The sequence below is a fragment of the Cervus elaphus genome, chromosome 15 (assembly GCF_910594005.1).
Source record: "Cervus elaphus chromosome 15, mCerEla1.1, whole genome shotgun sequence".
NCBI classification, from domain to species: Eukaryota; Metazoa; Chordata; class Mammalia; order Artiodactyla; family Cervidae; genus Cervus; species Cervus elaphus.
The window spans coordinates 17,327,736-17,471,914 of record NC_057829.1 but is presented as its reverse complement, the minus strand read 5'-3'; the positions used below and the strand labels follow the sequence as shown (position 1 = coordinate 17,471,914).

At 38.8% G+C, this 144,179-nt stretch overlaps 1 protein-coding gene across 1 annotated transcript; it reads left to right on the top strand.

The window, feature by feature from the left end:
• Positions 1 to 38,697: 38,697 nt before the first annotated feature.
• Positions 38,698 to 105,379, top strand: TMEM26 (transmembrane protein 26). Its single transcript, XM_043926344.1, has 6 exons — positions 38,698 to 39,091; positions 61,868 to 61,946; positions 67,253 to 67,366; positions 79,087 to 79,307; positions 98,369 to 98,445; positions 101,151 to 105,379. The coding sequence occupies exons 1-6, from the start codon at positions 38,901 to 38,903 to the stop codon at positions 101,573 to 101,575; spliced, it is 1,107 nt and encodes a 368-aa protein (XP_043782279.1). The 5' UTR covers positions 38,698 to 38,900; the 3' UTR covers positions 101,576 to 105,379.
• The last annotated feature ends 38,800 nt before the right edge of the window (positions 105,380 to 144,179 follow it).

Below are 144,179 nucleotides of genomic sequence, written 5' to 3'. Positions count from 1 at the left end.
CAAGGCCATTCTTAGGGAAGGACTCAGCTATGAGTTCTGAGTAGTCAACATTCAACCTCTGGAAATAAGTGCTGATCCTGAATGCGGACACGGGTGGTATGCCATAGTGTCCACTACACAATTTTTACAATATTGCTTCATTTCTCAGGAAAATGGTTAGCTTTCTGTTTTATTCAATAGTCTTATGCCTTAAATAACTTTTTGAGGCTAAATATACAAAAGAAGACAATTGGAAAAACTGAGCAATGTTTCTATACAATGACTGCTAGTGAAAAAATAAACTCAGTAGACTGGAATAATGTGCCAGAATCAATAAGTGAACTTAATAGGAATAAATAACCATCTTTTACTCAATTTTAACTTAAAGGACTTAAGGTGGTCATTAAAAAAACTATTTCCTTTGATTTGCCTAGTTTTTCCAAACTCTTTGCATCCTCTTTGGGCTACAAAGAGCTTCTTGTCTTGCTTTTTCCTGCTCAAAGTCTGCTTCTTTTGGTATAGCTGATGACAAATACCCAGAATTTGCCTGTGTAAGTATCTGCTGAACATCTCTTTCATCCCAATATATTCATTATCTTTCTCCCTCAAACCTAGTTCTCCCTTATAAAACATAGGGTTCATCTCTAACTATTCTCTCTCATGACCTACTTTCAGTTTGTGGTGGGGACTTACCATGTCTACCTGAGCATTATGTTTGAACCTGCCTCCTGTTCTTACTCTCAGTGATATGGACAAAGTTCACATTAATATCATTTGTTACATGGACTAATGTTATAAACTTCTACTTAATTTCTATGTCTATAATTGGTTCAGTTCAGTTCAGTCACTCAGTTGTGTCCAAATTTGTGACCCCAGAAACTGCAGGACAGCAGGCTTTTCTGTCCATCACCAACTCCCAGAGTTTACTCAAACTCATGTCCATTGAGTTGGTGATGCCATCCAACCATCTCATCCTGTCTTCCCCTTCTCCTCCCACCTTCAATCTTTCCCAGCATCAGGGTCTTTTCAAGTGAGTCAGGTGGCCAAAGTATTGGGGTTTCAGCTTCAACCTCAGTCCTTCCAATGAACACCCAGGGCTGATTTCCTTTAGGATGGACTGGTTGGATCTCCTTGCAGTCCCAGGGACTCTCAAGAGTCTTCAATACTAAAGTTCAAAATCATCAATTCCTCAGCACTCAGCTTTCTTTATAGTCCAACTCTCACATCCATACATGACTACTGGAAAAACCATAGCTTTGACTAGATGGGCCTTTGTTGGCAAAGTAATGTCTCTGCTTTTTAACATGCTGTCTAGGTTGGTCTTAACTTTTCTTCCAAGGAACAAGCATCTTTTAATTTCATGGCTGCAGTCACCATCTGCAGTGATTTTGGAGCCCCCCAAAATAAAATCTGTCACTGTTTCCATTGTTTCCCCATCTATTTGCTGTGAAGTGCAATCTGTAACCAATTATGTCACCAACAACACCATCCTTGTCATCCAAGCTCAGACACTTTGATGATTCTGTCATTTATAGAACAATAAACTCTAAGTGTGTTAATATGAGATTCAAAGCTCTGTGTACTCTCAACCTAACTGTATTCATGTTCAAGATTCAGCTCAAATGTTACCTCAGTGACACATTATTGGATTTTCACAGCAGAAATTAATTGTGAATCCCTTTATTTTCCATTGCGCTTTGTTTCTGTGACTCTTGTGACATGTATCCTGCTTTATTTATATATATTTACATATATATAGTTATATTTTACATGTATTTTCCTGCCTAGATTGAGTTCTAGAAGGCAGACACTGTTTATTCATCTTTATGTTCTTCACAAAGCCTAGTCTAGTATAAATCTTCATTGTGCAAAATATATAGATATGAAATATAATTCTGATGTTTAATACAACAGGGAGGGATTTCCCTGATGGTTCAGTGTCTAAGACTCTGTGCCCTGAAAGCTGGGGGCCCAGGTTCAATCCCTAGTCAGGGAACTAGATCCCACATTGTGCTTCAACTGAAGATCCTGCAGGCAGCAACAAAGATTGAAGATTCCAAGTGCCACAGCCAAGACCCAGCACAGCCAACTGAATAAATATTAAAACAAAATAAAACAACAGAGATGCAATTCTTTCACTCACGTGGCCCTCTCTGAACTGCTCCTACAGCACAAGCAACATGTGGCTGTTTAAATGAAATAAAATGTAACATTAAATTCTTTGGGTGCATCAGACACATGTGCCTAGTGGCGATTGGACTGCACAGCTATGGAACATTTGCACCATCAAAAGGAGTTCTGTTGGAGGGCACTGCTCCAGCATATTTGCGCCAGAAAGCTTTCAGCTGCAAGTAACAGAATGCCCAACTCATCTTCCTTTGGATTCCTTGAAAACACACCTTAGAAAAGGTCTTAGGCACATGTGATTTCTTTAGAAGGTGATCCCAAAGTCAGGGAAAGCAAATTTGTGGGGTAAGAAAAGTAAGACCAGAAAGGGAGACAAGTCAGCAAAACGTGAGTTAATAAGTGGGTTTCTGCTGTGGACAACTTGGACTCTGTTGGAGCCCTCTGAGACACTGTGTAGAATGCATTTCAGAAATGACCCACCAGAGTGCATAGAGACTTAACCCCTTAGCTCCACTGAATTCTGTTCCCTATTGACAGAAGCTTAGGGGGAAGGATATATATTACTCCTCTGCAACCTCACCTGGCATTGGATCTTTGGGAAGAGAGGAGGTTCAAGAAACCTAAGGTGGAAAACCGTCAGTTTGCTGGCAACCAGCTGATCATCTCAGGTGGGCAAACGGGATGGTCAGGGGCTTTAAAAGATGGTGCTAAATAGGGCTTAGCATCTGATTCCTTGTGACTCTATGAACTATGGCAATCCAGGCTCCCCTGTCTTTCACTATCTCCCAGAGTTTGCTCAAACTCATGGCACTGAGTCAGTGATGCTATCCAACCATCTCATCCTCTGTCACCCCCTTCTCCTCCTGCCTTCACTCTTGCCCAGCATCAGGGTGTTTTGCAATGAGTCAGCTCCTCACATCAGGTGTCAAAAATATTGGAGCTTCAGCTTCAGCATCAGTCCTTCCAATGAACACCCAGGACTGATCTCCTTTAGGATGGACTGGTTGGATCTCCTTGAAGTCCAAGAGACTCTCAAGAGTCTTCTCCAACACCACAGTTAAAAAGCATCAATTCTTCGGTGCTCAGCTTTATTTATAGTCCAACTCTCACATCCATACATGACCACTGGAAAAACCATAGCCTTGACTAGATGGACTTTTGTTGGTAAAGTAATGTCTCTGCTTTTTAATATAATGTCTAGGTTGGTCATAACTTTCCTTCCAAGGAGTAAGCATGTTTTAATTTCATGGATGCAATCACCATCTGCAGTGATTTTGGAGCCCCCAAAAATAAAGTCTGACACTGTACCCACTGTTTCCCCATCTATTTGCCATGAAGTGATGGGACAGGTTGCCATGATCTTAGTTTTCTGAATGTTGAGCTTTAAGCCAACTTTTTCACTCTCCTCTTTCACTTTCATCACAGGGCTCTTTAGCTCTTCTTCACTTTCTGCCATAAGGGTGGTGTCATCTGCATATCTGACGTTATTGATATTTCTCCTGGCAATCTTGATTCCAGCTTGTGCTTCTTCCAGCCCAGCACTTCTCATGATTTACTCTTCATATAAGTTAAATAAGCAGGGTGACAATATACAGCCTTGATGTACTCCTTTTCCTATTTGGAAACTCTGTTTTTCCATGTCCAGTTCTAACTGTTGCTTCCTGACCTGCATACAGGTTTCTCAAGAGGCAGGTCAGGTACCTCCCATCTCTTTTGGAATTTTCCACAATTTATTGTGATCCACACAGTCAAAGGCTTTGGCATAGTCAGTAAAGCAGAAATAGATGTTTTTCTGGAACTCTCTTGCTTTTTCCATGATCCAGCAGATGCTGGCAATTTGATCTCTGGTTCCTCTGCCTTTTCTAAATCCAGCTTGAACATCTGGAAGTTCACGGTTCACATATTGCTGAAGCCTGGCTTGGAGAATTTTGAGCATTACTTTACTAGCGTGTGAGATAAGTGCAACTGTGCGGTACTTTGAGCATTCTTTTGCATTGCATTGCATTGCCTTTCTTTGGGATTGGAATGAAAACTGACCTTTTCCAGTCCTGTGGCCACTGCTGAGTTTTCTAAATTTGCTGGCATATTGAGTGCAGCACTTTCACAGCATCATCTTTCAGGATTTGAAATAGCTCAACTGGAATTCCATCACATCCACTAGCTTTGTTCATAGTGATGCTTCCTAAGGCCCACCTGACTTCACATTCCAGGATGTCTGGCTCTAGGTGAGTGATCACACCATCGTGATTATTTGAGTCATGAAGATCTTTTTTGTACAGTTCTTCTGTGTGTTCTTGCCACCTCTCTTAATATCTCTGCTTCTGTCAGGTCCATACCATTAAACAACTGAATCAACCAACCCTTGAACTTTTCTCTGTAATATACAGAATAGAAAACTAAGAGAGTGTTATGATAGCTATCATTATTGAAGAAATACCACTGGATAGTAGATTAAATTTAATTCTGATGGACCAGGAGATATAGCTAGAATGAGAGTGGAATTTATATATATATATATATATACCCATATATATGTTTTCAAAAATTGAACAGTCATTTCCCTTTAACAGTTAGAACTCGTCATAATAACATGATAAAACAGTAATATCCTCACCAATTAAAAATCAGTCAAAAGCTGAGTGATATTAACAATTTACATTCCAATAGTGCTTTATGTTTCAAAGTATAATTTTACTTGACTACTCTTAAAACCCTTTAAGATGGCACTGTGTAGATACTATTACATCTGTTATCCTTGTGGAAAGAATGAGGCTCAGCAAGCTTAATGACTGCTCACATCATGGAGTTTAATAAATGGTATAGATGTAACTCACTGTCAGATTTCCTGAGTCAAAAAATGGCAATTTCTAAAACTTTATAAATGTGCCATGTGCTCAGTCATGTCCAACTCTTTGCAACCCCATGGTCTGTATCCTGCCAGGTTCCTCTTTCCATGGGATTCTCCAGGGAAGAATTCTGAAGTGGGTTGCCATTTCCTCCTCCAGGGGAATCTTCCCACCCAGGGATCAAACTTGTGTCTCCTTCATTTCATATGGGTTCTTTACCTACTGAGCCATTGGGGAAGCCCCAGAACTCTGTAAGGCTATTTAAAAAGTCTTATGTAATTAAATATAATTTTGTAATAGACCTGAATTTGACTGTGGTTCTGTTTCTTATTACCAGGAATCTTGTTCCTAGGAATGCCCATCATTAGCCGCCCTCTTTCTCTCTTCCCTTGATAACTTAAAACTGCATTTCTTACAGCCTCTGCTGCTATATTTTTATGTCTGAAACATTCTGTCTGTCTTCCCCTATAGCTGAAGAGCTTTACTTGCTATTAGTCACTACCAAGATTATTACCCTTGCCCAGTATTCTATGGGGTCCATCTCTCAAATAAACAAAAACATAGCTAGAGAAAGTTTCTCGATTAATGTGAATTTTCTTTTTTTCACTGAATGATTTGGTTTACTTCATGACTGAGCTGACACTGTCTGGGGAGCCTCCAGTTTCCACCTGGTTAGTTGGAACATCATGAACTCTCACCTTTCTTTCCTTTGTATCAGATATGAAGGATCAGAACTGCTATTCCAGTTACCCTCTTGTTCTTAACTTCCTTTCTGGGTGGAGGTAAGTACTTCTGTACACCCAGCACTCAGTGAATTCTCTTCAATCAATTAGGCAAGATTAATTTGAGTTGTGGGATCTTTTGATCTAGTTCTGGTTGGTGCTTTATGTTTTTTACTTTAGTACAAACATACTATTTCTCTAGTTCTTAAGCTGGAATTTTTAAGTCACCAGAGCTTCAAACTTTGCAGGATTTGAAAGTAAAGTGAAGTCGCTCAGTCGTGTCTGACTCTTTGCAACCCCATGGACTGTAGCCCACCAGGCTCCTCCGTCCATGGGATTCTCTAGGCAAGAATACTGGAGTGGGTTACCATTTCCTTCTCCAGGGGATCTTCCCGACCCAGGGATCGAACCCGGGTATCCTGCATTGGAGGCAAACACTTTAACCTCTGAGCCACCAGGGAAGCCCTGCAGGATTTGAAGTAGCTCACTATCTTGGGGTAGGAAAAAAAAAGACTTCCCATCTCAAATATACCTGATGCAGAGGTTCCTTCACCTCCTGGCAGGGGTTACTTTTGAGCTAAGAAGAGTGATTATTATACTCTACTGGTGATTTTGATATGTGTTATTTGGAGGTGACTATAAAAAATACCTAAAATTTTTAACTCCAGAAATGAAGCAAAAAAAAAAAAAAAAAGATACAGATTAAGTAAATGACTACAATTTCTGCAGTGAGGCTTGTTTGTTTCTTAATGTTCACTCTGCTCTGCTGTTTTCTACTAACTGGTCCTTTATTTTACAGTAGCAATAACAAAAATAATAGTAAGCCACTCTAATAGTTAGTGAGAGTTTACTATAAACAAGGCATAATTCTAAGCATTTCACATGTATTAACACAAAAACTTTGTCAACATAGTACTACTGGTGTCCTCATTTTATATATTTGAAAACTGAGGCATAGAAAGATTAAGTGATTGTCCAAAGTCACAGAGCTATAAATGGTGAAGTCAAGATTATCCCTCTGCCAATCTGGCTTCAGAAAACCACATGCTTAATCATTATGCTTTCATATATTTTTATTATTACTATTAAAGGTATTCACGAAGTTGGAATTTTAAGAGGTCTGGCAGGAAAGCACAAAAGAAACTTGTTTCTTAGACTATATTAATGCATTTTTCATTCCCTTCTAACAAACTCCTGTTGTTTCAGCTTGCATGCTTATGCATTAGCCTACTTCAAATATTTCATTTTTATTAATTTCTACAATTTGGTTCCTACCTAAAGGGTGTGTGTGTGTGTGTGTGAGAGCTGGTAAAGAATCCTCCTATAATGTGGGAGACCTGGGTTCAGTCCCTGGGTTCAGAAGATCCCCTGGAGAAGGGAAAGGCTACCCACTCCAGTATTCTGGCCTAGAGACTGTAGCTTGTAAATTTTCAGAAAGGCTGATCTGACTTGTCTTTGAAGGAAGCACAACCCAGAAAGTAAAAGCAAGGGAGAGGAACAAAACTAAGCAGAGTAGTGATTGGCAGGGGTCTCAGTAGTTGTAAGGACATTGAAAGCATGTGAATACAAGAGATAAAGAGGTTACACAAGGACTAAAGGAAAAAGATAGTTTATTTAATACAAATATTATTATCTAAGGAGAAAATATGGAGAAGGAAATAGCAACCCACTCCAGTATTCTTGCCTGGAGGAGTCCATGGGCAGAGGAGCCTGGTGGGCTACAGTCCATGGGGTCACAAAGAGTGGGACACGACTGAGCAACTAACACACAGGGAGAAAATAATGGGAATGTTAGGAAATAAAAACTAGCCTCAGGATTAGAAATTTAAGACTCATTTTTGTAAATTGGAGAAAAAGAAAAGTTAAATTCCAATAGAAAGCTACAGGTATATGCAGCAAAGAAATTGGAATCATTAGTAAAGAGCTTCAGAAAAAATGAAGGAAAAAGGGAAGAAAAAGTCAAGGAGATGGATGGGGGAAAGTGCAGCAAAGCAGTGAAAGAAAAATACTTAGGGTCTAGTATTTCCAAAGACATCCCTGTGATTTTTAATGACTTAAAGTCACAGATACATAAAATGTAAGAGAAAGGCAGAGCTGACTTATTCCCGCAGGTGGCTTCTGAAGGAAAGGCTGTTATGTTTCTTTATTATGACAATTGACTGGCCAGATAAATTATGATTCAGTAAGTTACAGGTGTGGGAAATGGAGTGGAAAAGTACAAGGACTGAGCAAACTGTAAAACTGCATTGGCCTTATCAGTGGTCTCATGTTGAGTCCATCTACTTGATGAACATCCTTATCAGCCAGCAAATATAAATGACTTATGGGAATAATATTTCAAGGCATAATGACATGGCTATATCTAGTATTCTTCTAAGATCTGGGTTATTAAATATTAAATATCAAAGCTGTAAATTATAGTAGCAGTTTTATATAACTAAATTAAATTCAAACAAAACCTAATTTCCTTAATCATTGGCTGTAATCCTCTAGGAACATATGCTATTAACTCAACTACAAATGGCACAGAAATTGTATGACTTTAGTTAAGTTATTTGATATCAAATTCTAATCCAGGGCAGACTTCCTCTGTAAATCTCCTACAGGGATTTTAATACTTCTACAATCATATTGGCTTTTTTACAGAGTAACTAATCCTTTCATAGTCTTATTTCTCACTCCTTTATCCAATTTCTTTTTACCTTTTATCTCAGAGCATATTATAGGTCAATTTTGCAAAACTAACTTCTGTGGAATTAAAAAAAAATTATCCCAAATTATCACCACAGCTAACATAACCTAAGATTCTGCACCAAGAACTAATTAAACTTAACTGGGAGTATTTATAGATCCAATTAACTGTCTATGGCCATGTATGTCAGTGCAAACCCAAAATAGCAAAAAAAAAAACAAAAAACCAACACCAACAAAACTGTATAATTTGGCTCATTGTCTCTATGGCCAAATGTTTATCTTGGAGTTTGCTCAGTGATGAAGTGCATTGTGTCCACTGTGACTATGAACAAATAGCTTAAGTGAATTTATTTTGTGCACTTCTTGGACAAATGTTAGGACATTTTTTTGAATGGTCCATTATGTCATAGACTAAATCATATGTGATTAAGAATCTAAAATTGCTTAAAGGAAGAGATTTTTGAGAGGGACAGAAGAATTAGTTTCTATTACTGGGAGGTACAAAGCAGTGAAGAGATGAGAATTCTGATAAAAGTAGATGCCTGGGAAGTTTAGGCTTCTGTTTGTAAGCAGTGATGGGAGGCATGGGGAGCCTGGTCTTGACAGACACTTAGAAGAAGGAGAGTAACAAGCTCAGGTTTTAACCCTAGATGTCAAGTTTCTCATTGTGAGGATGGGGCGGTCCGGGACTGCCTTGAATCCAAGATGGTAATTCAAGATTGTGGGCAGGTTAGAAAGGGGAGATGCTTGCCTTCCTGGAAAGCAAAAGGTCATAACTATGCAGAACATTCCCTTCTGCATCTAAAGGCTGAAGACTAAATGCTGTTTTCTCTAGCCCAGACTTTTCCAGCCTTAAAGTGTTTCCAGACTCACTTTTACTTGCCTATCTCTATCTTCACTTGGATGCTAATAGGAAGATCAACATGAACTCAGCTCCTGTCACAATCCAGGTTTCATTATGGGTTATCTGGCATTCTCAAAGATTAACTTTTGTTTAAGGAGACATGTTTAATGAGAAATAGTTTACAGAGGTGTGGGTAGAATTAGTGGAGCCAATAGGATGCTGAATCAGCCAGGGATCGGTTTTGGGAAGCTGTCCTACATGTAGGGACAAGGTAGAGAGATCAGAGAAAGCTTTGAGCCATGGAACAGGGTCCATCTGATTGAAGCAGTAATTCCAAGGCAGTAACTGGAAGATAAAAGATTAGACAGGAAGGAGTCAGAAGAAATACATTCTATTTTTCTTTTTTCCTATCTCCTGCTGTTGCTTCAGATATATACATCTATGAAATATATACCTCTATCTATTTGGAGGTACAGATCTTTTATCCATATAAATATATAGAGAAGTTCCTCATTCATATATATTTATACAAGTATGGGTTTCCCTGGTGGCTCAGATGATAAAGAATCTGCCTGTTATGCAGGAGACTCGGGTTCCATCCCTGGGTCAGGAAGATCTCCTGGAGAATGGAATGGCTACCCACTCCAATATTCTTGCCTGGAGAAGTTCATGGATAGAGGAACCTGGCAGGCTACAGTCCATGGAGTCACAAAGAGTCAGACATGACTGAGTGGCTAACACTATACTATATGTATGTATAAGTCAACTTTGTCCTATATTTAAAGTGACCATAAGACTCAATGTCTGTACTAGTTACTATAGGTATCTGGGCTGGTTGATCTTTACATGGGGCAACTGACTTTGAACTCTTGCTTCACCTAGGGTCCCTCCAATGCTTAACAGTGAGAATCCCCAAAGGCTGAGTCCTCAACCCTCAACTCCTTCTCCTTATGTTCTACTCTCAGAATTCAACTATTGCCTTTATGCTACTGTGGGTTCAGACCTCAAGGCAAGTTATAATTCATAGGAACAGTATTTGACTAGGAGTGCAGAATTTAAAATGAAGACTCCCTTTTGCTATGAAAAGGTGTAGAATTAAAAATTAAACAGACTTGGGCTTCCCTGGTGGCTCACTGATAAAGAATCTGCCTGCCAATGCAGGGGACACAGGTTCAATCTCTGACCTGGGAAGATCCCACATGCCGTGGAGCAGCTAAGCCCATGTGCCACAACTACTGAGCCTATGGTCTAGAGCTCAGGAGCTGCAATTACTGAAGCCTGTGTGAGCTGTGCAACAAGAGAAGCCACCTCAATGAGATGCCCATGTAACGCAACTATAGAGTATCCCCCACTTACTGCAACTAGAGAAAAAACTGTGTAGCAGTGACAATCCAGCACAGCCTAAAATAAATAAATAAAACTTAAACAAAAACAAAAACAACAGTAGAGGATGAGATGGTTGTATGGCATCGTCTATTCAATGGACAAGAGTCTAGGTAGACTCCAGGAGTTGGTGATGGACAGCGAGGCCTGGCGTGCTGCAGTCCATGGGGTCACAAAGAGTTGGACATGAATGAGTGACTAAACTGAACTGAACTGAGAGTGAGCAAAGACATTAAAATAATTAATAAAAAATTAAATACACTCACCTTTTCCCTTTCTTGATTGAAAATTAAGCAACCCAAACAAAACGAACACAGAAAGGATAAAGAGAGCAGGTGGTCCATCAAGGTAGCAGTGAACATCTAAATTACATGCTTAACACTAGCTTTGGTTTGCTTTGTAATCATGACTAAGTCTTGACCGAATGTGGTTTAAGTCATATGTAACTCAAATGTTACCTGGTCTGTCCAGCTTACAACAAAGTCACCAAAAGAGTCTTTTCTCAAGTCTGTGAGGGCGGATGGTTGGCATGCATGACTAATACTACCTCCGTCCTGTTTGAAGATCAGTGCCCTTGAGACAGAGGATCATCTCCAGAGGTGCCAGGGCTGCATGTGCAGCATTGGTGTTACTTGCTTGGGACTCTTTGGTTCTCTTCTTTAGGATGGTAGGAAAACACCTTTCCTTTCTCATCCCAGTGCTCACAGGGGACATGCATGGTGGCCTGGTTCCCTAGTGATAGTTGGTTGTAACTCTCACCCAAAGCATACAGGTGACTCAGGGCTGGAGGAGTTATAGAACAGCCTCACTCAGCACACAGGACCTTTCCTTCCTCCCCTATTAGGCTGCTCACCTCAGACTGACTCACAGAGCCAGAATCCTTCATCCAGCTTGGTAAGTGATTTTTCTCAGGGGCCCTTCTACACTTTGTCTCCCGTTTTACATTTACCACCCCAACCCTGCATCAGGCCAGTTCCCTGCTCCACACGAAATTCAAGTTCTTGGAGACTTATGGGTCCTACAGACACCTGGGGCATGGCTAGGTCTATAAGTCTGAAATGTTCACAGTTGGGGTGATGGTGGAAAGGGAAGAATAAACAGCTTCTTTCTCTCTCAGGTTAGGAGAGCAAATTTCAGTAGTTCCATATAGAATGGGGCCGGGGTGTGAGGAGGAGAGGCAGTAGGGTATAGAGGCAGTTTGAGGTCATCTATCTTCTTAGCTAGCAAGTCTAAGGCTTGATATTCCTCTGCCCTCAATATTCCTTGATAGGTTTCTGTGGTCAGCCACAACAGGGTTTTCATTCCTTGTAATCAATTGTTAGCTTATTTGATTAAGAATATTTTCATCTGTGACTAAATTTTCTGCTCTTAATAGTTTCAGAAAATGGTGAAAAATGTCTTGAATGCCCTTGACTCAAAATTGAATTGGACTGATTCATAAAGAGGCTATTTTTGAAGTTTCTTGAGTTTCTTGTAAAAAGTGCCACTGTCTATTAACCTACTTCCTACTGTTTCCTTTCATCATTCATCATGCATTGTACCATCACATCTTGGGGAATTTGTTGTTGTTAGAAGCATACATTTGATAGAAGTTAGTGACTTAGCAGAACCTGTGCTGAGAAGTGATTTTTCTTAAGGTTCTATGGGAAACAAAGACAACATTGGTATAATCTTTGAATCATGGGCTTGTTAAAAAATTCCATTTTTTTTACATCAGTGTGAATGTACTTAGTGCCACTGGCCTGTGCAGTTAAATATGGTTAAAATAGTAAGCTTTATATTATGGAACTTTTACCACAACAAAAAAAAATTAAAAATTCCATTTTTTCCTACACTGGGGACTTAAAAAAATGCAACAGTAAGAATTGTAGTCAATTTCATGCTCAAAACAAAACCTTATGAACCAGAAAGCTCTGAAGGCTTCAGAAAAAAGTACATATAGCCCATTTTAAAGGCATAAAGCTTACCTATTCCATTAGGTAATTTGGAGAGTCCACATAGCTTCAGTCATTGCTGTGAAGTCCTTACAACTTTCTGAAGACAGTTGCTTTTTAAACCACAACTGCTGTTCAATAAAAAGAAAAGATGCTGTAGTCATGGTATTTGTGCAATATTTCTGCATTATCAACTTTTGACTCAGAGAGGTAAAAATAAATAAACAAAGCCCTTTAGTTTCCCCCAAGGAAAGTCCGTACCAATCTATTAAGTGAATCTATCATTGTGCCTATTGGAGAATTTAGAAATTGTTTGAGAGAAAAATTGTACTGCTTTTATTTACAGATTCATAGGTCATCTCCAAAATCTGTGAATGCAGTACAGTGAGAGACTGAAATGGTGTGTGCTGCTGGAGACCACACTCTGCTTGGCTTTTCTTTAGAATTTACAGCATAAACGTGTTTTATCAACACTGAAATTGTCTTTTCAGGAGCTCTCTTCAACTTTGTCAAAAAACAGTTTTCCACAAAGAATGAAAACCAACTCCTTACAAACATAGGAATCTTCATAAAAAGGGATGCATTTGAGTCAGTTCTAATGAGGTGGATGAACCTAGAGCCCATTATACAGAGTGAAGTAAGTCAGAAAGAGAAAAGCAAATATTGTACACTAACACATATATATGGAATCTAGAAAGATGATACTGATGGACTTATCTGCAGAGCAGCAATGAAGACACAGATATAGAAAACAAACCTAGAGACACGGGGCAGGGGGAGGAAGGAGAGCTTGGGATGTATGGAGAAAGTAACATGGAAACATACATCACCATATATGAAATAGCCAGCAGAAATTTGCCATATGACTCGGGAAACTCTAACAATCTAGACAGGTGGGATGGAAGAGAGGTGGGAGGAAGTTTTAAGAGGGAAAGGACATAGGTATACCTATGGCTGATTCATGTTGATGTTTGGCAGAAACCAACAGAATACTATAAAGCAATTATCCTTTAATTAAAAATAAATAAATTTAATTTAAAAAATAGGGGCCTTGCAACAAATTGGGACCCTAAAAGTTATGTGATTAAACACACACACACACACACACAGCACACATTATATTTAAGTTTAGTTTTTCATCTTGGCATGCATTGACTGCAAACTTCTTAGAGCTAAATCAAGTCTTCTATAATCCAGAGGTAGCACGATGTTAAGACATCAGTATAACCAGGTCACAGTATCAGTAGCCTAGCCAACAGGCAAAGATGATAAGAGGAAAAGTGTACACTCTCCCCAGTCATGGAAGAGTAACTTCCAGCTAAGCCTATACAAATAGTTGGGTTTCTGCTACAACCTTCAAATAAACTTTTTATGTACTTATTTATTTTTCCCAATTATATTTATTAGTTAGAGGCTAATTACTTTACAATATTGTAGTGGTTTTTGCCATACATTGACATGAATCAGCCATGGATTTACATGTGTTCCCCATCCTGAACCTCCCTCCCACATCCCTCCCCATCCCATCCCTATGGGTCATCCCAGTGCACCAGCCCTGAGCACTTGTCTCATGCATCCAACCTGGACTGGCGATCTGTTTCACACTTGATAATATACATGTTTCAATGCTGTTCTCTCAGATCATCCCACCCTCGCCTTCTCCCATAGAGTCCAAAAGTCTGTTCTGTACATCTGTTTCTCTTTTTCTGTCTTGCATATAGGGTTATCATTACCATCTTTCTAAATTCCATATATATGTGTTAGTACACTGTATTGGTCTTTATATCTTTCTGGCTTACTTCACTTTGTATAATGGGCTCCAGTTTTATCTATCTCATTAGAACTGATTCAAATGTATTCTCTTTAATGGCTGAGTAATATTCCATTGTGTATATGTACCACAGCTTTCCTATCCATTCATCTGCTGATGGGCATCTAGGTTGCTTCCATGTCCTGGCTATTATAAACAGTGCTGTGATGAACATTGGGGTACACGTGTCTCTTTCAGATCTGGTTTCCTCGGTGTGTATGCCCAGGAGTGGGATTGCTGGGTCATATGGCAGTTCTATTTCCAGTTTTTTAAGGAATCTCCACACTGTTCTCCATAGCGGCTGTACTAGTTTGCATTCCCACCAACAGTGTAAGAGGGTTCCCTTTTGTCCACACCCTCTCCAGCATTTATCGCTTGTAGACTTTTGGATAGCAGCCATTCTGACTGGCGTGTAATGGTACCTCATTGAGGTTTTGATTTGCATGTCTCTGATAATGAGTGATGTTGAGCATCTTTTCATGTGTTTGTTAGCCACCTGTATGTCTTCTTTGGAGAAATGTCTGTTTAGATCTTTGGCCCATTTTTTGATTGGGTCATTTATTTTTCTGGAATTGAGCTTCAGGAGTTGCTTGTATATTTTTGAGACTAATCCTTTGTCTGTTTCTTCATTTGCTATTATTTTTTCCCATTCTGAAGGCTGTCTTTTCACCTTGCTTATAGTTTCCTTTGTTGCTCAGAAGCTTTTAAGTTTCATTAGGTCCCATTTGTTTAGTTTTGCTTTTATTTCCAATATTCTGAGAGGTGGGTCATAGAGGATCTTGCTGTGATTTATGTCAGAGAATGTTTTGCCTATGTTCTCCTCTAGGAGTTTTATAGTTTCTGGTGTTACATTTGGATCTTTAATGCATTTTGAGTTTATTTTTGTGTATGGTGTTAGAAAGTGTTCTAGTTTCATTCTTTTACAAGTGGTCGACCAGTTTTCCCAGCACCACTTGTTAAAGAGGTTGTCTTTTTTCCATTGTATATTCTTGCCTCCTTTGTCAAAGATAAGGTGTCCATAGGTACGTGGATTTATCTCTGGGCTTTCTATTCTGTTCCATTGATCTATATTTCTGTCTTTGTGCCAGGACCATACTGTTCTGATGACTGTGGCTTTGTAGTAGAGCCTGAAGTCAGGCAGGTTGATTCCTCCAGTTCCATTCTCCTTTCTCAAGATTGCTTTGGCTATTCGAGGTTTTTTGTATTTCCATACAAATTGTGAAATTATTTGTTCTAGTTCTGTGAAGAATACTGTTGGTAGCTTGATAGGGATTGCATTGAATCTATAGATTGCTTTCAGTAGTATAGTCATTTTCACAATATTGATTCTTCCCATCCATGAACATGGTATATTTCTCCATCCATTTCTGTCCTCTTTGATTTCTTTCATCAGTGTTTTATAGTTTTCTACATATAGGTCTTTCGTTTCTTTAGGTAGATATACTCGTAAGTATTTTATTCTTTTTGTTGCAATGGTGAATGGTATTGTTTCCTTAATTTCTCTTTCTGTTTTCTCATTGTTAATGTATAGGAATGCAAGGGATTTCTGTGTGTTAATTTTATATCCTGCAACTTTACTATATTCATTGATTAGCTCTAGTAATTTTCTGGTAGAGTCTTTAGGATTTTCTATGTAGAGGATCATGTCGTCTGCAAACAGTGAGAGTTTTACTTCTTCTTTTCCTATCTGGATTCCTTTTATTTCTTTTTCTGCTCTGATTGCTGTGGCCAACACGTCCAAAACTATGTTGAATAGTAGTGGTGAGAGTGGGCACCCTTGTCTTGTTCCTGACTTTAAGAGAAATGTTTTCTGTTTTTCACCATTGAGGATAATGTTTGCTGTGGGTTTGTCATATATAGCTTTTATTATGTTGAGGTATGTTCCTTCTATGCCTGCTTTCTGGAGAGTTTTTATCATAAATGGATGTTGAATTTTGTCAGAGGCTTTCTCTGCATCTATTGAGATAATCATATGGTTTTTATCTTTCAATTTGTTAATGTGGTGTATTATATTGATGGATTTGAGGATACTAAAGAATCCTTGCATTCCTGGGATAAAGCCCACTTGGTCATGATGTTTTTAATGATCATTTTAATATGTTGTTGGATTCTGTTTGCTAGAATTTTGTTAAGGATTTTTGCATCTATGTTCATCCGTGATATTGGCCTGTAGTTTTCTTTCTTTTTTTTTTTTTTGTGGCATCTTTGTCTGGTTTTGGAATTAGGGTGATGGTGGCTTCATAGAATGAGTTTGGAAGTTTGCCTTCTGCAATTTTCTGGAAGAGTTTGAGTAAGACAGGTGTTAGCTCTTCTCTAAATTTTTGGTAGAATTCAGCTGTGAAGCCATCTGGTCCTGGGCTTTTGCTTCCTGGAAGATTTCTGATTACAGTTTCGATTTCCGTGCTTGTGGTGGGTCTGTTAAGATCTTCTATTTCTTCCTGGTTCAGTTTTGGCAAGTTATACTTTTCTAAGAATTTGTCCATTTTTCCAAGTCCTCCATTTTATTGGCATAGAGCTGCTGGTAGTAGTCTCTTATGATCCTTTGTATTTCAGTGGTGTCTGTTGTGATCTCTCCATTTTCATTTCTAATTTTGTTGATTTGGTTCTTCTCCCTTTGTTTCTTAATGAGTCTTGTTAATGGTTTGTCAATTTTGTCTATCTTTTCAAAAAACCAGCTTTTAGCTTTGTTGATTTTTGCTATGGTCTCTTTGGTTTCTTTTGCATTCATTTCTGCCCTAATTTTTAAGATTTCTTTCCTTCTACTAACCCTGGAGTTCTTCATTTCTTCCTTCTCTAGTTGCTTTAGGTGTAGAGTTAGGTTATTTATTTTAGTTTTTTCTTGTTTCTTGAGGTAAGCCTGTAATGCTATGAACCTTCCCCTTAGCACTGCTTTTACAGGGTCCCATAGGTTTGGGGTTGTTGTGTTTTCATTTTCATTCATTTCTATGCATATTTTGATTTCATTTTTTATTTCTTCTGTGATTTGTTGGTTATTCAGAAGCGTGTTATTTAACCTCCATATGTTTGAATTTTTAATATTTTTTTTCCCCTGTAATTGAGATCTAATCTTACTGCATTGTGGTCAGAAAAGATGACTGGAATTATTTCATTTTTTTTTTAATTTCCCAAGGCTAGATTTATGGCCCAGGATGTGATCTATTCTGGAGAAGGTTCCGTGTGCACTTGATAAAAAGGTGAAATTGATTGTTTTGGGGTGAAATGTCCTATAGATATCAATCAGGTCTAGCTGGTCCATTGTCTCATTTAAAGTTTGTGTTTCCTTGTTAATTTTCTGTTTAGTTGATCTATCCATAGGTGTGAGTGGGGTATTAAAGTCTCCCACTATTATTGTGTTATTGTTAATTTCCCCTTTCATACTCATTAGCATTTGTTTTTACATATTGCAGTGCTCCTATGTTGGGGGCATATATATTTATAATTGTTATATCTTCTTCTTGGATTGATCCTTTGATCATTATGTAGTGTCCTTCTTTGTCTCTTTTCACAACCTTTATTTTAAAGTCTATTTTATCTGATATGAGTATTGTGACTCCTGCTTTCTTTTGGTCTACGTTTGCATGAAATATTTTTTTCCAGCCCTTCACTTTCAGTCTGTATGTGTCCCTTGTTTTGAGGTGGGTCTCTTGTAGACAGCATATATACGGGTCTTGCTTTTGTATCCATTCAGCCAGTCTTTGTCTTTTGGTTGGGGCATTCAACCCATTTACATTTAAGGTAATTATTGATAGGTATGGTCCCATTGCCATTTACTTTGTTGTTTTGGGTTTGCGTTCATACAACCTTTCTGTGTTTCCTGTCTAGAGAAGATCCTTTAGCATTTGTTGAAGAGCTGGTGTGGTAGTGCTGAATTCTCTCAGCTTTTGCTTGTCTGTAAAGCTTTTGAATTCTCCTTCATATCTGAATGAGATCCTTGCTGGGTACAGTAATCTTGGTTGTAGTTTATTCTCTTTCATTACTTTAAGTATATCCTGCCATTCCCTTCTGGTCTGAAGAGTTTCTATTGATAGATCAGCTGTTATCCTTACGGGAATCCCCTTGTGTGTTATTCGTTGTTTCTCTCTTGCTGCTTTTAATATTTGTTCTTTGTGTTTGATCTTTGTTAATTTGATTAATATGTGTCTTGGGGTATTTTGCCTTGGGTTTATCCTGTTTGGGAATCTCTGGGTTTCTTGGACTTGTGTCACTATTTCCTTCCCCATTTTAGGGAAGTTTTCAGCTATTATCTCCTTGAGTATTTTCTCATGGCCTTTCTTTTTGTTTTCTTCTTCTGGGACTCCTATGATTCGAATGTTGGGGCATTTCACATTTTCCCAGAGGCCCCTGGGGTTGTCCTCATTTCTTTTGATTCTTTTTTCTTTTTTCCTCTCTGCTTCATTTATTTCCACCATTTTATCTTCTACCTCCTTATCCTATCTTCTGCCTCCATTATTCTACTGTTGGTTCCCTCCACAGTGTTTTTGATCTCATTTATTGCATTATTCATTTTTAATTGACTCTTTTTTATTTATTCTAGGTCCTTGGTAAACATTTCTTGCATCTTCTCAATCCTTGTCTCCAGGCTATTTATCTGTAACTCTATTTTGTTTTCAAGATTTTGGATCATTTTTATTATCATTATTCTAAATTCTTTTTCAGGTAGATTCCCTATCTCCTCCTCTTTTGTTTGGCTTGGTGGGCATTTTTCATGTTCCTTTACCTGCTGGGTATTTCTCTGCCTTTTCATCTTGTTTAGATTGCTGTGTTTGGATTGGCCTTTCTGTATTCTGGTGGCCTGTGGTTCCTTTTTATTGTGGAGGTTTCTCCCAGTGGGTGGGGTTGGACAATTGGCTTATCAAGTTTTCCTGGTTAGGGAAAACTGTATTGGTGTTCTGGCACGTGGAACTGGATTTCTTCTCTCTGGAGTGCAATGGAGTGTCCAGTAGTGAGTTTTGAGATGGGTCTATGTGTTTGGTGTGACTTTGGGCAGCCTGTATGTTGACACTCAGGGCTATGTTCCTGTGTTGCTGGAGAATTTGCATGGTATGTCTTGTTCTGGAACTTATTGGCTCTTTGGTGGTGGTTGGTTTCAGTGTAGGTATGGAGGCTTTTGGATGATCTCTTATTACTTAATGTCCCCTGTAGTCCAGAGTGTTCTGGTGTTCTCTGGTTTTGGGCTTAAGTCTCCTGCCTCTGGATTTCAATCTTATTCTTCCAGTAGCCTCAAGACTTCTCCAACTATACAGCACTGATAACAAAACTTCTAGGTTAATGGCGAAAAGATTCTCCACAGTAAGGGACACCCAGAGAGGTTCACAGAGTTACATGAAAAAGAGGAGAGAGTGGAGGGAGATAGAGATGAGCAGGAGGAGATAAAGGGGGACTCAAGAGGAGAGAGACAGATCTATGCAGCACTCTGTTCCCCAAGTGTTCTCTGTAGCCCAGAACACCCAGAGATTCACAGAATTGGATTGAGCAAGAGAAGACGGAGGGAGGAAATAGAGGTGATCTGGGGGAGAAAAAGGAGAGTTATAAGGGGGAGAGAGTAATCATCACACTCCTGAGTAAAAATGGGTACTCAATATTGGATTCTTAAATGTCCAAAATTGATATCAAATACTGAAAAACAAAGATGAAAAATGTAGAGTAGAGGTTAGACTCTTAGAAATACAATATTAAAAACAAAAACAAAAACACAAAAAATTTAAGAAATATATATGAAGTTTGCTTTAAAAATAGGGTCTTTTTTTTTTTTGCAAGGTTATAGTGAAATGAAAATGAAAATTAAGGAGTAATAGAGGAGTAATGGAGGACTTTAAAAGAAAATTAAAAAATTAAAAAGAAGTAAAAATATATGAAAATGAAAATGAAAATTAACGAGTAATAGAGGAGTAATAGAGGACTTTATTTTTTTATTTTTTTATTTTATTTTATTTTTTTTAATAGAGGACTTTAAAATAAAATAAAATAAAATGAAAATTAAGGAGTAATAGAGGAGTAATAGGGAATTTTAAAAGAAAATAAAAGAGAAAAAATAATTTAATAAAAGAAAAAAATTTTTTAATTAAAAAAATATAGTAAAAATATATCTAGGAATTTCTCTGGAGCTGTTGCAGACAGTGTGGGTTCGGTTCAGTTTCAGATAGCTCCTTGTTCCAGCTTACACTTCTAGATATCCATCGGCCCCTTCCGGTGTAATCGGTGTTACCTACAGGTATTTTATTTTATTTTTTTTTATTTATTTTTTTTTCAGTTATACACATACATATGTATTTTTCAGATTCTTTTCCATTATGCATTATTATTATTTTTTTTCCAGTGGGTTTTGTCATACATTGATATGAATCAGCCATGGATTTACATGTATTCCCAATCCCGATCCCCCCTCCCACCTCCCTCTCCACCCGATTCCTCTGGGTCTTCCCAGTGCACCAGGCCGGAGCACTTGTCTCATGCATCCCACCCCTACAGGTATTTTAATCTGTTGCACCTGTCACCTCTGAAGCGGTTCCCTTTTTTTGTTTGGCTTCTGTTTGCAGGTCTCTTCAGTGTCTTATTTCCGCCCTGACACAGGCGGGCGGAGGTGGTCTCTTGTTTAGGTTCGTTTGTTCAGCCATGCTGTGGGGAGGGAGGGGCACTGCAGACAAATCTCACCGGCCTGTGTGGGGAGCACTCGCAGTGTTCCGGCCACACTGGGTTTGCCCCCGCTCGCGGCGCGTGTGCTTTCCCTGTCCACACTGCTCAGGCTCCAGGCTGCCCTATAGGGGGCGGGGCCTGCGTTGCGTGCAGTTCCAGTTTTCGGGTACTCCACAAAGGCCCAGACTCGTTGGGCCTGTGGTTTGTGCCTTCCCTGCCGAGCAGCTCAGGCAGCCAGGAGCTTGACGGGCACACTCTCCCTGGGTGCGGTGCGCCTTATCCCCTCCGCGGTCCCAGCCTCAGTTTCCGCGCACACCTGTTGGGTGCGCCTTGTGTCTGTTCTGGGGAGCTGGTCTCTAGCTGCGACCCTCCCGGTAGATGTCAACCATCCAGAATCTCAGTAAGTCTTTGGTTAGAAGCTGGAAGCCTGTTTGCAGTTTGGTAGGGGATGCCGTCTCTGGGGCCGAGTTTGCCCCTTTCCCTCTCCCCTCCCCCACCTCCTGCCTCCGGCAGGGGATGGACCAGTCTGCAGCCAGCTAGCTCCTCTCTGGAATTGCTCAGTCCTTCCTTTGTTCTGCGAAGGGGCTGGCAGTGTGTTCAGTTAGCGCTTTTCGCCGGTTAATTTTCTCTCTCTCTCTCTCTTGCTATCCCACAGTTTAAGTTGCTATCTCAGGTTAGCTCCCTCCGATTGCCCTCAGGGCATTCAGGCCCGGTCCTTACCCTAAGCAATGCCACCCGCTCCTCTCCGTTTAGGCCCCACTTGCTGGTGGTGGATGCAAACATCTGGGGTACTTTTCTGCTGGGAGTTGCTTTTAGGCATGTAATCTGTGGGTTTTATTTATTTTTCCTCCCAGTTAGGTTGCCCTCTAATATTTGAAAACTTCCCCCAGGCCCGCCAGTGAGAAGGTTTCCTGGTGTTTGGAAACTTACTCTATTACGACTCCCTTCCTGGGATGGATCTCCATCCCTAACTCTATTGTCTCTCTTTTTATCTTTTATATTTTGTCCTACCTCCTTTCAAAGACAATAGGCTGCTTTTCTGGGCAGCGTGATGTCCTCTGCTAGTGATCAGAACTTGTTTTGTGGAGTTTGCTCAGCGTTCAAATGTTCTTTCGATGAATTTGTAGGGGAGAAAGTGGCCTCCCCGTCCTATTCCTCTGCCATCTGAATTCCTCCTCCCAAATAAACTTTTGAAAATAAATTTTTGGGGTCATTTTTTGGTCAAATTTTTTACAACCCTAAATATCCAGAGGGAAAAATACACTGCCCCCACCTTAGAACCCAGGTCACTCTCCAGAATACCACCTGCATCTTTTCCCCACTGTGTCACAAAGGCTCAGCATATGGTAAGCTTTCCATAAAACTGACTGACGACTCCTCTCTTTCCCAGTCATCCTCCTACTCTTAGCAACTTTGCCATGCTGCCTTTGAAACAACATGAGAAGATTCAGCAGTTTATAATTTATAATACGGCCCTTAAAATACCAGGAAGGGTATTTTGGGTCTATGCCCGGCCTAGTAGTTTAACAGAATGAATTAGCACATGCAGATAATTACTGGACTTATATACTTTATTTTTTTCTTAAACTTTTTATTTTACATTGGAGTATAGCCAATTAACAATGTTGTGATAGTTTCAAGTGGACAGCAGAAGCTCAACCATACACATACCTGTATCCATTCTCCCCCAAACTTCCCTCCCATCCAAGCTGCCGAATAATATTGAGTTCCCTGAGCTATACAGCAGTTCCTTGTAGGTTATACATTTTAAATATAGAAATGTGTACATGTCAATCCCAAACTCCCTAACTATCCTTCCCTCTCACCCTTCCGCCTTGGTAACCATAAATGTGTTCTCTTAAGTCTGTGAATCTGTTTATGTTTTGTTAACAAGTTCATTTGTATCATTTGAGCTGATACACTTTAAAGTCCCTCTTCTGTGATAGCAATAAATGTTCTCAGGTAAGGTTATGGTCTTAGTCAGTTCAGGACTAGACATCACATGCTGGGTGGCTTAAACAACAGCCACTTATTTTCTCATAGTTTTAAAGGCTGCAAATCTAAGACAAAGGTGTCTGCAGGATTGGTTTCTAGTGACACCTCTCTTTCTGGTTTGTGGATGGACACCCTCTCACTATATCCTCACATGGGCCTTCCCCTGTGCATGCACAGCGTGAGAGAGAGAGAGAGACCTCTGGCGTCTCTTCCTCTTCTTGTAAGGACACCTGTTCTATACAGTTAGGGCCCTACCCTTATGACCTTGTTTTACCCTAATTACCTCCTAAATACCTCCTTATTTGCAAACATGGTTACATTTGACTTTAGGGCTTCCGTATATGAATTTTGAGGCAACACAGTTCAGTCTATAACATTCTACCCTCATAGTACTTAAGCTATGACATATAAACGAGAAGAGTAAATGTTGCTCAAGGGTTTTTCATCATCTTCTGGAAGAAAGCTTAGAGTGTTTTTGTTGTACACAGGATGGTTGTATCATGTTAGGTATAAGGATAACCTGTCATTTTCTTTATCTGGAGACTAAATATGGCTTAAGGAGTATATAGATGACAAGTTGACAAGGGGTGAACTTGTGATGATTAATTTTATGTGTCAACTTGACTGGGCCATGAGGTATTTAGATATTTGGTCAAATGTTATTCTGGATTTTTCTGTGAGGGTGTTGGGGATTGGGTTAACATTTAAATTGGCAGATTGAGTACAGCAGATTGCCCTCTGTAATGTGGACAAGCCTCAACTAATCAGTTGAAGGCCTGTATAGAACAAAACTCTGAGATTTCTACAAACAAGTGAGAATTCTCTCTCCTGCCTTCAAAAGGGGACATCTGTTCTTTCTGGTTCTATGAGAAGCTGCCATTCTTCAGACTCCAACTGTGACACAGGCTTTGCAGATTTTGGACATCCAACCTCAATAAGCACATGACTCAGTCTTTATAATAAACAATTACATACATAAACACATTCTTTTTTCCTGGACAAGTCAGACTAATAGTCATGCATTTCAAAGGCCAGCTGTCTCCCACAAGTTGTCACTTAATCATGTGTATACACATTTATTGTAAACATTTCATGTTTAGTTCTTGTTGCTGCAAAATTTAGGAAACAGAATATCCTAGTCAGAATTCTCACAGTTCTAGAACTCCTAATTTGAGTCAGAAATTTGAGTGATTACAAAATAATCAAATGACTATAAAGTACTTCCTAAATTCTCTGACTTACTGGCAGCATGACTTAGGATGATCTGCTCTGAAATCTAGTTCCTCATTTAGAAAGGGGGATAAAAACACATCCACTTTCTGTATTATAAGATCACTTTAGAATCTCACGAGATGACTTAAAAAAGCTCTTCCAGAGGTACAGAGGGTCATCAAAGGATCTGATGTATCCCTATTACTGCATGACAAGCATGTGCATTTGTTCAGTTCAGTTCAGTCACTCAGCCGTGTCTGACTCTTTGCGACCCCATGGACTGCAGCACGCCAGGCCTCCCTGTCCATCACCAACTCCCGGAGTCCACACAAACCCATGTCCATCAAAGCAATGATGCCATCCAACGTTCTCATCCTCTGTCATCCCCTTCTCCTCCTGCCCTCAATCTTTCCCAGCATCAGGGTCTTTTCCAATGGGTCAGCTCTTTGCATCAGGTGGCCAAAGTATTGGAGTTTCAGCTTCAACATCAGTCCTTCCAATGAACACCCAGGACTGATCTCCTTTAGGATGGACTGGTTGGATCTCCTTGCATTTGTTACTGTGGCTTTAATTTGAACTAAAAATTCCCAAACCTTAGGAAACAGATCTTATCATGACAAATACCATAGGTTAAAGCAAGGATGGCTACTAAGTGGCTCTTGGGCTGCTACCCTTCCTGCCCACTGCCCTGGCCAAAATCCAAAGTCTACCAGGAATGCACTTTCCCACTGAGCTTGGGAAGAGCTTTAGCATTCTTCTAATGCTTTGTATTCCTGGCAGCTGCTGCCAGAGGACCTGAGTAGGCATACAAGTTGATACCTTGTTGTCGTCTCTGAATCAGTTATTAATTAATCAGTTCTGTGGGCCTGACTAATCTGCAAAGGAATGTCTAGACTTCTTCTAATTATATAATACAAAATAGATCTGTGGATAAGTGAGGAACATATGTCCAACCTTCCTTGCTGCATTTAGCAGCCATCAAATTTAAAGTTGTGTCCCTCAGCCTTTGTAACCTTTGTGGCTGGAAATACAGACATGTCTGCCCTCCTCTGTAAATTACTTGACCAATTCTGAAGTTTGTGGGAGCAGTCTTTGTAGAAGGGAGTTGTTTGGAAGGGAACAAGAAATCAGAGAGACTGTACCAAGAAAACAAGATGGGCTAATTTATCCACCTTCCTCAACAATCCTTTCTCTCCTTCCTCCCCCGCTATAGGCATAACTTGTCCTTCAGGGACTATTTTCTCATTTTTTCTTCAGGTTACACAGAAAAAAAATCCAGGGTTCTCTGATTAAAGTCAGCATAAAGTATTATGTTTCTTTTTCACTGAGTCATACAAAAGAAACAAGACAACACACATTCAGCCCCATAGAAATCTAACCAATCATATAGTTTTTAAACATAGCATCGACAGAAAATACGAAGTGCTTGCCCAGGAAGGATGAATGCCAAGAACAGGGTAATTTTCTGGCTTTGTCTTTCGTATCTATAAATTTTATTTTATTTTTTGTGCAAGTCACTACGTTCCTGAATAGCTGTTGATATTAAACATTGGGGGAAACTTACAAATGGACAGTGAAGGGCATTAGGGATTACCAGATGTTAGCTAGCCATACTCTGTGAGAACCTTATTCACATCTGTTTTTGACCTCCCGAGTACATAAAACACTTTCTTTTCTCTTCTATTATTCGATCTCCTCATTTTTGTGGCCAAGTCTATATTGGATGCAAAACTTTTTCAGACTAAAACTTGGCATGTGAACTCTTGATTTGGCTGCAGTTGGGTTACCACCAATTTGCAAAATAAAGTATGAATAATAATCCAAGCTGTGAGAGTGCAAAGTAAAATAAATCTTTACTTTACCATCTTATCAGGGAATATAAATCATTCTGGCATATACGTCAACCTTAATTTCTGTGTAAAAGTTCCAGATGTAGTTATGATTCTATTTTATAAACATAACCAACTTGTTAGAAATAATGAGTGCAAAAGACCCTCTGGATCTCATGAATGGCCCTTCCTCATGAACATACAGAACCTGATCCAGAGCCACAGAATTCAGAATTTGGTTGAGTTCAAATTCTTGACAGTGTTGCCTCCATAAAGATTTTCCTTTGTCTCTTTGTTTGTGTTCCTTATTCAATTCAACACTCTTTCCCTCTACTTATGTTCTGCCATGGGTATGCCTCCTCTTCATTTACAAACAAATAAGCCTTCTGGGATGCTATCAGGTCCAAAAAGAGAACTGATTTTAAAACACATATCTGCAGTAATGATTTTGGATATCAATTTCCACAATTTTTTTTTTTTTTTTGGTATTTCAAAGTAGGCTTCAATATTAAACTCTTACTGTGGGTTTTCAACCTGGAGGAGGGCAAGGCAACCCATTCTGGTATTCTTGCCTGGAGAATCCCATGGACAGAGGAGCCTGGTGGGCTACATTCCACAGGGTCACAAAGAGTCAGACATGACTGAGTGACTTAGCATGCACATGTGCATGTTTTCAAATCTAAGCTATTGGTCATAATAGACCCCCAACTGCTGCTCTACCTGCTTGGTGCCTGGGCATCACCACCCTCTGTATGTAGGTCTTGTATAGACTTCCCAGACCACACAGGATTCTCACCCATAGTGCCAAAGTTGGCTCTTCTTTATTAGGTACCCCTTACTATGGCCCAGGTGCATTATTCTCTTCAGTGCCACAATAGTCTGTTACAGCAGAACTCTTCAATGAGGGAAGAACGGCTTAGATGAATGCACTTGCCTGTCATTACATATTTGTGGTCACTTGGTACCTAAGCCCTTCACCATGAGCTGTTTCTTTCCCAGTTATATTAGGAGTATCTATTCTGATCATTCTTCCCATTTTCTCTAACCCTTGGTCCTCGAGCAAAAGGTGTTACCACTCCATCTCCTAGCACTCCATCTCCTCTCCTTGCTGTGTTTTCATCCCTTATGTGTTAAGTCACTTTAGTCATGTCTGACTCTGTGTGACCCCATGGACTGTAGCTCACTAGGCTCCTCTGTCCATGGGATCTCCAGGCGAGAATACTGGAGTGGGTTGCCACACCCTCCTCCAGGGGATCTTCCGGACCCAGGGATCAAACCCACATCTCTTTCTTTTCCTGCATTGGCACATGGGTTCTTCACTGCTAGTGCCACCTTACTATTCTTCAATTCTGTATCCCCAACAATCCCAACACCCCAGATGCATTCTCTTGACACCCCACGGAGCTTCACCCTCCTTATAAGTGTTGAAGGCAATGGCACCTGGGTTTAACATCTTCTGCTTCTCTTAAACCTCCATACACTTCCTTTTATTTACTCAGAAGCTAGACACATGGATTAGTTTTCTTTTCTAACATATTTAGTTTTAAGAGACATGGATGGACCTAGAGGGTGTCAAACAGAGTGAAATAAGTCAAAAAGAGAAAAACAAATACCGTATATTAATACATACATGTGAAATCTAGAAAAATGGTTAAGGTGGTCTTATTTGCAAACAGAAATAGAGGACAGATGTAGAGAATAAATCTATGGATACCAAGCAGGGGAAGGGGTGGGATGAATTGGGAGATTGGGATGGACATATATACACTATTGATACTACGTACAAAAGAGGTAACTAATGAGAACCTACTCTATAGCATGGGCTTCTCTTATAGCTCAGTTGGTAAAGATCCGCCTGCACTGCAAGAGTCCGTCTGCAGTGCAGGATTCCACCTGCAATGTAGGAGACCGAGGTTCGATTCTTGGGTTGGGAAGATCCCCTAGAGAAGGAAATGGCAACCCACTCCTGTATTCTTGCCTGAAAAATCCCATGGACAGAGGAGCTTGGCAGGCTACAGTCCATGGGGTCAAAAGAGTCAGACTTGACTTAGTGACTAAACCACCACCACCGGTATATAGCACAGGGAACTCTACTCTGTGGTGACCTAAATGAGAAGGAAATCCAAAAAAGAAGGGATACACACACACACACACACACACACACACACACAGCTGACTCACCAGGGGGCTTCCCTGGTGTCTCAGACAGTAAACAATCTGCCTTCAATGCAATGTGTGTATATCAGTAGCTCAGTCGTGTCTGCTCTGCAACTCCATGGACTGTAACCTGCCAGGCACCTCTGTCCAAGGGATTCTCCAAGCAAGAGTACTGGAGTGGGTTGCCATTTCCTTCTCCAGGGGATCTTATTGACTCAGGGATCAAACCCACATTTCCTGCATTGCAGGCAGATTCTTTACCAGCTGAGCCACCAGGGAAGCCCCCTCAATTTTTAGATATTATAAAAATTCAGTGTTGTTGGGAAGGAAACTGAGGCACACTGACCCCCCAACCCAGGCCTCTGTTTGCCAGTCCAAGGTCGAGTGCACACTCTCCTGCTCTCCACCCCTAGTGGAATGAGCTGCACACAGGCAGCCTTTTGCCAGGGGGAGGGTCTCAGGAGCCCATCTGGTGATCTGCTTAGGGGGAGGCTGGCCAGGGTCAAAGGCTGTGGATGGGGGAGCAGGAGGAGGGGTGTGGTTGGAGGAGCAGCTGCCGTGTGTGTGTGTGTGTGTGTGTGTGTGTGTGTGTGTGTGTGTGTGCGCGCGCGCGCGTGAGGGGTGGTCAGCACTGAATAGGGGATCCCAGCTGGGGTCCCGTAATGATATCAGTGGGGGACAGGCAGAACCCTCTGCTGTCCAGATGGGGAAACTGAAGCAGAGACTCCTCCAACCTTTGAGAGGGGAGGGGCCTGCCATCAGCTATGGCGGTTCGTTCATCTTCCCCGGGAAGGCACCATGGCCCAGGAGCAGCAGTGCCTTGTGAGCAGTCACTCAGTGAGACACGAGAAGGACAGCAGCTGGGTCACCTGGCCGAACAGACCCCCTCCACTCAAGACCGGAGTTTGATCCCCGGGTTGGGAAGATCCTCCAGAGAAGGGAATGGCTACCCCCTCCAGTATTCTTACCTGGAGATTTTCACAGTCAGAGAAGCCTGGCAGGCTATGTCCATGGAATTGCAAAGAGTCAGACAAGGTGAGCGACTAAGTTTATAGCTGATTCACTTTGCTGTATAGTGAAAATTAACACAACATTGTAAAGCAACTATATGCCAATAAAAATTAATTTTAAAAAAATGAGACACTTTGACTTTCCCTTATCCTTACAGGAACATCAGCTTTCGTGCTGCCTTTGTTTTCTTCCAGTCAGCTGACCTCCCCAGTTTCCCTTTCTGCCCCGCCATGACATTTACAACTGAGGTCTGAACAGCAAATATTCGCCATCCTTGGTTCTCTTAGGCTCCCACACTCTGTTCACCCTGTTGGGGAAAACTGAGCCCAAGATGAATACTACACCCCACTTGCTCTATGCTCTCTCTACAGCTGGACCATTGAAGGTTGCAGAGGAAACTTCATGTTCCTCTACACTGGTGCTAATACTCGCTCAGAATTGTTCGTGCACCCTTTGTTGCCTCTGCTTACAGTCTACTCTCTTGCCCTCAGATATGCACCCAAGGTTTTACCACGTTCACCCAGGTCTCCAGCCAGCACCCACTCCCCACTGTCAGCACTTGGGCTCACACCCTACTTCACTGTGAAGGCTGAAGTCCTTGGACCTGATCTCTGTCAACTTCCTGTCTCCTTTCAGCCTCTGCCTTATCTAAATCCACATGCTTCCTTCCTTCCTTGCAACCTCAGAGGACACAAAGTTTCTTCTCCTGCCTGGAGTCCCTTCCTCCTTCCTCTCCATTTGGCCAATTCCTCACTCCTCTTTTAAAACATTTCAGGTGGTCATTCATTCTAGGAGGGCACCATCAGGCTGGGCCCCTAGTTGGGTCAGAGGCCAACTAGCTCTGACTCCTCAAAGCTTTCTTCGCATAGCCATCTAACCCTTTGCTTAAGACATACTAGTATAAACTGCTTAGGTGTTTGCTGCCTGGACCAGGCTGGGAGGGCCTCAAGGTCAGAGACCTGATACTGCTCACTTTTAAATCCTCAGTCTAGTGCAGGCCTTTCATATAAGAGTGACACAGTTTCATTTATTGCTTTTTGTTATCATTTTACTTCCTAAACCAAACCGGATGTGTTTCCTTAAGTCTAGACAAAACAAAATAAAACAACACTCAAAAAGAAAAAAAAAAAAGACTAATAGACCCACTATAGAGACTATCTTATGCTTTCACATCTCATTTCTATCAAAAACAAATATTTTCTAGATAATGCAGTATATGACATATGTGTGCATGTATTTCTTTATATATTTATTCATAATTTTTTGTGCAATAAAAGTATCTTTTGTTTTCTATTATCAATACTATTATAAACTTTAAATAAGTCACCCAACCATTCTGGGCCTTGTTTGCAAAATGAGGAGTTAGGACTTGGTAAACTCAGTGGACTCTTCAGTAATGAGATGATTTTTTGATGACAATGATAACAAACCAGAGACTCAATGCATGAGCAATAGAGAAAAATAGTTAACTCTGCTATCCTAAAAATATTTTCAAATTATCACATAATAATTCCCTTACCTGAAATTTCTAAAGTGAGTTTTTGAATTTATAAGCTGCTTTCAAATACAATGAAATAAATAAAATCTTATATTAGTATATCAATTTCCTTTTTAAAAAATACTTTAAAATTTTATAATAATTATAGATTTAACATAGTTTCCAACAATAGTTCAGAATTCCTGTATACCTCCCATCCAGTTTCCCTTTTGTTAATATATTACATTACTATGAACCAAACTTTAGCCCTCATTAGGACTTCACTAGTTTCCCACTAATCTCCTTTTTCTGTTCTAGGATCCCGTCCAGGATACCACATTGAGTCACCATGTCTCCTTAATTTCCTCTGGGCTGTGAGAGTCTCTTAGTCTTTGCTTGTTTTTCATGACTGTGATGGTTTTGAGAAGTACTGGGAGGGTATCCTGCAGAGTGTCCCTCAATTTAGGTTTGTCTGATAATTTTTTTATGGATAGATGGGGGTTATAGGTTTGGGGGAGGAAGACCACAGAGAAGTGCTATTCTCATCACATCATGTCAAGGGAATGTATACCAACTTGACTTATAACTGTAAAGTTAACCTTGATCTCAGAGTCCTTTAATGCAGCAATTTTATATTCATCATGTCATGTGACTCTTTTAAGGCTCATGGTGTATACAAGCCTGGCATCCTCAGCTCCACTTCACAAAGGAAGACCGTGAGGTGGGGGCTAGAACTAAGGCATTGTAATTGCACTCAATCAATCTCTCCCTAACCCTCAACCACTTCTTCTAAATCACACTCAAAAGAAGCATTTATAAGAAGCAATGTTTTAGAATGCTTTCAAGTATATGTTCTTTTTAGTGCTCCTGTGGTTAAGAATTCTCATGATTAAATGATACACATTATCTTCATGGCTACAGCTATAATCCTAGGCTTATCTGAACAAATTCAAAATGGATCAACAGGTCCAATCAACCAATCAAGCAACCACAAACGACATGGTCCTTCCCTGGTGGTCTAGTGGTACAGAATCTGCCTGCCAGTGCAGGGGACATGGATTTGATCCCTGGTCCAGGAAGATTCCACCTGCTGCAGGGCAACTAAGCCCACGTAGCACAAGTATATGAAGCCCAGGCACCCTAGAGCCCATGCTCCACAACAAGAGAAGCTGCCACAGTGACAAGTCCGTGCACCACAGCTGTAGAGAAGCCCCCACTCGCTGCAACTAGAGAAAGGCTGGTGAGAAGCCATAAGACCCTGCAGGCAAAAATAAACACATTAAAAAAAAAAACCTACATGAACCAATCATAATTTAAACTCACATTTGGAATGAACTTTCTTTTTTCAAACTGATTATTTTGTGTTTGATAGTCATATGTGATTTTCTTAAAGAGTCAAGCCTTTTTATCAGACCTCAAAAATCCTTAAAAGGAAGTTGTTTCCTCACCTGCAAAACAGGCTTGTGATTTACAAAGAGATATAACATTTTGGATGTGTAACAATGTTGCTCATTTTTCAATCAGATAGGAAGGGAGCCTGATAACTGTCCCTCTGGGGACATTAATAACACCAATAATAATCATCGATATTATAACGATAGTGATAATAATAATAGCTAATATTCCCTGGTGACTTACAGGGTACAGAATCTGCCTGCAAGGCAGGAGACCTGGGTTTGATCTCTGGGTCAGGAAGATTCCCTGGAGAAGGGATTCCTCACTCCAGTAGCCCTGCCTGGAGAATTTCATGGATAGAAGAGACTGCTGGGCTTCAGTCCATGGCGTCGCAAAGAGAGAGACACAACCGAATGACTAACTTTTTATAAGGTAAGGCAGGATCTCTGCTAAATGATAATCTCACTTTATCCTCAACATCTATGGTTCAAGTGCTACTTAATATCCTCATTTTGCAAATGAGAACACTGAGGCTTAGAGAGATAAAGAAACACCCAAATTTACCCAGGTCATATTCTTGAAGCATTTAGTTTGCTAGGGCTGCCATAATAAAATACCATAGAATGAGTGGCTTCAAGAACAGATACTTACTTTCTCACAGTCCTAGTTCACAGAGGGCCCAAGATCAAGGTGTTGGCAGGTTTATTTCTGTCTGAGGTCTCTCTCCTTGGCTTGCAGATGGCCACCTTCTCACTGAATCTTCACATGGGCCTTTCCTCTGTGCATATGCATCCCAGCTGTCTCTGTGCACCTAAATTTCCTCTTTTTATAAGGACACCAGTCAAACTGAATTAGCACCCACGTGAATGACTACATTTTAATTTAATCATCTCTTTAAAAACCTTGTCCTGAAATCCAGGTATATTCTGAGTTACAGTACAAGGGATTGTATGGATGTGAGAGTTGGACCATAAGGAAGGCTGAGCGCTGAAGAATTGATGCTTTTGAACTGTGGTGTTGGAGGAGACTCTTGAGAGTCCTGTGGACTGCAAGGAGATCCAACCAGTCCATCCTAAAGGAAATCTACCCTGAATATTCATTGGAAGGATTGATGCTGAAGCTGAAACTCCAATACTTTGGCCACCTGATGTGAAGAGCTCACTCATTAGTAAAGACCCTGATGCTGGGAATTTTGAAGGCAGGAGAAGAAGGGGACGACAGAAGATGAGATGGCTGCATGACATCACAGACTCAATGGACATGAGTTTGAGCAAACTCCGGGAGATAGTGAAGAACAGAGAACCCTAGCATGCTGCAGTCCATGGGGTTGCAAAGAGACAGACACAACTGAGCAACTGAACAATTACGGATTGGGACTTTAACATGGATATTGGGAGGACATAATTCAGCCCCTGACAGGAATAGTGACTCAAACCCAAGCTGCATGACTCCCAAGCCAAAATCTTTATTGTTTAGCTATCCTAAAGGATGAGTCTCACACAATTCAGGGTAGTAAAACCACCAGCATTTTTAGACTTACTCATCATCAATCATGCCATGTTTCCACGGATCTGATCTCCTTTCATGTGATAGAATGAAGCATTGAGCTCATACCAATGACACTGACTACTTTAGTATTTACCCCATCATTTACAAGCAGCTGGCCTTAGGAGATGACTCAGCTATGATACCAGATGGGGAATAATATATTTCTGTTTTGGGGTATTGTTTATTCAGCCCTCATTCATATTTTAATTGATATACTCAAGAAATATTTACTGAGTGCCTGATATATTAGGGACGTTTTTCTTAGCACTTTAGAAATATCAATCAATTTAACCCTCTTAACAGATGAAGGTATTGACATTATTCTTATTTTATAGATGAAAAAACAAGGCTCAAGGAGATTAGATAACTTGCCAACAATCACTTAAGATATGGTGCCAAGGCCTGACGAAGGCAACTTGAAGGCAGCCTCACTCCAGACCCTTCTCCTACACTTCAGATTCTTCTTTCTTGCTAGCTTTTAAAGTGTCTGAAGATTGACAATTACCAGTGACTTTTACTTTTTTTAAGAAGAGTAATTATTATGGTTATTACTAACTTAGTAAAGCTCTGTGTCTCCTCTGCTATTATACATAATGTACAATAGCTGCAAAGTTCCTATTTAATGCATATGTTTCAGAAAAGCAAATAAATCTGTGAGTTTCCTAGTTAAAGTTCGTGAAGTAAGAGCTAGGACTTCACTTCTGAAATAATAGAAAATATTTTTAAAGCCAGAAAGGATGCAATTAAAAACACTGCTAGAAAGCATTATGGACTGGACATTTTGAGGAGTTTCAGGATAGAATACATTTGGAGTGGGTCAATGGAGATACCAGAGCAAAAGAAAACAGAAAAGAAAAAGAAAAGAGAACAAGGTGAGCACAGTTCTTTCTATGAGAACACCTAAGAAGCTTAAGTCACATCAGCAAGTGCAAAGAGCAGTTATGCTTGAGGTATTTATTCAGTAACTATATTCAGACCTTCTATATTGGGGACCATCTCTACTCCTTACCTAGGGTCATCAATGATCTCCAGCTAAAATCTGAGAAATGTTCTTTAAAGTAAGATGGGGGTGGGCTGAGGGAGACGCCCAGTAAGGGTGTAGAGAGAATCAGAGCATCCTTGGAATGGATGTGGATCTTTGCATTAACCAGGGCTGGCAGATGATGTAAAGACAGTTCTACCAAGGCCTGAATGAGATATGTTAAGCACCAGCTCTCAGAGGCTCAGGGGAAACCTCCTTACTTTGACATCACTGCTACTGAGTGTGTGCATTAAAGTGATGTCTGAATAGGATCAAAATGGGGCTAAGGGAGAAATGAATACTAAAAGGAGGTTGTGACTTTTGAGACCAGCCTGCAACTTTGGTGGCTCTGGATGTAGACATGACTTTGGTAGGCATCGCTATTGAGAGGCCATAAGTGTGTCCATAATTGCATGATATTTGGATAGTATCAGGCAGGGACAACTACACTGTAGGTGTAGGGTTTATATGGGTCAACCCCGGGGCTAGATGGTACTAGGTGTGTCAGTCATATGCCTGCCATGCCTCCTTCATCTCCTGTTCAAACTGCCCTGCTCAGAATGAAGCAAGAAGGATGCTTTCTTAAAGGATAAAAAAGAACTAAACTGGTTCCAAATTGGGAAAGGATTATGTCAAGGCTGTATATTGTCACCCTGCTTATTTAACTTATATGCAGAGTACCTCATGTGAAATGCTGGGCTGGATGAAGCACAAACTGGAATCAAGATTGCTGGGAGAAATATCAATAATCTCAGATATGCAGATGACACCACCCTTATGGCAGAAAGTGAAGAGGAGCTAAAGAGCCTCTTGATGAACGTGAAAGAGGAGAGTGAAAAAAATTGGCTTAAAACTCAACATTCAAAAAACTAAAATCATAGCATGCAGTCCCATCATTTCATGGAAAATAGATGGGGAAACAATGGAAACAGTGACAGATTTTATTTTGGGGGGCTCCAAAATCACTGCAGATGGTGATTGCAGCCATGAAATTAGAAGACACTTGCTCCTTGGAAGAAAAGTTATGACCAACCTAGATAGCATATTAAAAAGCAGAGACATTACTTTGCCAACAAAGGTCCATCTAGTCAAAGCTATGGTTTTTCTGGTAGTCATGTATGGATGTAAGAGTTGGACTATAAACAAAGCTGAGTGTCAAAGAATTGATGCTTTTGAACTATGGTGTTGGAGGAGACTCTTGAGAGTCCCTTGGACTGCAAGGAGATCCAACCAGTCCATCCTAAAGGAGATCAGTCCTGGGTGTTCTTTGGAAGGACTGATGTTGAAGCTGAAACTCCAATACTTTGGCCACCTGACACAAAGAACTGACTTATTGGAAAAGACCCTGATACTGAGAAAGATTGAAAGCAGGAGGAGAAGGGGACGACAGAAGATGAGATGGTTAGATGGCATCACCTAGGAGGACTGAGGAAGAGAAAAGCAACTTCCTAAAGGAGGCAACTGGTCTGGCACTGTAGTCAGGCCTTGGTGTCCTCTGGGTGAACAAAAACATTTCACAGAATATCAAGCAAGGTCTCTGTGAGACTGATGGATTGAGACAAAAAGTGGATCACTCTGCAATCGTGACTGAACACAGACAAAACATTAACATTGTTCAAACCACAAAAAAAGACCACACATTCCCCACCGATCTAAATTAGCTTTATTAAGACACCCAACCTTAGAATTATTAACCCATCTTCCTGATAGTATCCAATTTAGAGTAAAGCCATGCCTTTTTCAGCCCTCTTTATAATCACCTAACACAAGACCAGTCTTTTCTAGAAAGTCTTTTCCAACCTCTCTAACAACTTCTTAGTGAGATGCCCCACAGTTCTCCATGGAGTGTGTACTCCCTCCCTAAAATAGTAATAAAACCAATTTGTTCAGCAACAGAGTGTTCCTGGTGGTGTTGGACTAGAGGATTTTGACAGGTCTTAGGAATGTCACATTTTTCTCTCCACGTTTATTGTTACTTGTCACAGATCTTCAAAGAGCAGTTCCCCTGGACTAACTACCCTGATCCAGGCAGTAAGTCCCAAGGTTGACCAGGCTCTTACGACCTGCCAGGTGCTTTACATGAATTAATTCAGTGGTCCCCAAGCTTTTTAGCACCAGGGACTGGTTTCATGGGAGAAAATTTTTCCACAGATCAGGTGAGAGGGAAGGTGGTTTCAGGATGATTCAAGTGCATTACATTTGTTGTGCACTTTATTTCTATTATTATTACATCAGCTCAACTGGCATTAGATCCTGGAGTCTGGGGACCCCTGTATTAACTCATTTTATATCCACAATGGCCCCATGAGTCAAGAGATTGTTGAGGAGTTGAGGAGCCTTCATACCCCATTTACAGATGAGGAAACTGAGGTATTAAGTTTATAGTGCAACTAAGTGGCTGAGCCAGGAGTCCGAGACAGCGAGCTGCCTCAGGGCTGGGGCTCCAGTGTCCATACCGTGCCACCCCCCACTGTGTGGTCTATGTGCCCTCATGCGCCAGTCCTCTACAGTCGCTGGACACAGTGCCATCAGCCTACACTGGAGGGCAAATAATAAACAGCTCCAGGATATCACTACTGGGTTTCCTGTAAGATTTGGGAGAGTGCAGACCCACAGGAAAAAAAGAAATCTCCCTAACCACATTACCAGAAAGAAGTGAACTTCTTTTAAGCAGTTGGATCTTATTTTCACCTACTGAAGACAGTAATCACATACTTCAGAAATTTCAACCCAATTTTAAGAAAGGTATGGGGTGGCTTTCAGTTGAATAAACCTAACCAAGATATATTCTCTTTGAATTATACTTTTTAATTTTACTAATGTTGGCAAGAGAGTATTTCTGCTTGGTAGTAACAGGACTCAGTTCAGTTCAGTTGCTCAGTCGTGTCCGACTCTTTGCGACCCCATGAATCGCAGCACACCAGGCCTCCCTGTCCATCACCAACTCCCGGAGTTTACTCAAACTCGTCCATGGAGTCGGTGATGCCATCCAGTCATCTCATCCTCTGTCATCCCCTTCTCCTCCTGCCCTCAATCTTTCCCAGAACTAGCATGTCTTTATTTTCCCAGAAAGAGGAAAGCTGAGGCACAGAGCCTTGGAAGGTAATAGTTAATCTCTAGCAAGATCTCAGTAAGTTAGCTTCATTCTATCTGATTTATTTTTTTTGCAATTACTTACCATCTGTAGCCTACTACACTGATTTTCCATTTACAAGTGATAGAAAGTTTCCTTTAAACATTATTTCAGTAAAAATTTGAGTTCGTTTAACGAAAAATGTTAAGTAAACAGTGGTACAGGTGGTAGGAGACCAAACAAGGAAACAAAAATCATGGAGGTATTTTGGAAAACCCTGACTTCAGTTTCCTCTTTGCCTTGGGTGCTGGAAAGGCAGTTTACCTCATTAGTCATTGATGTCAAGGGTACAGTTCCCCAGTCCATGAATTTCTCCTTCCAATCTAAGCCTGGCTTTATCTTTTATCTTCTCTGCACTGTCCCCCTGCCTTCCTGTTTTGCCACTCTATTTCCTTTAGGGAAAAAAATAGTCAGGGTAGTGGGTGAGGGTTGGGGAGACATAATAAAGAATATCCCTTTGCTTTAATAATACCTGTCCTAAGAGTAGAGCTAACCCCAGCTACCTATCTTGCTAAGTGAGGTACTGAGAGCTCTGAGAAAAAACCTAGCCCGCCTCATTTCCTCTAGTCCAGGGAAGTTTTAATTCTTCAAATTGGGCTGGATCCGTATATCTAAACCTGCCTGCTTCCCTGGCTCTCCTGCATCCCATCTTAGAGTCATCAGGAGACCCGGTTGGTTCCTATACAACATGTGAGTGAATGAAAGTACTTCCGTGGAAAAGTAAGGGACACCCCGCAGCGCGCCCCCTCCCCTTTTCTGGTGTGCAACCCCACGCCTTGCAGCGCACCTCCCTCCTCTTTCCAATGCGGGAAGTTCTCCGTGACCCCACGGAAGCCTGAGGGGTGAGGGGTCAAGGCCGGGATGGAAAGAGGACCCCCAGGGATTGGGAGGGGAGATGGACAAAAGCAGGAGAACAACGCCTGGGAGCCGGAGCAGGGCAGCCTCACACTCCCCGGAAAGCCTGGAAAGCTGGGGCTAGCATCTCCTCTCTGGAGAGTTCTCAGGAAGTTTGGGGGAGGGGCGCTCGGCTCTCTCCTGTTCTGGGAGGGCGAGAGGACTGCAGCCGCCGCAGGTCTCGGAGCTGTCACGTTCCGCCCCCGGCTCCGGGCCGGGTCTGCGGGGCGCGGGCAGCGCGCGCGCTCCGGGCGGCATGGAGGGACTGGTCCTGCTCAACGCCCTGGCCACCCGGCTCCTCTTCGTGCTGCACTCGCTGGTTGGAGTCTGGCGAGTGACCGCGGTGAAGAAGGAGCCGTGGTACTGGCTGCTGGCGCTGCTCAATCTCTTGCTGTTTCTGGAAACGGCGCTGACCCTCAAATTCAAGCGCGGCAGAGGCTACAAATGGTGAGCGCACCCCGGGAGAGGGAGGGCGCTCCGAGTTCCTGGGACGCTCCCCTGGGGCACTCTCGGCCGGCCCAGGGACCCATCTCCTTGCAGGCTGCCGACTCTTTACTGGGATGCGGACCCCCTTTGTCCTCTCTGGGAGCGTCGAAGCAGCGCGGGTTGCTTGGGCGTCTCTTGGGCACGTCGGAGTGCCCCCAGGGTCCCAGGGCAACACGGGGAAGGCTCGAGTCGCACCCACGTGCCACCCAGTCCCAGGGCTGGCAACTTGGAAGACGGGAAAAGAAGGGAAGCTCTTGCTTGCTCTGCGGAAAGTGCATCAAGGGTGTCAGGCCCTCTGCGTTCTGAATTTGGGGTGTGAGTGTGCACAGTTTAGCCTGGGTGCGTGCAGTTATGGGAATGCCCTTCTCTGGGCAGACTTGTGTGAGAGCCTGTGCGCATCGGGCAGCGTCCCGGGGCGAGAAGCCACTCGCAGCACCTCTGTGGTTTTAGCCGCTTTGCTTGTACCAGCCCAAGGCGCCCTGGCTTGGCACCAGCTTCAGGGGTCCTTCGGGCTTGCTTCACAGCCTTGGTTAATAGTCAGTCCATCTTGTCAAAGAGGGGTTGCGATGCTGGGGAAGGGACTAGCAGGCAGTGGTTCAACCTTAACCTCAACGTGCCAAACTACAGATTCTGCCTGATGCTTTATTTCCTCCCCAAAGACTTGGATGGCAATCAAAGAATTGAGAGAAAGATTTCCTGCCATTTACAAGACCGTCTATCTCTATCGCTCCACTCCCAGGAGATTTTCATCCCAAACTTATCTGAGTTAGTCCTCTTCCTGTGTTAATTTTTTTAAAACAATGAGTCTGTGTTTTCATGTATGTCCATATTAAAAAAAAAAATACCTACTGCTATGAGAAAGAGAAAAATACTATTACCCAATTCAATAATTATATACATGATGGCATATTAAGTATAAAAAAAAAGAAAGAAAACCCTTTTGACGATTTTACAAAAGGCTGTGTATTTCACGACAATCCAAGGGAGAGAATGTGTTCTCTCTTAAAATGATATGACTCTTCCTTAAATTTTCCACTGTCGAAAAATTTCTAGAATTATTAGTGAAGAAATTATTCAAGTAGAACCTTAATTTAATATAATAAGGACTGGAAGCAGGTCACTAACCCTCCCCTCATTGACAGCTTATTAAATAGGAGAGATCTGAGGTACCTTCCACCGTGTCTTTTGGAAGTCTCAGAGATAAATGGTATTAGTTCCCCAGATAAGCCTTAGGGTTAAAGAAACAAAAGGGAGAAAAGTGTTCATCTAGCAAGCATGTCACATGAGACTGATTTAGTGTTTACTGAGTAGCTTTAACATGCTAGGGTAAAAAAGATCTTCAGTAACGGGAGGATGAAGACTGAGGCTGATATATGTTCCATGGAAAGTAGTCCTGCCAGCAGCCATCATCAGGGCTCTGGAAAAAATGTCAACCCCAGAAGAAGGATGAGCTTAACTGGCCCTGAAACATCCTCCACCTTCTCCAAGAGTGGACAAGAGGGCTCAGTACACATTAAGTCAAAATTACATGCCAGTTATGTAGAAATACTCTAGCCGATGGCACCCTCATCACCATTGACCACTGGCTGCTAAGATGGACATGTAACTTAAAACCAAGAAAAGAAAAAAGGTTGGGACCAAAACAGGTGATGGTCAATGTGTCAAGTTAAACAGGAAACTAGGGGCATGTTTGCGTACAGAGTATGGACTCAAAATCAGACAGATAATGGAGTAAAATCTGGGTTTTCCTACTTGCTGTGCGGCATTGAACAAGTTACTTAACCTTTTCCAGTCTGTTTCCTTATCTATAAATATGTATCTTATAGGTTCTTATGAATTAGATGAAATGATACATGTTGATGATCAGTGAATACAAAAGAGATGGTCTTTTTGAGATCCTAGAATTTTTCTTATTAAAAATTATTCTATGTCAAGTGGACACATTTTCAAGTTAAAAAACTTTATTTGAGAGGCTAGCCAATAAACCATTGATTCAGAGCCAAAAAGTAGAAAACAATTCTCACCTTTATTTCAGAATAGTCCCACGATGTATATTTTATATATAGTAAAAGTGTGTAAAGTCAAAGTGTTAGTCACTCAGTTGTGTCTGACTCTTTGCAACCCCATGGACTAGAGCCCACCAGGCTCCTCTGGCCATGGGATTCTCCAGGCAAGAATACTGGAGTGGGTTGTAATTTCCTTCTCCAGGGGATCTTCCCAACTCAAGGACTGAACCCCGGTCTCCTGCATTACAGGAAGATTCTTTACCATCTGAGCTACCTTGTATGTAGCACTAATAAAAAAAAAATTGCTGACTCAATATCTAGACCATATTTGAGAATAAGCAAAAAAAAAAAAAACACAACCTGATAGACTTGGTTTATTATAAAATTTCAGAAACAAAGGAATCTTTGTAAAATGATCTAAATAGAAATGTGATTAGTAAAACTTTGTTCTACTGATGCTACCAACTACAACTGAGTCTATAAATATGATCATTTGCATGATGGACAAAGCTCACACAATGTGTCTCATGAATTTGAGGAAAAAAATCAGAAAATGGAATGCTAAAATGATATTTTAAAAGATAAAGTTATGGCAGTATCTATACCTCTATGAAAATGTTACTATAGAGATCTATATAAATATATGTTATACATATGTACATATGTATAAATATATGTTAAATATATGTATAAATATATGTTATTGTTTAATCCATTTGTCTTACATTTTTTATTCCACCCTATAGAACCAAAAGTACCTGTATATAAAGACATACATTCAAAAATATTAAATTTCATCTTGATAGTGGAAAATAAAGCTAAAAGCGACCTGACCATTCATCTAGAGATTGGTTGAAAAATTGTACACTACCCATACTATAGAATATTTTCCTGGTATTGAAAATAATGTGGTAGGTTTTAGTATTGACTTTGAGGAACATCCTTGATACATCGTCAGGATAAAGTTACAGAGTTGTGTATATTATTGCCTATTTCTTTAAGAAAACAAACTTGTCAAAGAATTACCCTTTGTGTCAATTGAATACATTATCTATTTTTTAGTCAAGAAGAGGGAGGGAGAGAGGAGGTAGAGGGGAGGGAGGCTGGCAGGGAGGAGGAGGGAGAGAATGAGAGGAGTAAAAAAGAAGAGAAAGGAGGAGGAGGAAGAGGGAAAACCCTCTCATATTAAAAATCAATCCATCAATCGAGGTCTGAACGGTAGACTAAACTCTGTGCATACATGAAATGAAAATGTCTTTTCTGGAACGTTAGAGCCTCCTTTAGACTGCTCTGGGCTGGTTTGAACTTTTTTCTTTTCATTAAAATTTGCACCTGGCCCCAAATAAATCAAATCTATAGAAATAATGGGGCAATAAACAGAGCTATAGAGGAAAATGTGAACAAAATTTCTTGTAATGTAACAAACATATTACACTTATCCAAAGAATGTTTCTTTAGCTATTCTTTGGAAAGGAAAAATGGAACTAGAGCTGCTGAGCTCAGCTGTCCAGGGACAGGCAGCATTACATCAGCATTAAGAACTTGCCAGTTGGAAAAGCTTAATTTGTTGGAATCATATAGGATAAAGAAGGGAAGCCAATGACACATTCCTCATGAAGTCCAAGAAATGTGCGCTGGTGGAATTTGGTTCTTTTCCCCTTGTATTTATTAATTTCATCTGCTATTCACTTACATTCATTTAATATAAAAATTAATATCACTGCTTTATTTTTTAAAAGCTTTTCATTTTATATTGTAGTATAACCAGTTAACAGTGTTGTGACAGCTTGAGGTGGACAGCAAAGGGACTCAGCCTTACAAATGCATGCATCCATTTTCCCCCAAACTCCCCTCTCATCCAGACTGCCACATGACAATGAGCAGAGTTCCCTCTGTTGGTTATCCATTTTAAATAGAGCAGTGTGTGCATGTTCATCCCAAACTCCCTAACTATTCCTTCCCCTCATTCTTCTCCCAACTCCCCACAACCATAAGTCATTCTCTAAGTTTGATTACTGCCTTTTCTTGATTTTATTTTCTATTGTCTGGGCCACAATCAAAAGGGTCTGTGAATTACCATTTGCATGCCTGTGTGCTAAGTAGCTTTAGTGGTGTCTGACTCTTTGCAACCCTATGGACAGTAGCCTGCCAGGCTCCTCTGTCCATGGGATTCTCCAGGCAAGAATACTGGAGTGACCTGCCATGCCCTCCTCCAGGGGATCTTCCTGACCCAGGGATTGAACTGCATCTCTCATATCTCCTGCGTTGGCAGGTGGGTTCTTTACCACGAGTGCGACCTGAGAAGCCCCATGAATTATCATTTAGGTAGAGTCAAACAGAAGACAAGATTTCCAGTTCCTTTCCAGCTAATACTGATAAGACATTCCTCAGGAGAGAAAAAAAGTGACCAAGACTTTGACAAATTTGAAGCCTGTTCACTTTCAAGCAGACAGTATTTGAGAATATGTAAAAATCTAAGTTTAATTTATTGCTGAAAGTACAGAATTTTAAGCGCTGAGCTTTCTTCATCAACATTTCAAGAATATAAGGTACATATCTTCAAGTGAACAAAATATCTTACTGATTTGGTTACTTCATTATTTTTCTTTCCCTTTATTAAGTTGAATCACATAACCACTTTTGCTGACCTGCTTCATAAGTGGACATGACACGGTAGATACTATGTGAAGAAACAAGGCAAACACATTTGAGGTTTTAAAATAAAAGGTAGCAGTTCAATGACGTGTTCAAATATGTGGGGATAAGAATAATTATGAATAGTTAGCATTTAGTGCTGTTCAGGCTCTTTCAAGTGTTTTACAGAATTTCCCACTTGATCTTGACAGCGGCTATAGTTATTTTCTGTTTCTGTTTTCTCCTATTTTGAGATGAGGAAGCTGAGACACAGAGCTGTTAAATCATTTTACTTGAGATCACTGAGTTGGCGATTGGAAGAGCAAGGATATTAACACACTAACAATCTAGCAGAGATAGGATATGAGGAGGAGTGACAGCAGGAGTGAGGGTTGGCGTGGGGGAAGGAGGCGGTGTGGGGGTTCCGGTGTGGGGGGGTGGGGACTTTACAGCATTTGAGCTGGAGCAGGAAAAATGGGTAAGAGAGAGAAGTGGCAAGGTTGGGTAGGTGATGAACATCCTGAAGGAAGTGAGGGTGGGGAAAGAGAGCACTTTTCTCTGGAGGAAGCACAGAGTCTTATCATTCTTCATTCAGCAAAATTACCTGGTACATCTCAAATGTGTTAGATAGATACTTTTTTTAGTGCCAAAAAAGTGGAGGTGAATAAAACAGGTAAAATCTTGCCCTAAAAGAACTCATATTTTAGTCAGGCGACTCAGAAAATAAAGAAGTAAATAATAAGTGTTCTGAGGGGGAATTGGATGAAGATGGTCAAAAGGTACAAACTTTCAGTTATGAGACAAATAAGTATGGGCGATGTGATGTACATGACTGAAATAATTAATACTGCTCTATGTTACATATGAAAGTGCATGCGTGCTACTGTGCATGTGTGATAATTATTTCACTTGTGTCTGACTCTGTGTGCCCCTATGAATTGTAGCCTGTCAAGCCCCCCTGTCCATGGGCTTCTCCAGGCAAGAATACTGGAGTGGGTTGCCATGGCCTCCCCTCCTGCAGGGGATCTTCCTGACTCAGGGATTGAACTTGAACTCGTGTCTCTTACGGCTCCTGCATTGGCCAGCAGATTCTTAGCCACTAACACTACCTAGGAAGCCCCAGGTGAAAGTGGTTGAGAGTAAATCTTAAAGAGTCCTCATCATAAGGAAAAATATTTTTTTCCTATTGCTTTTATTTTATATCTATATGAGATGATGGATGTTCACTAAACTTATTGTGGTCATTATATCATGATGTATATAAGTCAAATAACTATGCTGTATACCTTAAACTCATACAGTGCTGTGTGTCAATTACACCTAGTGAAATGGGAAGAAAAAAAAAAAAGATGTGCTGATAAATAACAATAAGCAAGTAAACAAGTGAGGGATCAGAACAGTGAAGGGCTAAATGGGATGGGTTCCTGATGCAGAGAGCTGACTCATTTGAAAAGACCCTGATGCTGGGAAAGATTGAGAGCAGGAGGAGAGGGGGACGACAGAGGATGAGATGGTTGGGTGGCATCACTGACACAATGGACATGGGTTTGGGTGAACTCCGGGAGTTGGTGATGGACAGGGAGGCCTGGTGTGCTGTGGTTCATGGGGTCACAAAGAATTGGACACAACTGAGCGACTGAACTGAACTGAACTGAATTGAACTGATAGATGGATGGAGGACTTGGGGAAGGTTCTACTGAGTGGAAAGTGAGTTGTCTTGCTGGGAGGCGATCTGGGAGCTGAATCTATTAGAGAGAGGAGTCAGGCATGGGAAGAGCCAAGGAGGCAAAAAAAGGACTGCAAGAAGGAAGAGCTAAGCATGTCCTGGGTCACTTCTGACACCCTCCTAGAAGACAGAGAAATACTGACTTTCTCTTCTACTCCTCACTGTCTCTTCTCACCATGTCCCCTTCATCCAAGTGAAAAATCCCTTCTAACTTTTATATTTTACCATATCTCATTTTTTAAAAAATTGAAGCATAGTTGATTTATAATATTTTAGGTGTACAACACATGATTCAGTTATATATATATGTATAACTGAATCACTACAGAAAGACTATATATATATATATAGAAAGACCATATATATGTATATATATAGTCTTTACAGATTCTTTCCCAGTATAGGTTATTACAAGATATTGAATATAGTTCCCTGTGCTATATAATAGGTCCTTATAGTTTATCTATTTTATACAACTAGTGTGTAACTGTTACCGTATCTCATTTGAAACATCATATGTTAGAAAATGTCTGGGTGGCCTCCAACTAAACACAGGAAAGATAATTTAGGAATCAAAAGAGATTCTGTCCTAATTTCATTGCAAATTCAATCCAATTCTGTTAAAAAAAACACCTCAATGAAATGTTTTGATTACTCAACTGTACAATATTTAGAGGGTTCAAAGGGAGAAATGAAAAACCTAGATTTGACAGATACCATATGAAGTCTGATCATGAACAAGTTCTGAGTAGCAGAGAAGAGCTCTGTCAGATATTATTCTGTAGTATTTGATAGTATGTATCTCCCTCTACCAAGAGTGCTTACAAAAATGCCACAGAGAAAGTTGGGGAATACAAGTACTCTTCCCCCCGTCTTACAGGGTATGAGAGAGGATGAAATGCAGGTGTAAAGAGACCCTATGATTTCCATGTGGCCAACATGGGCACTAGAAATTCTCCCAGCAGATAAACTGTTTCTTTCCTTATATTTGCTGCCCAAATAGGGAATTCATACGGACTGCCTGATAGCTCTCCTTAACTTTTTTAGTTAATAATACTAAGTTTCCACTGTGCACTGGATTTATCAGCACTGCCTGCAGTGTATATAGAGTTTTACAATACTCGTTATCTTTGTGTTTATATGTGCTTGTGTATAGGCATTTTCTATCCTGAGCCTTGCTGTTGTTGATCAGCTCAAACAGCTCAGTCCTGTCAGTTGCAAAGTCCTGATCTTTGCAACCCCATGGACTGCAGAATGCCAGGCTTCCCTGTCCTTCACCATCTCCCGGAGTTTGTTAAAACTCACGTCCATTGAGTCGGTGATGCCATCCAACCAACTCATCCTCTGTCACCCTCTTCTCCTCCTGGTCTCAACCTTTCCCAGCATCAGGGTCTTTTCCAATGCAAAAGTGACTTAAAATTGCATCCTTTTTATAGGCATGTACTGAAAGCTACCAGCAAATGACTTTGTTTTCAAGGATCTGAGTCATGGTTTAGGAAGAAGACTCTTATGCTATCTTGAGTTAACACTATGCTTCACTTTCAAGAAAAAGTCATATTTTATTATTTTGTTTCACAAGGGACTTGTTCAGTTCAGTTCAGTTCAGTTCAGTTGCTCAATCATGTCCTACTCTTTGCAACCACATGGACTGCAGCACCCCAGGCCTCTGTGTCCATCACCAACTCCTGGAGTTTACTCAAACTCATGTCCACTGAGTTGGTAATGTCATCCAACCATCTCATCCTCTGTCATCCCATTCTCCTCCCACCTTCAATCATTCCCAGCATCAGGGTCTTCTCAAATGAGTCAGCTCTTCCCATCAGGTGGCCAAAGTATTGGAGTTTCAGCTTCAGCATCAGTCCTTCCAATGAATATTCAGGACTGATTTCCATTAGGATGGACTGGTTGGATCTCCTTCCTGTCCAGGGATTCTCAAGAGTCTTCTCCAGCACCACAGTTTAAAAGCATCAATTCTTCAGTGCCCGGCTTTCTTTACAGTCCAACTCTCACATCCATACATGACTACTGGAAAACTAGAATTTTGACTAGATGGACCTTTGTTGGCAAAGTAATGTCTCTGCTTTTTAATATGCTATCTAGGTTTGTCATAACTTTTATTCCAAGGAGCAAGTGTCTTTTAATTTCATGGCTGCAGTCATGATCTGCAGTGATTTTGGAGCCCCCAAAAATAAAGTCTGACACTGTTTCCACTGTTTCCCCATCTATTTCCCATGAAGTGATGCCATGATCTTAGTTTTCTGAATGTTGAGCTTTAAGCCAACTTTTTCACTCTCCTCTTTCACTTTCATCAAGAGGCTCTTTAGTTCTTCTTCACTTTGTGCCATCAGGGTGGTGTCGTCTGCATATCTGAGGTTATTGATATTTCTCTCGGAAATCTTGATTCCAGCTGTGCTTCCTCCAGCCCAGCACTTCTCATGATTTATTCTGCATATAAGTTAAACAAGCAGGGTGACAATATACAGCCTTGACATACTCCTTTCCCTATTTGGAACCAGTCTGTTGTTCCATGTCCAGTTCTAACTGTTGCTTCCTGAGTGTACAGGTTCCTTAAGAGGCAGGTCAAGTGATCTTGTATTCCCACCTCTTGAAGAATTTTCCACAGTTTATATAGTGATCCACACAGTCAAAGGCTTTGGCATAGTCAATAAGCAGAAGTAGATGTTTTTCTGGAACTCTCTTGCTTTTTCAATAATCCAATGAAAGTTGGCAATTTAATCTCTGGTTCTTCTACCTTTTCTAAATTCAGCTTGAACATCTGGAAGTTCATGGTTCATGTACAGTTGAAGACTGGCTTGAAGAATTTTGAGCATTACTTTGCTAGCGTGTGAGATGAGTGCAATTGTGTGGTAGTTTGAGCATTCTTTGGCATTGCCTTTCTTTGGGATTGGAATGAAAACTGAAATTTTTCCAGTCCTGTGGCCTCTGCTGAGTATTCCAAATTTGTTGGCATATGGAGTGCAGCACTTTCACAGCATCATCTTTCAGGATTTGAAATAGCTCAACTGGAATTCCATCACCTCCACCAGCTTTGTTCGTAGTGATGCTTCCTAAGGCCCACTTGACTTTGTATTTCAGGGTGTCTGACTCTAGGTGAGTGATCACATCATCATGATTATCTGGGTCGTGAAGATCTTTTTGGTATAGTTCTTCTGTGTATTCTTGCCACCTCTTCTTAAAATTTTCTGCTTCTGTTAGGTCCATACCATTTCTGTCCTTTACTGTGCCCATCTTTGCATGAAATGTTCCCTTGGTATCTCTAATTTTCTTGAAGAGATCTCTAGTCTTTCCCATTCTATTGTTTTTCTCTATTTCTTTGCACTGATCACTGAGGAAGGCTTTCTTATCTCTCCTTGCTATTCTTAGGAACTCTGCATTCAAATGGGTATATCTTTCCTTTTCTCCTTTGCTTTTCGCTTCTCTCCTTTTCACAGCTATTTGTAAGACCCCCTCACACAACCATTTTGTCTCTTTGCATTTCGTGTCTTGGGGATGGTCTTGATCCCTGCCTCCTGTACAATGTCACGAACTTCCGTACATAGTTCTTCAGGCACTCTGTTTATTAGGTCTATTCCATTGAATCTATTTGTCACTTCCACTTTATAATCGTAAGGGTTTTGTTTTACATAATACCTAAATGGTCTAATGGTTTTCCTTACTTTCTTCAATTTAAGTCTGAATTTGCAATAAGGAGTTCATGATCTGAGCCACAGTCAGCTCCCAATGTTGTTTTTGCTGACTGTATAGAGCTTCTCCATCTTTGGCTGCAAAGAATATAATCAATCTGATTTCGATATTGACCATCTGGTGATGTACATGTGTATGGTTTTCTCTTGTGTTGTTGGAAGATGGTGTTTGCTATGACCAGTGCGTTCTCTTGGCAAAACTCTTATTAGCCTTTGCCCTGTTTCATTGTGCACTCCAAGCCCAAATTTGCCTGTTACTCCAGGTATTTCTTGACTTCCTACTTTTGCATTCCAGTCCCCTATAATGAAAAGGACATCTTTTTTGGGTGTTAATTCCGGGTCTTATAGGTTTTCATAGAACCATTTGACTTCAGCTTCTTCAGCATTACTTGTTGGGACATAGACTTGGATTACTGTGATAGTGAATAGTTTGCCTTGGAAATGGACAGAGATCATTCTATCATTTTTGAGATTGCCTCCAAGTACTGCATTTCAGACTCTGTTGTTTCTATGATGGCTACTCCATTTCTTCTAAGGGATTCTTGCCCACTAGTAGATATAATGGTCATCTGAGTTAAATTCACCAATTCCAGTCCATTTTAGTTTGCTGATTCCTAAAATGTTGACGATCAGTCTTGTCATCTCCTGTTTGATCACTTCCAATTTGCCTTGATTCATGGACCTAACATTCCAGGTTCCTATGCTATATTGCTCTTTACAGCATCAGACTTTACTTCCATCACCAGTCATATCCACAACTGGGTGTTGTTTTTGCTTTGGCTCCATCTCTTCAGTCTTTCTGGAGTTATTTCTCCACTGACCTCCAGTAGCATACTGGGCACCTACCGACCTGGGGAGTTCATCTTTCAGTGTCCTATCTTTTTTCCTTTTCATGCTGTTCATGGAGTTCTCAAGCAAGAATACTGAAGCGGTTTGCCATTCCCTTCTCCAGTGGACCACGTTTTGTCAGAACTCTCCACCATGACCCGTCCATCTTGGGTGGCCCTACACAGCATGGCTCATAGTTTCATTGAATTAGACAAGGTTGTGGTCCATGTGATCAGATTGGTTAGTTTCCTGTGATTGTGGTTTTCAGTCTGTCTGCCCTCTGATGGAGAACGATAAGAGGCTTATGGAAACTTCCCGATAGGAGAGACTGACTTAGGGGGAAACTGGGGACATGGGACTTGGGATCAAAACAATAATTATGTCTACATTTAGAATGGGACTCCTAGGAAGCTGAACCACTGAATGATACCCATGTTTTTCTCCACATACTATGTTCACTATGATATATTCAGAACTGAAAGTTAAGGTTATAATAGTTTATAATTTCTTGTACTTGTTTGGGAGAAAAACAAAGTGCACATTAGCATGGGCAGCTCCCATGAGTCAGTATATATGTCTAATATATATCTAAAGGCTTCCCTGGTGGCTCAAACAGTAAAGAATCTGCCTGCAGTGCAGGAGACCCCTGTTCAATCCCTGGATGAAGAAGATCGCTGGAGAAGGAAATGGCAACTGACTACACTATTTTTACTGGGAAAATTTCATGAACAGAGGAGCTTGGCAGGGTACAGTCCATGGGCTTGCAAAGAGTCAGACCTGACTGAGTGACTAACACACACGTATATATCTAATATCTATCTAATTTTAAATTTCATGTATTTCTGCTTCTCATAGCAGTGGTGTTATTATCCATACAGCATCAGGACACATCAGAATAGCTTCACTTTTCCGTCAAAGGAAGATTCACCTTTACCTCCAGGTTTATTTTCCCCATGTGCATGTCCCTCCCTACTTCAGAAGTTCCTCTAAAATACTGATGTCATTATATCACACCTGGGGTATATAAATCATTTTGTTAAAGAAAAACAGTGTTTTTTTAAAAATGGGTTTTTGACATGCAGTTTTTGAAAAAATGAACTTTCTTTCAAAGTCACACTAATGGTTATTAATAATTCACAACTATTAATATAAAATGCCAAGGTGGAGCTGATTTTATTTTCTCTGAATATAAACTTACCACCCATAGTTGTTCAGGGAAGGGGGTTATATTTTATCTTTGGGCTGTCCAAGAGGTAGCTGGTGTAAGACTGACTTAATGTTATATGCTTATTAGAAGAAAAATGAATAACCTTTGGAAAAAAAGAAGTCCTCTCTATGAGGACTTAGTTGGGTCTGGTAGGGGTCCTTTGCTTTCTTATTTCCCTGATTGAGTTTCCTGTTCCACATACCTATTTTATTATTAGGAAAAGCCTCTTAATAAATTGGCTGTGCCATTTTCTGACAGTCTGTTAATAATGGGGAGGAGGATGATGACAAAAGTGATGGTGATGGTGATCATGCAGATGGTAACAGTTACTGAGATATTGAGTACTGATGATGCTCCAAGCCTGCTTTATATCCATTATCTCATGTAATCCTCACAATGACCTGATGAATTCATTTTCATCTTTATTATAATTTTAAGATGAGGATGCTGCTGCATAGCAAGGCTGGATCACTTATCAAAGGTCACAACTAGCAATAATAAATCACAAAAACAATCCTAGCATCTGTGAACCCTCATTTTTCTTGAGCCAGACTTTTGCATTGAATGGATTCCCTCATTCACTCCTCACAAAAGCCCTGGTGCTAGTTCCTGCTTGCAAATGAGGAAGCCAAACTCAGAGAAGTACTCCCATGCGGGACTGAACTCCATCATTCTACTCTACATTCAGCAACCAAATCTACTCTACATTCAGCTCTACTCTACTCTACATTCAGCAACCAAACTGGGTTTTGCTGTGGAAAGTACAACTACAGACATTTTTGGGGTCAAGGATTCTCTTTGGTACAGAAAGGGTCAAAGTATTTTCTCTGTTTCAAAATTGGGTAGGTAAATCCCAGGTGATTTGCTAAATGAACACTAGAATGGTTTTGCTTAGAAGAGAATGTAGAAAATTTAAGGGACTTTCCTGGTGGTCCAATGGCTAACACTCTTCTGTGCTCCCAATGCAGGGTGCCTATGTTTAATCACTGGTCAGGGAACTAGATTCCTAAGAAGAGTTTGCATGCTCTAACTAAAGATCCCACATGCTGCAACTTAAAAAGAGAGGAAAAAAAAAAAAAAGATCCTGCATGCTGCAAGTAAGACCCATATAGCCAAATAAATGCATAAGGATTTTTTAAAAAAGAAGATGATTTTAGACTAGACACTAGCTGAGAGACACTCTTGCACAAGCAGACATCCCTCTAAAGTCAAAGCAGATGCAAAAGAAGATAGAAAAGGGGAAAAATTCTAGACTGTCTTCATGGGTCCTAAAGTAAACAACCAAACTCTACCACAGAACAGAAATAAATACCACTGTCTTTTATAGAGTGAAGTGAATTAAAGTTCTACATAAATAACATCTATAATCCATTGAATCCCCTGAGAGACCATTAAAATTCCTGTAGTCATTAGCACTTAAGTTCACTTGTTCATTAAACATTCATTTATTATACTAGGCACTATGATGGTGTTCTTGAAGGAACATAAAACATATGCAGTTATATGAGGACAAGACAAAACAATACTCTGAGTACCAAATAATTTTCGACAAATTAAGTCCAAAAGAGCAGAAAGGCTGCAAGATAAAGATACAGCCTGTACAGTAAGCTTGTTAGACAAGGAAAATTTCTCAGGTATGTGCTTTAGGTCCTAGCCTTTGAAGTGGCTGGTGGTTTTACAAGAGTGAAGAGAAGGAAAGAGAGAAGGGCTTTTCAGGGTGAGGGAACAGCATGGTGGCGATAGTTAGGGTTTCATCTGGAACCAGTTCATTTAGGAAGAGGTCATGATGTTCTCTGCCTCAGAATTTTTTTTGAGAAAAAATAGTAATGTAGATCCTAAAATCAACACATATGTTGTCCCTACAGCTCATTTAGTCATTGCGAGGCATTTCGCTGAGCTTTGGAAGCAACTTCAATTTTAATAGAGTTTATTCTTGCCTTAGATATCCTCTTGGAAATTTTTAAGTGAAGTATATAATATTAATTTTGATGGTGGTTGATATTATAGTTTGAGAATATTGCTTTATGAAAGAAAACATTCATGGTCTTCCCTGGTGGTCCAGTGGCTAAGCCTCCTCACTTCCAATGCAGGGAGCCTGAGTTTGATCCCTGGGTAAAGAACTAGATCCCACATGGCTCAACTAAGAGTTCCCATTGGCACAGCTAAAGATCCCATGTGCCACGGGACACAGGGATGGAAGACCTCATGTGTCACGACAAAGACTCAGCACAGCCAAACAAACTTTTTTTTTAAAAGAAAAATTAAAAAACAAAAGTCAGCAACAGCAAACCATGAAAGCTCTAATTAAGAGTGCTAGTATTCACCTTCACAAGTATTCTCCTTTTTATAAAAGCTAATATGGGCATTTTTCAAAGGCTTTGAAAATCCCATTACAAGAGGTATTCCTGACCGATTTGAAATCCTCCCTGTCTTTCTTGTTCTCATTATTAGTCTGTTGTTCTGTTGCTCAGTTGTGTCTGACTCTTTGCAACCCTATGGACTGTAGTCCACCAGTCTCCTCTGTCCATGGGATTCTCCAGGCAAGAAAATTGGAGCGGGGGGTGGTCATTCCCTTCTCCAAGGGGATCTTCCCGACCTGGGGATTGAACCTGCATCTCCTGCATTCCAAGCAGATTCTTGGCCATTTGAGCCACCTCCCCACTAAAGATCATGGACAAAACAAACCCATCATGTGATCTTGGTACCTGATGAAACATACACATTCCATATTCACTTCTCCATTTGTGGGGCATTCTCACCAGCTTATGGCCATTTGGTTGTGGCCTTTCTTCCTCCCCCCCAACTCCTTCCTCCCTCATGGGCAGACAAAGGCAAAGGGCTTTAGGAGGGAGGTGACAGATAAGTGGCTTCCTAGGCATTCAGGGGTTGTGTGTTCTGCAGGGGCACTGCGTGCATTCTGAGGGGTGGCAGAGAGATAGATGGTAGCTAGAGGCCATCCTATCAGTTGCCCTCTCCCCCTGTGCTAACAGAGACACCTCCTGAGCAGCCCAGATGCAAACCCTGGATGTTAAAGCCCACTTCAAGAAACAAGTCTACATGTAAGGAGGACAGTCCTTAAGTTGTTAGATAGGATTTAGGGGTGCATGAAAGGATATCTTGACCTAGTTTCTTAATTTCCATGAAAATAAACCTATTATTATAAAGTGCTCCAGAAATTTTGAGGACCCTCGAGGTGGTTTAACATGAGATTTTGAAACTTGGGTCTAGTGTATCCTTACAATTCCACTCTGCCTTTGTAGAGTAGGAAATACTGAAAAGTGAAATACAAAATAAATCACAGTTCACCTCAGAGTGATTTTGGAACATTGTTTTTGCTTCATTTAAATAGTATCTATCTTCAGATTTATGCATATAATTACAAGATTAGAATCCTCATTGTATGCAGAGAGAAAAGCTATGCAAGGTAGTGGGTGATATTATGGTTAATTTTCTTCTATTTGCTTATTTCTGTTGTTATACATTTCTAAAATGAACAAATGTTACTTTTTCCATAAGAAAACAATAATAAGTATCATTTTGGGGAAGAGGAAAATGGAATCTTACTTCTAGACTAATGGTGAGTTGAAGTAAATATAATCCACTGCAGAGCTAAATTGCTAAGTGTCATGACACAATCATTTTGTGAAAAACATTATGTCATGTTGCAATGACAACTTTGTATGGTAAGTAATATTTTATTTTTGGAAGACATGAACTGAAAATAAAGCAATGAGTATAGTTCTGTAAGAGCTCAGAGTAGTGTCTAGCATGTAACAAGACCTACAAACCTATTAGTCAACAAGTAAGTACATAACAAATAACGGAAAATAAGGGTGGTGCTCTTGCCATATATTTAGGGAGAACTGGCATACTGGCTGAGGGCTGTGAAACAAACAAACAACAAACATTTCTGTGGAGAAAAATTATCTTTAGGAAGGTAAATTTAGAAAAAATAGCTGACCAAAAGGAAAGCAATTTGGCATGAAAGTATTAATGTTGGGCATATTCTGTATTGTGATAGGGTAATGGTAATTAGAATTGTAATAAATCTGAGTTTCCAAGGGTAGATAGCTCATTAATAATAGGGTAATATCAATTTTATAAAAATATCCAACTTGGATGTATCTTAATCATTTATTCATATATTTATCAGTTTTTGTCAGTCTATGATTGGTGTAACTTATTTTTTATAAATAATCATCAAGAAACCTGATTTCACTTATTTCTGAGATGGCTAGACCCCTCTCTGATATTAGGGCTTATGGTTGGGATCTACTTACTTTCAATACAATTAAGACATGAAAACTAGAGTAAAATGATCTGAAGCCCCTAAGAAAGGGTATGCAGTTTGGTTCATTATACAGAAAAAGGTGGGATCAGGCTTAGTTTTTAATTTTTAGGATTCACATTCTTCTTGGTTTCAGAAATGAACTGCACTGACAATGCACTATCAGGAATATGATAAACCTTCAAAATAATAAGTAATGGCTAAATGTCACCTTGAAATATTAAATCCTGCATGGTAGAAAAAATATCAAATTCATCCAGGCACAGAATAATGTTTCCTTCAGGAAAACTTTTGATAAGAATCGACTTATGATATTTCAAAAGGAGATTCCAGTCAAACCAGCAACAGAGTGTCAAGAAAGTCAGAATTGTAAATCAACTAGGACCTTATGAGACCACTATTAATACTTGGGATGGCCCATCATGCGCCAGGCACTGTGGAAGGAGCTGAGGGCATGGTACGCAGACAGACAGAGTCAGGTACAGTTCTTGTGCTTATATCACTTAGAATTGCTGGGAGACAAGTGACCACAAAGACACACACAGGCACACAGCCGTATGCACACATATAAATGTTGAAACTCTTTTAACACTCATGGAACAAGAATGAAGACTGCTCTATGGTAAGCATAATGAGGAGACCCAATTGAAGCTTGGAAGGACAAGGAAAGTTTTCCTATGCAGTCCTATAGAGCTGATAAGCTTTGAAAAGGAGATGATAAGGTGAAAAGTGAGGGAGAGCGGTATTTCAAGGGGGAGAAGTACATATGTGAAGGTTTGCATTAGAAACCCACTTAGCTTTTTCCTCTTCTTTTAGTACAATGTCAAGCCCATAACACTGTCTCCTCTACTCGTCATAACCACCCTATGAGGTTTATAACCTATTTCATAGACAAGGATCTTGAGTCTCAGAAAAGGTAATGAATTTCCAAAGATGAATGAATGGGAGAGGCAAGATTCAAATTTGGGTCTCTCAAGTTCCTGAAATTTCTACTGCAGTGTAACAGTTCCTCAAGAGACACAACTAAGAAACCGTACTTGCTACCAGGCCTGCTGAAATATGAATAGGAGGTCCTTGTAGATGCCAGCAGCCTTCACTTGTTTCACTTTCTCAGTCTTCCCTTTATTTATAAATTTAGTCATTCAAACATTTAAGCATTTGCTTAATAAGTATTAACTTTAGGCATTCATAAATAAGCACTAATTCTTAAAGAGATGGGAATATCTGTCTCCTGAGAAACCTGTAGGCGAGTCAAGAAGCAACAGTTAGAACTTTACATGGAAAAAAATGACTGGTTTAAAATTGGGAAAGGAGTACAACAAGGCTGTATATTGTCATTCTGTTTATTTAACGTATATGCAGAGTATATCATGCAAAATGCTGAGCTGGATGAGTTATAAGCTGGATTCAAGATTGCCGGGAGAATATCAACAACCTCAGATATGCAGATGACACCACTCTAATGGCAGAAATCAAAGAGGAACTAAAGAGCCTCTTGATGAAGGTGAAAGAAAAGAGTGAAAAAAGCTGGCTTAAAATTCAACATTGAAAAAACTAAGATCATGGCATCCGGTCCCGTCACTTCATGGCAAATAGAAGGGGAAAAAGATGAAGCAGTGACCTATTTTCTCTCCTTTGGGCTCTAAAATCACTGTGGAGGGTGACTGCAGCCATGAAATTATAAGATACTTGTTTCTTAGATGGAAAGCTGTGACAAGCCTAGACAGCATATTAAAAAGCAAAGACATCACTTTGCTAACAAAGTGTGCGTATAGTTAAAGCTATTGTCTTCCCAGTAGTCATGTACTGATGTGACAGTCAGAACATAAAGAAGTCTGAGTGTGAAAAATTGATGCTTTTGAACTGTGGTGCTGGAGAAGACTCTTGAGAGTCCCTTGGATTGCAGGGAGGTCAAACCAGTCAATCCTAAAGAAAATCAACCCTGAATATTTATTGGAAGTACTGATGCTGAAGCTGAAGCTTCAATACTTTGGCCACCTGATGTTAAGAGCTGAGTCATTAGAAAAGACCCTGATGCTGGGAAAGATCAGGAAAGGAGGGCAGCAGAGGATGAGATGGTTGGAAAGCATCACTGATTCAATGGACTTGAACTTGGGCAAACTCTGGGAGATAGTGAGGGATAGGGAAGTATGGCGTGCTGCATATGGCTTCGCAAAGAATCAGACATAACTTAGCAACTGAACAACAACAACAGAGATTTAAAAAGACACTTGAGACTACTAAGGAGAGGAAAAGATGAAGGAGATGGAAGAGGGAAGGGACATAAAGAGACTCAGGATCATGTTATAAATATGATATATCAGAGTCATATTATAAATATGCACAACAAGAAAACAGTGGAGAACGTGCTGGGTCACAAGAGAAATACCAGTTAATTACTGCACTGAATTCCTGTATTTCAAAATATAGGAAGGGTACTGATAGAGATATAAGAGCAGGGCTTTCTGAAACAAGTAGTCATAATTTGAAAGGACATTTGCTCTAAAATTCACATCAGAACCTCTCTTCTCAGATGGACCAACCTGAAGGGACAATAGAGCCCGTTGCTCTTAATAGGGGCCCATGGTCCAATAAAACATAGAGCTGAAATGTACTCTTCATGTAAAAAATGCAATGTATCTATACCTTTCAGTACTTTCCTAAATAACAGACTTTTATTTTCTCTATAATTAAAAAAAAAAAAAAAATCAGTTGAACGACGACCATAGCCTGCTACTGGAGAGAGAGAGAGGAGCGAAGGGAGGAAGTTCCTAATTCTGATTTGCTATTGATCATTTTGTGGACTAGGCATTTCCTTGGTAATTCTACCTGGAAGCCTTTGGAAATTCCAGCAAATCCTCTTAGGTATAGGGTTAAGAGCTTCTGGAACAGGGGGTGGAGGAGGAGGAAGACAATGGACTCATGCTGTTGACTTGAATATGATTAATTCTCAGGCAGTTAATGTGATTCCCTCTTCCCACTCTCTTTCACAGATGTCAAATAGGTCTGATGAAAAGGGAATGGAACAAGGGGAACTTTCCAAAACATTTTGTTTTGTTTCATTTTAAATACACAGCAAGTTGAAACTACGGAAACATCCTATCAGCTTGATAGGATGTGGTAGAGAAAAGGGAAGTGGAGATAAGCTGAGGAATGGAGGAGGCTTTGAATATGTATCTGATTAGGGAATGTATAGTCTTTGTAATAGGCAACAGAGAAAATCCTGGATTTTGAATGTTTTTAAAAAATACATAACTAGATTCCTAATTAGAGGAAACATGTTGAAACAGGATAGTCTTTTTTCCAACTGTAGAAATAAATTTCATGCACAGAAGATGTTAAGGATTATTGTTTATTTTATTCTTGAACTCTTCCAAGAACTATGATATGTTCAGTATATAGTTTCCCTAGATTATTATTTTAACAGTATTGCCAAGCGAGTTAACCCAAAATTAATCCTGAGGGAGTCAACAAAATTGCAGTCCAGCCAACATTTGACATATGCAAACGAAGATTTACATATTCCAACTGTCCCTCCAACCAGAATTCATATCCTTTCCCAATTTCACAAAGGAAATATTCTCTCCTGATGTTTCCGTTGATATGGGAGGTCAAAGAATTAAGTGTTCCTTTTCTTTCTAAAAGCGTGTTTGACATGGGGGCCTTGGATATCTTTCTGCAGCCCAACCTTTGTCTAAGTCAGATTCTAATAATATCATGACCCATAACCCTTTGTTTCAAATTAATTTCTGCAGGAAATTGATGGTAGGGTAATGTCTATTTAAATACTGATTTTTTTTTAAGAGTTGCTTTCACTTGCCCTTTCTCTTTCTCTTCCCAGAAGTTGAAAGGAGATATTAGTGAAAAGGTTAACAGCATTTAAACAGTCCATTCTAAATGTTTTCCTCCATTTAAGTTTGTTCACTCCCTTTCTCCTCCCCCGGATTATAACCATATGATTTTAGTAGAATTTCATCTCAAATTCTGTTTTTGAGCAATTAACATTTCTGTTTTTTAGGTCATCTTAAACCATCGCATGAATGTACTAAAAGTATTTTAATAAAATTAAACTGACTTACAGTTTTGACTTTAAGATGATTTATAAAGCAAGAATCTAATCTAAAATCAAATGCAATTGGAAGAAGTAAATTTGTAAAGTATGTAATTTTTATCTTAGTTCAAATTTTGAAGGACATGTTTTCATTGCATGACATCCCATAATTATGTAACAGCTACTTGTTACAGAATGTACAGCTCTGCCAGACACTGCTTTATAGAAAGTTCCAACATGGGTTGGAACTGTGCAAGTCCTTACATGCATCTTATTTTCAATAAATACATACTACAGTACGCCATGACCCATGGTTGGTTGAATCTGTTTATGTGAAACTGTGGATAGAGAGGGTCGACCTCAAGAGTTATATGTGGATTTTCAACTACACAGAGAGTCCTAATCTCCATGTTGTTCAAAGGTCAACTATATAATAAAAATCCCTGTGAGATAAATGTGACTGCTGTGGACTGAACTGTGTTGCCTCAAAATTCATACGTTGAAACCGTAAGTCCCAGAGTAACTATATATAGAGACAGAGCTTTTAGGAAGTCAGTAGAGTTAATTGAGGTCATAAGTATGGGGTCCTAATTCACTAAGACTGGTGGCTTCATAAGAAGAGAAGAGAGAAATCTCTTTCTCTTCTTGTGAAGTGTATGCACTCAGGAAAGGCCATGTGAGTTCACAGTGGGAGATGGCTGTCTAAAAACCAGGAAGAGAGCCCTTACTAAACCCCAACCATTCTGGAAGCCTGATTTTGAACTTCCAATCTCCAAAATTGTGAGAAAATAAATTTCTGTTGTTTAATCCACCCAGTCTATGGCCTGAGCTGACTAATACATGACTGTTCCCATTTTGTCGATTAGGAAGCAAACTGAGAGGTCAGTGGCAAAACTAACATTTAAATTTGATGTGTCCAAGTACAAATGACAGTCCTCTCTAAGGACTGCCCTCTGAATTTGAGTCTGAAAATAATTACTATAGATAGCCCTCAAAGAAATACCAAACCCTTCATCTGTGGTTTGTTTGTATATGCATACCTTGGAGATATTGGAAGTTTATTTCCATACCACTGAAATACAGAGAATTACATGAATTTTCTGGTTTCCCAGTGTATTTAAAAGTATACTTACAATAGGCCATAGTCTATTAAGTGTGCATTGTGTCTTAAAAAACAATGAACAGTTCTATTTCCAGTTTTTTAAGGAATCTCCACACTGTTCTCCATAGTGGCTGTACTAGTTTGCATTCCCACCACAGATCACCAGCCCAGGTTGGATGCATGAGACAAGTGCTCAGGGCTGGTGCACTGGGAAGACCCAGAGGGATGGGATGGAGAGGGAGGTGGGAGAGGGGATCGGGATGGGGAATACATGTAAATCCATGGCTGATTCATGTCAATGTATGGCAAAAACCACTACAATATAATAAAAAAAAATTAAATTAAATTAAAAAAAATAAACTTAGGCTTTTTCAAAGTTTGATACTATTAAAAAAAACAATGAACAAAGCTTAATTAAACAATGCTTTATTGTTAAAAATTGCTAGCTATATCTGAGTCTTCAGTGAATCTTAGAAGTAACATCCAAGATTACTGATCACAGATCACAATAATAGTCAGAAAATTTGAAATATGTGACACAAAGACACAAATTGAGCAAATGCTGTTGGAGAAATGATCCTGGCAAACTTGCTTCACGCAAGGTTGCCACCAACCTTCAATTTGTAAAGAAAAACACAGTATCTGTGAAACTCAATAAAGCAAAGCACAATAAAATGAGGTGTGCCTGTATTTTTGTTTCTCCTAGGTTTAGCAGAAACACACAAAGCCAGTTGATTTTGTTTAGCCCTATTCCTTATCATCTGATTTTTGTCTTCTAGCAGAATGTTATTATTTGAGCTCTCAGAATTTCAGGTTAATGTTGAAAAATGTAGGCAACCTTCCAGAAATTACAGTGTTCAGAAATCAAGATTTACTGTTGCTTTCATATTAAACTCAAAATATCCAGTTTTGTGCCTGAGACTAATTGGCAGTGTCCCATTAAACCGTATTAAAATTAACATCTATTAATTGGATTAGAAATTCAGTGAGAATGACAGCTGCTAGTGCCTTTTACAGTTGCTTTGTTTCTCTATAATCCATATGGCAGGAATCACATAATGCATTTTTCCCCTTTGAAATAAATACTTGAGATTAAAAGGTTTAACTCAGTGTGGTCAGGGTATGTGCACTTGTGTTCTTTCTTTTAAAAAAAAATTTAAAAGCTGAACTATTTTTTTCCCTCATTCACAGGTTTTCACCAGCCATATTTTTATATCTGATTAGCATTGTTCCATCATTATGGCTTCTTGAAATGCACCATGAAACCCAGGTATGTACTTTTGGAAAGTTGAATACTCAGCAATAAACTACATTCCTATTATAATCCAATTTCTGTCAGAAATGTACTTTTCTAAGGAACTGGGGTTATCAAGAATTGAATAAATAAGAGCCCTCAGCAAAAAGGAAATGAATCCATGATCTGTCTAAACTAATAAAAGTGTTGCTTTCATTTAAGATTTAAGAGTATTCATTAATAATCTGGGTTAGAGATCTTGTTCCTAACACTTCCCCTCCAATATGCTACAGTTTACATGGGAGTATACAATTTTGGTTTTATCCCTTGCAGTTTCAGTGAGTTACTGAACTAAGAATGGGCAGGGCTCTGTATGACAGACTGTTGTTCTTAGTCGCTCAGTCGTGTCGGACTCTGTGACCCCATGGATCCTAGCCTGCCAGGCTCCTCTGTCTGTGGAAGTTTTCAGGCAAGAACACTGGAGTGAGTTGCCATTTCCAACTCCAGGGAATCTTCTGGACCCAGGGATTGAATCCATGTCTCTTGCTTCTCCTGCACTGACAGGTGGATTCTTTACCACTGAGTCACCTGGGAAGCCCAATGACAGTTTCTTAGAGTGAAGTAAATCAGAAAGAGAGAAAAAAATAACATATATTAATGCATATATGTGGAATTTGAAAAAAAAACATTGGTATAGATGATCTTATTTACAAAGCAGAAATAGAGACACAGACATAGAGAACAAACATATGGAGACCAAGGGAACAGAGGGTGGGTGAGATGAATTGGGAAATTGAGATTGATGTATACACACTATTGATACTATGTACAAAGTAGATAACTAATGGATAACTAGTGAGAGCTTACTGTATAACTCGGGAACCCTTCTCAGTGCTCCATGGCAACCTAAATGGGAAAGAAATTCAAAAGAGCTATCTGTGTATGCACACATATAGCTGGTTCACTTTGCTGTACAGGAGACACTAATACAGTATTGTAAAGCAACTATACCCCAATAAAAATTTTAAAAAAAGAATGGGCAAGGCTCCATCACCTAGCATCCTATAAAATGACATTTTCCTCTTTGGCTCAGGGGTAAAGAATCCGTCTGCAATGCAGCAGCTGTAGGAGACATAGGTTTGATCCCTGGGTTGGGAAGACCCCTGGAGGAAGGCATGACAATCCACCGCAGTGTTCTTGCCTGGAGAATCCCGTGGACAGAGGAGCCAGGTGGGCAATGGTTCATAGGGTCACAAAGGGTCAAACATGACTGAAGCAACTTAGCACACATGCAGAGGGACAACAAAAACAAAACCAAAACCCCATCATCTGTACTCTGCCATCGAATACTGTCAGACTTGGAAGGGCTATTTGAAATAGTCTGTTTTAAGCCTACAGGCTTTGCAGGTTATAGGAGATTCACTTCTGAGGTCCTAAGAGCTGTCTTAGTAAAACATGAATTTCATTCAAGTGCCCCAAAATAAGTGTAAAGGAGAGGAACCAGGGAACCCATGATCAGAAAGGGTAGGCTATATATATTAAGACCACACAGACCTAGAAAAGAAACAGTGGCTTCCAAAAGAGTCCCTAATCTATAAATAGAGCTACTGATTTAATTTTTTAAATTTCTTTAATTGAAGGATAATTGCTTTACAATGTTGTGCTGGTTTATGTTGTACAACAACATGAATAAACTGTAAGTATACTTATATCCCCTCCTGCCTGAACCTCCCTCCCACGCCTCTCCCCATCCCAGTCTAAAGAGAGGTGCTGACTTTTCAGTGAGTTACTTCTTATATGGGCAAACCTAGGTCGCAGGATCTAGGCTGGACGACACTGGACGGGGGCAGTTAGTCCAGTCCATTAGACTGCAGCCTGGACTTCACATCTTCAGGGCTCAGGTTACAGGATTATGTTTTACAGATGAACTGTAGTTATGATGAAATAACGTAGTATCTTTACTGGTAAAATCTGTGAGACTCTCACAGATTTCTTTGCTACAGTAAGTCACTTTGTAGCAAAGTTAAGCCTCTGATACATGTTTCAGATATTCAAACCTTATCTGGAAAATGCCTGCTCAAAATTTTAGGCAAACAGAGGGGAGTTTAGTTCTGTGGACTAGTTTTGCAGAATTCCAAAGCATGTACCAATAATGTAGGCATGAAGAAGACATCTGTCTGCCTAAATCTCCTGTCTAAAGAGTATTAATGTCAAAGGCTATCTCTATGTTTGTAGCAAAAGAATTTTTGTCACAGTAGATTGGTTGGTTCAAGCTTTTAAAATATATATGATAAGGATATCAGGAAAAGTGAAAGTGAAGTCACTCAAGTCGTGTTCGACTCTTTGCGACCCCATGAGCTGTAGCCTACCAGGCTTCTCCATCCATGAGATTTTCCAGGCAAGAATACTGGAGTGGGTTGCCATTTCCTTCTCCAGGAGATCTTCCTAAACCAGGGATTGAACCCAGGTCTCCTGCACTGTAGGCAGATGCTTTACCCTCTGAGCTACCAGACTGTTTCAATTTCCTTACTACTTACTACTTTCAAGGGTACGGGAATAAGCTCTGGTGACTTGAATCACCAATTCTATGACATGGTTATCATCCACAATAACAATTCATTTCCCCAAATGCTTTTATAGTATAAATGCTTTGCACAGTTAATTGATATACAGGTCAAATCCCATTACAACAAATAGCATGCAAACAAAAACTCTCTTTTTAATAAAAAAAAAAAAAAGATGTTTGAGCCCCGGGCAGTACCTCTCTAATTTTCATACTACAAAAGAAATTGGACCTTTAGTAGTAATGAATCTGACTCATTTTGACACTGAGAATGAAAATGAATGCCCAGATTGTGAATTGGGCAGGGTGGGCAGAGTTGAAAGTAGAAAAAAGTGAGAGAGAGACAAAAAAGTATTGGAATTGCATTTAAAGAAATTAAAAATGTCAGAATAAAGGAAGGTACAGAAATTCTTAGTCTATTCATGTAGGAAATCTTGGTTATGATGATAATCATATCATGCATTTTCATATAGTTCTTTATTTCAAACCATTTTCAGATACTTCTCTCGTTTTCTCGTTCGTATACCCAGCAACTCCTTAAGTTAGACATGGTATGTAGATTTCTATTTTAGAGAATAGGAACCTGAAACTCAGCAAGGTTAAATAATTTTCCCAAGGCCACACAGCTAATCAACAGCAGTTCTGGGGTTTAGAACCTGGTTCTGAACCCCTAGTTCATTAAATCACACTGCCTTTTTCAATTATGTGTTTTGTGTTTTACAGGCATTTGCATCAAAATCATCTGAATGTTTCATGATGGAAAAGGATAATTTAATTTGCTTTCACATTTTCCATTTACTCTACACCCTAAACATTCTAACCTATGACTTGGCATTTGAAAAACATCCTGACCTATTTCATGACAACATTTCTCTTAGATGATCAATTCTGTACCTTCACTTCTGAATCTGACTGGATCTACATGAATGGAAAGAAAATGTTTGTGACAACAATTATGACCTTAAATCTTAGTCAAGTCTATTTATGAATTGGCACAATTAATGCAATGGAAATATGCTAGTCTTGAAGATGTCACAGTCTGGTTTGAACCAAAGGAATATTTTTGCAGCTTTTAAAGATTTTCAGACATAGCCCATGAAAAAGTGACTTTTTGGCACCCAGATCATCCATGTAACTCACTTATATAATGCTGATTATAAACAATATTACCACAAAACCAGTATAAGTCAGGTTAGGTCTTAGGAGTTTGTTCTGTGCAATCCAATACAACTGCCACTTAAAATAAAGATGTATCAATTTATAACAAACAGAATTCTAAGAATGAACAGGGACTCAGGTCTTTATGCCATAATATGAACTACAAAACCATTTGCTATCATGCTATTTTATGCTGCAGTACAGATGACTATTTTTTAAAAATAACAAGATGTCTATGGATTTTTAGTGATAAAAATGTGAAAAACATATCAAGGTCACCACTTTTAATATACAATCTGCTTTCATGCCTGCAAAGAAGTGTTCAAATACATTTCCTATTGAACATTAGGTTCTTAGAGTCACAGAACTCCTGCAATGGGGATTTGTTGCTTGGTTCAAAAATTTAATTTGTTATCTTCATTATCTTTTCTTGGAGCCTTAGCCATATAAAAAAAAAAGTGTGCAAACAACTACATTTTTGCTCTTAGAGATATGGCACATGGCCATTTTTCTTAATTATTCTTGTCATTTCACCCATAACACTAGTTTTTTTTTTTTTTCCCCATCCACAACACCAGTTGTTTTGATGGAAGGGAAAAAAATAGCTTCTTGACAGACTTTCCTTTCTACTTTTCCAAGTAGCTCATAGAATGATCAATGAAGTATCCAGAATTAATTAAGAAAAATATACTTCTCAGTGATAGCATTTAAAAAAAATTCTCTCTAAATCCAAGTGTGTGATCGTGGATGTGCAGTGGTGGTTGTGTGTGTGTGTGTGTGTGTGTGTGTGTGTGTGCACTTTAAATGTATGTTAGCTCTGCAGATTTTTTTAAAATCAGTCTGTTTTTTTAATGAGTTTGTGAAATAATCATTGGCTACACTTATATTTTCGTTACCACACCTTTCCTCTCTTATGTACTTTTCTCTTTTCTTTCTCTACCTCAGAGTCCCAGTATCTGGTTGGGTTAAAAATCACACATAGTTCACATAAAGAAATTTACATGCAAAATGAAAGAATAAGGAGGGGGAAATGCCATTTATTTTAGGTCTATTGTTAACTTTCCTATAAATCTAAATTGGCTTCTAGAATGATGTAAAATGTCTATATTGATGGGTGGATATGTTAATTTATTATTATCATTTTTGGGGGGTTGTTACAGTGCTTAACAGGCATGACTGAAAGAAATTGAATTACCTACATTAGCAAAATGGTATTTTAGATAAAGAGGCTCTGAACAAGTAATAAAATCATAGAATGAATGCTTTGACCAGGATCATACATGCTTTCAGTGGTTGTTGGTTTGTTTTATAAATTGTTCCAGAATTTAAGAAAGGGACCACCGAGATCAATTCACAAATTCTACAGCTCTCCACAATGAACTTAGAGCATCTACAGCCTCATAGACTTGTGGGAAAATGAGATGTGTATAGTTGATTCTTTTCTCATATTAACTGAAAAGTGGTTTCTATCTCAAGGCTATATTCTGATTTTTGAAAATGTTTATGCATACTACAGAAACTACACATCTTTGCTCATAATCTCTTAGATACACTGAAACCACCTTAAACGCTGCCTACTGTGATATTTTCTGACACATTGCTTTTTAAAAATACTTCTTAGTATTGCAGTAGCCAATCTGGAGGATTGTCACAGAATACCAGCAGAAAAGAAGACTTCAATCAAACTCTGTTGTCAGCTGAACGAACCAACAGAGCAGATGATCTTATTGAGACGGTGAGAGCTTTCTCATTGTATGTTAAGGGATCTAACAAATCACCTTTTCACTTGGTGAGAATACCACTTTCTATACCTTTCAGTTCATTTTTCCCTAGGGAAATTCACCAATTGTTTGGCTCAGAAAGTCACAAGATAATTGTATTTTGTAATATTATTGAACATATTTAACAAGCCTAATGGGCATATATATCTTATATGAATTAATAAATATATTTAACTTGCAGTATTAAGGAAGCTTTAACACTTAGATCAGATGACCTATGTACAAAGAGAGATACACACAATTGTGTAAGAATGATATAATGAAAAGATTGGGATCTGCCCTATATATATTTTTAAAATTAATTTATTTTTTAATGAAGGATAACTGTTTTACAGAATTTTATTGTTTTCTGTCAAAGCTCAACATGAATTAGCCAGAGGACTACATATATCCCCTCCCTTTTGAAATTCCCTCCCATCTCCCTCCCCACCCCACCCCTCTAGGTTGATACAGGGCCCCTGTTTGAGTTTCCTGAGCCATACAGCAAATTCCTATTGGCTATCTATTTTACATATGGTAATGTAAGTTTCCATGTTACTCTTTCCATACATCTCACCCTTTGCTCCCCTCTCCCCATGTCCATAAGTCTGTTCTCTATGTCTGTTTCTCCATTGCTGTACTGTAAATAAACTCTTCAGTATCATTTTTCTAGATTCCATATATATGCATTAGAATACAATATTTATCTTTCTCCTTCTGACTCACTTCACTCTGTATAATAGGTTCTAGGTTCATCCACCTCATTACAACTGACTCAAATGTGTTCCTTTTATGGCTGGATAATATTCCATTGTGTATATGTACCACAACTTCTTTATCTGTCCATGGACATCTTGGTTGCCTCCATGTTCTAGCTACTGTAAACAGTGCTGCAATGAACATGTGTCTTTTTCAATTTTGCCTTCCTCAGGGTATATGCCTAGGAGTGAGATTGCTGGGTCATATGGTGGCTTTATTCCTAGTTTTCTAAGGAATCTCCATACCGTCTTCCATAGTGGCTGTATCAGTTTACATTCCCACCAACAATACAGGAGCATTCCCTTTTCTCCACATCCTCTCCAGCATTTATTGTTTGTAGACTTTTTGATGATGGCCATTCTGACTGGTGTGAGGTGATATTTCATTGTGGTTTTGATTTGCATTTCTCTAATAATGAGGGATGTTGAGCATCTTTTCATGTGTTTGTTAGCCATCTGTATGTCTTCTTTGGAGAAATGTCTGCTTAGGTCTTTTTCCCACTTTTTGCTTGGGTTGTTTGTTTTTCTGGTATTGAGTTGTATGGGCTTCTTGTATATTTTGGAAATTAATCCTTTGTCAGTTGTTTCATTTGCTATTATTTATTCCCATTCCAAAGGTTGTCTTTTCACCTTGCTTATAGTTTCCTTTGCTGTGCAAAAGCTTTCAAGTTTAATCAGGTCCCACTTGTCTACTTTAGTTTTTATTTCTGTTACTCTAGGAGGTGGGTCATAGAGGATCTTGCTTTGATTTATGTCATCGAGTGTTCTTCCTATGTTTTCCTCTAAGAGTTTTATAGTTTCTGGTCTTGCATTTAGGTCTTTAATCCATTTTGAGTTTATCTTTCTGTATGGTGTTAGGAAGTGTACTAATTTCATTGTTTTATAGGCAGCTGTCCAATTTTCCCAGCACCATTTATTGAAGAGGCTGTCTTTGCCCCATTGTATATTCTTGCCTCCTTTGTCAAAAATAAGGTACCCATAAGTACATGGGTTTATTTCTGGGCTTTCTATCTTCTCTCATTGGTCTATATTTCTGTTTTTGTGCCAGGACTGTATTGTCTTGATGACTGTAGCTTTGTAGTATAACCTGAAGTCAGGAAGGTTGATTCATCCAGCTCCATTCTTCTTTCTCAAGACTGCTTTGGCTATTTGGGGTCTTTTATGTTTCCATATGAACTGTGAAATTTTTTGTTTTAGTTCTGTGAAAAACGCCATGGGTAATTTGATAAGGATCACATTGAATCTGTAGATTGCATTTGGTAGTATAGTCATTTTCACAATATTGATTCTTCCTACTCAGGAACATGAAATATCTCTCCATCTGTTTACGTCATCTTTGACTTTCATTAGTGTCTTATAATTTTCTGTGTACAGTTCTTTTGCCTCCTTAGGTAAGTTTATTCCTAGATATTTTATTCTTTTTGGTGCAGTGGTGAATGGAATTGATTCCTTAATTTCTCTTTCTGATTTTTCAGTTAGTATACAGAAATGCAAGTGATTTCTGTGTATTAATTTTGTATCACCCAACTTTACTAAATTCACTGATTAGCTCTAGTAATTTTCTGCTATTGTCTTTAGGGCTTTCCATGTACAGTATCATGTCATCTGCAAACAGTGAGAGCTTTACTTCTTCTTTGTGATCTGTATTCCTTTTATTTCTTTTTCTTCTCTGGTTGCTGTAGCTAGGACTTCCCAGAACTATGTTGAATAATAGTGGCAGAAGTGGACACCCTTGTCTTGTTCCTGATCTTAGGGGGAATGCTTTCAGTTTTTCACCATTGAGAATAATGTTTGCTGTAGGCTTATCATATATGGCCTTTACTATGTTGAGGTAGGCTCCTTCTATGCCCATTTTTTGAAGCATTTTAATCATAAGTGGGTGCTGAATTTTGTCAGAGGCTTTTTCTGCATCTACTGAGATGATCATATGATTTTTATCTTTCAATTTGTTAATATGGTGTATCACATTGATTGACTTCTGTATATTGAAGAATTCTTGCATCCCTGGAATAAACCCATTTGATCATAGTGTATGAGCTTTCTGATGTGTTGCTGAATTCTGTTTGCTAAAATTTTGTTAAGGATTTTTGCATCTACATTCATCAGTGATATTGGCCTATAGTTTTCTTTTTTTGTGTGTTATCTTTATCTGGTTTTGGTATCAGGGTGATGGTGGCCTCGTAGAATGAGTTTGGAAGTGTTCTTTCCTCAAGGATAGGCATTAGCTCTTCTCTAAATATTTGATAGAATTCTCCTGTGAAGCCATCTGGTCCCAGGCTTTTGTTTTTTTGGCAGATTTTTTATCAAAGCTTCCATTTCAGTACTTGCAATTGGGTTGTTCATAATTTCTCTTTCTTCCTGGTTCAGTCTTGGAAGATTGAACTTTTCTAATACTCTGTCCATTTCTTCCAGGTTATCCATCTTATTGCCATGTAGTTGTTCATAATAGTCTCTTATAATCCTTTGTATTTCTGCATTATCTGTTGTAACCTCTCCTTTTTCATTTCTAATTTTGTTGATTTGATTCTTCTCTCTTTTCTTCTTGATGAGTCTGGCTAAAGATTTGTCAATTTTATCTTCTCAAAGAACCATCTTTAAGTTTAATTAACCTTTGTTATTGTTTCTTTCTTTATTTTTCATTTATTTCTGCTCAGATGTTTATCATTTCTTTCCTTCTACTAATTTTGGGTTTTGTGTTCTTTTGTTGTTCTTCTTCTTCTTTTTCCAGTTGTTTTAGATGTAAAGTTAGGTTGTCTATTCAATGTTTTTCTTGTTTCTTGAGGTAGGATTTTATTGCTATAAACTTCCCTCTTAGAACTGATTTTGCTGCATCCCATAGGTTTTGAGTTGTAATGTTTTATTGTAATTTGTTTCTAGAAATTTTTTTATTTGCCTTTTGATTTCTTCTGTAACCTGTTCATTATTTATTAATGTGTTGTTTAATCTCCATGTGTTTGTGTTTCTTACAGCTTTTTTCTTGTAACTGATATCTAGCTTCATAGCACTGTGGTTGGAGAAGATGCTTGATACAATTTCAATTTTTTTAAATAACTGAGGTTTGATTTGTGACTCAAGATGTGGTCTATCCTGGAGAATGTTCCATGTGCACTTGAGAAGGCATTCTGCATTTTGATGGACTGTCTTGAAGATATCAATGAGACTCATCTCATCTAATGTATCATTTACGACTTGTGTTTCCTTATTCATTTTCTGTGTTGATGATCTGTCCATTGGTGTGAGTGGGATGTTAAAATCTCCTACTATTATTGTGTTACTGTCAATTTTTTCTTTAATGTCTGTTAGTGTTTGTCTTATGTATTAAGGTGCTCCTATGTTGGGTGCATAGATATTTACAATTGTTCTGTCTTCCTCTTGGATTGATCCTTTGATCACTCTGTAGTGTCCTTCCTTGTAGCTTGTAATCTTTATTCTAAGGTCTATTTTGTCTGATATGAGGATCACTACTCCAGCTTTCCTTTGCTTCCCATTTGCATGGAATATATTTTTCCATCCTCTCACTTTCAGTCTATATGTGTCCTTAGGTCTGATGTGGGTTTCTTGTATGTTGGTCCTTTAATGGACTGGAACCTGGTCGTCCGGAGTTGATGATAAGAAAGTAAGAGAGAGAAAGAGGCTGATAGCACTTGTTGGTCCTTTAATGGACCGGAACCTGGTGGCCCAGAGAGTAAGAGAGAGAGAAAGAGGCTGACATCCCCTGGTTTACATGGAAAGCCAATAGAGCCCTGTTCTTAGGGCTCGCGCTGCTGCACGTAGGCACCAGGCGCCCTCTCGAGTGGGTGAAGGCACAGTGTGCCTTCTCAAGAGGGTCTTAGAAGCCTGGGCAAGAAAGTGAGCTCAGCGGGCCTCCACGCTCCAAGGAATTAGCCAGAAATAGAGAGAGAGAGAGAGAAAGACAGAAAGAAGGAATAGAAAGAAAGAAAGACATGGGGACCAAAGTTCTGATGGAGCAAAGGTGTTTTAATCAACATGGCGTGGGCATATATACTGTCTTACAAGGTGGTTATTCTCAGCAAAGACAAAGATTAAAATTCCAGACTTACAAAACATAAGATGATCCCTATCAAAGAGAGACTTGCAAACAATCACCTTTTACCATTTGGCTTATAAAAAGGAAAAGGGTACTTATCACTGTAATGAGAAATGCCTGGATTCCTCAGCCCTGGGAAAGGCGTGCCTCTCCTCTTAATTCCTGAATATTCAGGAATCAATAAGGGCCAGAGGGTTCCTGACAGATCCAAAACAGCACACAGGAAGCCTCTTGTTAAATGCTTCCTGACACTTGTAGACAGAATATATGTGGGTCTTGATTTGTATCCATTCAGCCAGTCTGTGTCTTTTGCTTGGAGCATTTAACCCATTTACATTTAAAGTAATTATTGTTATACATGTTCCTGTTGCCATTTTCTTAATTCTTTGGGGTTGATTTTGTAGATCTGTTTTCTTCTCTTGTATTTCTTGACTATATAATTCCATCTAACATTTGTTGTAAAGCTAGTTTCCTGGTACTGAATTCTCTTAACTTTTGCTTGTCTGAAAAGCTTTTTATTTCTCCATCAATTTTGAATGAGATCCTTGCTGGGTACAGTAATCTTGGTTGTAGATTTTTCCCTTTCAGTGCTTTAAATATATCCTGCCTTTCCCTTCTGACCTACAGAATTTTTTTTTAAATTTTTAATTTTTAAAATTTATTTATTTATATTAGTTGGAGGCTAATTACTTTACAATATTGTAGTGGTTTTTGCCATACATTGATATAAATCAGCCATGGATTTACATGTGTTCCCCATCCTGAACACCCACCCCCCACCTCCCTCCCCATCCCATCCCTCTGGGTCATCCTAGTACCCCAGCCCTGAGCACTTGTCTCATGCATCAAACCTGGACTGGCGATCTGTTTCACAATTGATAATATACATGTTTCAATGCTATTCTCTCAGATCATCCCCCCTTGCCTTCTCCCACAGAGTCCAAAAATCTGTTCTATACATCTATGACTTTTTTTCTGTCTTGCATATAGGGTTATTTTACCATCTTTCTAAATTCCATATATATATATATATACGTTAGTATACTGTATTGGTGTTTTTCTTTCTGGCTTACTTCACTCTGTATAATGGGCTCCAGTTTAAATTTCTGCTGAAAGATCAGCCGTTAAGCATATGGGCTTTCCCTTGTATGTTACTGGTTGCTTCTCCCTTGCTGTTTTTAACATTCTCTCTTTGTGTTTAGTCTTTGTTAGTTTGATTAGTATGTGTCTTGGCATGCTTCTCCTTGGGTTTATCCTGTATGGGACTCTTTGTGCCTCTTGGCTATTTCCTTTTCCATGTTGGGTAAATTTTCAGTTATAATCTCTTCAAAAATTTTCTCATACCCTTTCTTTTTCTCTTCTTCTGGGACCCCTATAATTTGAATGTTGGTGTGTTTGGTATTGTCCCAGAGGTCTCTGAGACTATCCTCAGTTCTTTTCATTCCTTTTACTTTATTCTGCTCTTCAGAAGTTATTTCCATCATTTTATATTCCAGCTCACTGGTTCATTCTTCTGCTTCAGATATTCTGCTATTGATTCCTTCTAGAGTATTTTTAATTTAAGTAATTGTGTAGTTTGTCTCTGTATATTTTTTCTTTAATTCTTCTAGGTCTTTGTTAATGGATTCTTCCATTTTCTCCATTTTGTTTTAAGGTTTTTGATCATCTTTATTATCAGTATTCTGAATTCTTTTTAAGGTAGTTTGCCTGTTTCCTCTTCATTTATTAGGACTTTGTGTTTCTAGTTTTTTCCTTCATTTATGTAGTATTTCTCTGCCTTTTCATAATTTTTTTTTTAAACTTATTGTTTGAGGTCTCCTTTTCCCAGGCTTCAAGGAAAGTTGAATTCTTTCCTTGAAGAAACTTGGATTCTATCTTCCTTTTGGTTTCTGCTCTCCTAAGGTTGGTCCAGTGGTTTGTGTAAGCTTCATATAGGGTGAGATTTGTGTTGAGTTTATGTTTGACTTTCCTCTGATGGGCAAGGCTGAGTGAGGTGGTACTCCTGCCTGCTGATTATTGGGTTTGTATTTTTGTTTTTTTTGTTGTTTAGATGAGGCATTCTGCACAGGGTGCTACTGGTGGTTGGGTGATTCTGGGTCTTGTATTTAAGTGGTTTCATTTGTGTGAGTTCTCACTATTTGATACTCCCTAGGGTTAGTTCTCTGGTAGTCTAGGGTCTTGGAATCAGTGCTCCCACTCCAAAGGCTCAGAGTTTGATCTCTGGTCAGGAACGAAGATTCCACAAGTGGTTTGTAATGGCATTAAGTAAGATTAAAACAAATATCCAAAAATGAGAAACCAGAGATGAACCCCAGACAAATGGTAGTTACAAAATCAGGCAAATAATAATTAAAATAATGGAATATACAAATACACCCATGAGAAAAGTCAAAGCAGTCCAATAAAAATAAAATACAGTAGATTGACCCAGCAAACAAAGGAAATAAAAAATTATATTTACCAGTTAAGAACAAAACTAACTAAAGCACAAACTGGAAAGCAAAACTAAAGCAAGGTGCCAAGTGGGGAATAAAGCAATGGAAGCAAAACTAACAAATATGTTGAGAGGAAAAGAATGAAAAAAAAAAATGAAAGAATAGATATGTAAATTTAAATAGACGTAGATGGAGAAGATTTATATAAATTAAAGATTAACTGCAAGGGGAAGAGAACAGTAAGAAAGGCAAATGAATATATAGAAAAAAATATACTTTTTTAAAAATTAAAATTTACAATTATAAAAAAGAGAAAAGGAAGAAAAGAGAATGGAAGAGAGAAAATAGAGGGGAAAAAAGGAAACTCCTCAGAACTGCAAAAGCCCCATGTAGAGGCAGAGGTTTATAACAACAATAAAATATATGACACATATACAATATACACATATACATATATACCCATAAGCAAAATCAAAACAGTCCAGCAAAAAATAAAGTATAATAAATAGATTGACCTGGAAAACTAAGGAAACCAAAAATTATATCTACCAGAACAAAACTAACTAAAGCACAAACTGGAAAACAAAGCTAAAGCAAGGTGTCGACTGCGGAATAAAGCAATGAAAATAAAACTAACAAATATGTTGAGAGGAAAGGAGAGAAAGAAAAGAATGAAAGAATAGATATGCAAAGTTAGACAGAGGTAGACAAGGAAGATTTATATTTGTTAAAGATTAACTGCAAGGGGAAAAGAACAGTAGGAAAAGCCAACAAAAGAATAAATGTAGAAAAAATAATAAGTTTAAAAAACTAAAAATTAAAATTAAAAAAGGAAAAAAAAAATGAAAAAGGAAAACTCCACAGATCTGCAAAAGCCCAGTGTTAGGCAGAGGTTTATATCAACAATAAAAAATGTGACTGAGGAAAAAAAAAAAGCTCAAAAGCTTAATTGGATTTCATAGTGGCAGTAAAATTGGCAACTACAACAGAGGGGGAAAAGGGAAAAGATCTAAACGCATCTACAGAACAAGTCAAAAAATAAGAATAATGTTTTTCTTGAGTCACTCCTGTCAGAGTCCTTTCCCTCCCTGGGAGACACAGTCCACCTTACCTCCTAGAATGCCTTCCAGCACCGTGCTTGCTGATCTCTGGACCTACTGTGGGGGCAGCTCAGATTCCGCCCTGGTCCTACTCCTGTGTGTTCTTGCCTCCAATGTTCACAGCTATCAGAACTAGTGCGTTTTCTTTTGTGGGAGCTCTCAACGACCTTTTATATGTTCCACAGGCACACCGTCTGCCTAGTTGATCATGTGGATTTAATCTGCAACTTGTACAGCCGGTGGGAAGGTTTTGGGTTTTCTTCCTTAGCCACACTGCCCCTGGGTTTTGATTGTGGTTTTATTTCCACCTCTACATGTGGGTCATCCTCTGAGGTTTGCTCCTGAGCCTGCCCTGGGGGACTCGTGTTTGCCCCTTTGAGGGCTAGGTGTGGAGGTGGTGCAGCTGCTTGGGTTAGAGGGGTTCTGGCAGCACCAGGTACTCAGGGATTTTGGCTGCTAGGGCAGCAGGAAATATAGTGCTCTAGAAAGGTATGGCAACCAGTATTGGCCAATAGGCTCCAGTATTCTTGCCTGGAGACCACCCCCCCTCGCCCTGATAGAGAAGCCTGGCAGGCCACAGTCTACAGGTTGCAAAGAGTCAGACACTACCAAAGTGAACCTGCGTGCATAGACACAAGACTTTGTTTTGCCTGTGGAAGCTCTGCCCCAATGAGAGATGAGTGTGAAGGTGGCACCACTGCTTGTCTTGTGGGGATCCTGGCAGCTCCAAGTGTGCAGGAACATGAACTGCCTCCGCCACAGGAGTTATGGCCCTATCAGTCTTTTTTCGAGCTTCTTGTAGCTGGCGATCAGAAGGCCTCTTTGGCCAGTCTTTCTCTGTAGCTCCACTCATTGAGGTACTTAGAAGGCTCTCTTGCCTAGTGTCCTACTCTGTAGTTCAGTGCACTAGGCTTTAGAATGGGCCAGCCTCTCTATTGAGCAGCTGCGGATGCTGGCTTGTGGGGAGAAAGAGGCTATGGTGATGGCTCCACCCACTATGCATGACTCAGCAGCATCGCCTTGCTTACATGGCTGCCTGGCTTTCCTCTACCGGCATTTCCCACCATGATCTCCTACCTCACATCCCCTCACTCTGTCTTTCTCAGTCAACAGCAGCCATTGCCCTGGGATTGCTCCACAATCCCTAAACTCCAGCTCCCAACTGCTGTGCATTTGAGGGGACCAGCATTCCTGTCTGGTATGTATACATTCCTGGGGTATGTATGGCTGCAGCAAGGACTCTCTGATTCTCTTTCCATTTAGGCTGCCACAGATCAGCTGTTTCACTCTCAGCCTTAAATGTTTCTCCTCTGACTCAGATGATTGCCCCAATGTGGGGATTGGATGACCCCTGCTTCAGTTCCCCCACCCGCCGAGGGCAGGTCCAGTCCTATTAACACTCCTATTTCTCCCCCTAGTTCCTTCATCCTACAGAGTTTTGCGTGGTTCTAATATTCTTTTCCTCTGGTCAGGTACTCCTGTCCACTCTCAGCTGGTGTTCTGCATGCACTTCTGTGTCTGAAGGTGTATTCCTGATGTAGCCATGGAGAGAGATGTACTGTCCACTTACTCCTCTGCCTTCTTGATCTCCTCTGCCCTTTATATTTTTAGATTCTTATATTAACTTTAGGGAAGGTTTTCAGCCGAAATAGAAGCTCTTCTTTGTTCTTCCCGTGTTTGATATTTGGCAAACTAACTATGGTCTATGAGAAACTCACGACCAAGGCTCCTTTCACTGAACCATATTTTCAATAGTAAGATAGGCTATTGATTCTATTGAGCTTAACAGAGCTAGCTTTGGGTTCTAATTCAACCTTCAATCACAGCTTATCCATGTCACTTTGAACAAATCAATCTCACTGTCTCTCAGTTTATCATCTGGTAATTGAAAACATTAATATTTACCCTGCTAACATACATTCCTATGTCCTAGGTGGCTCAGTAGTAAAGAGGAGTGCCAAGCAGGAGACATGGTTTCAATCCCTGGGTCAGGAACATCCCCTGGAGAAGGAAATGGCAACCCACTCCAATATTCTTGCTTAGGAAATTCCATGGACAGATGAACCTGGTGGTCTACATTCCATGGGGTTGTGAAAGAGTCAGACATGATTTAGCAACTAAACAGCAACTACTACAACACGCATCCTGTAAGAATTAAATAAGATGTTTGGAAGGACTCATGAGTATTTCCCTGGTGGCTCAGTGGTAAAGAGTCCTCCTGCCAATCCAGGAGCCATGGATTTGATCTCTGGGTGGGGAAGATGCCCTGGAGGAAAAAATGGTAACCCACTACAGTATTCTTGCCTGGAAAATCCCATGGACCAAGGAGGCTGGAGGACTACAGCCTATGGAGTCGCAAGAGCATCAGACATGACTTAGTGACTAAACAACAGCAATGGGAAGAGTCATAGAAGACATATAGTGAAATGTGCAAATGAAAGAGTATTGATCTTCTTGCATGGCTTCAATCAGGTTAGCACACTGACATATTTTTCTCTCCCATCACCTTTACATTTGACCTCAACACATGATCATGAGGGGTAAATAAATTTGTAGAAATATAGTTAAGTCACTTGTATAAGTCAGTTGGAATCACTGTCCATCCACTGGAGATCTACACCCCTGTAGTCTTTAGAAGATCATAGCCTGTAACGCCAATAAGATATTGCACACTAGATGTTAAGTGGGCAAGAGATAGTATTTGGAATACATGAATGGGATGGAAATTTTCTCCAGAGTCCAAGAATAAGTGCAGAAGAAATTTGGTTGCTTGCTTATAGATTTTTAATAATATATTAAATGTTCAGAATAAAAATAACCTTATAATTATTCTCTTTCTTTTAGGTAATAAACATCATATATTTTCCCCTTTGATAGTGTTTTAAAGTAATAAAAATCAAAGGAGAAGATCTGTACCAAAAACATTACCAGTAAATTCAAATTTGAAATCTATAAAGAAAAATATAGGAATTAAAAAATTTTAATATGGAATTTAAAAAATGTTTCTATATATTATACTTATTACAGAGACTGATGAAATAATACAAGAAATTGTCTGTGAAAAGTTGCAAAATTAGCCTTTAAAATATCATAAGTACAACCTCACTAGTAAGTAAAACATTTAAATTACTTTCAGTTATAAGGCTGCCCCATTTTAAAGAGACATTAGCGTTTTTACTTTTTTAAAAGATTGTTCAGCTAAAAAGAGTTTTACTTTCTTTAGTAAATGAAGAATCATTTTCTGGAAATGCTCTTCCACAAAAGCTGACTTTTCATTGAAAACCATGGTGAAAAAGGCCTCTCTAAGGTTCTAGTTCATAATCCCTCTGTCTGCATAACATTTCTGTTTAACAGGCCAAAGTTTTTGTAAATAACTTATCTACAGTATGTGAGAAAGTCTGGACTTTGGGACTCCATCAGACATTCCTTCTAATGCTAATAATTGGAAGATGGCTTCTCCCCATTGGAAGTGGGATCACTCGGGATCAACTCTCTCAACTTCTCCTTATGTTTGTGGGGACAGCTGCTGACATATTGGAATTCACAAGTGAGACCCTGGAAGAAGAAAATGTGAGGTAAGTAGGCCCTGCAATGAAAAGACCTTTTCAAGGTCAGGTCCACACACCTGCTTTTTTGTTCTATTATTTATATTTTGCATTAATAAAGCTTTTTCAGTATATCATATGTCCAGTGGTAGAATCATAGAATTTGTTGCTTTTCAGGTATATATTAGGTACCAGTACCCCAACGTGCACACACACACACACACACACACATGTATACACATATCTGGGTTTCCTATATGGCTCTAGTGGTAAAGAACACGCCTGCCAATGCAGGAGACGTAACAGATGCCCGTTCGATCATTTGATGGGGAAGATCCCCTGGAGAAGGACACAGCAACCCACTCCAGTCTTCTTGCCTGGAGAATCCCATGGACAGAGGAGCATGGCGGGCTATAGTCCATCGGGTTGTAAAGAGTTGCACATGAATGAAGGGATCCAGCCTGCACACATGCATATACATATATGTGTATGTATGTATGTATGTACCGTATATATGTGCTATGTATATGTACAGAAGTTGTGTATGAATATGTAGAGAAAGTTGTGTGTGTGTCACTCAGTCATGTCTGACTGAATATGTAAAGGACGTTGCTGCTACAGAAAAAAGGCAGATAATATTTTCCATGGGTAAGAACAGAGAAGCTCTGCCTGTTTGCATGACCCCAGGTTAGGTGAAGCCATGGTTACCTGAAAACCGTCCCTGGCTCCTCTTTCACATTCTCAAGTGTCCAGGAATGCAGGCAATCTTCAGTGTCTCTTGCAGAGCAGAGCTACCATTCCAGGAAAGTACAGAGAGGAGGCATAGAGGACTCTCTCCCCTAGCTGACTGAGGAATTTATATTCCCTGGTGTGAATGGAGAATGGGGCAGATTAGGTTTTATTTTCCTAAATTTTATTTTAATCAGTTTTGTTCGAAGTGCCCAAAGGCTATCTGGTGTAGATGCCTATAAATTAAAACTTATTGAGTTGGTACTTTTATTTTTGCCACAAGCAAATAAACCCAGAATCCATGATCACATCTGTTTATGGAACTACTTTCTTACCTTTAGGGATTTAAGTCTCAGTGCCTGAATGTACTTTCAGCTCAGGTTGTTATGCACTATGCTATAAAAATAAATTGCAATGAGGCTGGCTTTTAATGCTACCGTTTACTTTATGCTGTTTCTCAAATAATGAAACATAAAGCTGAACGAAATACACTAACCTACTGAGTAAACTTAATATCCCAGTTATAGTACAAAGTGTATCATTATCATAGGTTACCTTTATATGATCATTTCCTGTTCCATTTATACTGTTTTCTCATATCTTAAGTAGATATAGAATTTTAAAAAGAATCTAGTCTAAGTTGATCCATTGTCCTCAAAATGCCGATTTTATTTTTTAAAGAATATTTACTTAATTTGCTGTGCAGGGTGTTAGTTGCATCATGCAAACTCTTGGTTGCAGCGTATGGGATCTAGTTCCCTGACTGGTGATTGAACCAGGCCCCCTGCATTGTGAGCGAGGACCACGAGAGAAGTCCCCCAAATGTTGATTTTAGCTTTGCAGCTTTAATACCTTACATGTGGCCAGTGCTTTACATTGTGTAACATATCTTCAGACACATTAGAATATTTATAATACAGTGAGGTTACAAGAAAAACATTAGAAAAAAATCATGACCAAGAATATAAAAACAACAAGTAACTACAGGCACCACACAACTGACTATACCTATGGGGCTTCCCAGGTGGCACAGTGGTAAAGAATCCAGCTGCCAATGCAGGAGATGCAAGAGACACAGGTTCGATCTCTGGGTTGGAAAGATACCCACAGGAGGAAGGGGCAACCCACTCCAGTATTCCTGCCTGGAAAATCCCATGGACAGAGGAACCTGGCAGGCTACAGTTCATGAGGTTGCAGAGGGTCAAACACGACTGAGCACACACACACACACACACACACAGCTATACCTATATAGAAATAAACACATAAATGCCAAATATCTAGTGAGATGCAAGGGATATGAGGTAGAAGTGGTTGGGAGGGTTCAGAGAGGAATAAGTTTTGAGGGACTCATCTGATGTTTCTCACATCTTTATGAGATGAGCCCCTCATAAAGATGTGGGACTGTCTTAATGCTCAATGTTTTAGGCCCATCCACAAGTGACAGCAAGAGGCATTTTATAGGTCAGTTTGCCAATAGATGTTGAATATTAAATAAGTTAATATTAAATAAGTTAATGACTAAAATGTCAATTGTCCAAGGCAGTTAAAAAAACACTCTGAAAGTCATGAGAGATCATTCATTCACCAACCCTTGACTGATTATGTAGTGTGGGCCAAAAGTGTGCTGCTGGAGACTGGGGAGCTAATAGGGAGCAAGTGATGAACCAAAGGATGCACAATACTCTCCTCAGCCAGGTAATTTCAATTCAGCATTTTCTTCTCCCACCTGCACATTCATCTGAGTGTTTTATAAATCTTTTTACTCATTCTAAACTTACACCTGTCCTGAGAATACAACTGACTCACCTCTGCTCAGGTTATTGTTTTTCAGTTTCTTTTTGGGTTTCATGATCTCAAATGAAATCATTTTATTTTTTTTTTAATTTTTTTTCCCATTTATTTTTATTAGTTGGAGGCTAATTACTTTACAATATTGTAGTGGTTTTTGCCATACATTGACATGAATCAGCCATGGATTTACATGTATTCCCCATCCCGATCCCCCCTCCCGCCTCCCTCTCCACCCGATCCCTCTGGGTCTTCCCAGAGCACCAGCCCTGAGCACTTGTCTCATGCATCCCACCTGGGCTGGTGATCTGTTTCACCCTTGAAATCATTTTATTTTTAATGTAATTGCATTGTGTCAGAGACCTTCTCTGGTTTCCACTGCACTCCTGCATATCTCCATCACAACCCAAAGCCTGCAAAATCAAGGGCCAGAAAGAACTGAGAGTTTTTATTCCCACCTAAGGCCCATCTCCAAAGTTCTGACTTCATCTCAGGTCCCATACTGTAGGAATAAACACTGCAGGTTTCCATGTTTTCAGAGGAAAGACTTGAACTCTCTCACTGCAGCATAGCTTTCCCCTTTGGCCTCAAAAAGACAATCACAAAGCATAAATTTAATATACGTGTAAAGGATGTTTCCATGTAATATAGAAAAGAGGGTTACTTCATTATAACCTACTTAGCATCACTTATTATTACAACATTTTCTTTTCTTTTTTATTTTAGTCTGTAATTTGAGCTGACAGGTTTAGGAGAAAACCTGCAATGATGTCTACATCACAGTGATGTCTACCTCTCTTTCCTGCATCCTGGGTAATACCTCAAATCCAGGTTTTTTTGTTTTTTTTTTTTTAACCTAAATCAGTTTCCTTCCACATACCTACACAAAGTTCATCTTTCTGATTCTTATGAATTTGCATGGACTCATGAGATATTACAAGTTTTTTATAAGAACTTCACTTTATACAACACAAAATGCATCTATTGTAATTCTATAGTTTAGTGATAATTTGAAATTTATAGACTTGTGTAACTATCACCAGAATCCATACTCCTTGTGTCTGTTTGCAGTCAGTTCTCACTCCCACTGTCAACTCTAGGCAACCACTGATATGCTTTATATCGCTATAGAAATTCCTTTTCTAGAAATTTCATGTAAATGGGATCATAAAGTGTATGGTCTTTGTGTCTGGCTTTTCCACATAGAATAATGTTTCAGTGGTTCATTCCCATTGTTGCATGTATGGGTTGTCAGGCTCTGTTCTAATAGCTGACTAGTATCCTATGCATATACCACATTTTTTTTTCTTTTTTTTCTATTAGTTGGAGGCTAATTACTTCACAACATTTCAGTGGGTTTTGTCATACATTGATATGAATCAGCCATAGATTTACACGTATTCCCCATCCCGATCCCCCCTCCCACCTCCCTCTCCACCCGATTCCTCTGGGTCTTCCCAGTGCACCAGGCCCGAGCACTTGTCTCATGCATCCCACCTGGGCTGGTGATCTGTTTCACCATAGATAGTATACATGCTGTTCTTTTGAAATATCCCACCCTCACCTTCTCCCACAGAGTTCAAAAGTCTGTTCTGTATACCACATTTTATTTATCCATTCTGTAGTCAGTTTTCTTGCTATTGAAAATGATATTGCTATGAACAGTCAGTTACAAGCCTTTGAATGCATGTTTTCATTTCTCTTGTATAGATACCTAGGAATAGAATGACTCAGTTTTATGTTAAGTACACGTTTAACTTTTTAAGAAACTGCCAAACTGTTTTGCAAAATGGCTATTTGTTATTGTTTTGTTTAGTTGCTAAGTTGTGTCCAACTCTTTGCAATCCCCTGGAACTAGCCCACCAGTCTCCTCTGTCCATGGGATTTCCCAGGCAAGAAAACTGGAATGGGTTGCCATTTCCTTCTCCAGGGGATCTTCCCAATCCCAGGGATTGAACTCACATCTCCCGCATTGGCAGATGGATTCTTTTCCACTGAGCCACCAGGGATGCCCCCCAAAGTGGCTATACCTATGTAAAAACACTCCCACCAGCAAGGTGTGAGAGTTCCATTTTCTCAACATCTTCACCAACACATTTTTTTCAGTGTTTATGATTATAACGATTCTAGTAGGCTCATAGTAGTATTGTATTGTGGTTTTAATTTGCATTTTCTAAATGATTAATGAAGTGGAGTATCTTTCATGTGCTGATTAGCTTTTCATATATCTTCCTTGGTGAAGCATCTGTTCAAATTTTTGCCCATGTTTCACTGGATTAAATTTTTATTGAGTTGTCTATATATTCTGGTTACAAGTCTGTTATTAGATACATAATTGTAAATATTTTTCCCAGTATATAATTTTTTATTTTTTAATGCTGTCATTTGAAGAACAATTTTTTTTTTTAATTTTGATAAAATCCTATTTATCAATTTTTTCTTCTATGTAGGGCTTTGGGAATCATAGATTCTAAGGAATATTTTCCTCACCAAAAATTAGAAATATTTTTCTCTAATATTTTTACTTAATTTTTGTGTATCTTGAGGTAAGAGTCTAAGTTCATAGTTTGTCTTGTTTCATTTTATGTTTTGGCATTGTCCCAGCTCTAATTTTTGTCCCAGCTGGGACCAACTGTCTCAGCACCATTTGTTGAAAACATTATCCTTTCCCTATTAAAATGACTTGGCACTCTTTGTCAAAAATCAATTGACCACATATGTAAGTTTTCCAGGACTTTCTATTGTATGTCTATCTGCTCTGTGTGTCTGTCCTTATGCCAGTACCACATTACTGTGATTACTGACATTTTATGATCAGTTCTGAAACTAGATACTCTTAAGTTCTCTAACATTCTTCTTTCAAAAAATTGTTCTGATTTTTCTAGGTGCTTTGCAATTTCCTATAAGTTTTATTATTAGCTTGTCAAATTCTAAAAAAAAAAAAAATCCTGCTGGAGTTTTAATAAGGATTGTATTAAATCTAAGCCTCAGGCTTCACTGGTAGCTCCAACAGTAAAGAATCTGCCTGCAATACAAAAGACCCAGATTCAATCCCTGGATTGGGAAGATCCCCTGGAGAATAGAATGGCTACCTACTCCAGTATTCTTGCCTGGAGAATTCCATGAACAGAGGAACCTGGTAAGCTACGGTCTAAGGCATCACAGAGTTGGACATGACAAAGCAACTAACACCATGACTACTATCTGTTTATTAAGAAGTGGCATCTTTATAATATTAAGTCTTCCAACCCATGAATGTTAACTATGTCATCATTTATTCAGATTTTCCTTGATTTCTTTTAGCAATGTTTCATAATTTTCAACATATATAGGTCTTACGCCACTTTGCCTAAATTTATTCCTAAGTATTTTTTCTTTCTGATAGAATTTTTTTCTTAATTTCTTAATATCATTTTCACATTTTTATTACCACTACATAGAAATACAGTTGACTTCTGTGTAGTAATCTTGTACCCATCAATCATGCTTATTAGTCTTGTAGATTCCTTAGGGCTTTTTACATATAAGAGAATATCATTTGAAAGCAAAGATAGTTTTGATTGTTACTAATTTATATGCCTTTTATTTCTTTTTCTTGCATTATTGCTGCAGCTAAAATTTCTCATACAGCGTTGAACAGAAGTATGAGTGGGGACTTCCCTGGTGGTCCAGTTCTTAAGACCATGGTTCCACTGCAGGGGGTGCAGGTTTGATCCCTGGTTGGGGAACTAAGATTCCACATGCCATGAGGCATGGCCAAAATAAATAAATAAATAGGAATGAACTTTTAAATCTCGAAGGATAAGCATTCTGGTTTTCACTTAAGGATGTTGCCAGCTGTAGGTTTTGCACAGATATTTTTATTAGATGCCTTTGATCAGTTAGAGGAAATCCCTATCTAGGTTACTGAGAGTTCTTTATTTCTTCTGTTCTCTCTCTCTCTCGTTTTCTTTCTCTCTCCTTTCTTTCTATGGACATTTAATTTTGTCAAATATGTTCCTGTTTTTCTTATGATCGTTATGTGGTGGCTGTTCTTTAGTCTATTAATATAGTATATTGCATTAACTAATTTTCAGATGGTAAATCAACCTTGGCTTCCTACGATAAATATCACGGTTGGTTATGGTGTAGAATCCTTTCTGTAGCTGTTGAATTTGGTTTGCTGCTGCTGCTACTGCTCATAAGTTGCTTCACTCATGTCCAACTCTGTGCGACCCCATAGACGGCAGCCCACCAGGCTCCCCCGTCCCTGGGATAATCCAGGCAAGAACACTGGAGTGGGTTGCCATTTCCTTCTCCAACGCATGAAAGTGAAAAGTGAAAGTGAAGTCACTCAGTCGTGTCTGACTCTTAGTGACCCCATGGACTGCAGCCTACCAGGCTCCTCCGTCCATGGGATTTTCCAGGCAAGAGTACTGGAGTGGGGTGCCATTGCCTTCTCCGTTTAGTTTGCTAACACTTTGTTAATCATTTTACATCTACATTCATAAAACACACTGTCTTTTAGTAATATTTTCAAATGGCATTTTTCCTGGCTTTGGTATCAGGGTAATACTCCCTCAATGAGTATCTCAAGGATCACTCCTTCTTTATTTTCTGAAAGACTCTGTATAAGACTGGTGTTATTTCTTCTTTAAATATTTTATAGAATTCACTTAAGAAGCTGTCTAAGCCTATGTTTTTCTCTGTGGGAAGGTATTTATTACCAATTCAATATCATTATTTCTTATAAGCCTCCTCTGTTATTCTGTTTCCTCTTGGGTCAAGTTTTATTATATTTTACATTTTAGGATTTCTTCCATTTTATATAAGTTTATTTTTCATATGAAGCTGAACATACTGTTATTCCTTTCTACTTGTGTCAATTCCTGTAGAGTCACTTATTATGGTCCTGCCCTTTTCATTCTGAGTTGGTTGTTTGTGTCTTCTCTATTTTTTCTTAGACTTCTCAGTTTCCTCAGTCTTTTAAAATAACTAATTTTTGATTTCACTGATTTTTTTCCTATTATTATTCTGTTTTCTATTTCACTGGTTTGTGTTCTGATGTTTAATTTTTCCTTTCTTCTGCTTGCTTTGGATTTAATTTGCACTTCTCTTTTCTAGTTTCTTAAGATGGAAGCTTATTGATTTGAACTCTTTCCTCCTTTCTAGTATGGTATTCAAAGTTATAAATTTCCCTCTAAGCACCAGTTTATCTGTGTCTCATAAGCTTTGATATGTTATCTTTTTTTGTTTAATACAATTTAAATTATTTTCCAATTTCTCTTGTGAGTTCTCCTTTGAGAGCTCAACAATTCAGAGCTCTCCTCTGAATTGTTTAGAAGCAAAGCTATTTGATTTCTGTATGGGGACTGCCTAAATTTCTTCCTGCTTTTTTTAATTTTAATTCTGCTGTAGTCTGAGAATATACAAAATTAAGTCTTTTAAGATACTGAGACTTATCTTGTGGCCTAACATACAACCTATCCTGGAGAATATTCCATATGTGCTTGAAAAGAACATGTTGCTTGGTTGAGTGTTTTATAAATTTAAATAATGTCAAATTGGCTGATACAGTTCTTCAGGTCTCCTATATCCTTACTGATTTTCTGCCTAGTTGTTCTATTAATTATTGAGTGAGGCACTGAAATCTTCAACTCTAATTGTTAAATTGTCTGTTTCTTTTTTCAGTATTGTCAGTTTTTGCTTCATGTATTTTGAGGTCCTGTTTTAAGATGTGCAATTTTTTAAAAGTTCTTCCTGATGTAGTAATTGTTTTTCATAATGACATGTCACTCTTTTTCTCTAGTAATATTTCTTGTCTGAAAGTCTATTTTGTCTCTCATGAATCTAGGCACTCTATTTTATGACTACTGACATGGAATTTTTTTTCAAACTCTGTATGTTTATGTATCTAAACTGTGTTCTTTATATACCACTTGGAGCTTGCATTTTCCTCTCAGTTAGACAATCTTTGTCTTTTAATTGGAGTGTATATTAATTTCCCAGGGCTGCCATAACAAAATACCACAAACTGGGTGGCTTAATCTAACAGAAACTTGTATTCTGGCCTCTGTCTTCACATGGCATTCTTTCCACTGTGTCTGTCTGTGTCTCCAATTTTTCCTCTTTTTTCTAGGGAAAACCAGTCATTGGATTAGGAACCATGCTAATCTATTATGACCTCATCTTATTTTGATTACATCTGCAAAATCCCTACCTCCAAGTAAGATTCTGAAGTCTAGGTAGATACGAATTTGGGGGGACACCTTCTAAGCTTTTACAAGGTGTTTAATCCATTAATATTTAGTGTAATTACTGATGTGGTTGTATTTATATCTGCCATTTCGCAATTCATTTTTCTCTACGTCTCATTTCCATTTTATTCTTATGTTATTTACTGCTTTAAAAATATATTCAATGAACAATTTTAGTTCCTCTATTGATTTTTGTATTGATGTAAGTAGGGAAGACAATGTATATATTTAAATCTTCACATTCTAATAGTTCCATTTCTTCCCCTTCTTTTTTACTATTATTGTTATATATAAGTCACATCTTTATATGTTACAAACCAAACAGTACAGTTTTATCATTACTATTATATAGATTAATTTTTAAAGAAATTAAGATATGATTATATATTTATAATTCACTTATATTTATCCACATATTTGAAGATGTTCTTCATTCCTTCTTGTGGAGTTGAATTACTTTCAGTGTCATTTTCTTTCAACCTGAAAGACATCCTTTATTGTTTCATCTAAGGCAAATCTGTTAGCAACAAATTCTTCTTGTCTTTGGCAGAAATGTATGTATTTTTTCTTCATGTTTGAAAATAGTTTCGTTGTATACAGAATTCTTGGCCAATAGTTTTTACTTTAGCATTTTATATGTATCATTCCACTTTCTAGTGACCTTCATTATTTCTAATGAGACGTTAGTCATTGTTTTGTTGTTACCCTGCACCTGGTCTTTTTTTTTTTTTTTTTGCTGTTTTCAAGAGTTTGCTTTTTCACTTTGAGTTTTGAAAGTTTGACTGTGATGTGTCTAGGTTTGGATATCTTTGTCTTTAATCTTCCTACGACTCTGTTGATCTCAGTTCAGTTCAGTTCAGTCGCTCAGTCGTGTCCAACTCTTTGCAACCCCATGAACTGCAGCACACCAGGCCTCCCTGTCCGTCACCAACTCCCGGAGTTTACTCAAACTCATGTCCATTGAGTCGGTGATGACATTCAACCATCTCATCCTCTGTTGTCCCCTTCTCCTCCTGCCCTCAGTCTTGCCCAGCATCAGGGTTTTTTCAACTGAGTCAGCTCTTCACATCAGGTGGCCAAAGTATTGGAGTTCAGCTTCCAATACTTCAGCGCTCAACTTTCTTTATAGTCCAACTCTCACATCCATACATGATTACTGGAAAAACCATAGCCTTGACTAGACGGGCCTTACTAATGTCTCTACTTTTTAATACGCTGTCTAGGTTGGTCATAACTTTCCTTCCAAGGAGTAAGCATCTTTTAATTTCATGGATGCAATCACCATCCACAGTGATTTCGGAGCCCCCCAAAATAAAGTCAGCCACTGTTTCCACTCTTTCCCCATCTATTTGCCATGAAGTGACGGGACCAAATGCCATGATCTTAGTTTTCTGAATGTTGAGCTTTAAGCCAACTTTTTCACTCTCCTCTTTCACTTTCATCAAGGTGCTCTTTAGTTCTTCACTTTCTGCCATAAGGGTGATATCATCTGCATATCTGAGGTTATTGATATTTCTCCTGGCAATCTTGATTCCAACTTGTGCTTCATTCAGCCCAGCGTTTCTCATGATGTTCTCTGAATATAAGTTAAATAAGCAGGGTGATAATATACAGCCTTGACGTACTCCTTTTCCTATTTGGAACCAGTCTGTTGTCCCATGTCCAGTTCTAACTATTGCTTCCTGACCTGCATACAGGTTTCTCAAGAGGCAGGTCAGGTGGTATGGTATTTCCATCTCTTTCAAAATTTTCCAGAGTTTATTGTGATCTTTTGATCTAGGATATGTAAATTTTTCCTCAAACAGAGGAATTTTCAGCCATACTTTCTTCACGTTTTCTCCTCCATTGTCTCTTCTTCTTTCTGGGACTTCTATCACAAATAGATATGCTTAATTGCATTCTGTAGGTCTCTGAGACTCTATTCATTTTCTCCTATCTATCTGTTTTACTCTCTTGTCTTTAGACTGGATAGTTTTCACTGATTCATCTTTCGGATCACTGATTTGTCTACCATCTCCAATATATATGTAGAGTCAAATTGCAGAGTTCACCTAGTGAAATTTTCATTCAGTTCCCATATCTTCAACTCCAGAATTTCTATTTAAGTCTCTTTTTAGTTTATATTTCATAGTTCAGTTATTTATTTGCTGAATCATTGTCATCATATATTTCTTTAGTTTATGGAACATAGTTTTCTTTCATTGTTTGAGGATATTGATTATAGTTGCTCTGATGTCTTTATCTGCTAAACCCAACATCTGGACCCCATTAGAGTTAGTTTCTAGTGATTGATTGATTGATTGTTGTTGTTTTCTCCTGAGCTGAGTCACACATTCCTGTTTCTTTGCAGGTCTCTTACTTTTTTGGCTAAAAATTAGACATTTTATATTGTGCTACAATATATTATCCTCAGGCTTCCCCATATGCCTCAGGCATCTTCTTGTTTTTGTTGTCTCAGTAAACTGCTTGAATTTATTCTGAGGATTCTATCTTCCCTTGGATTATAGGCACTGATGTCTCTGCTTGATCTTGTTTTGTTTCTTTTTATTTCTTGCTTTTGTCTTTAGCATGGCTATTAAAGTCACACCTATTACTGCACAGTCAATGATTTGAGCAGCGATTGTGATCAAACATCTTGAGCCTTTTTTATTTCCACCTTCCATGAACAAATGGATCTTTGTATGAACTGGAAAGCACATCAAAGTTTTCATATTTATCTAGTTTCAAATCTTTACTGACCCTTCTTGGATCATCTCTGCATATGTCTGGCATATATGGAGATGTTACCTAGCCCTTCTCTGGCTCTCTTGTTTTTGGAATTTCTCCATTAAATTGAAGTTAGTCAACCACTCACCCCAAGTGGGATTGCAACCTAAGTAAAGTAAAGTAGCAAAGTTTTGGACTTCTCCATTCATTTCCAACCAAATTTATTACCTTCACTGACCACACCTTTTACCATGGGATTTCACACTCCACTCCAAATCAAGTCAGTATACTCTGATTACAAGGAGCTTCTGGTTTTCATTGCCAAGCTCTCCCTGTTGTAAAAACCACTACTCTATTTGACCAAGACAGTCTTAACATTTCCCTCATCTTGACTAAACTTTAAAAAGGTTTATTCCTGAATATAGGCCACTGATTTTCCTTTCCTTAAAGCATTTATTTTAGAAAACTTGGGTCTGCAAATTCTTCCTCCATCCTTTTGAGATGCAAGTCTTTTCTCAGCCTCTTTCCAGTTTCATAATATGACCCAGGAATATCTTTCTTAATGATGTAAGAGCTATCCCTTTGAAATTTGATCATCAAGAAAGATAGCACTTCTGTCTCCTAGACTCTTTGGGATGATAGGAACCTAACTTAGATCAGTGCCAATAAGCAAATACAGATGGCCTAATCACATTGACCAATTTCCCTCTTTAATGTCCTCTAATACTTTTCCACTAGTTTACCCCCCTGTTTAAAAACTTTTCTGCCTTCTGTTTCAATGGGGGTGAACTCAGTCTCTCTCCCTTACTGTAATGGCCTTCAGTTAAGTCTTCATTTCTTATTTAATTGTCTGATACAATTTTTCCTTTACATACAAAGCTGGAGGGATAAGGGAATATCCCATGGGCAAGAGTGTCTTAGATGCTCACTCTTCTTAACTAAAGTTCTACCAGCTTTTCATGAATAAATTGCTCAATTTATTATTTGCCTTTGGTTTATTTCCGGAGATCTGAAGTGGTTGTTTTTGATAATTTTTCCATTGTTATGTATGTTTGCCGGGGATAGGGTTTGCTGACCATTTCATTCTGCTACAGTCACCCTCCAACATTTTAACAAGTCTGAATTTCCATATACTTGCCAGCACCAGTTAAGTGGTTATTTACACCTTTGGAGATCACTCTGTACAGTATTTTTTTGAACATAGATCATTTGTTGAAAAGAAAAAACACATTTGGTAAAATGTTCCTGTAGCCTTATTGCAACTTCATTATGAATATTTGACCAAACAAAGGAGAGTTTTTCTATGTTCACACTGTGTGTTCTTTTAATTTAGCTCTTTTTGCTTGGTGAAACATTTCTTCCAGGTTAGATTAATACTTCATTTCCTTTCATTCCTTCTCTCTCTCTCCCCTTAATTTTTCCCCTCCTCTGAAGAGCTTGTTGGATGCTTTTTAAAAGACTAGAGCAAGTCTATCCACTGATTATCTGTTATTTATGGAAGAATTTACACTTCCAAAAAGACATAGTTAAGCAAATTAGCAATGCATGAAAACACACCCTTACACGTGCATAATAAATGAACTCAAAAAATATATATATATAAAGACAACTATAAGACAAGACACGATAAAACTCCTAGAAGAGAACATTGGCAAAATGCTCTGCAACATAAATCATACCAATATTTTCTTAGGTCAGTCTCCCAAGGCAATAGAAATAAAGACAAAAATAAACAAATGGGAGCTAATCAAGCTTACAAGCTTTTTTATAGCAAAGGAAGCCATAAACAAAATGAAATGACAACCTATGGAATGGGAGAAAAGGTCTGCAAACAATGTGACCAGTTGGGTTTAATTTCCGAAGTATACAAACGGCTCACACAACTCAACAACAACAACAAAAAAAGATTTAAAAAAAAAAATGAGCAGAAGACCTAAATAAACATTTCTCCAAAGAAGACATACAGATGGCCAATAGGCACATGAAAAGATGCTCAGCATCGCTAATTATTGGAGAATGCAAATCAAAGCTACAAAGAAGTATCATCTCACAGTGGTCAGAATGGCCATCATTAAAAAGTCTAAAATAACAAATGCTGGAGAGGGTATGGAGAAAAGGAAACCCTCCTACACTGTGGTGGGAATGTAAATTGGTGCAGCCACTATGGAAAACAGTATGGAGGATCCTCGGAAAATTAAAAACAGGATTACCCTATGATCCAGCAACCTGGAGGAAGGCATGGCAACCCACTCCAGTATTCCTGCCTGGAGAATCTCCATGGACAGAGGAGCCTTGTGGCAACAGTCCACGGGATCACAAAGAATCAGACATGACTGAGTGACTGAGCACAGCACAGCACAGCATGATCCAGCAATCTCAGTCCTGGGCATGCATCCAGACAAAATTATAATTCAAAAGATACAATGCACTCCTACTTTCATAGCCGCATTATTTACAATAGCCAAGACAGGGAAATGACCAAAATATCTATTGACAGTTGAATGAGTAAAAAAGATGTGGTACATGTATACATTGGATATTACTCAATCATTAAAGATGAATGAAATAATGTCATTTTCAGCAACATGGATGCAACTAGAGATTATTATACTAAATGAAGTAAGTCAGAAAAGACGTATCATATGACACCACTTATATGTGGAATCTAAAGTATGACACAAATGAACCTACCTACAAAGCAGAAACAGACTCACGAACATAGAGAACAAACATCATTGCCAAGAAGTGGGGTGGAGAAGTGATGGAAGTTGGAGTCTGGGGTCAGTAGATGCAAACTATTACATATAGAATGGAGAGACAACTGGTCCTACAGTATAGCATGGGGAACTACATTCAATGTCCTGGAATAAACCATATGGAAAGGAATATAAAAAAGAACATATATATATATATATATATATATATATATATGTATAGCTGAGTCATTTTACTGTCCAGCAGCAATGAACACAACATTGTAAATCAATAAACTTAAAAATTAAAAAAACTAGCAGTGTATGACATTATTTTTAGCTTTTCACTCAATAGTTTTAGTGCACTGATCTACCAAATGTCAGTCTTTTATCTTACCAAGTTTTCCAAGTAGGGAAGTAATACTCACATCTATAATTATACTTCAAAAGATCTTTTGTCTCTCTATGAATAGAGTCCATTGTCTGCTCACATGCTTCTCAGCTGACATTTATGAAGATAGATTACACATGAGAAAATGGGGCAAGACAAGTGGGGGAGACAATTACACAATAGAGACAATGTTGGATAAATTCATTCCAAAATTCCTTCATAAATTTGGAGTGTTTGCCATTTAAGCTTAGTTATTTAATTATATTTAAGCATTTAACCTTCCTGAGTAACTTTTACTGCCTGAATTCATAATGCAAATTTGCTCCAAAGATTTTCTGATCATCTTTTCAATATTTATGTTTGAAAGCTTTACTAATATGTTTGTCAGTACCCACATTCTCCCATATTGCATGTTCTCAGAGAATACTTGCAAAAGATGTATATTCAGTATCATAGAGTTAGAATCTTATTTAGGGTCAAAGTCAGTTTATTATTTATCCCTATTTTGTATAATAATGAAATTAAAACACAAAGAAAGTGTTTAAGAAGTATGTTCCCCAAATAAAAATGCTATTACTATTACTAATAGTTCAGTTCAGTTCAGTCGCTCAGTCGTGTCCGACTCTTTGCGACCCCATGAATTGCAGCACGCCAGGCCTCCCTGTCCATCACCAACTCCCGGAGTTTACTCAAACTCATGTCCATCGAGTCAGTGATGCCATCCAGCCATCTCATCCTCTGTCGTCCCCTTCTCCTCCTGCCCCCAATCCCTCCCAGCATCAGGGTCTTTTCCAATGAGTCAGCTCTTCGCATGAGGTGGCCAAAGTACTGGAGTTTCAGCTTCAGCATCAGTCGTTCCAATGAATACCCAGGGCTGATCTCCTTCAGGATGGACTGGTTGGATCTCCTTCAGGATGGACTGGTTGGATCGCCTTGCAGTCAAAGGGACTCTCAAGAGTCTTCTCCAACACCATAGTTCAAAAGCATCAATTTTTTGGCACTCAGCTTTCTTCACAGTCCAACTCTCACATCCATACATGACCACTGGAAAAACCATAGCCTTGATCAGATGGACCATTGTTGGCAAAGTAATATCTCTACTTTTTAATATGCTATCTAGGTTGGTCATAACTTTCCTTCCAAGGGTGGTGGATAATATTTATCTCTTGCAGTGTTCCAAGCACTGCTTTAAGGGTTTTGGTTGTGATAAGTTATTTAGTCTTTACAATAACACCATTAAATAGAGACTATCAATATCAGGATTTTATAAGCTTAGCAGTGGTAGTCAAGAGAAGTTGTGACAGTCTCAAGGTTACCTAGTAATATATATATATATACATATATATATGTGTGTGTGTATATATATATGTGTGTGTATATATATATGTGTGTGTATATATATATATATATAAAACTTGTAGCACTCAACCGTGCTTAGTCTGTATCATGTTCTGTTCTGAGAGCTTTTTTTATATGTTTAACATATTCAGACAACATGTAATACAACTATCAAATAAAATCCAGTAGCTATTATTATTGTCATTGAAAGTGGGTGAACTAAAGCAGGAGATCCCTTGGAGAAGGAAATGGCAACCCACTCCAATATTCCAGCCTGGAGAATCCCAAGGACAGAGTAGCCTGGCAAGTTACAGTCTATGGGGTTGCAAATAGTCAGACACGACTTGACTTAGCAACTAAACCACCAAACTAAGGCACATAGGTGTTAAATTATTTGTCCATATTCATGTGGCTGGTAAATGATTAGTCTGGGATTGGAGGCCCACGTCCTGCCTTTCTGGTGAGGGTTAGAGCTGATGTTTGAATTCTGGCAACCCAGCACCAGAGTTCATGCCTTGCCATTTCTTTCTGCTGCCTTGCAGACAAAATTGCACATGAGGTTTTTGGTAGAATTATTGAAGTCTGAGATGAGAAGAAACTTCAAAAGTGACCATCTATGGAGAAATCTATTTTACATCTCTTGCAAAATCCTCTCCAAAATGTTCTCAATAAGTTTTTGTTCAGACTTTCTTTGAACATTTTCACTAATAGAGAATATACTAACCCCAGGGGCAACTCATTCTATTTTGAGTTAATGATATAAGAAAGTACTTTCCTCTATTGTGATGAAATTTGGATTCTTATAGGTGCAGCTAAAATCCTTTGAACCTGAATTGGTTCTCTGAAGTCACAAGAAATAAGTTTAATTCATTTTCCAGATGATAACCCTTTCAGTTTTTAAGGAATAGTGTCCAGTTTTTAGTTTCATGAACTATGCCATGTCTAACATGGCTCTGAGCTCTCTCACCATCCTAGACTCTCTCCTTTGGGTCAAAGACGTTTTAAATGTTCCTCCTAAAACATGAAGGCAGCACATAATATTTCAGATATACTCTGAATACTATAGAACGGAGCAGGGCTAAAACTTTCCATTTTCTTCGTGGAAATACTATCACATAAAGGTTAAAAGAGTGGATGCTGAAATCACTGGCCAAATAGGGATCATAAGTGTACCCATTTGTTGAGCTGGTATGAGGATTAAGTGTGACTGCAGAGTTAAATACTTAGAAAACTCCCTGGCACATAGTATGAGCTCAGAAACTGCAGGTAAGATTTTTTAAAAATCCAGGCACTTATTGAAGTTCTGCTAAATATAGACATTGACACTGCAAAGGGAAAATTATAAACCATATTCCCCAGGCATTTTCATTTAAAATTCTTGACTTATACTTTTTGGGAAGTGATCTATGATTGCATTTAATTTTGGAAAATAAAAAATTATGTCACACTGTGGACTCATAATTAGATAATAGGAAGGGAAAATCCTTGAGCCTTTTGAATGGCTGCTATGAAGTGCCACCTCTTCTCTTCTATTGAAGGTCATCCAGTTACATCCTGTCAAGATCTTTGGGGATCCTGGTTGTGTCTTCTGGGGTATTGGTTTCCAATCCAATCTCCAATGTCATATGTGCATAGGAGAAGCCTTCCATCAGCATCAGCAACCAACTCAGGGATGAAATGTGAAGTGGAACAGAATCAAAAGCAGAGCCTGCAGCGACCCAGTAGAGAGCTTCCTTTGGAGAGTCATTTACGCAGTTAGGAATCCACGTAACTGTACTCACACCCAGAACATTTCTTCATCTTGCTAATAAAAACACCATGGGAGGCTTTTTCATGAGCCTTGTTTAAATCCAAATGTCTATTATTAATTTATATAACATTACCTGCTTAGTAATCCCAACTCAATTTTTAAAGAAAAGGAGAGAGAGAGAGAGAGAGAGAAAAATAATCTTACATGAGTGCTATTGTTCTCAGGAAAGCTGTGGTGATTCCTTGTAATTACTGTTCTCTTCAATACAGGCTCTCAGAAATCTTTCAAATAACCAGTTTTATAATCTAACCAGGGATGAATAGTAAATGTGCCTTTATAGTTCAAGATATACTTTTGCTTCATTTTGAAAGTTAAGACCTCATTTTTTTGTCACCAACCTTGTCTGCACCATTAACTGCCAGGACAGATAATGATGGCTTAGAAATCTCATTTACAAATTCTCTCAGAGTTTTGAGATCTAGTTTTTCAGAACTTCAATACTTGGAGCATTTAAAAACATCCCTTACAATCACCTCATTGAGTTTGGTTTCAATTACTCTTCCCTGATGTTTTTCTATCCCTCTCCATTCTGGAAATCCCTCTTGACAGAGAAGTTGGCAACAAAATCTATTATTACACCACTAACCTCAAATTGATAACTTCCTTTGGGTTTTTGCTGTAAAAGAGTGACTTTGATTCTTCTTTCATATCCTTTATGTTTTTGTAACTTTTCTTTCTGACTTTAGTCTTTGAGACCATTCTCCTAGGTCTATGACATCTGTACATTTTCCAGGTATGGATCCTTTTGTACATGCAACAATTCCTTCCATAAATATTTGCTGAGTGACTGTTATTTTCCAGGCACTGTTGTAGGCACTGGGAATCCAACAGTGAATGAAACAGTCATATTCCTTGATTCACAACTGAAACATGTTCAATTGTGACTGAAATGATTTACATCCTAGTGTCCACTGTAAATCTTTGATTATTGGATTTATCTTCCCACTTTTTCTCCAGCTGAGGATGGAGTTTCTTTTACGTGCTAAGCTCTTAATTGTTGAGCCTTATCCAGCCCTTTTGAGAGGGATTTTTAAGTTAGAGTTTTGGGAACCTGGGACAATTTTCACTTTCTCTCCTTGAAATTTCTTGAAATAAGCCCACTGAACTTTCAGGTTAATATCTAACTTTTGTCCTGTAATGCTTCTGTGATTCTGTAAAACGAAATACAGCAATATGGGATCGAGAGGTTTTGCCATGATTCACATAGATGTTGGCACATGTGGAAGTTGGGTTTTAAGTTTCACATTTTTTAAAACTTCTTTTTCATTATTTCATTTTAATCATGCATGGATTTTTCACAAACATCTTGGTGATAACCAAGGAGAAAAAAGAGGAAATATTTTTCTGCATGTGATCATATTTTTCATCGCTAATTTAAAATCTTGTCTACATTCCAGGAATAGTCCTGCCCTGGTCTATTCCATCCTTGTTATATGGACCTGGAGCATGCTACAATTTCCACTTGACCTGGCAGGTAAGTATCTGATGTTTGCTCAGAGAAACAGAAAATAACAGCTCTTGATTATGAAACTGTAGTGAAGCTAAGGAGTCATTTGAGAGGACTATCATTTTTTTTTTTATCACTTTGATATCTCAGTGTTAGTTCCAGCTCAGTTTAGAGGAAAAGTGGGTTGAAACTCAGGAGGGCAGCCAGAACGTTCCCTCCGGGTACCTGGTGAGCCTGAGATAGTTGAGAAGATAAGAGCACAGACTTATGTCCATTTCATACGGTGGTTCCATCACTTCTGCAAATTAGTTAGGAGCGTCCATTTTTCATCCATGAAATAGGGTTGATGATTGTTGTAGTGAGGGTTGAGTGTTCTTGTGGTGACAAAAATAAGATGTAGTTTGTAACAATTGTGCTTATTAGCATAGTTACTGGCATATGATATTTTTAAGGGGTCGTTTTCATTCTTTGGTCAGATGTTTGTATTAGAACTTCAAAAGGAATAAGAGCAGTTTCAGGGCCACATGGAAAACTGGATTTTTTCCTCAGTAATGGGTCTTATACTCCCACTGGACTTATTTTAATAAAGACATAACCCCCCTAAGACTTTGCCAGAAGCAAACTGTTTCTCAGGCATGTCATACTGATGATCTAGTGCTACGTTATCCAGTACAATACCCACTAGCCACATGTGGCTATTTAAAGTTATTAAAATTAAATCAAATTAAAAGTTCAGTTCCTCAGTCACACTAGCCTGCTCAGTGGTCATACATGGCTGTGTTGTCAGCACAGATATAGAATGTGTGTTTTTTTATTAATACAGATGGTTTTATTGGACTGCATTGACCTGGAGTGAGCCTATAAATTCTAGGAGCCCTAGAATTTTGATGTGGCAATTCTCCTGGATGCCACTTCACTCTGAATAAGTTCTTGGATTGAATAGTTATATTTTCCTCAAGTCTGATTCCTCTCTTATGGTACCCTACCTGATGACCTCAGGGGTAGAATGAATCTTTGTACAAGGATATTTAATTTTTCTGCATCCTTTTTTGGTCCACTCCTATAGGCACAGAGGTTTCAGAGTTATTTTAGACCTTAGCATCCACTTTTGCAAAACAAAACTGTCAACAGAATAGATGGAAAGCATGGCTGTGGCTTTCTGGAAATGCTCAGAACCTAATTACGAGTTAATAACTGCAAACAAATGTATGCAAATAAATACACACAGACACACACACACACACACACACGTGCTCTATACCCATTGATCAGCTGGTGTCCTCTGCCAAAATATTAGGCACCATCAGTTTAGATGTTGAATGATACTCTTAGGAGATCCTCTAGGAGACACTTCCTGACCCTAACATCTTAGGAAAGGCTATTATTGATCTTATCTTGGTTTTTCTTTTGTCATTCCCTCTGCTCGTCCTCACCCTCCCATATCTTGCGGTTTATAGCCTCACTTAGAAAATTTTTATTTAAGAAAGAAATTTTGTAAACTTTCATGGGTGATAATGTTATGCAGCTGTCTGAAAAACAAAGACCAAATGTTACTTCTGACTAAATCACTATTGTATTTTCCAACAAACAGTACATTATGTGCACCCATATCAAAGCAGCTTCATAATATTTGCAGGCTCCAATAGACGAAGGCATTCTTTGTTTGAAAACTCCACGTGGAAGGCTGTATTATTATAAAAGGATTATTTTCTGCCCTTGACCCTGGATTAAATTTACATTAAAAAAATTAAAACAAAAAAGGTTGCATTGTTGATTGGACCTCCTTTTGTTCAACTGGAAAATCAGTAATTATATCCAGTCTTTCTTGTAAACTGTGAAACAAAACCTTAAGGAATTAGACAAAATAAAATAACAATGGCAGTTATTTGGGCTTTTTTCCCACCACCATTAGAGAAATATGTTTAACATGACTTAAGTTTGAATTTGAAGAAGCACTTGAATTTTCACAAGACAATTTACATAGAGGCCCGAGTGAGTCAGCCAGTAAATAGGTAGGTACTAAAGAAAGGATGCAGAAGGATCTTGGCCATGTATACCCTGGTTCATCTCCCAAATTTAGCAGCCAGGTAACTCATACATTATCTTAAGGGAAAGACAGACAGGGAGAAAGGAGAGTTGCCAGGGTGTTAGTCTAATGGAAACCAAAAGAGTCAGGGAATAGGGGCCCCTCTCCTCAAAGGTATCACTGTTGTGCAGTTTTCAAAGGAGGAAACTGAGGCCCAGGCAGCCTAAGTAACTTGGCCAGCATCTTGCTGTTAGAAAGTAAGGAAGCCAGAAGAGGCAGCCAGACTCCCTGACTCGAGGCCCAGAGTACCCTGCCACCCTGCTGCCTCCCTATGCTGCAGACTTCAAAGACAGACAGGGCGCTGTCTTCTGTTCTTCCCTATCTAGCTAGTTAATGGTGCTTCCCCAGTGTGAGGACTTGAAGGTGAGCTGAATTTTTTTTTACATGCATAGAAATTAGAGGCTGGTTTACTTTCACGTGTTTGATTGGACTTAAACCAGATGATCCATTTTGAATATAAAATGATGAAGGATGTCCAATGGCAGGGTGGTTTCAGCTGTTTCTATGCCCCTGCCCAGCAGAATGAAATTACAGGCTCACTCCCAATCGTGGACTAGCGTCGCCCCAGTGTTTGATGGCCTTTACCCACTCCATTCTCTCATGCATTTCAGAGGCCTGCGTTAATTGGCCTGTCGTGTGTTTTCAGTACAGAATGTCGTGTGCCCCGTGTCCATAACAACGAGGGGGTTCTCCAGCCGATTCTTCTGCCAATACAGCGCCGACCTGTGGAACATCGGAATCAGCATCTTCATACAAGATGGTCCCTTCCTTGTTGTGCGGCTCATACTCATGACCTATTTCGAAGTGATCAACCAGATGCTGGTGTTCTTTGCTGCCAAGAATTTCCTGGTGGTGGTGCTGCAGTTCTACCGCCTGGTGGTGTTGGCCTTGGACGTACGCGCTTCCTTGCGAAGTCGGCCAGAACGCCGGAAAGGAGAGCACGGATGCCCGGATGTACCTGGGGCGAGCGGGGTCTCACCTGGGGCCTGGCCAGGCAGTTCCATGGAGGCCTTGGCTATTCCGTTGCAGGCCTTGCGGGTCGCCTCCGACGACTCCCACCCCGTAGCGTAGTTAGTCGCCGACAGCAGCGTGCAGCTAGACAGCTTGACTTTCTGGTTCATCTTTCAGACAGAATCTTCTCTTTTTTATTTTAGCCTTGGCATATAATAATTTTCAAAAGAACAACATAAAAAGTGATCTTAAACCAGAGCTGAGGAATTTTCTTTTTTCAACGGAATGAAAAGAACTTTGATTAGTAGCTATCGCTACAACTTTTGTGTGATGGTATCAGATGTTAGAGTTGTTCAACGACTAAGAGATTTGTTTGTTTTGAACTATTTGAAAAGCTGTGGACAGGGTTAGAGTGACATGCCCTCAAGAGATTTAATGCAGACAAACCGTCGCGGCTGTTACCTGAAAATAGAGCATCTTTGAACTTTGGCTCTATTGTCAGAGTATCTCATCTGATCTTTTCTGCAGTGTCCCTCTGACATCAAAAAAACGTACATTCAGTGAATGTAGAACAAATGAAGGGAAAAGTGCCTTTAAAATTACCTCACTGTGGGCTGGAAACAGTGAAAATCTCTGCCCAGCTACCATAGCATCAAGAGCCCTATTCATCGCTGCATGGACCTTACCAGGAAAATCATTTTTCTGGGCTGCTGTGGTCTTCTGTCACGGTGCATATGCTCTTATGGAAATGTTATTGCTTTGGCTTGGGTGCTGCAAAATTCACAGCAAGCCATTTTGGTTACAGATCTACTGGTTGTGGGGCAGGAAATACTGGTAATGCTGACAGAGTCACAATTTCCACTCTGAACACGATTTGCAGTCTTCGTCAGGATTTCCCTTAACTCCGCTTTACCATTTTCTGTATTGCCAACTCGAATTATGTGGGTTGATGCAAGAAAGCACTGAAGCAGTGAATAAAGGTATTTCAGGCCCTTTAAATGTTACCACAGTCGCTGGTGTCCGCTTGCAGTCCTGGGAGCGCCTCTGAACTGCCACTGCTGGAGCCGGCCTTTGGTCTTGGGAAGATGGTGGTGATGGAGGCTTGCATTAGCCCTCCTCACCACCGACAGCCCTTGATGAGTGACGGGGGTCAGATAATGCCACAGCAGTGTGGAAATCAGGAAATTCGCTTTTCTTCCCTGCATTATGACTGCATTTCCCCAGTACTGAAATAGCTGTATTTTCCTTTCATATGCCTCCCTACGTTCCAGTTGGAGGCGATTCAGAACCTTTTAAAATGATTTTTGCTTTTAAAGATACAGTGTGAAAACTTACCTGGCTTTATAGCAATAATTATATAAGACAAACAACTTGAAAACTATTCCTTTAGGGTTCAAAGCATAATTCCACCTTGTTATTATGCTCAGGAATTGAAAGGGACATTAAAGATAAGGCAGGGTGTGACTTTAAATTGGATATGACCTAGGGACACCCAATTGGGACAAATTCTATCTATAAATCTGTGTGACATGATATCTGTTCAACCTGTTTAAGAGTTGCATAGACAAACTTTTTATACAGAAAAATTAATATTTTTCAGTTAATAGTTTCTTCGGTGCTTGATAATGTTTCTGTTTCTTTTCTTCCTCATGTTTTTAATTTTAACAATATGACTGCAAAATTACACATGAAAATAATAGAGTACATTTATAATTTTCCATAATAATTTTATGAAAAGTTAACATCAGGAAATTGTATTTATATAAAGAACTTGATAACTTTTAAGGGCATGTTATTTAAAATGCTTAGTAATTGAACACAAACTAATAACTTCTATTTATAAAGACACTTAGCAGGATCTGTTTTTTTGTTTTTTTTTTTTATGTTGACTGTCTTATGTTCCAGCAAAACAAATATTGGGCCTCTAAAAATAGATCAAGTATGAAGAAGTGTGGTTGTTGTGCAGATATTTTTAAAATGATTTTGAATCTGAGACTTGGCTTGGCTCAGTGAATGAGTTTTTAGTATTTAAGTATTTTGTAATTAACAGTCCTCCAAAGGCCTGGGGAGAAGAAAGTCAAGTCTAGCTTTATCCCACTGCCAGGAAAGCAAAGAGCACCCAAGACAATCTTAGCAAGTACGTGCATGCTAAGTCACTTCAGTCATATCCAACTTTGTGCAACCCTACAAACTGTAGCCCACCAGGCTCCACTGTCCGTGGGATTCTACAGGCAAGAATACTGGAGTGGGTTGCCATTTCCTTTTCCAGGGGATCTTCCTGACCCAGGGACTGAATCCATACCTCCTGTCTCCTGCTTTGGCAGGCAAGTTCTTTACCACTAGCGCCACCTGGGAAGCTGTCTCAATAAGTAGTGGTGGCAAAAGAGACAGATGCTCTGCAAGATTTTCCAGGAAAACCTATTAAGGGAAACATCTGTTAACCTGACTGCCAGAATGGCCACTCTCTTGGACCTTTTTTCATAGTCAAGAAAATCTATATTCATTTAGTTTATTGAAAAATAAAACCTAAGTCCAGGTTGTATGCCTAGGACCCTTGATGAAAACTTAAAACTTAACTTAGTTAATTGCATGTTTTTATTGTAGTTTGCTAAATATTGTAATGTTTGAAAACATCCATTTATAGTATTATGGATGTTTTTCATACTATTAAAAACATTTATAGTATTTGCTGTAAAGTGCCCTGGACAGCAGTTACTTCCCAGAGGCTGACATTCTGGGACTGGCTTCTGCTTTATCTGTACAACATAACTGACTTATATCATTCCTCTAATGCAATACAGGCCATACCTCTCTACCGACCCCTCACAGACACAAAACATCCGTATCCTCACCACTGAACAAAGTGGCTTATTTGTGGTTGTTGGTGCTGTTGTTATTATTACTGTTGTTGCTATTTACTTGCTTGATGAACTCAATTGAATGTCCTTCCTAAAAACCTACCATTTCATTTCTGAGAAAACACAGTGACGCTGTGTAGAAACATGCCTCACGATCATCTTCTGGACTTTCTTTACTTCCTAGAGGACATGACTTGCCACTGCAAGATTAGAGAACTGTCTTTCTCTTTTGACTACTCTGTTAATTTTTATTTAAGCTGGAACAGATAACATGAGGAAATGGAAATTTTTGTTGGCCAATAATATTCTTTCTAATCTTCCAAAGTGAAGATTGTTACACAAATGCATCAGTTAGCTCTGTTGTAGTTCCACTAACAAAGTGAAGGGTAGGAGCACTTCAGGCTTTTGAAGACTAAAAGGATGTGGCCAAGGATTCAGTATCCTAATAGTAATTGTTAACTTGTTATTTCATAGCCTTGGGAAGACATGCATTTTAGTGCACATATTTTGGGATTTCCACCAAGGTTTCAGAGTTCACACTGATTCTTGTTATCTTCAGCAGTTGATCTCAATGACTCTTAACTAACTCTTCTGTTAAAAGAAAGGATGGCACAGAACCACTGTTCCACCTTCATTCTACATATATGTATGACATACACACTGACATACATCTAGAGCTTTAGATATGTCAATGAAAAGCCATACCATCTAGAAATCTAAAAACAGAAGAGACCATTACTTTCTTTTTCTCTAATTTTAGGCTTTGTTTTTTTACTTAATATACATTCTGATCCTCTCTCAGTAACATCTGATTTGAAGTTAAACTAGGCAGCTTGAGGATGTTTATAGTTTTGAGGCTTTAAATTATTCATATGATGGGAGTAACTGTAAACAATGTTTAAATAACTCTTGCACACTTATATTTCATGGGTGTCCATCCTCTGAATCTTTCTTACTGGAATATTTTATAAGAATATTTGCTCTGACTTATTTATATTTATACTATTTTGCTATGAATGACATTTGTATTGTATTGTATACATTAAATAGTTTGTGTAGAACTCTATCAATGTCTGTTTTTTTGCCTCCATTTCCTACTTTGTTCTCTACTGTAATTCATTTCATTTAGTTTTTAAGCTCTGGCTTAAAAAGAAAACTGACTTATTTAGAATGTGATGAAAGTGGCATTTCAAACTAGAGAGGAAAGATTGACCAATTTTATAAATGATGTTGGGAAATTCTGCAAACCATCTGGAAAAAATAAAGTTAATTTTTTATCTCATGCAATATATAGAAATAAATTCCAGATGGACTGAAGATCTAAGTGTAAAAGTGAAAACTCTAAAATATTAGAAGAAAATATGGAATGTATCTTTAGCATTGGGGGAGTGGGAAATACCTTCCAAGGCAAGTTAGAAACCCCAGAAGCTATGAGAGAAAAGAATGACAGATTTTCCTATGTAAAGATTTAAACTTCTAAATGGCAAAAGGTATCATCAATACATCACTAATACCTTCTTTTATGGAGAAGGGTGTCAGTGCACTCAGAGAAGAGAAATGACAGGTAGAGAAATCAGAATGGAAGAGCCAAATTGACCATTTACTTATAGATGATTGTGTCCTGAATAGCCAAGAAAAGCACAAAAAAATCTAAGAAACTATTAAAAATAATCTGAAATTATACAATAATCAATAGCTTTTTTATATACAAACATCACATAGAACATAAATTTGAAGAAGAGATTTCCATTATAATATGAACAAGAATCATTAACTACATAGGAATAAACTGAATAAGAAATGTACCAGATTCATGTGAAGAAAATTTTAAAATGACTTTGAGGACCCTCAACAAATAATTTAACAAATAGAAATATATATTCTATTGGGGAATGGTAAGAAGTCTTGATATTTTAGGAAGTATCAATTTCTCCTAAATTGACCTATAAATTTAATATAATCTCCAGAATAAATCAAGATTTTAATTCTAATAACTACACAAATTGATTCTAAAGATATTATGATTAAATGAGCATGAAATAATAGCTGGAAAATACTAAACGGGGGAAAAAAATTAGAGAGTGTGCTTTCATTAGACTTATTAAAGTAAGCAAGATAACCTGATTCTGTCAAGAAGAAAAATGAAACAGAACAAGGTCAAGAAATAAACTGAAATACATAAAGACTTTGATAAAAGATAAATCATAAATAGTGATAGACTATTATAAGAGGTTTAAGGTTTGAATAATATTAAATTGGATTCCTACCTCAGTCCTTATATCTAAAACATTTCCAGATGGATAAAAGAATTAAACATTAAAAATAAAAAACAACTATGTTTTTATAATTGTAATGGTGAGGATGTTTTCAAAGCAAGATATAAAACTAAGCAACCATAGATGATACATATATTTCAACTTGCAAAATTAAACATTTTATATCATAAATATACTGTAGTGAGTTTAAAGGTTGAACAAAAAACTGGGTAAATATTTTTGCAACAAATATAACAAAGCATTAGTTTTCTTAATGAGCAAACAGCTCTCACAAATAAGCAAAAGCAAAAAAAAAAAAAAAAACCTTTGGAAAAATGAACAAAAGATGTTAAGTATATGGTTCACCGCAGAAGATATTATTAAGAAAATGCAAATCAGGCTTCCCAGGTGGCTCAGTGGTAAAGAATCTGCCTGCCAATGCAGCAGATGCAAGTTGGATCCCTGGTCCAAGAAGATCCCACAGGCCATGGAGCAACAATGCCCATGCACCACAACTCTTGAGTCTGTGCTCTAGAACCTGCGAGCTGCAACTGCTAAGCCCACATGCCACAGCTACTGAATCTCACGTCCTAAAGCCTGTGCTTTGCAATAAGAGAAGTCACTGCAACAAGAAGCCCGCTCATTACAGCTCAAAAGTAGGCCCTGCTCCCCACAACTAGAGAAAAATCTGAGTAGCAATGGAGAGTCAGCAGAGCCAAAAAATAAATACATAAAATTTTTTTAAAAAGAGAATGCAAATCAAGCCACAGTGAAATACCATTTTTCAAATGCAGACTAAACTACAAGATACTGTTTTTCAATGAACAGTTTGGTGAAGATTACAAAAAAAAATTTATTGAATGCTCTATTAGAAGGGATTAAGGGAAGAGGCATCTTTTTCATTGCTGGTGAGGACACAAATTGGTACAACTCCTTTGGAAGACAATTTGGCAGTATCAGTCAGAATTAAAAATACATTTATCATTTGACCAGCAAAGTCAACTTCTAAGAATGTATCCTGCAGATAAATGTGTGCAAAAATATATACACAAGTCTGTTCAGAGTAGGATTTTCTATAACAGCAGCAAAGTGCCCGTTAATAGGGTTATTATTAAATTAGGGAACATATATACTACATAATGGGCTTCCCAAGTGGCACTGGTGGTAAAGAATCTGTCTGCCAATGCAGGAGACGTGAGTTTGATCTCCGGGTAGGGAAGATCACCTGGAGAAGGGAATGGCAACCTGCTGCAGTATTCATGCCTGGGAATCTCTATGGGCGGAGGAATCTGGTGGGCTACAATCCATGGGGTTGCAGAGTCGGACAAAACTGAGCACACACATATACACGCAACTATGCCTCTATAGAAATAAACACATAAATGCCAACTATCTAGCGACTGTAGAGTTCAAAGAGTTGGACATGACTGAGGGAGTGACACTTTTACTTTCACACTACATACTACTATGTAGGTTTTAAAGAGAATGGAGTAGATCCATAAATGCTAATAAGGAACAATCACTTAGATATTTTATTACATAAATGTAAGGGAGAAAACCATGAGCAAACTCTTTATAAATGTTATCCATGCCTTTACTGGTAGCTAGTACAACGTGGTGGGCTGCCGTCTATGGGGTCGCATAGAGTCGGACACGACTGAAGCGACTTAGCAGCAGCAGCAGTACATGGATAAAATGATGCTCAAGCTTCCATGCTCATGGGCAGCCCCTCATTTTTTTTAACCTTAATGTTTTCTATAGTTTGAACACCTTAATTATGTATTACTTTCGCGATTTTAAAGGCTATTATTCACAAAAAAAGAAATCTCACCAACTGCGCCTGCCGCCAGTATTATTTTGCAATTAAAGGGAAAGCACACTGATCTTTTTCACCCAACAAAGGGTGATTTTAGATGCATTAGACAAACGAAGGTTTAAGACACGTCAAATTCTGCTTGCTTTATGAAGTGTCAAACCTTGGGAAATGAAAGAATGAATATATCTAAAAGAACCCAGAAAAATCAAACTGACCAAGATGACTCATTGGGTCTTGATGAACACCACAGAGACCACTTTGCAAGGGTCAGTCTGACACTTTTGCACTCCCTGACATTCATACAGGCAAGACAAACCATAGAGGAATTTCACATTGAATTATAAAATTGAGCTGATTTCCCCAGGAGAGAGAGAATGAACTAAAGGAACCCTAAAAGAGAAAACTTCAGAAGGAATCTATGCATCTGTTTCCAAGTTCATATCCATAGCCCATATAATTTGTTTATATAAACTTCTTTAGACTTTGGTTAAATATTAACTAAATTTACAATGGATGGTGGTAAAGTGATCAAGTGGATTATATGCAAATCTGATCAAATCACTGTGGAAAACAAAAATTCCTAAACCAACCATATGTCAGGTATCATATAGTTTTTGTATCTAAACTATTTCAGGCAAAGAAAATTGGATTTACGAGACAAAATATGTTTTCTCCATGGAGGCAGTTGTTCAGTTTCTGCCAAGTAGATGGCTGGAGAATTTGGATGGTTGTGGTTCTGGGATCTTGGGGGTTGTTTCTACCTTCTGGCAAAAAGTGTTCTTTCTAGTATTCAAGGGTTCCCATATGACCCAAGTGACAGCTAACAGCTGGGTCAAAAGCTACAATTATTTCATCAGCTCTCTTGGTTTCAACTAACTCCTACCAATACCTAGTTATCAGTCTCTAACTTCAAAATCTTTTCTGGACTCTATGCCTAGATTTACATCTCCTCCCCCTACCCCAGATATTCTGCAAGCATCACACTCTCAGTATATATAGAATACATATTGTACCACACTCAAATTGCATTATATCCCCTCCCTGTGTTCCACATAATGGCTAGTAGCCACTAGCCCCTTAGGTACCCATACTAAAACTGGAGATACCCTTGACCCTTGGCTCTTCTTTTTTATCCTTCCTACATAAGGAAGGATCTCCAAATTCTTCCAGTTTTATTGCTTATCATTCCTTTCAATGTATAACCTGCCTCTCTAGTTCAATTGCTATCATCCTAATTTAGTGTCTCATCACTTCTTACCTCACTGACCACAGTCATTTCTCAAATGGTCATTCAACCTCCTGCTTTAATCCCCCATAAAAATATCCCAAACTGCATTCAGAACCATCCTAAAAGGCACAATTTATCACATGTCTTTTCTATTTAACACTTTGATGATGTCTCGCTTTCAACAAGATGAAGCATAAAGTCTGAAGGAAATCATTTAAGACCTATCACTAGTTAGCCCAAAACTGACTTTTCAATCTCGTTTTCCATCACTGTTCTCTTTCTCTCTCTCTCTCTCACACACACACACACATACACTCACACTTGCAGCTGCCACCATAACGTGCTACTCATGATCTCCTAAATTTGCTATTATCCTTTATGTTGCTGGGACTTCGCAGGTGGTGCAGAGGTAAAGAATTCACCTGCCAAAGCAGGAGCTGCAGGTTTGATCCCTGGATTGGGAAGATCCCCTGGAGGAGGAAATGGCAACCCACTCCAGTATTCTTGCCTGGAGAATTCCATGGACAGAGGAACCTGGAGGGCTACAGTCCATGGGGTCACAAAGAGTCTGACACAACTGAGTGAGCTTTTTTACAATATTGCTATGTGTTTGCATACTTTGCTATTTCTTTTCTTCAATGTAACAATGCTGTCTATTGCCACCACTCCATTATTAATTCCTTGTCTACTCACCCTTCAGCTCTTGTGGGTGGCCCATTTCCCCACCCAGAGCTGATATTTAGGGGAGGAAGAACAACCCCATCAGCAAAGATTATTCTGCATCCTAAGGGCACCCAAGAAAGTGAGCACAGGCATCTTCTAGGAGCAGAGACATCCTCCAGTCTGGGGTCCCTGGTTTCTAGGCTTTCCTTTTTTTTTTTTTTTTTTTTAATTTTTTTATTAGTTGGAGGCTAATTACTTCACAACATTTCAGTGGGTTTTGTCATACATTGATATGAATCAGCCATAGATTTACACTTATTCCCCATCCCGATCCCCCCTCCCATCTCCCTCTCCACCCAACTCCTCTGGGTCTTCCCAGTGTACCAGGCCCGAGCACTTGTCTCATGCATCCCACCTGGGCTGGTGATCTGTTTCACCATAGATAGTATACATGCTGTTCTTTTGAAACATCCCACCCTCACCTTCTCCCACAGAGTTCAAAAGTCTGTTCTGTATTTCTGTGTCTCTTTTTCTGTTTTGCATATAGGGTTATCGTTACCATCTTTCTAAATTCCATATATATGTGTTAGTATGCTGTAATGTTCTTTATCTTTCTGGCTTACTTCACTCTGTATAAGGGGCTCCAGTTTCATCCATCTCATTAGGACTGGTTCAAATGAATTCTTTTTGACAGCTGAGTAAAATTCCATGGTGTATATGTACCACAGCTTCCTTATCCATTCATCTGCTGATGGGCATCTAGGTTGCTTCCATGTCCTGGCTATTATAAACAGTGCTGCGATGAACATTGGGGTGCACGTGTCTCTTTCAGATCTGGTTTCCTCAGTGTGTATGCCCAGAAGTGGGATTGCTGGGTCATATGGCAGTTTCTATTTCCAGTTTTTTAAGGAATCTCCACACTGTTCTCCATAGGGGCTGTACTAGTTTGCATTCCCACCAACAGTGTAAGAGGGTTCCCTTTTCTCCACACCCTCTCCAGCATTTATTGCTTGTAGACTTTTGGATAGCAGCCATTCTAACTGATGTGTAATGGTACCTCATTGTGGTTTTGATTTGCATTTCTCTAATAATGAGTGATGTTGAGCACCTTTTCATGTGTTTGTTAGCCATCTGTATGTCTTCTTTGGAGAAATGTCTGTTTAGTTCTCTGGCCCATTTTTTGATTGGGTCATTTATTTTTCTGGAATTGAGCTGCAGGAGTTGCTTGTATATTTTTGAGATTAATCCTTTGTCTGTTTCTTCATTTGCTATTATTTTCTCCCAATCTGAGGGCTGTCTTTTCACCTTACTTATAGTTTCTTTTGTAGTGCAAAAGCTTTTAAGTTTCATTAGATCCCATTTGTTTAGTTTTGCTTTTATTTCCAATATTCTGGGAGGTGGGTCATAGAGGAGCTTGCTGTGATTTATGTCGGAGAGTGTTTTGCCTATGTTCTCCTCTAGGAGTTTTATAGTTTCTGGTCTTACATTTAGATCTTTAATCCATTTTGAGTTTATTTTTGTGTATGGTGTTAGAAAGTGTTCTAGTTTCATTCTTTTGCAAGTGGTTGACCAGTTTTCCCAGCACCACTTGTTAAAGAGGTTGTCTTTTTTCCATTGTATATCCTTGCCTCCTTTGTCAAAGATAAGGTGTCCATAGGTTCGTGGATTTATCTCTGGGCTTTCTATTCTGTTCCATTGGTCTATATTTCTGTCTTTGTGCCAGTACCACACTGTCTTGATGACTGTGGCTTTGTAGTAGAGTCTGAAGTCAGGCAGGTTGATTCCTCCAGTTCCATTCTTCTTTCTCAAGATTACTTTGGCTATTCGAGGTTTTTTGTATTTCCATACAAATTGTGAAATTCTTTGGTCTAGTTCTGTGAAAAATACCGTTGGTAGCTTGATAGGGATTGCATTGAATCTATAGATTGCTTTGGGTAGAATAGCCATTTTGACAATATTGATTCTTCCAATCCATGAACACGGTATGTTTCTCCATCTGTTTGTGTCCTCTTTGATTTCTTTCATCAGTGTTTTATAGTTTTCTATGTATAGGTCTTTTGTTTCTTTAGGTAGATATACTCCTAAGTATTTTATTCTTTTTGTTGCAATGGTGAATGGTATTGTTTCCTTAATTTCTCTTTCTGTTTTTTCATTGTTAGTATATAGGAATGCAAGGGATTTCTGTGTGTTAATTTTATATCCTGCAACTTTACTATATTCATTGATTAGTTCTAGTAATTTTCTGGTAGAGTCTTTAGGGTTTTCTATATAGAGGATCATGTCATCTGCAAACAGTGAGAGTTTCACTTCTTCTTTTCCTATCTGGATTCCTTTTACTTCTTTTTCTGCTCTGATTGCTGTGGCCAAAACTTCCAACACTATGTTGAACAGTAGTGGTGAGAGTGGGCACCCTTGTCTTGTTCCTGATTTCAGGGGAAATGCTTTCAATTTTTCACCATTGAGGGTGATGCTTGCTGTGGGTTTGTCATATATAGCTTTTATTATGTTGAGGTATGTTCCTTCTATTCCTGCTTTTTGGAGAGTTTTAATCATAAATGAGTGTTGAATTTTGTCAAAGGCTTTCTCTGCATCTATTGAGATAATCATATGGTTTTTATCTTTCAATTTGTTAATGTGGTGTATTACATTGATTGATTTGCGGATATTGAAGAATCCTTGCATTCCTGGGATAAAGCCCACTTGGTCGTGGTGTATGATTTTTTTAATATGTTGTTGGATTCTGTTTGCTAGAATTTTGTTAAGGATTTTTGCATCTATGTTCATCAGTGATATTGGCCTGTAGTTTTCTTTTTTTGTGGCATCTTTGTCAGGTTTTGGAATTAGGGTGATGGTGGCCTCATAGAATGAGTTTGGAAGTTTACCTTCTTCTGCAATTTTCTGGAAGAGTTTGAGTAAGGTAGGTGTTAGCTCTTCTCTAAATTTTTGGTAGAATTCAGCTGTGAAGCCATCTGGTCCTGGGCTTTTGTTTGCTGGAAGATTTTTGATGACAGTTTCGATTTCCTTGCCTGTGATGGGTCTGTTAAGATCTTCTATTTCTTCCTGGTTCAGTTTTGGAAAGTTATACTTTTCTAAGAATTTGTCCATTTCATCCAAGTTGTCTATTTTATTGGCATAGAGCTGCTGGTAGTAGTCTCTTATGATCCTTTGTATTTCAGTGTTGTCTGTTGTGATCTCTCCATTTTCATTTCTAATTTTGTTAATTTGGTTCTTCTCTCTTTGTTTCTTAATGAGTCTTGCTAATGGTTTGTCAATTTTGTTTATTTTTTCAAAAAACCAGCTTTTAGCTTTGTTGATTTTTGCTATGGTCTCTTTAGTTTCTATTGCATTTATTTCTGCCTTAATTTTTAAGATTTCTTTCCTTCTGCTAACCCTGGGGTTCTTCATTTCTTCCTTCTCTAATTGCTTTAGGTGTAGAGTTAGGTTATTTATTTGGCTTTTTTCTTGTTTCTTGATGTAAGCCTGTAATGCTATGAACCTTCCCCTTAGCACTGCTTTTACAGTGTCCCATAGATTTTGGGTTGTTGTGTTTTCATTTTCATTCATTTCTATACATATTTTGATTTCTTTTTTGATTTCTTCTATGATTTGTTGGTTATTCAGAAGCGTGTTATTTAGCCTCCAGATGTTTGAATTTTTAACAATTTTTTTCCTGTAATTGAGATCTAATCTTACTGCACTGTGGTCAGAAAAGATGACTGGAATGATTTCAATTTTTTCGAATTTTCCAAGACCAGATTTATGGCCCAGGATGTGATCTATTCTGGAGAAGGTTCCGTGTGCACTTGAGAAAAAGGTGAAGTTGATTGTTTTGGGGTGAAATGTCCTATAGATATCAATTAGGTCTAGCTGGTCCATTGTGTCATTTAAAGTTTGTGTTTCCTTGTTAATTTTCTGTTTAGTTGATCTATCCATAGTTGTGAGTGGGGTATTAAAGTCTCCCACTATTATTGTGTTACTATTAATTTCCTCTTTCATACTCGTTAGTGTTTGCCGTACATATTGCGGTGCTCCTATGTTGGGTGCATATATATTTATAATTGTTATATCTTCTTCTTGGATTGATCCTTTGATCATTATGTAGTGTCCTTCTTTGTCTCTTTTCACAGCTTTTATTTGAAAGTCTATTTTATCTGATATGAGTATTGCGACTCCTGCTTTCTTTTGGTCTCCATTTGCATGAAATATTTTTTTCCAGCCCTTCACTTTTAGTCTGTATGTGTCTCTTGTTTTGAGGTGGGTCTCTTGTAGACAGCATATATGGGGGTCTTGTTTTTGTATCCATTCAGCCAATCTTTGTCTTTTGGTTGGGGCATTCAATCCATTTACATTTAAGGTAATTATTGATAGGTGTGGTCCCGTTGCCATTTACTTTGTTGTTTTGGGTTCACATTTATACAACCTTTCTGCATTTCCTGTCTAGAGAAGATCCTTTAGCATTTGTTGAAGAGCTGGTTTGGTGGTGCTGAATTCTCTCAGCTTTTGCTTATCTGTAAAGCTTTTGAGTTCTCCTTCATATCTGAATGAGATCCTTGCTGGATACAGTAATCTAGGTTGTAGGTTATTCTCTTTCATTACTTTCAGGACGTCCTGCCATTCCCTTCTGGCCTGGAGGGTTTCTATTGATAGGTCAGCTGTTATCCTTATGGGAATCCCTTTGTGTGTTATTTGTTGTTTTTCCCTTGCTGCTTTTAATATTTGTTCTTTGTGTTTGATCTTTGTTAGTTTGATTAATATGTGTCTTGGGGTGTTTCGCCTTGGGTTTATCCTGTTTGGGACTCTCTGGGTTTCTTGGACTTGAGTGGCTATTTCCTTCCCCATTTTAGGGAAGTTTTCAGCTATTATCTCCTCGAATATTTTCTCATGGCCTTTCTTTTTGTCTTCTTCTTCTGGAACTCCTATGATTCGAATGTTGGGGCGTTTCACATTGTCCCAGAGGTCCCTGAGGTTGTCCTCATTTCTTTTGATCCTTTTTTCTTTTTTCCTCTCTGCTTCATTCATTTCCACCATTTTATCTTCTACCTCACTTATCCTATCTTCTGCCTCCGTTATTCTACTCTTGGTTCCCTCCAAAGTGTTTTTGATCTCATTCATTGCATTGTTCATTTTTAATTGACTCTTTTTTATTTCTTCTAGGTCTTTATTAAACAATTCTTGTATCTTTTCAATCTTTGTCTCCAGGCTATTTATCTGTAACTCCATTTTGTTTTCAAGATTTTGGATCATTTTTATTATCATTATTCTAAATTCTTTTTCAGGTAGATTCCCTATCTCCTCCTCTTTTGTTTGACTTGGTGGGCATTTTTCATGTTCCTTTACCTGTTGGGTATTTCTTTGCCTTTTCATCTTGTTTAGATTGCTGTGTCTGGAGTGGACTTTCTGTATTCTGGAGGTCTGTGGTTCCTTTTTATTGTGGAGGATTTACCCAGTGGGTGGGGTTAGACGATTGGCTTGTCAAGGTTTCCCGGTTAGGGAAGCTTGCGTCAGTGTACTGGTGCGTGGAACTTGATTTCTTCTTTTTGGAGAGCAATGGAGTGCCCAGTAATGAGTTTTGAGATGGGTCTATGTGTTAGGTGTCACCTTGGGCAGCCTGTATGTTGACATTCGGGGCTATGTTCCTGTGTTGCTGGAGAATTTGCGTGGTATGTCTTGCTCTAAAACTTATTGGCTCTTGGGTGGTGGTTGGTTTCAGTGTAGGTATGGAGGATTTTGGACGGTCACTTATTACTTAAAGTTCCATGTAGTCAGGAGTTTTCTGGTGTTCTCAGGTTTTGGGCTTAAGTTTCCTGCCTCTGGATTTCAGTTTTATTCTTCCTGTAGTCTCAGGACTTCTCCAACTATACAGCACTGATAATAAAACTTCTAGGTTAATGGCGAAAAGATTCTCCCCCGTTAGGGACACCCAGAGAGGTTCACAGAGTTACATGAACAGGAGAAAAGGGAGGAGGGAGATAGAGATGAGCAGGAGGAGAAAAAGGGGGACTCAAGAGGAGAGAGACAGATCTACGCAGCTGTCTGTTCCCAGAGTGTTCTCCGTATCTCAGACACCTACAAGGATTCACAGAATTGGATTGGGAAGAGAAGGGGAAAGGAGGAAATAGAGGTGGTCTGAGGTAGAAAACAGAGAGTCAAGATTGGGAGAGAATAATCTTCGGTTTAAACATAGGGCTTCTCTCTTTTTTTTTTTTTTGTAAGGTTATAGTGTAGTGAAAATGAAAATGAAGAGTAGTAGAGGAGTACTAGAGGACTTTAAAAGAAATAAGAGAAAAAGAATAATAGAAAATAAAAGAGAAAACGGAAAGGAAAAAAAAGAAGAAAAAAGAAAAAAAAAGAAAAAGAAAAAGAAGAAAAAAGAAAAAAAAAGAAAAAGAAAAAAAAAAAAAAAAAAAAAAAAAAAAAAAGAAAGAAAGAAAAAAAAATTTTTTTTTCCCCTAATTAAAAAAATCGTAAAAATCTATGAAAATGAAAGTTAAGGAGTAATGGGGGAGTAATAGGGAATTTTAAAGGAAAATAAAAGAGAAAAAAATAAAAAAGAAAAAATATAAAAAGAAAAAAAAATTTTTTTTTCCCTTACTTAGAAAAAAAAAGTAAAAATATATCTAGGAGTTTCTCTGGAGCTGTTGCGGTCAGTGTGGGTTCGGCTCAGTTTCAGATAGCTCCTCGTTCCAGCTTACACTTCTCGATATCTACAGGGCCCTTCCGGTGAAGTCGGTGTTTTCTACACGGATTTTAATCTGTTGCACCAGTCCCTTCTGAAGCGGTTCCCTTTGTTTATTTGGCTTCTGTTTGCCGGTCTCTTCAGAGCCTCATTTCCGCCGTGACACAGGCGGGCGGAGGTGGACTCTTATTCAGGTAGCTAGTTCCGTTGCGCTGCTGGGAGGGGCTGATGCTGCGGGGATGGGCTGGCGCTGCGGGGCGGGGTTGACGCTGCGGGGAGGGGCTGGCCCTGCGGGGGCGGGCTGGCGCTGCCGGGAGGGGCTGACGCTGCTTTCTCCGTCTGCACTGCTCAGGCTCCCGGCTGTTCTATATGGAGCGTGCCCCGCGCTGCGCTAGGTTCCAGCCCTCGGGTGTTACACAAAAGCGCGGAGCGAAAAGCTGCGCCTGCTCTCTGTGCCTTCCCCGTCAGAGCGGTCCAGGCAGCCAGGGGCTTGATGGGCGCACTATCCCCAGGTGTGGCGCACTCACTCCCTTCCGCGGACCCAGTCTCAGTTTCCGCTGGCGCCAGTCGGGTGCGCGCGCCTTCCGCCCTCCGCGTCCCCAGCCCCAGTCCCCGCCCGCGCCGGTCGGGTGCCTGCGCCCTGTGTCTCGCCGCGACCTTCCCCTCCCCCCCGCCTCCTGCCCCCGGCGGGGCTGGGCCGGTCCGCAGCCTGCGAGCTCCTCTCGGGACTTTCTCCGTCCCTTTGTTCTGCGAACGGCCGGCAGTGTGTTCCGGCCGGTTAATTTTCTCTCTCTCTTTTGGTCTCCCACAGTTCAAGTTGGCACCTCACAGAAGCTCCCTCCGATTGTCCTCAGGGCACTCAGGCCCGGACCCTAGCCCAAGCAAGGCCACCCAAGACTCCCTTCCCGGGACGGGTCTCCGTTCTCAGCTCTTTTGTCTCACTTTTTATCTTTTATATTTTGTCCTACCTCCTTTCGAAGACAATGGTCTGCTTTTCTGGGCGCCTGATGACCTCAGCTAGCGATCAGAAGTTGTTTTGTGAAGTTTGCTCTGCATTCAGTTATTCTTTTGATGAATTTGTAGGAGAGAAAGTGGTCTCCCCGTCCTACTCCTCCGCCATCTTGGCTCCTCCCCCTAGGCTTTCCTTTGAAGCAGCAGTGTTGATGAAAACATCAGGTAAGACAACGTGGATGTAGAGCTGTGGGCTTTGTCACTTATCATGGCCATGGAAAAGAATCTAGAGGAGAAGAGACAGGTCAGTGGTCCCCAGAAGTCTTCCCCTCTTCTCAGATCTGGCTGAACGAGGCAGTTTCTCCTGTATTACAGGTAGCTGTAATCTTACAGCTTCTCTTTAAACTGTTTTAGTGATGCTTTGCCCTGCTGATTATGAAGTGTCCCCCTTTTAACAATACATCTCACCCAGCAATGATCTCCCGCTCTGGTAGAAACCTCCGCAAAAGCTTCAGAAGGCTTAGTGCAAAGACCACATCTGCCTGCTTCCTGGACCAAGCCACTCACCTTTACTGTGTACGGACAGCACTTTGCACTTGTCTCTTTCCCAGTGGTTATCATGATATATGCAATGACTTGTTTATGTCTCTGTGAGCTGTCTGAGGCCGTGGGCCATGTCTTAGATTCTATTATAACCACTTCACTGCTCCAGACACACTGAAAGTTTGTCTGTTTACAGAATTCACCAAGCTTCTTTCTATTTGGGAGTCTTTGTTCTATTGATGCTTTTACCTGGGACAACTCCCACCCCTTCTCCCATTCCCCCAGAGCTGGCTCCTCCTTTTCATTTGGATTCCAGCTTAAGTGCAGGGTCCTCAGAGAGATCATGTTTTCCCTTTCTGAATAATCTCCATCACCTCTATCTTTATTTTATTCCTAGATTTTATCACTAGGGAAAATAATCTCTGCTTTATAAATTTATTTGTTTATTGTCTATCCTCAGTCAGTTCAGTCAGTTCAGTCACTCATTCATGTCAGACTCTTTGCGACCCCATGAATCACAGCACGCCAGGCACCCCTGTCCATCATCAACTCCCGGAGTTTACTCAAACCCATGTCCATCAAGTCGGTGATGCCATCCAACCATCTCATCCTCTGTTGTCCCCTTCTCCTCCTGCCCCCATCCCTCCCAGCATCAGGGTCTTTTCCAATGAGTCAACTCTTCGCATGAGGTGGCCAAAGTACTGGCCTATAATGAAAACCTAAAGGTCAAGAGTACCTATCTTGTTCATCTCTGGGTCCCCAGTGGGTGGCACATAATAGCTGCTAAAAAACTACTTGTGTGTACATTACTTCTCTGTGCTTATTTACATCTATAGTTTTAATAAAATTAAAATATGTTTTTACATAAAACATATTTATGTATATACTCTGCTTTGTTCATGTATCATTTTTGAGTTTTTCCTAATGTTAATTATTCTTTGATAATATAACACCAAGAAACTCTTCTGCATGAATGTAGAAAAAGACATAATCACCATTTTTTTTAAGATTCCACATATAAGCAATATCATAAGATATTTGTGTTTCACACAGGGAACTCTACTCAATATTCTCTAATGACATATAGGAATAGAATCTAAAAAAGTAGATATATGTATAACTGATTCACTCAACTATACACCTGAAACTAACACAACATTGTAAATCAACTATACTCCAATAAAATTAATTAAAAAGGAGATCTCCTCACCAAACACCACAGACTTTTCCAGCCATCCTCCTCTTCAGCACTGGGCCTTGGGTTCCTGGAATGCCTTTTCTTTGTGGCCACTCCCCTAGTGATGTGAGAATCCTCACCTCCCATTTTTCATCTTTTTTCATTACTGGTTCCTTCTTTCCATGGGTCTATCTACTCCTTCACTTTCTAAATGTGCAAGTTCCAGCTCATCCATCTGGCTAATCTCTCCCCTTGCAATCCCACTCCCATCAGTGACCCCTTAAGTCTATAGCACCAGTTGCTCCCCAAGCATCTTTTTCATGTTTCCATGGCAATGATCTCCTGGTGCTCCCAGCCCACCATGTCCACAGCTGGATTCAAAATGTGTCCTCTCCCAGTGTATGTACGTATGTATGCATGCTCAGTTGATTCTGACTCTTTGTAACCCCTTGGACTGCAGCCCGCTGGTCTCCTCTGTGCATTTTCAGGTAAGAATACTAGAGTGGGTTGCCATTTCCTCCTCCAGGGCAGCTTCCCAATCCAGGGGTAGAACCCGTGTCTCCTGCATTGCAGGTAGATTCTTAACCCACTGAGCCATCAGGGAAATCAGCCCTTTTCTTCAACCCATAATGTTTGTTAACAAAACCACCAACCTTCCAGTTATTTTGGCTCAGTCTTAGTTGTCATCTTTGACTCACCTCATTCACCTATTTGCTGAATCCTATTTCTTTTTTTGCATAATGAATAGAATTTTGCTGCTTTTCTCTGATTATACAAATCATACATGTTCAATGCAATGATTTCAAACATATAGAAAAGTAAGAGGGCAAAAATCACATGGGATCCCACTTTACTGAAATGTTCATCATTAATCATTAAAAATAATAATCATTCTTTCATGAATATTTTATTTCAGATGATGGATAGATAGATGGATAGACATAGATAGATGACAACTAGCTAACTAGCTAGCTAGCTAGATGAGTTCATATAAATGGGATAATATACTAATTAAATCTTTAAAGATAAAAAAAGTACCAAAGAGTTGCAAAAACTGTGGGTTAATTTATATTTCTATGATGAACAACTTCAGCTCTTCATCTTGTCAGTATTACCTCTATGAAGGCATACATAACCTCATGTGGAAAAACGAAGATTACCTGTTTTAGGGTTTTTGTGAATTTGAAGCCTGGAACCTAACCCTGTGGAAACTCTGGAATTGGGACCTTGCTTTCTTCATTTGTCTATGTTCCATGTTGACTCTTATGGTATCTGTAGAATAATATTTTGCCCTATGACTGATCAATGGCCTCAACAAATGTCTTTTAAAGTCTATCACATATAAGCCACTGCCAGCTATGCGAGGGACACACAAATGAATAAGTCATCACCCTTGCTTTTGAGGAAATTTTTATCTATGGCTTTTACACACACACACACACACACACAAATGGTACTATATCTTGCCAAAACTTCATGCCCTATCACCTGTCTTCATGCCTGTGAAGGGTTCATTTTAGTTCTCTCTGGGTTTTGTGTAGGACCTAAGTTTCCAGCCAAGCTCCCAACATACACTTGGAAATATTAGAGGGGATGCAAAAAAGAAAGGAGATCTGAGAGGGCCAATTTAAAAGAAATGAAAGTTGTTTATTTTTTGAAAACATGTTTTGTAGGTGATGGCTGTTTATCACTGTGGGACAGTCACTGTAGGACCCCTCATACATTTCAAGAGCTCATCGTGGACCTGGAATGATTTTGGAGATAATCTTTTCTCTTCTTTTCAAAGGAAGCAGCTGTTCTGGAGAGGTTTTGTCTGAACTCAGCCATATTTCCAGGCTCAAAGTGGTGGTACACTGCTCATGCGAAAGCACCACAGAAGACTTAAAAGCACTATTTGGACCTTCAGAATCACCTAAAGTGTGTTCCCAGTACATGTCCAGCACAAAAGATGCTCATCTGTCACATGTGAGGGAGCAGTGACATTTATTTTTACAGATTCAGTGGGCTGAAAGGAACTTAGTGGGCACATCACATTCTGGCAATCTCCATCACAGCAAAAACAATCTCAGAAAAGGAAGACACACAGGGTCTATACTTGCAGATAGCAACCTCTTTCATTAACTCTGCAAAAAGTTTAAGATTAAACTTCAGCAATCTAGGACACAAAAGCTTTAGAGAAAACGTTAGCTGGGGAAAATGTCAGTCATATTTAAGAGCAGATGTCCACCACTTCTCTCGGGGGAAGCAGTCCATTAAGCTGCACGCTGCTGAATCAGATGTGACAAAAAAAAAGTTCATTCAGCCCAGTGTATTTTGGCTTGAGAGTTAGCAGCCTGAGCTGCTGTGGCTGGTATTTCCGGATCTGCTGTTGCTTCTACTCTCGAGGCTGTTGAGTCAGACCTGACTGAGCTCTCAGACATCCCTGGATGTGCGGCACACACACGCCTCTTCATAGCCCGAGTGCCAGTGATCTACAGCATCCTGGTAATTCCTGTTTGAAAACTGCACACCTACCAGCCCAGATGTAAACTCAGCGCCAAGCAAAATCAGCTCCCCTAGAATCTGTGTGCTCTGTGTTCTTCCTCAGAAGACTGAACATCCCAGTGCTGAGACATTTGTTATCCTGTGCATGACACCTCTGGGGGTGACAGCCACATTCATCAAAGCTCCAGTCCCTTAAAGGCAGAATGTTCAGGAACTATCTGAGCAGCTATCAGAGAATTCATCCTTGCCTCATGACTTTTCGAAAACTTAGTGAAAATATTGTTTTCAGTCAAAATCTTCCAAAGGATACAGACCTCATTTCTCTAATTTCATGGAGAAGCCAAAGCAAATATCAACCAATTTCTATGTTTTAGCTTCAATTGCCTTAACGATACTCTTTTACTCATGTCATGCTGTTGATTTCCTTTCCGATTTGCTCACACAGGATTTTACTCAAGATAGATTCTGCTCTTTGTTTGTACTTTGAGTCACATACCTTTGGAGCCTTTGAGCTTGAAGGGATGTTAGATCTTCTTACCTCTTTGAAGGCGAAGAAATGAAGCTGGAAGAAGGGAAGGGGCATCCTAGGTTTACTCTCATGAATGGCGCATTCAAGATCAAATGACCTGTGCACAAAAGCAAAATACATACAACGGAACAAAAAATTAAACATGTTTAGTTTCCTGCTAATAACATAGCATTTATAACACCCTTAAGATAATCTCCTTTGCTCAACATTTCAGAGTTTACCCGAAGCTTTCACACAAACTATTTTAATCCTCACAACCATTCTGGATGCAAGGTTTGTTGTTTTGTTTTCTTAAACAACTGAGGAAATGAACACTCAGGGTGGCCAAAAGGCTAGCAAAGGTCATATCTTTGGGCTTGAATGACAGCTCAAGTCCAGAAGTTCAGCTCCACAGGCAGGAACACAATACAAAATGATTCTATCCATCAGTGAGCAGCAGTGAGCGCAAACCTACTTCACAATCTAAATAGATTCGCTTTTCCCATTAGTCTGAAATTTTCCAAACTTAGTTTTGACCAGCAAAATTGTCTTGCTGTCCCTGGAAGTGGGTCCAAGCCTCTTCCATAAGATGACAAGAACATCTGTCAGTGTCATCAGAATGGGACAAAACTACCGCTTTGGTTCTTTGGGTCCTAAACTGATTTGCTCCCAAGAACTCTGATCCTCAGGAATATTAAAGTATCGGGTTGGCCAAAAGTTTATTTAGCCAAGATGCTGTGGAAGAACCCAGATTAGCTTCTCAGACAACCCAATAATTTGCCTGCTTCTTCCCAAAGAGAGATTTGTGTTGTCTACATTTGTTCAAAGAAAATTGCTCCTGTTGTGTCTGTGGTCCTGGGGTTAATTATGCCATACTGTTTTCTTTCTATTGTCTCCTTTTCTGTATTTAATGGAATTAGAAAAAATAGAACTCGTTTTTCTTCCTTCCCATACGGAAACCCCTACCGTATTTCCTTAGACGAATTAGTAAAAGACACTGTGACAGGGAAGATGTGGGATTGTTTTACAGAGGGCCTTTTGGGTTTCCCTGACACAGAATCTTCCCCACCTTCTCCCTTCCAAGCTCTTCCTCTTCTGTAGAAGCACTTTAGGCCACAGGGCCATGAGTCTGCAGCAGGTGAAAGTGAAAGAAAATCACCAAGTCTTCCTTTTTATTCTTTCTCTGACTTCTTCATTTACATAAATTAACACCTATTCTAAACTGGCTTCTTCCTTGGCATGAAAACAAGCTCTTCAAGTGCTCAGGAAATGCCCAGTCACCTCATCCTGCGACTTTGGCTTCCTCAACTTTTTGTTCCTCAATTTCTCATGCATATCTCTTGAAGACTGGTAATATTTTTTTTTTCTGTAAAATATGAATTGGTAACCTTGGAAAGTCTGAATTGCATCCAAAAGGAATTCATTACTGAGTGGGGGTGACTTTGACTTTCATGAAAATGAGTGCTCTGAAATCATCAGCTTTGGAAAATAATTCATTACACTTTTTTATTTTTTATTTTTTTTTGGTGGTGGTGGAGTGGATAAAATGCCTTTCATGAAAGCACATCTTGTATGAGTATCCCATGTGACCTACCTCTTATGAAAGAAAATGTTAGGACAGTCGGCTATTTGGAAACATTGTACGTGCAAGCTTTTATGCTGACTTTCACTGAGAACGAGATGAATCATGAATACTTAAAAATATTTCCCCATGGTTCTGCTTAAATCCTAGTTAATTGTTTCACAGTATCCACCTGGGGGAAGCCGTATGCAATATGGGTTTGGGGGTTGGCGCTTCCAAGGACTGTCCAACTCTGTGGCCAGTGAGGATGCTGCTCCCTCCAATTTTCATCCCAGTCCTGACTTGTCTCATTATCTGGGCAGATTCACTCATGTCTGTCTTTCTCTTGGGACAAAAGAATGCATACCACCACCCCAAGTAATTTGCAGGTTAACAAAAGTTATGAGATTTTTCCTTAACTTAGAAAACTTACATAATAGAACAGAGTATATGTTTCATATATTGAAGATGCAGATTTTTAAAATTTAATATTCTATCATATCTGCTTCAGAAATCTTTGATATTAAACACATAAATAAAATAGGAATGAAGGGAAAATCCACTTTGTATGCCTTCTCAATGGGATTCTCTCTCCCTCCCGAGAGGCACACACTCTCATAAGTTTGGGGTATATTCTCCCAGCCCATGTTTTTATATCTTCACTACCCACCTTTAAACATTTTGTAATACTTGATGCAGATGATTCTGTTTGTCCACCTAATCATTGTCGTTCCTCTCTTCTCTTCTATCAGGACCCTGGTCTTGCCCAGGAAGCAGTGTCCAAGAAGGCCATTCATCATCCCCTCCTGGCTCTTGTGCAGCTAAACAGGGGAGGGGAAGGGAGCAGAGGAGAGGATATGACCTAGTTTTGGTCAAGGAGGTGGAAGCAGAATTTCAGAAGATGAAGCTTCTGGGGAAAAAACCCATCATTTTCTTGGTAAGAGTGTGTATATTCAGATTCAGATTCAGAGTCACCTTCTACCCTCCCTCTCTATGGACCTGATGCATGAATGCACTGTGTCATGGAAGCTCTCATCACCTTGAAGATAAAAGAAAGATAGAATGAGCTTTAGGGAAGGAACTCTGGTTGCAGGTTTGAGGACCCCAGAAACTATTGTCAAGCTCTCCATCAGAAATTGACTAATTAAACATATTTACAAGTGATCATTATATACCCTGTCCCCTTTCTGGACCACAGTCAGCTCAGTTCAGTTCAGTCATTTGGTCGTGTCCGACTCTTTGTGACCCCTGAACCGCAGCACGCCAGGCCTCCCTATCCATCAACAACTCCCAGAGTTTACCCAAACTCATGTCCATCAAGTCAGTGGTGCCATCCAACCATCTCATCCTCTATCGTCCCCTTTTCCTCCTGCCCTCAATCTTTCCCAGCGTCAGGGTCTTTTCAAATGAGTCAGCTCTTCGCATCAGGTGGCCAAAGTATTGGAGTTTCAGCTTCAACATCAGTCCCTCCAATGAACGCCCAAGACTGATCTCATTTAGGATGGACTGGTTGGATCTCCTTGCAGTCCAAGGGACTCTCAAGAGTCTTCTCTGGACCACAAGAACTGATTAATTGTATAAGCACCCCATCCCTTCACTTTGTGGGACCTGACTGATGGCTTCTTGGAGCTACCTTCTTATGGATCTCCTTCAGTTGAACTCTTACAAGACAAAATTGTAAACCTTGATTTGGTTAAGCCACTGCCACTAAATTTCTGCAAACACAGCCAAACACAATCCTAACTGCTGATATTTGTGTTTTTTTTGTTTTGTTTTTTCCTTTTAAGACTCTTGGACTTCCCTGGTGGTCTAGTGGCTAAGACTCGGCACTTCTGATGCAGGAGACACGGATTCTATCCCTGATCAGGTAAGTTCCATGGCCTGCCTCTTCTCCCACCAAAAAAGATTCTTACAGAAATGTTGGTACCCTAACAAGCTGTTTTATAACTTGCTTTTTTCGCTCAGATTGTGTTTGACCTCTGTGCGCTTTGAAACGTATCTAGTTCACTTATTTTTAAATTTATTTTCTCTATTCATTTCCTTTTTATGAGTCTTTAGAAACTTTTCATCATTACTAAAATATTGTTCTGCATAGCCCCATGGGCTCACATACATGAGAGTTCCTCTAGGATGTGTGCTAGAGGTGGACTCTGACAGCTCTTTCTGAGATTCTTCATTTGGGTCTCAGTGACTTTTTGAAGATAGAACTGTTTGTACCTTTAGAGGCAAATGGCTAATGACAGTTGCCAGAATTTTTTAAGCTATACCATGCTACATTCCCTAATTTTCTTACTGTATTTGTTAAGCTTGTGATTAAACTAAACTGAAAACTAAAATCTGGGAGGAAATGCAGAAACAGCAGTAACTGAATGAGAAAGACTTCGATGGCACCAGTTTTCTAACAGTTCCTTCTGTTACTCACCTTTTGGCCAAGAAAAAGACAAATCTACACCAGGATTTTTCAACCATGGCACTGTCGACAGTCAGGGCTAGATCACTTTTTGGTGTCAGGCCAATCCTGTGTATTCTGGGATGTTCAGCTGCCTGTCTGGTCTCTACTCACTAGATGCCATGAGCATATCCTCTCCGGCTACGACAATCAAAAATGACTCCAGGCACTGTCAAATGTACCCTGAACATGGTACAAATTAAAGTTGATATTCACGATCAAAGTTATTTAGCATTAGGGAGTGAGTGGAGAAGGGTCAAAATCACCCAGCTGACAACTACAGTTCCACAGTAGCTGAGCTTGTGTTATTTAGGATCAATGTAAACAGAGAAGTCCAAGGAGACATTGATAGGCTAAGTGACTTTTAAAACCTGGCCATTTTAAGACCATTTAAGAAGCCTATTGTGGATTATTTCAGTAAACCTATATTTCCAACCTTTAAGTTGGAGCAATTAATTTTGGGTATTTATAAAATTTTTGTAAAATGAAAATATGAGAAATAATAACAATAATAAGAATAGCAGTTATACTGTACTGGGAATTTTCCTAAATTTGTTGCTATGTCTTCTTATTTAATCTTTGCAAACCTACTTGTGACATAGGTACTATTTTATACTCATTTCACAGATTAGAACATTTAGGGACAAGAAGGTTAAGATTTGTTCTTCATAGAGATTATCTTTAATTTTCACAAGCCTTTAAGGTACATGCAATTACTGCCATTTTATAGAGGAATAAATTGGAACAGAGGCAAGAAACCTATTAAGAAACTACCCTACAGTATTAAACCCCATGGTAATATTCAATGTGGATTAATACAGTTATGTCCAGGAATATGATACAAGCTAAAACTGATATTTACTATCAAAGGTATTTAGCATTAAGGATATGAATCCCTTAAGGGGAATTTAGTTACCTCTTTTGTAAATACAGAAAAAATAGATTTTACAATTTGTAATAGAAAATTATATTTATGTCAAAGTCTAAAATTTTCAAATTTCTCCCCTTTTCTCTTCCTCCCTAACTCCCACATTCATTCCAGAAAGGATTTAAGTAAGGCAGTTAACCAGATGTATAAAGCTAACTAAACATAATAAAAATATACTAGAGGAAGATAAAGTGAATTTAGAAATGATAAGAAGACACTTACTATATGGATCTATACACTGCTTTGGGAAGGCTATAAATGAGAATTTTTCTCTCTTATTACCAGTATGAAAAGGGAAATGTGGTCAATTAGATAGTTCCCAGAGGCCATTAAATACAAAATGAACCCATTACTCAGAAGTACTACTGTTGCTGGTACTAAGATTAGACAGAAATTCTTCCCATTGCACCTGAAAAAGTTATACTATACACGGTGTTCTGGACCGCAAAACTACAATGAGGTATCACCTCACACCAGTCAGAATGGCCATCATCCAAAAAAAAAAAAATCTACAAATAACAAGTGGTGGAGAGGGTGTGGAGAAAAACAAACCTTCTTGCACTGTTGGTAGGAATGTAAATTGATATAGCCTACAGAGAAGAGTATGGAAGCTCCTTAAAAGCTATACGTAGAACTACCATATGACCCAGCAACCTCACTCCTGGGAAAATTGTAATTCAAAAGGAGACATGTACCCCAATGTTCATTGTAGCACTATTTACAATAGCCAGGGCCTGGAAACAATCTAAATGTCTATCAACAGATGAATGGATAAAGAAGATGTGGTACATATATATAATGGAATATTATTCAGCCATAAAAAGGAAAAAATTGGGTCATTTGTAGACAAGCAGATGGACCTAGAGGCTGTCATACAGAGTGAAGTAAGTCAGAAAGAGAAAAATAAATATTTTCTATTAATGCATATGTGTAGAATCTAGAAAAATGATACAAATGAACCTATTTCCATGGCCAGAATAGAGACACAGACATAGAGAATGAACAGGTGACACACAGTGGAGGAAGTAGAGGGTGGATGAACTGGGAGATCAGGATTGACATATATACACTACCACGTGTGAAATAGCCAGCTAGTGGGAAGGTCTGTAACGCACAGAAAGCTCAGCTTGGTGCTCTGTCACGACTCAGAGTGGGGAGTCGGGAAGGTGGTGGGCAGGGCCAAGGTGGAGGGGATGTACGTATAAGTATGGTTGATTCATGCTGGTGTACAGCAGAAACTAACACAATATTGTTAAGCAATTATATGCCAGTAAAAACAACCAAACAAATAAATGCAGTGATGAGTTTCATAAGTCTGAATGGGCTGCACGCCCAGCTCAAGGAAAGCATGATTATCACTTGTGATTTGTCCTTGTTATCCTGATTACAATTTGATCACTCATGAACATTTCTGAAGTCCTCAAAATATCAAATTATATAAGAATTTTATACATTATCCTGATCTTCCTGGTTTTTGTTGATTCTTTGGGTTCTCCATTAATCCCCATTTTTAACTGTTTTTATAAATTATGATACAAATCGACATATTTTAAAATAAACTTCCTTTTTAGATTTTTGAAACTTTCTGGTTGTGCCTGTTCTCCACAACTACTGTACTGAGCCATTGTAGGGTCACTATGGTTTATGCTGCTAACTTAATAGTGATTTATGTAACTTTATTCCCTCAGCCTGCTCAGTTGCTTATATTCGTTAAGGCTCAGGGCACTTTATAAATTAATAATTTTTAAAAAGGTTACAATAAGAGTTGCAAAACCAGCAAAACCCACAGTGGGCAGATTTCACTTTCTGTTCCAAATTGCTGGCACAGGTCTATTAGTAACCAGAACAATGGTGAGGATTATAATGGTGTTTCTTGCATTACATCTTTAAAAAGAAGATACAGCAGAGTAGGTCAAGGTGAAAACAGCTGAAACTTCTAGTTCCTATTGTAATTTAGAAAGTACTTATATTTATTATCATTATTGTTAATATTATTATCATCATTATCATTACAAATAGTGAAAGTAGGGATGCATAAATAAAGTCTGCCCTAGGGGCAGCCTGAAGCTATATTCCAGCAAGTTACTGTGCTTCAGTATTATGAGAATTTTTATCCATCATCAATAAAAAATGAGCAGAGCTGTTATTATGGCAGTTTCCACAGTCAAGACTGTTTCTGCTATTACATCTCTTAGTAAAAGGGTGATACACTCTCCATTCTAAGATGTCAACTCATCCACCTTTCTGACATTAAAGTATAATGTACAGTCTTTATGTGGATTCTTCCCTAGTGAAGTCACATTCCCATGAACTTGGGGCAAGGACACAATGGGGCTAAATTAACTCTGGGCAGAAAGGAAACTAAATTACATTTTTTATAAAGCAATAGTAGCACTGAGCTGCCTCCACTCCTTTCTGAGAAAGGAATGAAGTTGAAATAAATTTGATAAAATAAATATTTTACAGAGAAGGATTATGCTCACCAGTGCTGGAATTATGCCAGACCAATGCCCTTGATGCTCCACTAGGTACACTCTCTGGAAACACAAAAGAAGCAAGTACTTCTCTACCCCCACACTCTCCAGCACCCTGGATATGAAGAGCAGACTGAGCAAGGGGTCTGACTGCTGCAGTCATCTTTCCAGCAGCACGATCATCGGGGTTGGGGTCTCAGAATATCAAAGTTCCCCTTCCTATATGCTATTTGTTCTCCTCCTTAAATTTTAATTTAAATTTAAATGTTAAATTAGGCCCTTTTTGTCTTTTTAACCTAGCCAATGTCGCTAATGGTCATCGAAGGTATCTAGAAGTTTCACAGGTAACTCACTAAAGAGTACATATGGAGAAGTCTAAAAAGCATAAGATTACGAAGAGAAGACCCCACTTCAAGTCCAACCTCTACCCTCCTTCAATGTGTTACTCTGGGGATATGGTTTTTCTACTTCTAAACAGATATTTTTAGGGGCATATGACCAATTTGAAATGATTCCTATTTTTCTGAGAAGCAATGTTCATCTCGTCTGCATAGTCCTTACCCACAGCAAATTAGACCTTATTCATCAGATTTTCTCCCCCAACAGGGTTGATAAAAGGTAAGCTATGGAAAGTGTCATGCTGTCATTTGGACAAAGTAACAGAAAAAACTAATTTGCAGGGAGAAAATAATGTAGAAAGAAGAGAAGAGGCAATATTGAAAAGGGAGATTGAGTCTTGTGTATTCGTATGCCTTCCTAGGGAAGAAGCCAGAGTCACCTTGACAGTGTTCCCATCCCCCAGCCTCTATTGAGACCCTAATGGCATGTTGCTGCATTCTGGTTTTGTGAGACACCCTATGTCTTAGACTTGGCAATGCCTTCTATTGTTTTCCTAGATTTTTGTGGGTCTTTGTCAAGAATTCTAAAGATACTCTTGAAGTCTTTTTTTTTTTTTTTTAATTTTTCCACCACAGAAGTAAGTATTCTTGACCCATTATTATCATGGGCTCCTTGGGAGGGGCAAATGAGTCAATGGACAAGGACATTCTTTGTTAATCAGTTTCAAGCAAATTCATTTTGTCAATGAATGTTTACTTGGTGTTCGTTATGTCCAATGCTTGGAATGTGAGGACAAAGCACAGAGGAAAAGAAATTATTACCAAAGGGAATTTATGCTCTAATTAAGAGAAATAGAAGGTAAAAAAAAAAAAAAAAAGCAAGTAAATATATTGTATGACAGATAATAAAGGGAATAAAAAAGCATAGTAATGGAGGGAGTCAAGGAGTGATGGGGGTGAAGGGGTCATTATTTTAGGTAGACAGGTTAAAAAAAAAGCCCCAATAATGCAATAACACCTGAACAGGATGGAGATCAAGGAGTGAGATAGGAGGACACCTGGAGAACAGCATTTTAGCAGAGGGAAGTGCAAAAACCCTGAGAAAGGAGGGAATGTGATGTGCTTGAAGAAGACCAGAGAGAAAGCACAGAAAATGAGATCCTTCAATGGCAGGTCTCCTATGGGACAGACTTTGAATTTTACTTTGGAAGAGACGGGAAGCTATTGGAGGCTTCTGAGCAGAGACAAGACATAACTTGACTTAAGCTTGAAAAGGATTATTGAGATGCCATTAAAAATAAGTGACACAGGGGAAAGGTAAAGCAAGCAAATATGCTGGTCAGCTAGTGTGTGGTCCAGGTGAGGGATTTTGCTTGCTTAGATTAGAATGGTGGCTGTAGAGGGACGAGGAAATGTCAGATTCTCATTTAAATTGAAGGCAAAAGCTATTGAGGTTGCAGATGGTTTAGAAGGCAGCAGTAAAGAAAGAGTAAAGATTGGAGGTCAGAGAGGAAGATGAAGCTCATGCTAATGAGATGGTGAGAAATGGCAGGATCATAAGTCATTGAAGTGGGGAAAACAAAAAATTTCATTTTTAGATACCGTAAATTTCAAACAACAATTAAACATCCAAAGAGAAAAGTCAAGTAAGAATTCATATCTGAAAGTTTGGCAGTTGAGAGAGAGCTCAAGATGACAGATCTGGTTTCTATTCCTGCCTTTTCCTCCCCCTCCACTGACCCCCGTTCATCTCCACAGAAACATCCCACTTGAGCCTGCTAGTGAAAATGAAGTCACTCAGCCGTGCCCGACTCTTTGCAATTCCATGGACTGTAGCCTACCAGGCTCCTCTGTCCATGGGATTTTCCAGGCAAGAGTACTGGAGAGTGGGTTGCCATTGAGCCTGCTAGAATATTGATATTTTCAGTCAGTGGGATTAAGAAGTAAGGAGATTACAGACAGCATGATACTTTAAGATCAAAGTGTCTGTAAGGAAAGCAAGATAATTTTTTAAAGCCCCAATTGATGTTCTTGGCTTTCTGTAGTTAATTTAGGTCAACATATCTTTTATCTTTGAACAAAATACTATCAGCAGCAAAACATCTCATATTTATATTTATGGGAAACACTGGGAATTCTGAGTCAGAAAACAAATATAGAGATCACTGTAATAATAATTAACAAATTATTCTTTGATGCACAAATTGTTGGATGAGCATGTCAGGCATTGAACATTTATTAGGCATGGACTTTGTGCTGCTGAGAACAGCCTAAACTATTCTAAACAGCCTAACAGTTAATGCTAATAAAACTCAGTCACTGTCTTCAGGGTCTAAGAGTACAGAGCCTGAAATCTCATATAATCCCAAGATCAACTCCCAGCAAATGGTAAATTTGAAAAATCTCTTGGGTCCTTTTCTACCACCATATTCAGAATTTAACTTACCCTATAGCAAATCCTTGGAAGAAAAACTATGACCAACCTGGACAGCATATTAAAAAGCAGAGACATCACTTTGCCAACAAAGGTCCAAATAGTCAAAGCCATGGTTTTTCCAGTTGTCATGTTTGGATGTGAGAATTGGACCATAAAGAAGGCTGAGAGCAGAAGAATTGATGCTTTTGAATTGTGGTGCTGGAGAAAATTCTTGAGAGTCCTTTGGACTGCAAGAAGATCAAACCAGTCAATCATAAAGGAAATCAACCCTGAATATTCATTGGAAGGACTGATGTTGAAGCTGAAACCAATAATTTAGCCACCTGATGTGAAGAGCCAACTCACTGGAAAAGATCCAGATGCTGGAAAATACTGAGGACAAGAGGAGAAGGGGGCAACAGAGTATGAAATTGTTGGATGGCATCATTGACTCAATGAACATGAATTTGAGCACCCTCAGGGAGATAGTGAAAGACAGCAAAGTCTGGCATGCTGCAGTCCAGGGGTCGCAAAGAGTCAAACACGAATGAGTGACTCAACAACAGCAATAGCAAATCCACTTTTCAAGCCAGTCTGTAAGCCAGAGAGATTGTACTGTGCCATGTACTCTGAAAATACATCCAAAGAAAAAGAACCTATTTTGAGTTGTGGAATACTGCAGAGAACCATGAAGGCAATGCAGTTTGGTGTAAGAATAGAGCCAACTGCAGGGCCAGAATAGAGTCAGCTTCTTAATCCTACTCATCATGTCACTTACCCACTGGGTCACATACAATAAATTCATTTATATTGAACACATCAATACCCCAGTGATACAAGAGAGCAATTATCCTCCACCAAAGTCTTCAGAAATTTCTATCTCCCATCTTTTGAACCTTCTTCATTGTTTAAAAAGCTTTGTCTTTTAATCTTCATTTTAATGGTGTTTACCTACCTAACTCCAAAATATTTGATTGTGCAATTACCCCACATGGCACTCATGAGTCCAGTAAACATGCACTGGGCACTTACTGTGCTATATACTGGGGGCAAGAAGAATGAGATGTGTCTCTTCTTTTCAAGCAAGGAGGAGCAAAACACATAAACATAATGCATTACAGAATTTGCCAAGGTAAGCCTTTGCATGAGATATTGTAAGAGTACAGAAACAGGCAATTATCCACCCAAGAGTTTCAGCAAGGCCCTCACTTAGGCGGTTTTATTTTTATTATACACTTATTTTTTGGCCACATGGCATGTAGGATCTTAGTTCCCCAACCTGGGGTTGAACCCAAGCCCCTTGTAGTGGAAGCGTGGAGTCGTAACCACTGGACCATCTGGGAAGTCCCTAGTCTTGCTTAGGGAGCTTTAGCGAACAAGTGGGAGTTCACCAGGCCAAGAGACAAGCCAGCTGTGGGAAAGAAGAGAGACCATTCCTGCAGATGGAGAAGTCAGACTCAACCATGAGTCAGCTGCATGAGACTGAGTGCTGATGGAATATAAACTTCAAGACAGAGTCATAAGAACTGCAACTGGAGAGCTAAGTTAGGGTCAGATCATGAGGGCATTTGATGTCTCAGCTTAATTCTGCTTTTGCTAGGGAGCCATTCTTCCCTAAGCCAACTCAAATCCTTCTTTTTTTGGAGACAAGGGAGGTGAGGGTGGGCAGAGCATATTAAGCAACTAAGAATGAAACAAATGACTTTATTCAACTCTAGAAGTGTTTTTTTTTTCTTTTATGTTCTTATGATGCCTGGGGATAAATGAGGCAAAAGGCAAGAAAATAAATATTATGGAAATTAATTAATTAGGGTATTGCTTGCTATATTTAAAAGTCATCAGAAATAATGGTACAGGCTACAAGCATCTTTTAAATGATTATTACAGATCACCATCAGAAAGCAGCAATATTAAGTCAATGACCTCTGGGGTCCCTTAAAATGATTCTAAAATTCCAAAATTATGACTTCACTTTTTTTTTGCTCTTGTCTGAGGAATTGCCAGAGGGGAAGTATCTCTAAAGAAGGATTTAAGAACTCAGTCTCAGCTTGTGTTGCAATCTCTCTCTGTTCTCACATCTCACTTCATAGCAAACAATGAGGATATTTACCAAGGGTTTCTCAGAAATGATTTCAAATTTCAAGGAAGTACAATATAGGAACTCAAGAGATTAGCCAGATAGCAGCTTATTAGAAAGATACAAATGTATAAAAATATTAATTCAAATAATAGAGCAAATTAAGCTTACTATAGGTAAAAAAGGATAGATATAGATGTAAGTATACAAACTATATCTAAATATTGCTTTTTATGACATATGCCTGACTCAATGACTAAAAATATATCTACTAATACATATATTTTAGATCTAGTACACTTTCATTTTTAAAATCATCCCCCAATCCTATAATTACTGAAATTGCTGACCAGCGCTATTTGAAAACTCTTTGTAGTCCAGGTTACTTATCATCATGTTAGATAAAAACAGGCAAATGACATCTGCTCCCTTTTAAGAAATAGAAGTCCTGGCTTCATCTAACCTAATTAAGTAGTTAGAGTAGCCATCCATAAGAAGAGAATCTAGCACTTCACAGCCCATTAGTACAGCCCCATGAACTTGTTCTCCTTTTTTTTTTTTTCATTTATTTTTATTATTTGGAGGCTAATTACTTTACAATATTGTAGTGGTTTTTGCCATACATTGACATGAATCAGCCATGGATTTACATGTGTTTCCCATCCTGATCCCCCCTCCCGCCTCCCTCCCCATCCCATTCCTCTGGGTCTTCCCAGTGCACCAGCCCTGAGCGCTTGTCTCATGCATCCAACCTGGGCTGGTGATCTGTTTCACCCTTGATAGTATACTTGTTTCAATGCTGTTCTCTCAGAACATCCCACCCCCGCCTTCTCCCAGAGTCTAAAAGTCTGTTCTGTACCTCTGTGTCTCTTTTTCTATTTTGCATATAGGGTTACCGTTACCATCTTTTAAAATTACATATATATGCATTAGTATGCTGTATTGGTCTTTATCTTTCTGGCTTACTTCACTCTGTATAAGGGGCTCCAGTTTCATCCACCTCATTAGAAATGATTCAAATGTATTATTTTTAATGGCTGAGTAATATTCCATTGTGTATATGTACCACAGCTTCCTTATCCATTCATCTGCTGATGGGCATCTAGGTTGCTTCCATGTCCTGGCTATTATAAGCAGTGCTGCAATGAACATTGGGATACACGTGTCTCTTTCAGATCTGGTTTCCTTGGTGTGTATGCCCAGGAGTGGGATTGCTGGGTCACATGGCAGTTCTATTTCCAGTTTTTTAAGGAATCTCCACACTGTTCTCCATAGTGGCTGTACTAGTTTGCATTCCCACCAACAGTGTAAGAGGGTTCCCTTTTGTCCACACCCTCTCCAGCATTTATTGCTTGTAGACTTTTGGATAGCAGCCATTCTAACTGATGTGTAATGGTACCTCATTGAGGTTTTGATTTGCATTTCTCTGATAATGAGTGATGTTGAGCATCTTTCCATGTGTTTGTTAGCCATCTGTATGTCTTCTTTGGAGAAATGTCTGTTTAGATCTTTGGCCCATTTTTTGATTGGGTCATTTATTTTTCTGGAATTGAGCTGCAGGAGTTGCTTGTATATTTTTGAGATTAATCCTTTGTCTGTTGCTTCGTTTGCTATTATTTTCTCCCATTCTGAAGGCTGTCTTTTCATCTTGCTTAAATCCACGTACCTATGGACACCTTATCTTCGACAAAGGAGGCAAGAATATACAATGGGTAAAAGACAACCTCTTTAACAAGTGGTGCTGGGATAACTGGTCAACCACTTGTAAAAGAATGAAACTAGAACACTTTCTAACACCATACACAAAAATAAACTCAAAATGGATTAAAGATCTAAATGTAAGACCAGAAACTATAAAACTCCTAGAGGAGAACAGAGGCAAAACACTCTCCGACATAAATCACAGCAAGATCCTCTATGACCCACCTTCCAGAATATTGGAAATAAAAGCAAAAATAAACAAATGGGACCTAATGAAACTTAAAAGCTTTTGCACAACAAAGAAATTGTTCTCCTTAACTGGCTAATTTCTCTCTTTCCAAATATAAGATCCTGACCCTGAATTTGTGGTAGGTCCCACTCAAATTTCCTTTTACCTTTAATTCTGTAAGTGGTTAGAGTAGGATGCTAATGAGGTTAAATAGTGGGCTGAAGACCTAGGCAGATTTTTGTTGTTGTTGTTATTATTGTTCTTTGAGTTTATACCTCGACCCAGTTAGTTCCATCAAAATTAAGATGACAATCAGTTGTAGTTTATACCAGTATGTTATCTTCTAAAAAGATCTAAAAAATCAAACACTGAGTTTTAAACATCTGCTTTGTAGAATACAAACTCTCAAAAAAAAAAAAAGGTATTTTTTAAAAATTAAATGAAGGGAGGCTCCAAGTCTAACCTGTTCCATACAGGTTCCAACATGAAACTTGTTTGTTTCATGTTGACCTTGCAAAGTGTTGCATGGATGGCTCATTCAGGAAGACTCCCAGTCATGAGTACATTAAAGGTTCTGGGATTCTAGCAGTAAACAAATCTGTCTTCCTTCATTTAAACAGAATTATCAAGCTTATCTGATCAAGGAAGGTTGTTTTTCTTATAAAATATGATATTACTCCATGGAATTCCACAATGTTGTAAGTGATACCTATTAGATCAGAATTTTGGAGGCCACAGTTGTTCAAAATTTATTCATTTTATATATCTACAACAAATCCCATTTGACAGATAACTAGAGTGACACAGATATCATTCCAAGGTTGCCTGATTCCTGCAAGCAGAACTGTAAGTGGCAAATAAGGTTTCCTTATTTCCATTCCAGATCATCTCATTGTTACTAAGAATTCTTGGTTACTTGCCTGAATTTTTCCCCTATTAATTTATCTGGAGGAATAACACACATGGTACCAGTAGGATTTTATTTATAATTTTCAATCTAATAACAAATTTACAAACACACACAAAATGGAGCAGAATTCACATTTTTACCACATGCACAGCAATAATAGGTAAAATATAATATTAGGCATTACACCTGTCAATGAGGCCCATCAAGATAAACTCTTGGACAGATGAGAAATAGAACAGAAAACAGTAAGCCAGACTGAATCCGTTAACTCCAGGTTCAGGCTGTAGCAGCTACTGATGCGGAAATAAGAGTACTAGATGATATTAGGACCAAAGCTAGAATCACTGCCTGAAAACAGCGGACAAAGTATTCTCCTGCTCATGAAAAAATAAAGCTGGGGGACAAACAAAACAAAACAAACTACTGCTGTCTTGCTACCTAGAACTAGGGGACTGTAGGGATGGGGGAAGACAATGACTGTCTCAGGTGAAAGAATAATTCTTATTTACCAAGAGCAAGAATCTATAAAATGGGACTTCCCTGGTGGTCCAGTGGTAAGATTCCATGCTCCCCATACAGGAGGCGCGAGTTTGAGCCCTGGTCAGGAAACTAGATCTCACATGTCTCAACTAAAGATATCACATGCAGCAAGAGGATCAAAAATCCTGTGTAGCACAACTAATATCTGGTGCAGCCAAATAAATAAATATTTTTTTTAAAAAAGAATCCATAAAATGTAAACAAAACATAAATACAATATGCTAATAAAATGTAGGTATGTTAATACATACATAAATTAAATAAGCCCAGGGGAAGATGAAACAGACTGAATCACAGGCTTCTGTAAGTGAAAAATACAGTCATTGAAATGAAAGAAAAAACACAACACCCATTAGGTGAAACAATTCTAAAGATGAAGCAACATGATAGAAAAGAGAGAATTAATGAATTATATGACTATACTGAGGAATTCACAAAGAATTCATCACAAAGAGCAAAATAAATTTCTAAGGGATAAGGAAACACATCAAAGAAATATTGATGACTGATCTGAGAGGTTCCAGAATCAGAGGCTAGAAGAAATGGTGAAGAAACAATATCTGAATAGATATAGCTATAAATTTCCTAAAAGTGAACAAAGACAAAAATATTCATAACAAATTACTGAATTCTGAGAAGTGTGCAAGATAAACCATAAAGTTAGAACTAAAGCACTGAAGATATTAAAAATAATCCTGAAGCTGCAGGCAAAACACTATTTGCAGAAAATGACATTTAAACTGAGATTTCTCTTTAGCAATAAGAAACCCCAGAAGACAGTGGTGTTATTTAAGATGCTGAGGTCAATACCTGTGACCTAGAATTTTATACCCAGTTAAACCAAAAGAATGTCGGAGAGTGTTTTGCCTATGTTCTCCTCTAGGAGTTTTATAGTTTCTGGTCTTACATTTAGATCTTTAATCCATTTTGAGTTTATTTTTGTGTATGGTGTTAGAAAGTGTTCTAGTTTCATTCTTTTACAAGTGGTTGACCAGTTATCCCAGCACCACTTGTTAAAGAGATTGTCTTTTTTCCATTGTATATCCTTGCCTCCTTTGTCAAAGATAAGGTGTCCATAGGTCCGTGGATTTATCTCTGGGCTTTCTATTCTGTTCCATTGATCTATATTTCTGTCTTTGTGCCAGTACCATACTGTCTTGATGACTGTGGCTTTGTAGTAGAGTCTGAAGTCAGGCAGGTTGGTTCCTCCAGTTCCATTCTTCTTTCTCAAGATTACTTTGGCTATTCGAGGTTTTTTGTATTTCCATACAAATTGTGAAATTCTTTGGTCTAGTTCTGTGAAAAATACCGTTGGTAGCTTGATAGGGATTGCATTGAATCTATAGATTGCTTTAGGTAGAATAGCCATTTTGACAATATTGATTCTTCCAATCCATGAACACGGTATGTTTCTCCATCTGTTTGTGTCCTCTTTGATTTCTTTCATCAGTGTTTTATAGTTTTCTATGTATAGGTCTTTTGTTTCTTTAGGTAGATATACTCCTAAGTATTATCACAGCAAGATCCTCTATGACCCACCTCCCAGAATATTGGAAATAAAAGCAAAACTAAACAAATGGGACCTAATGAAACTTAAAAGCTTTTGCACTACAAAGGAAACTATAAGTAAGGTGAAAAGACAGCCCTCAGATTGGGAGAAAATAATAGCAAATGAAGAAACAGACAAAGGATTAATCTCAAAAATATACAAGCAACTCCTGAAGCTCAATTCCAGAAAAATAAATGACCCAATCAAAAAATGGGCCAAAGAACTAAACAGACATTTCTCCAAAGAAGACATACAGATGGCTAACAAACACATGAAAAGATGCTCAACATCACTCATTATTAGAGAAATGCAAATCCAAACCACAATGAGGTACCATTACTCGCCAGTCAGGATGGCTGCTATCCAAAAGTCTACAAGCAATAAATGCTGGAGAGGGTGTGGACAAAAGGGAACCCTCTTACACTGTTGGTGGGAATGCAAACTAGTACAGCCCCTATGGAGAACAGTGTGGAGATTCCTTAAAAAACTGGAAATAGAACTGCCATGTGACCCAGCAATCCCACTGCTGGGCATACACACTGAGGAAACCAGATCTGAAAGAGACACTTGCACCCCAATGTTCATCGCAGCACTGTTTATAATAGCCAGAACATGGAAGCAACCTAGATGCCCATCAGCAGATGAATGGATAAGGAAGCTGTGGTACATATACACCATGCAATATTACTCAGCCGTTAAAAAGAATTCATTTGAATCAGTCCTAATGAGGTGGATGAAACTGGAGCCCCTTATACAGAGTGAAGTAAGCCAGAAAGATAAAGAACATTACAGCATACTAACACATATATATGGAATTTAGAAAGATGGTAACGATAACCCTATATGCAAAACAGAAAAAGAGACACAGAAATACAGAACAGACTTTTGAACTCTGTGGGAGAATGTGAGGGTGGGATATTTCAAAAGAACAGCATGTATACTATTTATGGTGAAACAGATCACCAGCCCAGGTGGGATGCATGAGACAAGTGCTCAGGCCTGGTGCACTGGGAAGACCCAGAGGAATCGGGTGGAGAGGGAGGTGGGAGGGGGGATCGGGATGGGGAATACGTGTAAATCTATTGCTGATTCATATCAATGTATGACAAAATAAATAAATAAATAAAAAATAAATAAAAATTGTTTTTCTATGTTGAAAAAAAAAATAAAATAAAAAAATAAACCAAAAGAATGAAAATGAGATTTTCAAATATATAGATATTAAGACTTGATTATCACTCTTAAAAAAATTAAAGACTGTCATCAAGCAGAGGGGTGAACTCAGAAATCAATAAAATGTGTCAATGAATTTAACTATTCATTGATGGAAAAAACAATTTATATATTTTAGAATGTGAAATGTAATTTGAACAATAACGAGATGACAGACTAAAACAATTAGTGTATAGTTTTAATATGAGAGGTTCTGTACTATGTATGAGAGTAGGGAAAAAAATGTTGCATAGCTACACAATTTGTTAGAAAATAAAATTAACTTTATATGTGTTAAAATATTCCAGAATTCCTAGTGAAATAATAATATAACTGAGCTTCTAGGCCTTTAAAGAAAAACAAAATAGATTAAAATTTTTTATTGATTCAAAAGAAAGTAGGAGGAAAAAGGAACAAAGGAAAAGAATGTGAACAGAAAACACAAAATGAGATGATGGGAATAAGACTAAACAGATGAAAAAATATAATAATGTAATAGATTTACATTTAACAAAGCCAATAATTAACAAAAGATCATGATTTATTAAATTAGGTCTAAAAGACAAAATCCATCTAAGACAAAACTACCCTGAGAAATTTAAAATATGAATATGAATGTCTCATAAATTATAAACTATATTGTATCATTCTACCCTTTTTTAAAAACTTAACCTTATGTTTTTGGCATTTATTAACCTTGATATGTACAGCTATAGTTCATTTCTCTATAAATTTTTATAATAAATCCAAGTTTTCATTTTTTTAAACTTTTCCCAATGGTGTTTTCTTATGATTTTATAAACTGATATATCTGTGATCGTGTTTGTTTAGTTCATAATATTTTAAAATATTTTTGTTTTTCTTGATCACTCATTTGAAGTGTGACTATTCTTCTAGTTCACTAAATAAACATATTTGGTTTTGTTGGTCTTTGGTTTCTTTGACTCATTTTCCATTAATTTCTTATTTTACTTTTGAAATGTTCTTCTCCCTAATTAAGAGTTTGTTTTTTGTTACGTTTCTAGCTTCTTGAGTTCAAAGAGCTAAACTCTTTTTCTTTTTTCAAATATTCTGTTATTTTTACTAAAGGCATTTAGGCTTATGCCTATAAATTTATTCCAGTTATAATCTTAGATGTGATACATTTTATTATTTAATGCTTATATTTTTAACTTAAAATATTTTAAAACTTCTATTAGAAATTTAGAGGAGCCTTCTTAAATGTATGATAATTTTCTAATTTTCATTATCAATTTATTGTTGAATCATTAATTCAATTTTTATTACAGAATGTGAAATGTATGAGCTCAATTTTTTTTCATTTATTTTTATTGGTTGAAGGCTAATTACTTTACAATATTGTAGTGGTTTTTTGCCATACATTGACATGAATCAGTTTTAATAAATGTCTACTGTGTACTTGAAATGAAGGTATGCTTGCTATTTCCTTGGCATAAAGTTCTTTCTGTCTGTTTACCCACCCAGCCCCTGCCCTGTTATTTGTAAGTGTCTCATTCAAAAATCTATATCCTAACCATCTTCCTTTTAGCTATTTCACTTCTAGAGTGTCTTACAGACTTGAATTGAAATATCTCATCATGATCGTTAGTGACGGTTTGTGAACAATCTGTCAGTTTTCGCTTTATATACGACGACATTTTTAGTAGTACACAAACTTATGATTCCTATGTATTCCTTGTGAATTATTTTTTTATTTTTTGTTCATATTCAGTCTATATTGCCTTAAGTTATGCTTTATCTGATACTAATAATTCCCTGCCTGTTATCTTTTGATCAATGTTTATTTGACATCTTATATAAATAAAAACAGTATATACAAATATATATTTGAAAGTCCACAGAAAAATTATATATTATTTACGGACCCATACATACAAAGAACAGTCAAAAATAGTCATAGAGAATGCTATTGTTGATAATTGCAGACTAGCAATTTAGATAAACACACTCATGAGGAAAATCTGTAGATATGTTTGCATGTATTCTGGAAGAGGCCATTGAGAAGCTGTGGGTCAAAGAAAAATATCAAAAGTAAAAGTAGAATTTTTAATGCATTTTGAATTGGTAAAAAAAGACTACATATCAAAACTTGATGGCTGCAGCTAGAGTCATGTCAGAAGGATATTTTAAATAGTAAGTATATTTATTAGAAAAGAAGAAAAACTAAACAACCATGGGCTAAGCACTCATCTCAAGAATTTAGGAAAGTAAACTAAATTCACAGAAAGAACAGCCAAAGAAAATAACAAAGCCAAAAGTAGAAACTTAAATGAAACTAGATAAAAGGAAAACACTTCTCAAATCATTATCTGAGGGCAAGAAAACTGATTGAAAAAAAAAAAAAACTGAGACAAACAAAAAGAGGAAAATTACAAGCCATTTTTATTTAAGAAGATAGATGCAAAAATGCTGAGCAAAATAACAGCAAATAAAATCTGCTGCTTCTGTTTAGTCACTCCATCTTGCCTGACTGTTTGCAACCCTAAAGACTGTAGCCCATGTAATCCTCTGTCAATGGGATTTCCCAGGAAAGAGTACTAGATCAGGTTGCCATTTCCTTCTGCAGGGGATTTTTCTGACCCAGGGGTCAAACCTGTGTCTCCTGCATTACAGGCAAACTCTTTAACATGGAGTCACCTGGGAAACTCCAAATAAAATTTAAAGATTTGTAAATGGAGTAGCTCATCACAAAGAAACTGAGTTATTCTAGGAATGAAGTTTTTTAAACATGAGGACATTAGAAATGAAGTCACCACAGTTCTGTTCAGTTCAGTCGCTCAGTCGTGTCCAACTCTTTGCAACTCCATGGACTGCAACACGCCAGGCCACCTTGTCCATCACCAACTCAGAGTCTACCAAAACTCAACTTCATTGAGTCAGTGATGCCATCCAATCATCTCATCCTCTGTCGTCCCCTTCTCCTCCTGCCCTCAATCTTTCCCAGCATCAGGGTCTTTTCAAATGGGTCAGCTCTTTGCATCAGGTGGCCAAAGTATTGGAGTTTCAGCTTCAACATCAGCCCTTCCAATGAACACTCAGTACAGATCTCCTTTAGGATAGACAGGTTGGATCTTCTTGCAGTCCAAGATACTCTCAAAGTCTTCTCCAACACCACAGTTTAAAAGCATCAATTCTTTGGTGCTCAGCTTTCTTTAGAGTC

Excerpts from the sequence above, each read along its gene's own strand:
- TMEM26 (XM_043926344.1), top strand. The coding sequence starts at position 38,901 with ATGGAGGGACTGGTCCTGCTCAACGCCCTGGCCACCCGGCTCCTCTTC. Across the intron at positions 61,947-67,252 it reads AAATGCACCATGAAACCCAG|TATTGCAGTAGCCAATCTGG; the intron begins GTATGTACTTTT and ends AATACTTCTTAG. Across the intron at positions 98,446-101,150 it reads ATTTCCACTTGACCTGGCAG|TACAGAATGTCGTGTGCCCC; the intron begins GTAAGTATCTGA and ends GTGTGTTTTCAG.